At 47.4% G+C, this 122,291-nt stretch overlaps 29 protein-coding genes across 29 annotated transcripts; 13 read left to right on the plus strand and 16 right to left on the minus strand.

Moving 5' to 3' along the window:
- Positions 1–17,504: 17,504 nt before the first annotated feature.
- Positions 17,505–18,506, minus strand: N7462_008224 (cytochrome P450; the record flags this gene model as incomplete). The annotated part of the gene is made up of 2 exons (XM_057079939.1): positions 17,505–17,923; positions 17,987–18,506. 2 exons carry the CDS (start codon positions 18,504–18,506, stop codon positions 17,505–17,507), a joined length of 939 nt encoding a protein of 312 aa, XP_056930267.1.
- A 1,933-nt stretch (positions 18,507–20,439) lies between these two features.
- Positions 20,440–21,702, plus strand: N7462_008225 (NmrA family protein; the record flags this gene model as incomplete). The annotated part of the gene is made up of 4 exons (XM_057079940.1): positions 20,440–20,718; positions 20,810–20,948; positions 21,019–21,357; positions 21,434–21,702. The coding sequence occupies 4 exons, from the start codon at positions 20,440–20,442 to the stop codon at positions 21,700–21,702; spliced, it is 1,026 nt and encodes a 341-aa protein (XP_056930268.1).
- Positions 21,703–22,495: 793 nt separating this feature from the next.
- N7462_008226 (uncharacterized protein) lies at positions 22,496–22,882 on the minus strand (the record flags this gene model as incomplete). The annotated part of the gene is made up of 1 exon (XM_057079941.1): positions 22,496–22,882. One exon carries the CDS (start codon positions 22,880–22,882, stop codon positions 22,496–22,498), a length of 387 nt encoding a protein of 128 aa, XP_056930269.1.
- Positions 22,883–25,096: 2,214 nt separating this feature from the next.
- Positions 25,097–26,618, minus strand: N7462_008227 (cytochrome P450; the record flags this gene model as incomplete). The annotated part of the gene is made up of 4 exons (XM_057079942.1): positions 25,097–25,267; positions 25,341–25,451; positions 25,509–26,356; positions 26,408–26,618. 4 exons carry the CDS (start codon positions 26,616–26,618, stop codon positions 25,097–25,099), a joined length of 1,341 nt encoding a protein of 446 aa, XP_056930270.1.
- Positions 26,619–27,266: 648 nt separating this feature from the next.
- On the plus strand, positions 27,267–28,755 carry N7462_008228 (uncharacterized protein; the record flags this gene model as incomplete). Its single annotated transcript, XM_057079943.1, has 4 exons — positions 27,267–27,544; positions 27,600–28,095; positions 28,148–28,521; positions 28,593–28,755. The coding sequence occupies 4 exons, from the start codon at positions 27,267–27,269 to the stop codon at positions 28,753–28,755; spliced, it is 1,311 nt and encodes a 436-aa protein (XP_056930271.1).
- A 2,543-nt stretch (positions 28,756–31,298) lies between these two features.
- N7462_008229 (cytochrome P450) lies at positions 31,299–31,620 on the minus strand (the record flags this gene model as incomplete). The annotated part of the gene is made up of 2 exons (XM_057079944.1): positions 31,299–31,438; positions 31,500–31,620. 2 exons carry the CDS (start codon positions 31,618–31,620, stop codon positions 31,299–31,301), a joined length of 261 nt encoding a protein of 86 aa, XP_056930272.1.
- A 5,921-nt stretch (positions 31,621–37,541) lies between these two features.
- Positions 37,542–38,498, minus strand: N7462_008230 (DUF3716 domain-containing protein; the record flags this gene model as incomplete). The annotated part of the gene is made up of 1 exon (XM_057079945.1): positions 37,542–38,498. The coding sequence occupies one exon, from the start codon at positions 38,496–38,498 to the stop codon at positions 37,542–37,544; it is 957 nt and encodes a 318-aa protein (XP_056930273.1).
- A 778-nt stretch (positions 38,499–39,276) lies between these two features.
- Positions 39,277–40,046, plus strand: N7462_008231 (kinase-like protein; the record flags this gene model as incomplete). The annotated part of the gene is made up of 3 exons (XM_057079946.1): positions 39,277–39,300; positions 39,410–39,655; positions 39,735–40,046. The coding sequence occupies 3 exons, from the start codon at positions 39,277–39,279 to the stop codon at positions 40,044–40,046; spliced, it is 582 nt and encodes a 193-aa protein (XP_056930274.1).
- Positions 40,047–40,235: 189 nt separating this feature from the next.
- On the plus strand, positions 40,236–40,701 carry N7462_008232 (uncharacterized protein; the record flags this gene model as incomplete). The annotated part of the gene is made up of 2 exons (XM_057079947.1): positions 40,236–40,430; positions 40,498–40,701. The coding sequence occupies 2 exons, from the start codon at positions 40,236–40,238 to the stop codon at positions 40,699–40,701; spliced, it is 399 nt and encodes a 132-aa protein (XP_056930275.1).
- A 1,984-nt stretch (positions 40,702–42,685) lies between these two features.
- Positions 42,686–46,138, minus strand: N7462_008233 (Pfs, NB-ARC and TPR domain protein; the record flags this gene model as incomplete). Its single annotated transcript, XM_057079948.1, has 3 exons — positions 42,686–44,382; positions 44,434–45,069; positions 45,145–46,138. The coding sequence occupies 3 exons, from the start codon at positions 46,136–46,138 to the stop codon at positions 42,686–42,688; spliced, it is 3,327 nt and encodes a 1,108-aa protein (XP_056930276.1).
- A 592-nt stretch (positions 46,139–46,730) lies between these two features.
- On the plus strand, positions 46,731–47,225 carry N7462_008234 (uncharacterized protein; the record flags this gene model as incomplete). The annotated part of the gene is made up of 1 exon (XM_057079949.1): positions 46,731–47,225. One exon carries the CDS (start codon positions 46,731–46,733, stop codon positions 47,223–47,225), a length of 495 nt encoding a protein of 164 aa, XP_056930277.1.
- Positions 47,226–47,708: 483 nt separating this feature from the next.
- N7462_008235 (uncharacterized protein) lies at positions 47,709–48,998 on the minus strand (the record flags this gene model as incomplete). The annotated part of the gene is made up of 2 exons (XM_057079950.1): positions 47,709–48,392; positions 48,672–48,998. 2 exons carry the CDS (start codon positions 48,996–48,998, stop codon positions 47,709–47,711), a joined length of 1,011 nt encoding a protein of 336 aa, XP_056930278.1.
- Positions 48,999–50,552: 1,554 nt separating this feature from the next.
- Positions 50,553–51,440, minus strand: N7462_008236 (YoaK family protein; the record flags this gene model as incomplete). Its single annotated transcript, XM_057079951.1, has 2 exons — positions 50,553–51,157; positions 51,233–51,440. 2 exons carry the CDS (start codon positions 51,438–51,440, stop codon positions 50,553–50,555), a joined length of 813 nt encoding a protein of 270 aa, XP_056930279.1.
- A 1,866-nt stretch (positions 51,441–53,306) lies between these two features.
- N7462_008237 (uncharacterized protein) lies at positions 53,307–54,011 on the minus strand (the record flags this gene model as incomplete). The annotated part of the gene is made up of 1 exon (XM_057079952.1): positions 53,307–54,011. The coding sequence occupies one exon, from the start codon at positions 54,009–54,011 to the stop codon at positions 53,307–53,309; it is 705 nt and encodes a 234-aa protein (XP_056930280.1).
- A 1,247-nt stretch (positions 54,012–55,258) lies between these two features.
- On the minus strand, positions 55,259–55,873 carry N7462_008238 (carboxymuconolactone decarboxylase family protein; the record flags this gene model as incomplete). The annotated part of the gene is made up of 1 exon (XM_057079953.1): positions 55,259–55,873. One exon carries the CDS (start codon positions 55,871–55,873, stop codon positions 55,259–55,261), a length of 615 nt encoding a protein of 204 aa, XP_056930281.1.
- A 763-nt stretch (positions 55,874–56,636) lies between these two features.
- On the minus strand, positions 56,637–60,615 carry ncr1 (sphingolipid transporter NCR1; the record flags this gene model as incomplete). The annotated part of the gene is made up of 3 exons (XM_057079954.1): positions 56,637–56,740; positions 56,807–60,251; positions 60,343–60,615. 3 exons carry the CDS (start codon positions 60,613–60,615, stop codon positions 56,637–56,639), a joined length of 3,822 nt encoding a protein of 1,273 aa, XP_056930282.1.
- A 2,288-nt stretch (positions 60,616–62,903) lies between these two features.
- On the minus strand, positions 62,904–67,115 carry N7462_008240 (uncharacterized protein; the record flags this gene model as incomplete). Its single annotated transcript, XM_057079955.1, has 2 exons — positions 62,904–66,061; positions 66,140–67,115. 2 exons carry the CDS (start codon positions 67,113–67,115, stop codon positions 62,904–62,906), a joined length of 4,134 nt encoding a protein of 1,377 aa, XP_056930283.1.
- Positions 67,116–67,457: 342 nt separating this feature from the next.
- Positions 67,458–68,425, plus strand: N7462_008241 (uncharacterized protein; the record flags this gene model as incomplete). The annotated part of the gene is made up of 2 exons (XM_057079956.1): positions 67,458–67,973; positions 68,345–68,425. The coding sequence occupies 2 exons, from the start codon at positions 67,458–67,460 to the stop codon at positions 68,423–68,425; spliced, it is 597 nt and encodes a 198-aa protein (XP_056930284.1).
- Positions 68,426–68,450: 25 nt separating this feature from the next.
- On the minus strand, positions 68,451–69,057 carry N7462_008242 (uncharacterized protein; the record flags this gene model as incomplete). Its single annotated transcript, XM_057079957.1, is given in 2 exon segments — positions 68,451–68,725; positions 68,736–69,057. The coding sequence occupies 2 exon segments, from the start codon at positions 69,055–69,057 to the stop codon at positions 68,451–68,453; spliced, it is 597 nt and encodes a 198-aa protein (XP_056930285.1).
- An 83-nt stretch (positions 69,058–69,140) lies between these two features.
- Positions 69,141–69,527, minus strand: N7462_008243 (uncharacterized protein; the record flags this gene model as incomplete). Its single annotated transcript, XM_057079958.1, has 2 exons — positions 69,141–69,452; positions 69,477–69,527. 2 exons carry the CDS (start codon positions 69,525–69,527, stop codon positions 69,141–69,143), a joined length of 363 nt encoding a protein of 120 aa, XP_056930286.1.
- Positions 69,528–70,480: 953 nt separating this feature from the next.
- On the minus strand, positions 70,481–71,576 carry N7462_008244 (EasF; the record flags this gene model as incomplete). The annotated part of the gene is made up of 2 exons (XM_057079959.1): positions 70,481–71,243; positions 71,302–71,576. 2 exons carry the CDS (start codon positions 71,574–71,576, stop codon positions 70,481–70,483), a joined length of 1,038 nt encoding a protein of 345 aa, XP_056930287.1.
- Positions 71,577–73,027: 1,451 nt separating this feature from the next.
- N7462_008245 (uncharacterized protein) lies at positions 73,028–74,263 on the plus strand (the record flags this gene model as incomplete). The annotated part of the gene is made up of 2 exons (XM_057079960.1): positions 73,028–73,063; positions 74,069–74,263. The coding sequence occupies 2 exons, from the start codon at positions 73,028–73,030 to the stop codon at positions 74,261–74,263; spliced, it is 231 nt and encodes a 76-aa protein (XP_056930288.1).
- A 3,314-nt stretch (positions 74,264–77,577) lies between these two features.
- Positions 77,578–82,338, minus strand: N7462_008246 (multidrug resistance-associated protein; the record flags this gene model as incomplete). Its single annotated transcript, XM_057079961.1, has 12 exons — positions 77,578–78,079; positions 78,150–78,771; positions 78,841–78,899; positions 79,083–79,206; positions 79,268–79,624; positions 79,673–79,835; positions 79,894–79,970; positions 80,015–80,314; positions 80,671–80,904; positions 80,974–81,253; positions 81,303–81,704; positions 82,120–82,338. The coding sequence occupies 12 exons, from the start codon at positions 82,336–82,338 to the stop codon at positions 77,578–77,580; spliced, it is 3,339 nt and encodes a 1,112-aa protein (XP_056930289.1).
- A 1,953-nt stretch (positions 82,339–84,291) lies between these two features.
- Positions 84,292–87,435, plus strand: N7462_008247 (uncharacterized protein; the record flags this gene model as incomplete). Its single annotated transcript, XM_057079962.1, has 1 exon — positions 84,292–87,435. The coding sequence occupies one exon, from the start codon at positions 84,292–84,294 to the stop codon at positions 87,433–87,435; it is 3,144 nt and encodes a 1,047-aa protein (XP_056930290.1).
- A 302-nt stretch (positions 87,436–87,737) lies between these two features.
- On the plus strand, positions 87,738–90,077 carry N7462_008248 (condensation domain-containing protein; the record flags this gene model as incomplete). The annotated part of the gene is made up of 1 exon (XM_057079963.1): positions 87,738–90,077. The coding sequence occupies one exon, from the start codon at positions 87,738–87,740 to the stop codon at positions 90,075–90,077; it is 2,340 nt and encodes a 779-aa protein (XP_056930291.1).
- Positions 90,078–90,149: 72 nt separating this feature from the next.
- Positions 90,150–101,578, plus strand: N7462_008249 (uncharacterized protein; the record flags this gene model as incomplete). Its single annotated transcript, XM_057079964.1, has 2 exons — positions 90,150–99,155; positions 99,233–101,578. 2 exons carry the CDS (start codon positions 90,150–90,152, stop codon positions 101,576–101,578), a joined length of 11,352 nt encoding a protein of 3,783 aa, XP_056930292.1.
- Positions 101,579–102,348: 770 nt separating this feature from the next.
- N7462_008250 (non-ribosomal peptide synthetase) lies at positions 102,349–105,597 on the plus strand (the record flags this gene model as incomplete). Its single annotated transcript, XM_057079965.1, has 1 exon — positions 102,349–105,597. One exon carries the CDS (start codon positions 102,349–102,351, stop codon positions 105,595–105,597), a length of 3,249 nt encoding a protein of 1,082 aa, XP_056930293.1.
- Positions 105,598–110,197: 4,600 nt separating this feature from the next.
- On the plus strand, positions 110,198–111,980 carry N7462_008251 (ankyrin repeat domain-containing protein; the record flags this gene model as incomplete). Its single annotated transcript, XM_057079966.1, has 3 exons — positions 110,198–110,223; positions 110,250–111,233; positions 111,299–111,980. 3 exons carry the CDS (start codon positions 110,198–110,200, stop codon positions 111,978–111,980), a joined length of 1,692 nt encoding a protein of 563 aa, XP_056930294.1.
- Positions 111,981–114,919: 2,939 nt separating this feature from the next.
- On the plus strand, positions 114,920–115,318 carry N7462_008252 (uncharacterized protein; the record flags this gene model as incomplete). The annotated part of the gene is made up of 2 exons (XM_057079967.1): positions 114,920–114,956; positions 115,149–115,318. 2 exons carry the CDS (start codon positions 114,920–114,922, stop codon positions 115,316–115,318), a joined length of 207 nt encoding a protein of 68 aa, XP_056930295.1.
- Between the last annotated feature and the right edge of the window lie 6,973 nt (positions 115,319–122,291).

The following is a 122,291-nucleotide window of genomic DNA, read 5'->3' on the forward strand; positions in this document are numbered from 1 at the left end:
TTGACCCTGTATCAGCGATGGCAGCGGCAGGCGTGGCCGAAATGGGGATTTTGCACCCCGACCGGGCGCGGAATTTTCGCGAACCACGGAACGCACAAACTCAATTCCAACGGACCAACCAGCAAAACGACCAGCAGACCACCAACCAGCAGGCCGACCGAGCGTCGCTATCAATCAACAACCACTCGTCGATGGAGGAAATCGCTCACATCGCAAGAACCGTTTACAATCAACATGCAAGCACCGCTAACCCGATCGTGAGGGGCTTCATCCTCTCTATCGAGCGTTATGCACTGAAAGCGCGCGAAAACGACACTCAGGGGATGGCTGCTATTCTCGCAGCTATCTCCATGATCGATAAGCGTCAACAGGACCTTACCCGAGACCTTACCCAACGAATGACACGCATTGAATCCTCCGCCCAGGAGATTTCGAAAATTACAAGCTCCATATCGACCTCCCAGCAATCAATCAATCAATAATCTTATTCCTGATGGAGCTTCCTCTATTTACAAGGTGCTATGCAGGGATTTGCGCCTTCTAGTGCCAGCCTAGTGCGCATGAGAAGGTGCCATCGAGGCATGGGCCAGCATAGCGCTGGAACGAACAGATGAAATCGAACGACAAAGGAAAGGTAAACAATAACGAAAGAATGGATCCGCCTCCGCGGCCATCCCGCGTGTCCCGGCGGAGCCGAGTGCACCTGCCATGCACCATGGCCTCAGCAATCCAGCATGCAACATCCAGCATCAACATCCATCTATACATGCGGGCGGAGAGTCATGCCGCCGGCCTTATCTTGCAGAATGATGATAAGACGGCAGAACCACACCGCCGGCCTTATCTGCAGATTGATGATAAGGTCATGTGGTGGCAGAATCTCACCGCCCGACCTCCGCATCCCGCATCCCACATGCAACAGTCCGCATGCACAATCCCACATCCCACTCCCTTCCTCGCTCCCACACTCCCCTGGCAGCTCGTGTCACCGAGTTCTGAATCATCAGGTCGCCAGTTGTCATTGCCAGTGGCAGATCTGAGTTACCAGATCTCGATTTCACGCTGCTCTCCCACTCCCACTCCCACCACTTCTCATGCGCGGTCATCACCGCTTCTGCTTGTCGGTCGCAATCAAGAGGGCAAGTCGAGTTCCTGGCAGCTCGCCCTTGGTTTTGTGCCCTATCGGTCCTGCAGGACCACTGCCTGATGCTCATGTTTAGTCTGCTGCGCTTTCCGGCTCTATGCCGAATGCTGCGGGATCAAGATGCTTGAATTGATCAAGCAGGCCTGACGAAATCATGAACTGTGCTAGATATAGCCTTGCGGGAAGCTGGCGAAGAAGCTCGTCAGTGCCGAGTTGCATCGAGACACCTACTTCAGCTAAGGAGCTTCTTAGCGTTGTGCGTATCTCTTGCAACTCCGGGCATTCAAGCAGTACATGAGCCACTGTTTGGTTGCCCAAACCGCATCCGCATCTTGGTGAGTCTCGTGCGTTGATCTTTGCAAGATAGCTTGACAGTCCGATCTTCCCCGTTCTCAGTTGGATCAGCACTGACGATGTTGCCTTCCTTAGGCCCTGCCAGTAATCAAGAACATCTTTCTTGCCTGCTGTTTCCACTAGCCGCTTCGTCGACTTTGCGCCCTTCTCCTTCCACCATGCTGCCTCCCACGCCTGTTTTGCTCGTTGTCGGATGCGTCGTTTGATTGCAGATGCGAGGATAAGATAACGGTTGTCATGAGAGGGTGTGGAATCGGAGAGGGCTGCTTCTTTCGCTGTCTTGTCGGCAAGCTCGTTGCCAGGGATGCCTTCATGCGCAGGGATCCAGCGGAACTCAACATGAATTCTCGCTTCGTTCAATGTTTGGAGATGTTGTATCGCTGAGATCAAGTAGGCTTGACCTGAAGGCATCCTCGGTCGCATAAGGGCCTGCAATGCAGCTTGGGAGTCGGAGAAAATCACCACTTTTTTGAGTGTGTTGGCTTGGTTTGTTGACTGATTTGTTGATTCGGTTGACTGATTGGTTGACTGATGAATGACCGGTTGCTGATGAATAGTTGATTGCTGATGAATGACTGACAGCGCTATATCAATGGCTCGCAGCTCTGCAGCGTAAACAGTGGAGATCCCCTCTGTTCCCATCTGCGAGCGGTAGCATGCAGGGTCTTTGCTCCATACCACTGCTCCAGCGCCCACGCGGCCTTCATAGCCGCTGCCGTCCGTGTAGATAACTAGGCATCCTCCTTTTTCTAGTATTTCTGCATGCTGCTTCCTTGCTTCCTCACGTTCAGAGATAATCACCGTCGGAGGCTCTCGCCATGGCTCCCGGGCGAATGCAACGCGGTTCTCCCATGTTACACCTGCCAGTGAGAGATCTGGGGGAGCCGTTAAGCATCCGCCCTTCTTCCAAGCTTGGGCCTCCATTGGTGACCATCCTGATCGGTCACGCTGTGCTTTTGATCGTTGATGATTAAGCATTGATTTTGGCACTGCATAGGCAGGACCAGTGCGAATTCGAAGCGCTGCCTCGTTTGCTGTTCGTGTCATAAGGATAGGCATCGGCATAAGAGAGAGTTCCACACATAATGCAGCCGCAGCAGTAGTGCGGAATGCACCACTAACCGCGCACGCTGCAGCTTGTTGCAGGTTAACAAATGGTCTCGACACCTGTTGCTGTTTTGATAATGACCACTGTTGTGGCTCATACCAAGCGGAAACTCCCATCAATGCTTGTGGGATGATGATTGCTTGGTAAAGTCTTCGCATAGTAAGTAGAGACGCTCCCCATGTAGACCCTGACAGTGATTTGAGGGCCTGGAGGCTAGTCGTTGCTTTAGCAAGCATCTTTTCCCGGTGCTGTTTGAATGACAGCTTCTCATCTAGCCAGAAGCCTAGATAGCGTTCCGCTGTCTCTGTCGGCTTAATTGTCACGTTCCCTAGTTGTAGAGGCAGGTATTGAGGCTTTTGAAGCGGCCCGATGAAGTGTACTAGTGCATATTTCTTAGTATCGAAGACTGATGCATGACGGGAAGCCCACTGCTCTGCTAGTTTGTGTTTTTGATAGAGCTTTTGAATAGTTTCATGCTCAGTGCGGCCTATCGCCATGATGCCAACGTCGTCGACCCAGCCGTGGCCGGAGGTCTTGCCGTTCATGTCGTTGCATAATTCAATAAGGTCAGCGTTGTAAATAAGGTATAGAATCGGAGAGATCGGAGAGCCTTGGGGGATGCCTGTCGGAGTTGGGATGCTACTAGACGAGCCTTCTGGCATGCGAATAGTAGTAGAACGATTCGAAAGGAAGGCTTCTACCCATGGAACAAACCAACCAAGTCTTCTTTTGCGTAGATTGTGTAGAAGACGCTGGTGAGCAACGTTGTCGTAGGCGCCTGAGACATCGAGAAATAACATAGAGATAACCTGCTCGGCGGTCTTCCCCCACGCTATTCTGATCCTATCTAGGATAGTATGAATTGCATGGTCGATAGAGATACCTTTCCTACCACCTAGGTGGCCGGTAGGGAGAAGATTCTCTCTTTCCACAAGGTAGGAGATCCTTCTTGCCATGACAGATTCTAGGGCTTTAGCAAGGGTGTTTAGAAGAGCCACAGGACGATAGGACTTAGCAAGCTGGTAGTCTCTATCTCCTGCCTTGCGTAGAACGACAGTGATGGACCTTTGGAAGTGGGAAGGATTGTAGCCTGTTGTAACACAGGCATTAAATAATACTGTGATGTAGGCAAGGGCTGCTGGTATCTTGATGATTTTATGCCACAAGCTATTCGGGATACCGTCATCGCCGGGTGCACGCCTAGCTGGGGCACGGAGGAATGCTTCTTCAACTTCATGAGGCTGTATCGGAGGTATAGGGATCTGTTCAGGATATATATAATCCTGAATGTCGGAAAGATCCGCCGGTGGTGGTGTAGGGAAGAAGGCCAGGCGGAATGCCTCTGCTTTTTCATCCACTGTTTCAGCAAGCCGGCTATCAGTCTTCAGTGATGGAGTAATGCTTCTTTCATAGGCTCCTTTTCTGTTTCTAGCCCACTTGGAAAGCTGCCAAAGGCCTCTAGGGCCCTGTTCAATGACATCTTGCACGCGGCGGCGGTGAGCACGACTAAGCCTAGCCTTGATAAGACGGGACTTAGCGTTCCTAGCCTTTGTGTAGAGTATCCAATGATAAGGGTCATGCGTGCGTGTGTATAGTCGGCGGAGACGGCGTGTCTCTTTGATAGCAGCACGGCATTCGTTGTCGAAACCGGGATTGGAGAAGGAGGAAGGCTTCGCCCATGGCGTTGATGCTTCGACGGCTCCGTTAACAACCCGAATCAACGTTCGGCATGCTAGTTCGATAGCTGTCTTGGAGGGGGAGGAGGTAGAGGGGGAGGAGAAGGAAGCTGGAAGCTGAGGGAGATGCTGCTCGATGTATTCAAGAAGCTTCTTGTCATCCGTTGCTTCCCAGTTTCGCCGGCGTGGCTGTGAGGCAACCTGAGTAGTAATATCGAGAGTTGTGCGAATTGGAAGATGGTCAGACTGGCTATCCACGTTATGTGCGATAGAACAGTTGACTAGACGGTCGAGGAGGCTGTCGGAGATGAAGGTAAGGTCGATGGTGCTTGATTGTGCTTCAGCTTCTTTGCTTGGGCCTCGCTGCCATGTAGGCTTGCCTTGCTCGCCAGTGTACTCTAGTGACAGATCACTAAGGGTGTCAACGAGGTGTCTGGCTTCCTGTTCAACTGGCTGCTTGAGATTAGAGCCACCCCAAAGCTTATGATGAAGATTGAAGTCTCCCACGACTATATGTTCTGCGAAGGGAGAGGGCCGTTTGGAGATCTCCTCTCTTAGATGCTGGATGTTGATATCCTTGCTTTCTAGGGCAGCATCTGGCTGGTTGTATATGTTGTGAATGAATAGATCCGTCCAGTCCTTGCCTTGCTGAGCACGCCGGATCTTTAAGATGTGATAATCGCCGCTCACAACGGTGTGTGACCATGTAGCGGGATCTAGATCTTTCGAAACGAACATACAGACACGCGTGCGCTTCCTCTGTCCTGCTTCGATATGCCGTGGCCATAGTAGCTGATGGAACGCTGTTGCTGGGTGGTTAGTAGTATCAAGAGGTTCGTTAGTCCAGGGTTCCTGCACAGCAACAACACTTGCCTCCCGAACACCTTTCTCACGAAGGAAGGTAGCCATCACCTCCCACTGCCTATGCGCGTTGTATTGAATGATTTCGAAGGGTTTTTGATGCATTAATGATCGTTATAGTCGGGGTCGCTGTCCGATGATGCGTCATGGAAGATGTCCCCCTCCTGGTCTGGTGATAGCTGGTCTGGGGAGCTGAGAGGGCTGGTTGACATGCTAACGAATAAGGAGCGGTTGAATGATTCGATTTCTTGATTTTCTTCCTCCAGTCGCTGTGATTGAGCGCGTTCTAGGCTCCGAACGAGGGCAGTAGCTTCCATACTAGCTGCTCGCGCTTGTGCGTCTTCATCTTCATCAGGGAAGTGGGAGAGGTAACCGTTATTCTCTTCCTCGCCGAATATCTCTGCTGGACTTACAACTAGAGCAAGTGCCCTAGAAGCAGTGTCTTCCATAGCGTGATCTTCCTCAGGATTATATTCAAAGCGAGCCCGCTTGTGAACTGTGGCACGAGTTTCGGTTGTCTCTGCTTCGGGAGAACGAGCCCTAGTCACATCCAGTGCTGATTCAGTGCGTATATCGGAGTCGGTGGCGTTCGTTGAGGATTTAGACTTGTTTTTTGAGCCAGGGGGACGCCCTGGGCCCCGGCGCGCGGGCTTTTGGATGATAACCTGAGGCTGGGATGATTCAGGAGCGTGCTGGGAATCCTGGAGTCCTCGGGACCGGGTCTGGTAGTCTGAAACTACCACATCCTCGGTCTGAGAGGGTTTTGGTGCTTGGGATCGCCGTGCGGGTGCCCGCTGAGCTCTTTGAATTGGGGCTTGGGTTGTTGTATGTTGATTTGTTGTATGTTGAGTTGTTGCATACTGAGTGTTCTGCTGAGTATGTCGGAAAGAGGATGGAACCCGGTGGTAGGGAGAGGCTTCCAAGAGAGCCCGCTTCGCTCTCTCAGTCTCCCTCTGATGGAATTCACAGTCTTTAGAGATAGGCCTGTGAGGACCTTTGCAATTAGCGCATTTAATAATGGTGGTAGTAGAGCCAGCTGTCGCTGCCTCACACTCCCAGGTAGGGTGCTCGGCAGCGCAGTGGCCACAGATGTATATCTTGGAAGGGCAGTGGGCCTGAACATGCCCAGGTTTCTGGCATTTTCGACAGAATCTCGACCTCCCTTCCCGGCAGAAACGTGTTGTATGACAACACCGATACCCCCAGGTAGTGCCAGCAGCAATAGCACGGTTTGCAGCGACAGGCGATGACAGCTCGATAACCAAAGAACCTTCCTTCTTCTTTGCATGCGGCTTAGTGAGCCAGCTAAGGTGCACCACCCTTAGCTCTTCACCGTCAGCCCACGCCGGGTTCTGACGAAGTAGGTCCTCTGCTACTGCGAATGTTCTAGCGGAGTCGGAAAGGTCGAGGTCGGCAATTGGAACACCTTGTGCCACGACTTCCCATGAGGGCTGCTGTACGCATGCGTCCTTGCCGAACACCTTCACCCACTGTATAGCATGCTCCCGCTTCCGTAGCACCTCTGCTGATGCCGCAGTATCTGCAATTAATGCCACATCACCAGACGGAAGCTTGCGCGCGGCCACGAGGCGAATACCTGCGAGCGCGCCGCTGTCCTTGCGCCTTGCCTCTTTGATTCTCCCTTCATCCGCTAGCTTCACGATGTCCCACTCTGTCTTCGACCGAAGGCGGGCCCGCATCGCTTCATCCTTGATCTTGATGATCACCTGCCTGTCTTCGGCAAGTTCCACTGGCGAAACACCTACCGAGCCCGACTGAGAACTGTTTCCTGAAGGAGGACCGGCCACTCCGGCTGCGACCGTACGCTGCCAGCCCTGGGTGCGGAAGGTGCGCCATGCCGCTGCCGAGGACTGTTGGGAGGAGGATATAGTGCTAGTGGTTGATTCAATGCGGGTGATTCGTTGGGTGAGGTCCTTCTGGCCCTTATCGATCATAGAGATAGCGGCAAGGATTGCGGCCATCCCCTGAGTGTCATTTTCACGTGCTTTCAGCGCGTAGCGCTCGATGGAAAGGATGAAGCCACGGATGACAGGGTCGGCATGATTGTTAGCTTGGGCGTATTGGTAGATATTTCTCGCGATGTAGGCGATTTCCTCCATCGAAGAGTGGTTGTTGATTGATAGCTTATTGCTTGCTTGCTGGTTGATTTGCTGGTCGGTGGTTCGCGTGTTACTGTTCCGTTGGAATTGAGTTTGTGCGTTCCGTGGTTCGCGAAAATTCCGCGCCCGGTCGGGGTGCAAAATCCCCATTTCGGCCACGCCTGCCGCTGCCATCGCAGATAGTAGTATGAAACTAGTATCAAACGATAGAGCAGGAAGTTAGATTGATTTTGAACTAGGTCTGGAGATCCTAGGACCTCTGGTTGGCGAGATATCGCAAGAATTCGATTCTGCCTAAACTTAGTCGACTGGGGCGGCCCAAATCTCAAGCAAATAGTTGAACAGGAAGCTCGTGAGCTCGCTAACACTGCTAGTGATTTGTCACTAGAGTATATCGGCGAACAAGGCAAGCCTACATGGCAGCGTGGCCCAAGTAGTGAAGTGGAAGCGCAGTCAAGCACCATCGACCTTACCTTCATCTCCGATAGCCTTATCGACCGTCTTATATGCTGTTCTATAGCTCATGACGTCGATAGCCAGTCCGACCATCTTCCAATTCGCACAGTTCTTGATATCGCCACTCCCCCACCTGCTATCATAGCACGCCGGCGAAACTGGGAGGCAACCGATGATGAGAAGCTTATCAAATATATCGAGCAGCATCTTCCCCAGCTACCCTCTCTTTCCTCCCTCCCTTCCAAGACAGCTATCGAAATAGCCTGTCGAACGTTGATTCGGGTGATCAATGCGGCTGTGGAGGCCTCCACACCGTGGACGAAGCCTTCCTCCTTCTCGAATCCTGGTTTCGACGACGAATGCCGTGCTGCTATCAAAGAGACACGCCAGCTGCGTCGCCTCTATACACGCACGCATGATCCATACTACTGGATGCTCTATACAAAAGCCCGAAATGCCAAATCCCGCCTTATCAAAGCAAGGCTTTCCCGTGCACACCGCCGCCGAGTGCAGGAAGTAATAGAGCAGGGTCCTAGAGGCCTCTGGCAACTATCCAAGTGGGCAAGGAACCGCAAGGGTGCGTATGAACGTGGCCTCACGCCATCTCTGAAGGTAGGGAATGCAGGAACTGCTGGCAGCCAAGAACAACTAGCGGAGACAGTAGATGAGAAGGCAGAGGCCTTCCGCAAAGCCTTCTTTCCTACACCACCACCAGCGGATCTCTCCGACATTCAGGATTATATATACCCTGAACAGATCCCTATGCCTCCTATCAAGCCTCATGAGGTCTCCGAGGCCTTCCTCCGTGCCCCTGCTAGGCGTGCACCCGGCGATGACGGTATCCCGAATGGATTATGGCACAAAATCATCAAAAGCTGCCCTAATGCGGTTGAATACATCACTATGCTATTCAATGCATGTGTTTTAACTAGCTATAACCCTACACACTTCCAGCGCTCTATCACTGTCGTGCTACGTAAGGCAGGGGATAGAGACTACCAGCTAGCTAAGTCATATCGCCCTGTTGCATTGCTTAACACACTAGCAAAGGCTCTTGAGTCAGTGATAGCTAGGAGGATTTCCTATCTGGTGGAAACGGAAGACCTCCTCCCTACTGGCCACCTAGGTGTTACGCGCTGCTAACTGGTTAACGTAATATGTGCGTTATTGTAACGTACCTCTCTCGTAATCTCCGACGATCTGTCTCGCAATCGTACCGTTGCCTGCTCTGGCCTTACACGGACTCGGATCTATAGAGTAGACCGAAGACGTATGCAGTTGAAGGGCGCCTAGTCAGTCGACTAAGTAATTATGTAATAATTACTAAGTGTTCCTCCTAGTTAGAGTATATCCTTATATTGTACCGTGAGGGTATCACGTCTCTCAAAGATAGTCGAATGTTAAGTCCAATTTGTTAAGTAACAAATGTAGCTCGTAGTAACAATGTGTAACTGTAAGTAACAATGGATAAATCAACGCGAAGAACTAAGTACATGTGGGTAAGTGAGCGTCCTTATATATCCATTCCTTCCGTTGTTCTCGACAGGACCTTTCCTGTCGTGCGGACAGGTCCGTTCCGTTCGAACGGAACGGATCGTCACGTGATCCTATGCTTAGGTGTTATGGCCTAAGCATCTCGATAGATTATCTGGCAGAATCTATCTGACCGCCTTGTTGCTGAACTGATTGGTTCAGGCGAGTCCATAATTAGCATCCTAGGGGTGGGTCTGTAACACTAGGTGGCAGGAAGGGAATCTCTATTGATCATGCAATTCATATTATCCTCGATAAAATCAGGACTGCCTGGGGAAGAACTACTAAACAGGTAGTTTCTATGCTATTTCTCGACGTGTCAGGCGCCTATGATAACGTCGCACATACAAGACTATTGCATAACCTTCGTAAGAGAAGGCTTGGCTGGTTCGTGCCGTGGGTGAAAGCCTTCCTCTCTAACAGATCAACAATTATTAGGATGCCTGAAGGAGCGTCACAGTCAATTCCAACACCGACTGGCATTCCCCAAGGCTCTCCGATATCTCCGATTCTCTATCTGATCTACAACGCCGACCTCATTGAATTATGCAACGGGCCAAGGACCTCCGGCCACGGCTGGGTCGACGACGTCGGCATCATGGCCGTGGGCCGTACCGAACAAGAAACTATCCATATACTTCACCAAAAGCACAAGCTTGCAGAACAGTGGGCTTCTCGTCATGCGTCAGTCTTTGATACCAAGAAATATGCACTAATCCACTTCACTGGACCGCTATGCAAGCCACAGTACTCGCCCCTGCAGCTTGGAGACGTGACCATACAGCCAGCCTCTAAGCTTTCAGCAGAACGCTATCTAGGCTTCTGGTTGGATGAAAAGCTGTCATTCAAGCAGCATCGGGAGAAAATGCTAGCTAAAGCATCGACTAGCCTACAAGCCCTAAAATCACCGTCAGGGTCGACATGGGGAGCTTCTCTGCTTACCATGCGACGACTCTATCAAGCTATCATCATCCCACAAGCTCTTATGGGTGTGTCGGCCTGGTTTGAACCACAATGGTCATTAGCAAAGCAGCAAGTTGCCCGACCATTCGCTACGTTACAGCACCAAGCTGCGTGTGCGATCAGTGGAGCTTTTCGAACGACAGCAGCCGCCGCTTTATGCGTTGAGCTGAGTCTAATGCCGATGCCTATTCTCATGACCAAGCTTGCTAATGAAGCAGCGCTTCGGATTCGCACAGGCCCTGCCTATGCAGTGCCAAAATCAATGATCATTCAAAGGCAGAAGACACAGCGTGACCGCTCAGGGTGGTCACCAATGGAGGCTCAGGCTTGGAAGAAGGGCGGATGCTTAACGGCTCCCCCTGAGTTCTTGGCAGGAGGATGGGAGAACCGTGTCGCATTCGCCCGGGCGCCTTGGCAAGTGCCTCCAACAGTGATCATCTCTGAGCGCGAGGATGCAAGGAAGCAGCATGAAGAAATCCTAAATCAGAAAGAGGAGGAAAACATGGTTATCTACACAGACGGAAGTGGATATGAAGGCCGCGTGGGTGCCGGAGCAGTGGTATGGGGCAAAGACCCTGCATGCCACCGCTCCCAGATGGGAACAGAAGGAATCTCCACTGTCTATGCCGCAGAGCTGCGAGCCATTGATATGGCATTGTCAGTTATTCAACAATCGTTCATCAACCAATCAACAAACCAAATACCACCAGGAAAAGTGGTCATCTTCTCTGACTCCCAAGCTGCACTACAAGCGATCCGCCGACCAAGGATGCCTTCCGGTCAAGCTTACTTGATCTCAGCGATCCAGCATCTCCAGGCTCTGGAAGGCAGAGTCACTGTAGAACTCCGCTGGATCCCTGCGCATGAAGGTATCCCTGGAAATGAACTTGCGGATGCAACAGCCAAGGAAGCTGCCCTTTCCAACACCGATGCTTCAATCCCCGACAACCGATATCTCATCCTCGCCTCGGCAATCAAACGATGCATTCGACAACGAGCAAAACAGGCGTGGGAAGCCGCATGGTGGAAGGAGAAGGGCGCAAGGTCGACGAAGCGGCTTGTGGAAGCGCCAGGCAAGAATCTGGACTACTGGCAAGGTCTGCGGAAAGCAACATCGTCAGTGCTGATTCAATTGAGAACAGGCAAGATCGGGCTGTCAAGCTATCTTGCAAAAATCAACGCACGAGACTCACCAAGATGCGGATGCGGTTTGGGTAACCAAACAGTGGCCCATGTACTGCTTGAATGCCCAGACCTGCAAGAGATACGCAAGGTCATGAGAGACAACCTAGCAAATGCAGGTATCTCTATGCAGCTCGGCACTGACGAACTGCTCCGCCAGCTTCCGGCCAGGCCACACCTTGCCCAGTTCATGATTTCATCTGGCCTGCTTGATCAATTCAAGCACTTGGATCCCGCCGCATTCGGGATGGAACCGGAAAGCGCAGCAGACCAAACATGAGCGTCAGGCAGTGGTCCTGCAGGACCGATGGGGCACAAAACTAAGGGCGAGCTGCCAGGAACTCGACTCGCCCTCTTAAATGCCAACAGCAAGCAGGAACGGCGACGGCCGCACATGAGAAGTGGTGAGAATAATGTGGGAATTGGAGAGCAGCGTGAAATCGAGATCTGGTGATTCGGATCTGCCACTGGCAATGACAACTGGCAACCTGATGATTCAGAACTCGGTGACACGAGCTGCCAGGGATGTGGGAGCAAGGAAGGGAGTGGAATGTGCATGCGGACTGGTGCATGTGGGATGTGGGAGTTGTGATGCGGGAGATGGTGATGCGGGACGCGGAGGTCAGGCGGTGAGATTCTGCCACCACATGACCTTATCACCAATCTGCAGATAAGGCCGGCGGTGTGGTTCTGCCGGTTCTTATCATCACTCTGCAAGATAAGGCCGGCGGCAGGTCTCCGCCTGCATGGAGGCTGTATGGATGTTGCATGTTAGAAGCTGCTCGTGTTAGCAGCTGTTTTGCTGAGGCCATGGTGCATGGCAGGTGCACTCGGCGCCGCCGGGACACGCGGGATGCCGCGGAGGCGGATCCCTTCTTTCGTTTATGTTTCTTTTGTCGTTCGATTTCATCTGTTCGTTATGACAATATGCGCTGCATACTGTCATCGTTGCTGGCAACTTCTCATGCGCACTAGGCTGGCACTAGAAGGCGCAAATCCCTGCATAGCACCTTGTAAATAGAGGAAGCTCCATCAGGAATAAGATTATTGATTGATTGATCAAAGACCGTGGACCCTGCTACTTGGTCCCACACTGTGGTCAGCGGCGACTACCATATTCTCAAGATAAGGCGCCACCGAAAGGAAGGCTGGTCAGATCTCTTTATCCATAACATCTACAATCAACCAGATGCTGCCCTAGAAGGCAAGGATATCAATATCCAACGCCTAGGGCAGGAGATCTCTAAGCGTCCTCTCGCCGAGCATGTTATTGTGGGAGACTTTAACCTCCACCATGAGCTATGGGGCGGCTCCAATCTCAAGCAACCAGTTGAACAAGAAGCGAGACAGCTTGCTGACATGCTCAGTGACCTTTCACTAGAGTATATCGGCGAGCAAGGCAAGCCTACATGGCAGACAGCGGAAAGAGAAACCACTATCGACCTCACATTCATCTCTGATAGCCTCCTCAACCGCCTGGTGAGCTGTGCTATAGCCCACGACGTCGAGAGCCAGTCAGATCACCTTCCAATCCGCACTAGCCTCGATATAACGACTCCTCCTCCTGCTATTATAGCACGCCGGCGAAATTGGGAGGCAACCGATGATAAGAAGCTTATTGAGCATATCGAGCAGCATCTTCCTCAGCTACCATCCTCTTTCTCCTCCTCCTCCCTCCCTTCCAAGACAGCTATCGAAATTGCCTGCCGAACGTTGATTCGAGTAGTCAATGCAGCCGTGGAAGCATCAACGCCATGGGCAAAACCCTCTACCTTTTCGAATCCTGGTTTTGACGACGAATGCCGTGCTGCTATCAAGGAAACACGCAAGCTGCGTCGTCTCTATACATGCACGTATGATCCCCACCATTGGATGCTCTACACAAAGGCTAGGAACGCTAAGTCCCGCCTCATCAAGGCTAGACTTAGCCGTGCTCACCGCCGCCGTGTGCAGGAAGTTATCGAGCAAGGCCCTAGGGACCTGTGGCAGCTTTCTAAATGGGCAAGGAACCGCAAAGGGACTTATGAAAGAAGCATTACTCCCTCGTTGAAGAAGTCTAGTGGAAATGCTGAAGACCTAGCGGAAACAATAGGTGAGAAAGCAGAAGCCTTCCGCCAGGCCTTCTTCCCTACACCACCGCCTGCCGACCTATCCGACATTCAGGATTATATATATCCTGAACAGATCCCTCTTCCTGCTATCCAACAACATGAAGTATCTGAGGCCTTCCTCCGTGCCCCTGCTAGGCGTGCACCTGGTGATGACGGCCTTCCGAATGGCATATGGCATAAAATCATCAAAAACTGCCCTGATGCCGTTGAATATATCACTATGCTGTTCAACGTATGTGTCTCAACTGGCTATAACCCTACACACTTCCAACGTTCTATCACTGTCGTGTTACGCAAAGCAGGTGATAGGGACTACCAACTAGCTAAGTCATATCGCCCTGTGGCTCTTCTTAACACGCTAGCAAAAGCATTGGAATCTGTCATGGCTAGAAGGATTTCCTATCTTGTGGAGACACAAGATCTTCTCCCTGCCGGCCACCTTGGTGGTAGGAAGGGAATCTCTATTGATCATGCAATTCACTTGATTATCGACCGCATTCGAACAGCGTGGGGAAAGACTACCGAACAGGTAGTATCTATGCTGTTTCTAGATGTGTCTGGAGCCTACGACAATGTTGCACATCCAAGACTACTACATAACCTTCGCAAGAGGAGGCTTGGATGGTTTGTTCTATGGGTAGAAGCCTTCCTTTCAAATCGTTCCACAACTATTCGTATGCCAGAAGGCTCGTCTAGTAGCATTCCAACTCCGACAGGCATCCCCCAAGGCTCGCCAATATCTCCGATCTTGTACCTTATCTACAATGCTGATCTTATTGAATTATGCAACGATCTAAACGGCAAGACCTCCGGCCACGGCTGGGTTGACGACGTCGGTGCTATGGCTATAGGCCGGAGTGAAGCAGACACTATTCAAAAACTTCAACGCATTCACACACTCGCTATGCAGTGGGCTTCCCGCCATGCATCAGTCTTTGACATCAAGAAATATGCATTGATCCACTTTACACAACGCCCTGAATATACTCCATTACAACTAGGGAGTGTGGTTATCCAGCCAGCCTCCAAGCTTTCGGCGGAGCGCTATCTCGGCTTCTGGCTTGATGAGAAGCTGTCATTCAAACAGCATCGAGAAAAGATGCTTGCTAAAGCTTCCACTAGCTTACAGGCATTGAAATCGCTATCAGGGTCAACATGGGGAGCTTCTCTGCTTACTATGAGGAGACTTTACCAAGCAATCATCATCCCACAAGCTCTCATGGGCGTGTCAGCCTGGTTTGAACCACAACAGTGGTCGCTAGCAAAGCAGCAACTAGTGGCTCGGCCCTTCGCTGCACTACAACATCAAGCTGCTTGTGCTGTTAGTGGTGCTTTCCGCACTACTGCTGCTGCTGCGTTGAGTGTTGAGCTGAGTCTAATGCCGATGCCTATCCTTATGACAAGAACAGCAAACGAAGCAGCGCTTCCGGATCCGCACAGGCCCTGCCTATGCAGTGCCAAAATCAATGCTTATTCAAAGGCAGAAGACTCAGCGTGAACGTTCAGGGTGGTCACCAATGGAGGCTCAAGCCTGGAAGAAGGGCGGATGCTTGACGGCTCCCCCGGACACTTTGGCGAGGGCATGGGAGAACCGTGTTGCATTCGCCCGAGCACCTTGGCATATACCTCCAACGGTGATTATCTCTGAACGGGAGGATGCAAGAGAACAACATACAAAAATCCTAGATGAATGTGAGAAAGAGGGGGAAAGCTGCAAGGTTATCTACACAGATGGCAGCGGCTACGAAGGCCGGGTGGGTGCAGGAGCAGTGGTATGGGGCAAGGACCCGACATGCTACCGCTCGCAGATGGGAACAGAGGGGATCTCCACTGTCTATGCCGCAGAGCTGCGAGCCATTGACATAGCGCTGTCAGTCATTCATCAATCAACAAACCAAACATTACCAAAGAAGGTGGTGATCTTCTCCGACTCCCAAGCTGCACTGCAAGCCCTCCGCCGCCCGAGGATGCCATCAGGGCAGGCATACTTGATCTCAGCGATTCAACATCTCCAACTCCTCACCGGGGAAGCGGGGATTTCTGTTGAGTTCCGCTGGATCCCTGCGCATGAAGGTATCCCTGGCAATGAACTTGCTGATGCAACAGCTAAGGAAGCTGCCCTTTCCAACACCGATGCTTCAATCCCCGACAACCGATATCTTATCCTCGCATCCGCAATCAAACGGCGCATTCGACAACGAGCAAAACAGGCGTGGGAGGCAGCATGGTGGAAGGAAAAGGGCGCAAGGTCAACGAAGCGGCTGATATCGGAGGAAGCGGCAGGCAAGAAGGATGTTCTTGACTACTGGCAAGGCCTGCGGAAAGCGACATCGTCAGTGCTGATTCAATTAAGAACAGGCAAGATTGGGCTGTCAAGCTATCTGTCAAAAATCAACGCGCGAGACTCACCAAGATGCGGATGCGGTTTGGGCAACCAAACAGTGGCACATGTGCTGCTCGAATGCCCAGACCTGAAAGAGATACGCAAGGTCATGAGAGATAACCTAGCAAATGCGGGTATCTCCATGCAGCTCGGCACTGACGAACTGCTTCGCCAGCTTCCCGCGAGGCTACATCTAGCCCAGTTCATGATTTCATCTAGCCTGCTTGATCAATTCAAGCACTTGGATCCCGCCGCATTCGGGATGGAACCGGAAAGCGCAGCAGACCAAACATGAGCCTCTAGGCAGTGGTCCTGCAGGACCGATGGGGCACAAAAACAGGAGCAGGGTGCCAGGAATTCAGCTTGCTCTCTTGAAATGTCACCGATAAGCGGAAGCGGTGACGGCCGCGCATGAGAAGTGGTGGAAGTGGGAATGTGGGAGCAGGAGTGGGAGAGCAGCGTGAAATCGAGATCTGGTGATTCGGATCTGCCACTGGCAATGACAACTGGCAACCTGATGATTCAGAACTCGGTGACACGAGCTGCCAGGGAGTGTGGGAGCGAGGAAGGGAGTGGGATGTGCATGCGGACTGGTGCATGTGGGATGTGGGAGTTGTGATAGGAGTTGTGATGCGGGATGCGGATTCTGGGCGGTGAGATTCTGCCACCATATGACCTTATCATCAATCTGCAGATAAGGCCGGCGGTGTGGTTCTGCCATATCATCACTCTGCAAGATAAGGCCGGCACTCTCCGCCCCCGGCATGTATGGATGTTGATGTAGAATGTTGATGCTGGATGCTGTATGTTGGATTCGCCGAGGCCACTGGTGCGTGGCAGGTGCACTCGGCTCCGCCGGACTGTCGGCGGATCCCTTCTGTCGTTTTGTTTCTTTCCTTTGTCATTCGATTTCATCTGTTCGTTCCAGCGTTATGCTGGCCCTTGCCTCGATGGCACCTTCTCATGCGCACTAGGCTGGCACTAGAAGGCGCAAATCCCTGCATAGCACCTTGTAAATAGAGGAAGCTCCATCAGGAATAAGATTATTGATTGATTGATTGGATGTGATCTGGTGTATACGGATGTTCACATACGGGAGTTTCTGCCCGTGATTTCCGCCTTTTGTATGCTATATCTACCATAACCTTACTAGTTTCTGTCAAGGAAGACTGCATAATACGGGCGAGACCCACATATCTCCATGTGCGTCAGGATATTACAGGGATACTCGATTTGTTACGCGTTTTGTATGGTATCCCGGGTATACTAGGAACCCAGCGCCGTAACACGCTAGACAGCGAGGTAGGGGATATTCAACATTCCCCCGCCCACACACTTAGATAGTTCAGTCACCCAATAAATACATCACTATATTGAGCATCTCGTTCCATTGGATCCTAGCTTTCCTAGCCGATACCGTATCCTACTATATTGACAGTTTCTAATATCATGCAACTTCCACCTACCGTCCGGACCACATTTGATTGTCATTCCTTGTTTAAATTTCAACTATTCAGTACTTGAGGAATGCCGATGTCACATGTAAAAAATTTACTCAAAAAAGTGGGATGAGAAATCATGAAGAATAGCTCCCGAGATTTCTTTTCTTCAAATTACGGGCTGTCCTCTTGACGCCTCTTAATTTTCATCGAAAGACCAGGCAGGGGAGTCTGGGACCATCGAGCATACTGGATGAAAGGAACGTCTTCATCCATGGATCCTAGGTCGTAGTCATTTAGAAGTTTCCCGATAATAAGCTGGCATATCCGGACTGCAATCGACGATCCAGGACAAGTTGAAACCCCTATGCCAAAAGGTAGATAATTCTCGGAAGGTGTTGCTGCATTGCGTGTGTTATAGGTCTCCGAATCGGCATTGTAAAAGCGATAGCCGTCAAATGTGGTCGGGTCGGAATAGTGATCTGGATCCAAGTGAATACAAAAGGATGCTAAGGCCACATGGCTCCCGGCTTTCACAGTTGTACCCAAAGATGGAAAATGCATGTCCTTCAGCGCATATCGGGTTCCAGTCACTGTATTTGCGTTAGACTTGAATGTTGTTCGAAAGCAAATCATAGCAATATGGAAATACTTACAAAGAGGAGGAATTCGAAGGCGAAGAACCTCTTTGGTAAAACTCTCCAGTCTTGGGGTGTGATTGAAGATTTTGAGGCTCCATTCACCCTGGAATAACGCTAGAGCAGCTGTCAATTCGGTTCGTAAAGGACCTATATATTCCGGGTGTCGCATTATTTCGCATAACACAAACGTCGTGACGAAAAATACTGGAGGACCGGACTCCAGTAGCATGAACAAAGCCTCATCCACGATGAGGTTCGATAACTTTCTTTGATCCTTTTTACTCAGATCATTCTGCTTTTTGGTCGCTTGATTAATCATAAGATCCAATAGAAAATATGCCCCTTTTTTCACAGCGCCGTCTTTCTGGTTCTTGATACAATTCAATTGAAGTTCAATTTTCGGCACCAATATCTTCTTTGCTGCTGCCGTTGTCTCCCTGAAAGAACGACCTGCGGAGGAAAACCTCCATATTAGAGGTCCCAAGATTTGAGGATACTTCTGACGAACTTTCATATGATCCTCACTTGCATCCATATATGCTAATGCGTGCCGAAAAAGCTCCGAGTTTTCTCTCAAGTCAGGGGGATAGATAAAAGAGAACAGAAGCTCGTTGCATATATTATACATATTATTCGTCATATCAGCCACCTGCCATTCTAGTATCCAATCAGCTTCTAGGCAGTATACCATGTTGTACTTTACGCTTTGTACGAACCTTTACACCCCGACCGAGGGAAGAGTCTCAGTAAAATACTATTGAGCTGATTAACAGCAACCTTTCCTAGTTTTTCTGGACAATTACATTGGTCAGTGACTATCTTTTGGCTCTTTGGGTGGGGCTCTGCAGCTTACCCATTTGTGCACTCTGAGCACCCATGTGAATGGCGTCATAGGGGACTTTCCATGTTAAATCGACGATACCATTCATGAATTGTTCCTTGGAAAGTAGGCCGGCAATTAGAATAAAAAAGAAATTGCCTTGGGAATAGTGCCTCATGCTTACATTCATTACCGCCCTTAAGAAGCTGGCGTGGCGTTTGGAGAGCTTGTAATATTCGTTGCTGTATTTCAAAGGAAGAACGATAACAGTGTCTATATCCGGTGGTTCCGTAATTGCAAAGGGTTTGCCGTTTTTAGTGTACTGTCAGTTGAATATAATATCCCAGAAGCAAGGCCCGACTATAAGCTCTTACCTTGTTGTAAGCACACTGGATTTCTTTTGCCCAGTCAAAATCCGGCCTCTTCCACTGCAGGAACGGGCTAAACCATGTCCCATCATGGACAAGAGGGAACTGCCGTACAGCTCTTCTTTTTCGCCAGTGATGGAAAAAGTCTAAGAATACAATCAAACAAGAAAGGACAGAAATACTTGTTAGAGCATGCCTGCAATAACTCGTAAACCAAGAAAAAATAGTCTCAACCACTGTCATATTATTGATAGTAGAGAGGTGCAAGTCATATCAATGCTTTCCTAAATATAGACTCAAATCCGGGCCATTTTGCGATTAAATAGAGAAGCATGGACTGGTGTTGAAGAGATGATGATATCAGGCTGTTTGGGAGAAAGAAAAAGCAATATTTTTGATTGATATAAAGTTACTTGAAATAGAGATGATCGGCAAATCTGTCAGTACTCAATATTTGGCCGAGATTTTGTATTTTCACGGCTACATTCTAAATTAAAATAATGGAAACAGCATGGATTTTGCTTAATCAATTTGCGAACTTCTATTTAATAACGTAGTTCATTAGCGGGCTGGCTACACTAGTGGGCTAACTCCCTTACTAGTAAACTATGCTTTTTGTGTGTATAACAAATATGTTGATATTGTGCTACCATGTATGGGGACTAAATATTGCAAAATTGAAAATTACAACAAACCATTGTAATGGTACAACTCCAGCTAGATTTGCATACAAAGCCTATTAATACGAGAAGGTAGGAGGTGATCTACAAAATAGGATTATCCTGAGTGTCAACTATATCTCTCCGCAGTTTATACGATAGAACACGGACCGTGGACAATCAAAAGTAATTTTATACAATCCTGAATGAAAATCTCACATCATAGCAATAGTACATAAATTTCGCCTTTGATACAAAGAAACTCCCCGTAATCAAGTTGAGAGTAAGGCTATAGAAGATGTAATACACCGCTGATCCTCATATATTGCGTGTGAACCCCTATATCCATAGCATTTCATGATTGACCCGTGTGTTACCTCGCTTGCATGATATTTTTACTTGTAGAATTGTGATAATAGTGTCATCACATCTTTGCTTTTCACAGCTTATACGTAACCCTTGTCCACAATCTGGAAAAAGATGCTCCTTTTTGCCTCTCCTGAATTTTCTCGACTTCACATATAAGGAGAAACTCTCCTAGCCTATATGGCGTAGAAAAATTTCAAACTCGAAGAAGCTGCGCCGTATATTTTGCCTTGGATGCGGAATCAACGTTACACGATGTCACCTCTCACATTGACCGGTAATTTCTCCTCGCCCAAGACTGTTACAGTTTACGGAGCCACTGGCAATCAAGGCGGCTCCGTCGTCCGTTCGCTGGTTCAAAACAAGTCCTTTAATGTAATCGCCATTACGCGAAATACTTCCTCCAAAGCCGCAGAAGATCTGCGCTCGTTAGGAGTCAAGCTCGTCAGGGCCGATGGGTGGAAGAAAGAAGAGATTGCTAGGGCTTTTGCCGGCTCCTGGGCTGCATTTGTGAATACTAATTCCGACGACCCGGTAATTTATCACTGCTCAATTCGTAAATCAAACAAAACAATGTTTCTCATGTCATTTATCTTATTCATGATAGCTCTTTTCCGATCATCAGGGTCCTACCGAGTTCGATCTTGGGAAAGTAATCATTGACGGCATTGTCGAAGCCGGCACCGTGAAACATCTAGTCTACAGCTCATCAATCTCCACGTTTGCCTTCAGCGATGGGAAGGTTTACACCCAAGCAGCTGAAAGTATGTTCTGAAACTATTTCTCCACAAAACTGAAGATAATCTGTGCGATGAAAGCTGACTGTTTTGTTAGTGAAATCGAAGATCGAAAATTATGCTAGAGACATTGGGGGCTTTGAGACAGTATGTTCCGTATATCCAGGATTTTTTATGGAATTTTTCTCTAGCAGAGAGATGGCTGTGCTGAGTGGAGGGTTTCCTTTCTTCCCTGATGAAGATGGGGTTTTGACTTTAAGGCTTCCTCAATGGGGCTCTGAGTGCCACAGACCTATTCCTTGGATTGCCGTGAAAGAGGACTTTGGAGATATTGTTCACGGAATACTACTGGAGCCAAAGAAGTATAACAAGAAGCCAGTCCAGGCATTCAGCGATCCTAGGACATTCGCAGAGGCGACGATTGCTTTCCAATCCGGTAGGTCTTATAGAATTTCCTCTTACCCAAACCTAAATTTCGCATTTAAAACAAACGCCTTATCTTTTTACTCCAGTGTTTCCCAAAAAGAGGGCCAGATATATTCCGCAAAGGTCTTGGGAAGATTTCGGGGCTGGCATTCCTGGTACGGAAGAAATAAGGTCCTTATTCCAGTTTGGCCAGGTATGTGATGCGAAATACTTTGGGGAAGAGCCCATGCGGGTGGATGTTCCAGCGCATCTCAAAGCTCAGGCGTCAAAGGCGATGGGAAAGGGTTTTCAGAGCCAACAGCTACTTCAACTTGAGGATTGGTTTTCGAATAACCTTCAGCATGAAGTAAATTGATACTTTCCGCTCCCCTCAAGTAGCAAATCTTGGCTGACTCCCGTTTATGTACTTTTCTGTTTCTCCGTCATGCCTTTTCCTCGAGGTGGTCTTTTGGCAATCTATCCTGTCTTAGGTAATTTTCGGGCAGCTTTTCAATCTTGAATGGTCAGAATACCCATTTAAAACAGTCAAAAGAGTTTACGTAAAACCATTGTATTTCATAACTCAAATCTACAGGAAGCAGATGGGAGGAAAAATTTTATGATGACCTGACGAGCTTTCCAGGAAGGAAGGAGAAACACCTAGACAGCAGGTGGTGAGTCGGTGGAAATGTCACATAATGTTCGATCCACAGCATCAATAATTTGTGAGGCTATGCAGGCCGATAAATCCCCAAAGTATTATCGCGTCGTGCAGATCTAAGGTGGGAGAAAAACGCATCTACGCTTATAATAATCGAGATGCATTTTATAGGTAGAAAGTGAAATAAGTATCTCTCTCATTCTCTCATCGTTTCAAAGAGCAAGGCCTGGTGTAAGTTCTCCTCTTTTCTATTTCCATGCATTATCTCTAAAAACAGCTCAAAGGATATATCAGTCAATTAAGGAAAAAGTATATGAACCGGCTTTTTCATGAGCAGAATTTGTTAACTAACTGACTGAATACTTAATACTTGAAGCCTCCGAACTTTCAAGTTTTGCGATATCATGCGAAAGTATCCCTCGTGATATATATATATATATATATACATGAACCGAAACAATCACTTCTAGGTCAAGTGTCATGCTGGTGAGCAATGTCAAATCGCCACTCATTCTAGGTATGCATGGAAAACCTTAGCCACCATCTGCCATTTTCCGTTGACTTTGGCCAGAGATATGAAATCCGTATACTCATACTCCGGTTCCTCAATATCCATCTCGCATTTAACAACCGCAGTGCTAGGTGTCATTCCAATGATGCTTAGGTGGGCCACAAATTTAGGAGCCTCTTTCTGAGAATCCATGTAGTTGTAAATCAGGTTCACAGATCCCTCTTGGAATTTCCCCTCAATAAATCCATAAACGCTAGCAGTGTCACGGAACCCAGTTGAAGTGTATGCTGTGTCTCCAAGTCGCATTCCCTGCACGTAGATGTTGGCCACTTTCAGAACTTCATCATACTGACTTGCAGGGATTGGTTTGAGCCCTCGCGCCATTATAAATGCTATTCATGAGAGTGTTTTTAGAAAAGCGCTTCTTCCAATAGGTGTGCCTGGACGATATGAACAAATACCTCGGTTCCGTCCTATTTTCTATCTGAAAAAAGCGTGTGAAGTCTTGTGCTTGTGCTTCTGGCCGGATTTTCACTAATTCAAATATGTATCTGAAAGATAACAAGCTCAAAAAGGCATAGTTCTCAAATTTATAGTCCCGAGAGCTCTACCACTTGTTACCACCAGATGGTTTAAGTTTGCTTTCTTTTTCAATAGCTCAGCTGCGCCATGCACGATTGTGTAAGGTATTCAAAACCAATAAAAGCCATTTGTAGCACGACAGCCTGAAGAATGATTGGATGGATAATCTCCTTATTTGATCATGGAAATGTACACACAGACATCGCGAAATATTGAGAACATGTGGGTGTACAAGAGAGAAAAAGCCGTACGCATGTTTGACTTCAAGATACAGACTGCAGTCATAACATCGTAGAAAAAAAAATCACTTGCGGTGTTACGGAGAATAAAAATCACGAGTTAACTTTCAGCTACCGGCGGTAGTGAAACTTCCTAAACCTTTCTTAGACATTACTGTTGGGTCGCGGAACAAACCTTCACGGGCTCCATGTAAGATCTGGCACCACCACCTGGTCAGTATTCAGTACTAGCAGATCCCCAGCTTGCTTTTTCTATCTTTCCTTTCCAAATAGGTATATCAATTACACCAGTCTCTAGTTCCAAAAAGATAAGTCAGGTCCATGGGTTGGGCTTGAAAGTTGAGTCGCTGTGGACAAAGTTGTTTTGGCATGTACCATTTCACTTAGGGGCCGATAGCCCGCATTTTTACAGTATTCACTATCTTTATGGAGAGCTCATCCAATTAAGCGCTCTAAAATATCCATTACGATCAATGATAGTTCGCAAGTACCTTGTGACTATATGAATGTTTGATCGGGCGTCTTGGGGTTGGATGTAACCTCGAGATTCACTCTCATTGTTTGCTAGTGATGGACATCTTGCGTATACAGTCACATAGCAAAAGTTGCGATTGGAACATCCAGGGTCTCCTCTTCTCCTCTTCACTGACTTCCCCTAATAAATGTTACAGCCTACTCAAACTTCCTAGTGAAAATTAAGCTCAGAATCAGCAATGTGGTTTGTTGCAAAGTTGTGGGGAAAAGAATGATATGGAACATTTCTTCTAAAAGGATCAGGTGGCATTAGCTGATAACTAATTAGATTTATCAATATCATGAAGCTTTAGCGGAAGTTTGTGACCTGCGGATTATGAAATATTATGCTCACAGGCAAATCTTACAATGCAGGTGAGGTAGGGCTAGCGTCACGCAATTTAGGCTTTTTCTCCATTACAATAACTAGAGGGTGTAAGGCTGGTATTTCACAAAAAAAAAGTTTGCCCTGACACTGCATGCTATTTCTGCCAAGGAAACGGGAGAGGAAGTGTTAATTGCCTCTCCGCTCAATCAACGAACAAAACCTTTCATTAATATACCCGGTACGGGAATACAGCATAACTATATCTTCATAGTTCGGCCAACCTTCATATTAGATATATGTAATTTGTCACTCCTGTTACACTCGATCTGCACCAATTTATCATGAAAGACAACTTCTCATGCGCACTAGGCTGGACACTAGAAGGCGCAAATCCCTGCATAGAACATTGTATATAGAGGAAGCTCCATCAGGAATAAGATTATTGATTGATTGATATCATGAAAGACGCGATTGCGAGTATGGGATCAGCCGACAAACGGCGTTGTTATGGTCATGTGATGAGAAGTTCATTACTGGAAGGACAAGCAGGATGATCTGAGGAAGATGTCTCCGGGAGGAGACGCCATCTTTTCAGTAGGTGATGGATTGACTATATGAAAGCTAGCGCCTTAACATGAAAATATTAATCATAGGTATCATAGATAATAACTAATATACGAATCATAGTCCTTATACTTGCTAGATATCAATTCAAGATACTAGGTATTCAAAACTTCTGTTACTTTGAAATATACCCTCAACGAGCCCCGTCTGGTCTCTGTAGCCGTGGATGCTCCTATTAACTTAATGTCTTCTGGCTCCGTGTCATGAAGTTCCAAGTTAAATTGTCGCACAATATATGCAATTGTTTTATATATTTGCATCAAAGCGAGACTATTTCATTAGTTCAGGCTTAGAACATAGAACGAAGAAAACTTACTTCATGCCTAGACACATTCTACTTCCCCGCGTAAACGGGACCAGATGCCTCGTCAATGGAGTCTCCCGCTCATTAGCTGTGATCCATCGCTCTGGATCGAATTTGTCAGGATTGGGGAAAATGACGGGATCCCGATGGATGAAGTAAGAGCTTGAGCTCGTAGGCGTCTAGCTAATCAGTCCAAACACATGAGGGTCAAGTATGAATGAACTAAGCACAAGGTTTCAATTCAATACTTACCCCTGCAGGAATAGTATAATCTTTATACCGCAGCTCCTCGTTAGGGGCGATACGAGGCAAGCGAATAATCAATCCATAAGAAAGACGAAGAGCCTCATTTACAACGCCTGTCTGTTATACTGTATTAGCCTCCCGACCATTGTGCGATATTCATATCGTGAAGCAAACCAAGTAGGGTAATTTCTCCAGATCTGACCACGCAGCAGTGGCTTTAGGAGATGGGATAACCTGCTTCAACTCTTCCTGAAGTCGGTGCCACATATCTTGATTTTCTAGAAGATAATATATAGCTTTAGTCAACGTAGATCCAGTTGTCTCTGTCCCTGCGAGGAGTACTTCCAGAGCCTCATCTTGTATCCGGCGCAATGTTCGTTCCTCAATTGGCAAGCTAGGATCGGTCAATTTATCAAACATGGTGTCTCCTGCGCTTCCTTGACTTTGTTTGATCCCTTTTGATGACTCGGAGAATATTGCTTCCTGGTAACTGAACAGCGCAGCTATACCGGGCTGAAAGAAGCACCAGACGGTAGCAGGAATAAGAGGAAGCAGGTGCTGTAGCCATGGAAAGAAGCGGAAAAGGTGAACAATGGCGTTGGAATCATTAGCAGCTACACGTATCTCACTGCGAAAGCTTTTATCGTCCAGGAAGTTCCAACTTTTTCCGTAGCAGTAGTCAGTGATCACGTCAGACGTCAAGGCAACAAAGGCATCATCCGCCTGTATCACAGTATCTGCTATGTAATTTTCATGAAAACGATTTGCGAGTTTCTGAATTTTGGCGTCCACAGAATTAGACAGTTCTACTATGGAGCGCCGAGAGAAAAAGCTATTGAGAATATTTCGTCGTGCTCGGTGATGTTCGTGGCCTACAGTTGCCGCGATAGACTGGGGAAGGCCGAACATAGGGACAAAGTGAGGATCCTTTTCTCTCCTTCGGGTGCTCGATGCATATATCTCATCATAGAAAGTCGCATCAGTTATATGTACTTCCCGGGGATTGATGCGCACAATTGAGCCTGTTAAGCATGAGTGACAGTCACTGAATAAAATGCACATATAACCTTTACCATATCGCTGATGCATCTTCTCCATCTGCAGTATAAATTTGCCTCCAAGGATGACATCATAATAGAATTCATAAAGATGTGTAGCAGCAGCTAGCTTCGGTCCGGGAATGTGGCGAAGGGGATGGAAATACAGGCGATATATAACAGTCAGACTTGAATATATAACCCAAGCAGCGGTGATAAAACTGAAATAAAATGATAATGGCCACATAGTGACTAAGGCAGCTGAAGATTTTTCTCTTTGTTTATTATCAAGGGGAATTTGGAGAGATATGCCCTTCGAACTGGTGAGACTAATAACTAGATCTTCCCTCGCGTCTTTTCGAGGCAATGTTTAGTTCATTCGTGAGCATACATTCTTTGCGATAGCTCAGGATAATTAACTACACAAGCGAATGAGCGGACTTGTGCTGAGTAATACAGGTTACCCAAAAGTTTAAGTACATTCAATATCTCTTAGTTTGTCTCAGCCTCATCGTTTGACGAGCCGTCATGTCTTACAGAAGCGTTGACTACAAAACACAGCATATCGTTAAATGCTTTTTCGTATTGATTTATTGTTATATTCGGGACTTGGCGTACGTATAGTCATTTCTCGAGTCTTGACGAAGCGGACTAGGCTCTTTCAGTATACGAATGGAAGGTATGACAAGATAATCAATGGTTATGCGCTATCCAATAGGCCGAAAACGGGCGGTCTTTTTACTTTTGTTTTCCACATTCTAGGTGTAGGCCCAGGAGCGATCAATATGGCTCGAATGATATTACCCCTCACGATATAAGTATTGTCTTGGTGATTCTCGCACAATCGATAATAGTTTCTGATTTTCTTAGCTCAATCTCTCAAATCTGATCAACCATGGATACTCTTTCGCCAAATCTTGACGACTTGTCCAACAGGGTTTCAAAGGCTGTGCAGGAGATACAAAAATTCCTCACTCAGCATGGCAAGTCTTTGTCGTTTGATCAACAACAACCCTCCCCCTTTTCGATAGAAACGACGGAATTCCGTCTCTCTCGCATGGCACTTTTTGATGCTGCATCAACTTTGATGCATTTGGCTTTAAGCCCGGCGGAATCCATTTTGATCCAGAACTCCCAGGCATGTTCTCTTGCACAAACCGTTGCTTGTATTCGGTAGCTGATAACATAATCAGGCGCATATAGTCACGGCATTACAGATAGCCTATAGATACAAGTTTGCGAGTTTTGTTCCCCTCGATGGCTCTATCAGCTATTCAGATATTGCAGCCCATACGGGATTGAACGATAATACAGTTGAACGAGTCTTTGGTCTTCTCATGATAGCCCATTACTTCTACTCGCCTCGTCCGGATTATGTGGCTCATACCAACTTATCTAGACTGATGGCCGTAGACGACAGGTTTGAGGCTCTGATCGGCCTTGAATTTGAAGATCTTCACCTGTGGACAAGCAGTATTCCAGATGCATTGGCTAGATGGGGACCAAGTGGAGAGATAACGGAGACCGGCCTCAGCATTGCAACTACCAAGGGTGCAGCCACTATCACTCCGACCACCTTCTGGGACCACCTGGAGAAGAATAAAGCATCCTATGATCGATTTACTGATGGTAGTGCCTATCTCTACGCCAGTGACAAGTTCTGGACGCGTGAAATCGAAGAGGGATTTAATTGGTCGGCTGCTAACAATGCCACTGTCATTGATGTGGGTAATATTTGCTCTGGTAAAGCTTCAAGGGTGATATTTTACTTACAAGGGATATCGTAATCACCAGATTGGAGGGTCTCGAGGACAAGCATCAATAGCACTAGCCAGAAAATTCCCCGAGCTCCAGTTTATTGTCCAGGACTATGCACATGTCTGCAAGGAGGGCGAGACAGCTTTGCCTCATGAACTTCATGATCGCATCAAATTCGAAGCTCACGACCTGTTTCAGCCTCAGTTGAAGGTTGGAAATCAAAAGACTATCTTTCTTTTGCGGACCATTCTCCATGACTGGAGCGACAAGTATGCCTGTTACATTCTTCGAGCCATTATCCCTGCAATGAAACCCGAAGATCGCATTGTGCTTGTTGAGATGATCATGCCGGAGCCTGGAGACGGTGGAGAGATTCCTCAAAGACTGGTTAGGTGAGCATTTTTCATAATTTCACTGCTCATATAAAGAGATCTCTCAACATTCTAACCGGCTTGTATCCAAGAATGTGCGATATGGAAATGTGGGCAACCTTCAATTCGTTGGAGCGGACGTCCCGTCAATTCAAGATGCTCGCCGAAAATGCGGATTCCAAGCTTAAGATCGTCAACACCTACACCCCAAGTTGGGGTGGTTTGTCAACCATCGAGATTGCTCTCGAAGATTGAATTCAATACACATTTGGACTAATGTCAAGTCGCGACAAAGTATGGTCGACATAGACTTTACCGCAGGCTTCTGCTAGGCTTTGGAGACAGGCAATTATTCAGAGATATAGTTTAATATCTATCGAGGAGCTTTTAGGGGATCATTCAGTGTAGCTTGTGCCAACTGAGCGATGTTTCCTGAAACATTGCAAAGATTTATGAAATATTCCTATGTGTTAGACGTAGACCGAAAAAAAAAGAAGATTGATTTCTTGGGAATCCAAGCAGCCATGCAATCATGAGCAGATTGAAGTTTTTCAACAAAAACACAGAGAGAAATATCATGCAGGGAGCTGAAGCATGCCCTTAATCTATGTAAATTAACTGAGAGAATCCCCTGAGCCGGTATATCTATTACGCACTGCTAACTGGGCAACGTAAAGCGTACGTCATTATCACGTACCTTCCTCGATAGCTCCGACGATCTGTCTCACAACCGTACCGTTGCAAAGTCTCTGACGTCTTATACGGGCTCGGGTTTGTAGAATAGATTGAAGACGTCACCAGCCATAGTGTTATAGAACAACCAAATGTATAATACTTGATGTTGTTCCTTGTGAACCTTATCGTCATTCCGCTGTTTGCCGAAGTCAGCTGGAATAACATCAAGTGTTATACATTTGGTTGTTCTATAACAATAGTCCTTCTATGGAGCCTCTTACTTAGAAGCCCTAGTCGAGACGCTCCGAGAAAGTCTTTCGACGTGCTGAGGGATCCTTGTGTAACGGTATTACTTGTCAGCATAGTAGGCTGTCGGTTAGGTAAGGAGTCAACAAGGAATCAGGTATGAAGATGTAGTAGATCCTGTATTGAATAGACTGAACCTTGAAAGATTCCGTAGAGGGGATCTCGGATCTCAGACTAAATACACCAAAATCGCTTAGAAATATTCTAGGAAATGTGACAGATCAAGCGGGGCAGGAGGGGTAAGGTATTAAGCCCGTCATGGAAGTGTGCTATACGGAATCCTTTACAAAAGCTTTCAGGTGCCGTGGTAGTTATATACTGAAGCACGGACAATAAGTGGGAGAAAGGATGCAAATGATGTGTCTTAGTTGCCAAGGTTTTTCTTTGCTACATTAGGCTACTTCTTTTACCCAAGTCCGACAATAGTCTCTTAGTATTAGCTATTCATCTGGAAGATACCGCCTTCATCTACGGATACGTAAGACCCTTATAATAAGATATTCAGCTGTTCTAACGAATCATAGAGTCATATTTCCCTGAAATCCCATCCGCGTGGGCTATAATTGGCCGCTTTATGACATTTGAACCGATTGAAAACACTTGCGTTTCGAGATTAAATATTCAACCGATATGAATGAGATAAAAACCCAAGCATAAGATAGAAGACTATATTGGGTAGGCAGTGTATTCACACCCCTCAAATCTGTTCTCTCCGTGCTCTAATGCGCATATTGAGCTCAGGATTTGGAAAGAAAACCCTGACAAAATGTAGGTATAAGGTCTCATCTTTCTCAATAGACCCTAGATCGTAGTTGTGTAATATCTTGGCAAATATTAGCTGGCAGAGTCGTACGCCAAGTAGTCGTCCAGGGCAGGCTTGTTGACCTATGCCAAAAGGAATATATATATCTGTTGCAGTGATTGACCTCTTTGGATTATAGTGCTTGGAAGTTGCATCATAGAAGCGGTACGCATCAAATGTATCGGGTTCATGATAATTATCAGGATCCCTGTGGATTAAATGTGCCGGTAAACCGATATTGGACCCCGGCTGCAGAGTCATATTCAAAGAGGGAAGATATAGAGGCTTGATCACACGACGGTCGGCAGTTTCTATAAAGGCAGAATTAGCAAAGTCATATTTAATTGATGGGAGCAACCCGCCATATATTGGTCCATGAAAGCGGAAGATTTCCGTGGTGAAGCTCTCGAGTATTGGCGTGTGATTGAAGACGTCAATCCCCCACTGTCCCTGGCACTGCTCTAGAGCAGCAGTCAGTTCCTCCCTCAAAGGAGTGATGTAATTTGGTTCGCGCATTATTTGGAAAAGCATATAGGTAACCACATCTGGGATAGCCGCCATCAGCTCAAAGTAGCGCCACAAGAATTGGTTCGTAATCCATTCTGAATATTGTTTTCGGCCAGCCGCATCCCCTTGCTTACTATCTTTTCTTGCTGCCTGTTCAACCATGATATCTAAAAATAGAGCATTGCCTCTATTTACAACTTTCTCTTGTTCATCAAACTCCTGTAATTGCCGGGTGACTTCTGGTGCAATTAACTTCGTCGCAACGGCCATAGATGATCTCAGAGCGCGGCAACTGGGTGAAAAGCGCCAGGCGAGGAGACCTAGAATTCGAGGAAAAATTCGACGATCCGATGATTGGGATGACATACTTTCTAGATAGATTTTAATTTGCTGTGCAAGGACTGGGTTCTTTCTTAGTTCAGAAGAGAGGCTAATTGAATAACAAATCTCAAATGCGATTTTAGAGATCGTCTCCCATGTAGGGTATAGATGCCAGTCTAAAATACGGTTAATTTTCGATAATATTTGTAACTTTGGAGATGAACCAGTTCTCACCGTCATTATTTGCCTCATTTGCCTCATTTGAACCAGAAAGGAATTGTGGCAGAACATGGTCGAGCTCTTTTACAGCGACACCTCCTAAAAACTCTGGGAAGCTAGTATGAGCGGGATTTTTGAATTTTGTATCTCTTTACATCAAAAGACTTACTCATTGGAAGGTTCTGGACGGCTGTATGGACAGCGTGAATTCCAGGTTCCCAACTTGGGTCATGGATACCCTCCAAGAAGAAGTCCTTTGATAGAAAATTAACATGGACCTTTTCACTCATGATCTTGAGTTATATACCTGTATCAAAAGTTTGGCAAAACTGACATGGCCTCTAGGCAAATTGATATATTCTTTGCTGCATTGAGGTGGAAGCACAATTATAGTACCAATCCCAAGGGGGTCCGTATGAGCAAAAGGCTTCCCATTTTTGGTGTACTATCATCTAGCTTTAGGTATCTGAGATATGAATCCGGTAAACTTGTAATAAAAGTATTGAACATACCATCTGGTAAGCTCTCTGCAGTTCTTTTTCCCAATTAAATTCTGATTTCCACCATTGTATAAGAGGAGTAAACCAAGTTCCATCATGAACGAGGGGAATATCCCCAACCTCTTTCCTTTGTCGTCGATAATACAGAAAGTCGGAGAGTAATATCAGGACTATCAAACCAATAACAGCCGCCGGAATGGCACTCCATAACTCTTTCGAGTTTAAAAAAGAATTCCCAAGCAGTGGCATTTTTAGACGCTCAGTTATGTTGTATCAAGAAAAAATGTAGGACATTAGAAGAGCCCATTTATATTTCAGTAAAAGCAACCTTATTGATAAAGAAAACAAGCAAAGATACTCCCAGCTCTGTATCATAAGGTGTGAATACTGTACCTCTGAAAAAGAAATAGACGACTTATGGAACTATAATAATCAATAAATTACAAAGTAGTACAACAAGTTTCTCAACGGAAAGGATACGAAAAAGAATAAGCCAGGAAGAAGTGATAAAGGGATAACATGGGGGAGATGCTCAGTGTGGGGAAGGAATTTCCAATTTTTACCGGGAAAGGAAGGAAGAGGAATCTCAAAGAGAATTATACATGTTACACACGACACTACGAGCTCAGTCAAAAAAGCAAGTATCTATGTCTTGCCCGTGAATTGAGGATGGTGACCAGGGCAAGGAAGTTGTTATAAGCATAGCGGAGCGTTGCTGGTCAAATGGAGCGGAACGTAAGTGGTATCTGAGCCCCTCTCTATCTGTAAGTCCCATATCATGATTTCACAAAATTCCGAGAGTACTTCGAACTTGATTTTGCATACATGATCTTTGTATCTGAAATTTCATATACAGCCGGCATTGGGTTTACTCTTTTCTCCGCGGGAGGAAGCGTCTGCATGATCATTTTGCCACAAATCAGGTCGCAGTAGGTCAACAGAGCTTTGTTTGATTGACTTATTGAAGAAATCAAGCAAATTGTTATACAGAAATGTGTAACAGTGAATCCATATTGTGGTCAGGGAAGGGGCAAACCTGTCTGCGAACCTGTGTTACGCGCTGCTAACTGGTGTAGTGGGGAAATGGCCGACGAAGGGGGACCTCTGATTGGAGGATATCGTTCTAGTACACAGTCTTTACAGAATATAGCTTTGCATCTCTTATATGCAGAAAATCAACCTTTACACATCTGTCGCTGAAGCAGCTTTCGTTTCCTCTCTGAGCGGCTTCCTTCCATTGTGGTGTGGTGTAGTTGGTTCGCTGATGAATCTCATGCTGCCTGCATTCGCAGGTTTGCCGTAGAGTACCCTGATTCAGTACGATCTGTCTCGCTTTCAAGAATTTTTCGGAATGCAAAAGTTCAGGACCAGGAGTCTGGTTTCTATTCTCCCGATGTTACAGAGAGGAGACCACCATCTATGTTATAAACAATGCCGCAGATTGGCAGCATGATATATTTAGCAGGATTCTATGGAATCAGAGCCTTAAGAATCTTAAGTTCTATTTCAAGAACGAGAACCAGAACGAGAACCATGCCGTGGCAGAGCTTCGGCTTCGACTTCGGCTTTCCCTAGCATTATTAGATTGTCTTCCGCTCCTTTTATATACATTTGAAAAGCATCGCTTCGAAGATTTTCAGCGACCTGCCCAGATATCGAACTAGCGAAGCCCTGACCTTTCTGCGCTTTCAATACATCCCATCGCTACTAAATTTTAGACTTAATTGGGGAAAGAATAAGTTAACTATGACATCTAGCTTACTTTATCAGAGACCCAGAGGTACCATTTAGGCGTCTTCCGCCAATTGTCTATCCATTCTAAATGCCTTCCAAGCCAAACATTTTTACCTTGACCACTTTCCAAGTCCGTCAACTCTATCTTAATCTCTTTTTCATAGTAGTTTAGGCTGGAATCAAAGATTTTCAGTCTTCCGATTTTTTTTCAAATTCTTGAAAGACTGCATTTGATGCCATATCGTCGCCTTTGAACCTCTGCTTAAGCTGTCTCATCAGCTCTGCCCATATATAGTTCTGTAAATCTTTGGACATATCTTTGAGCCTTCCTTGGTCAGTAGTGATGTTAGCCAAGTAGTGGTGGGACCAGAAGGGTTTTTGATATTCTCATGGGGAGAACAGATGCTTTCTCCTTTATATAGACCAGTCTTACAATACCAACCGTGGAAATGGCGGAACTGCTACTTCACCTGAGTAAATTATGGAACCGTTTCCTGTCTTATGATGTATAAAAGGAATCAATATAGAACGGACAGAGGAAAGAGTATGGATTTTACGGGCCAATTAAAAGAACGCCGTTATGCCACACTTTGCTTTTTGAGGCAGATTGGGCAAAAATAGGAATCCTTGAGCAGGTTATTGTAGTTGGTTAGTTCGCTGGCAAATTAGCTAAAAGTGACTGTAAATAAAGGAAGTCACTGTAATTTCTATATATTGAACCAGGGCGCTCAGCGGCAAGCCTGAAGATGCAGGCAGGAAGAGATAGCTCAGCGAACCAACCAACAAACCACCACACACCACGATGGAGGAAGCCCCCCTCACAGGAAGCAGAAGCAGATAGAGCGAAGAGAGTGTTAGAGTTGATTCCTCTCCCTATTGGAGATCTGAAGCTATATCCTGTAAGGACTGTGTACTGGAAAGATATCCTCCAATTAGAGATCCCCCTAGTAGGCCATTTCCCCACTACAATATATATACAGAACCTTGATCGAATCTGACACAGAGTAGTGAGTGTAGGTATTGGTTTGTTGGTTAGTTGGTCTGCAAACTGTCTGATTAGCTAGTAGTTGGATCAACATGAGGATTGAAAGGCGCCAATATTTTCTATTTACAGATACTTCACGCGAAATCCAGGCGAAAAAGCTACCAATCTAGTGATACTTCATAGAGTTTCTATAGGATTCACTCCAGGCAATGGATTTACCACTTTATACCGGTTAGACTTACTTTGTCACTGCACGGCGAGACCCAGACTAGCATACTTATCCAGTCCCCGGTGGCGAAATAAGACTATCAACTTCTCGTCCCACGTCGGTTTCGCTTTGCTTTTGTCCTATTGGATGAGCATACATGCTCGAGCTCCAGTAGGCTAGCGCCAGAGTGACTTAAGCGTAGACCAGGTCCCAATAATAGGGCTCCATGGGTCTATTTTTGGGCGCCCCCTCAATCATAGAGTTAGGTTGTGGACTCAGGTGACGGTAATCGAACTGCATGGTAAGGCGCTACAGGTGGGTCCGGCGGCTGCGTGGTGGTACCTAAACAGCGCGTGCTGGGAGATAAAATCACGTGTTATCCAATAACTGCCTCAAATGGCGTCGACTGACGCCGAGAATTGCAGTCATGTGGCAAATTCAAATGGCTAAATAACTAGCGAGAACAATACAAATGATTCCAACATGCAGGAAGGGAGATAAGCTGCCGACCTTATCGTTGCAGATTGATCGACAACGTCATGTGGCGGCAGTCTCCCCGCCCACTCCCGCACCTAAACACCCATCTTTCTTGCTGTCTTATTCGCGGGTAATTTCTGCGAGTCGTAATAACGGCGTTGAAGGTCTAATAATTATGATTCATCAAAAGAGACCGAGTGCCCGGACAATCGGGCAGATCGGCATGGACCGGGCGTCGAGGGCTCGTCAGGAAGACGCATCCCTTCTGCCGTTCGGCGAGTCGTGATATGCGTTGCAATGTATACGACGATCATTCAAAGTCCCGGGATCGGATGAAGCTTAGCAATCTTTTCATACACTTTCATGAACCGCAAGATAGTCTCCTTCTTATCCTCTTATCCTCCCTGGCCACCAGACATAGACTAAATGGCCGGTTCTTGAAGCGAAGCTGTTCTATGGGGACTGTGACAACAAGGTACCCTGATCATAGTGTTAGCGAAGGCAAGTCAAACATAAAATCTATGAGTTTTTACCTGCAGCTGCACCCTGAACGCACAACGGGAGGTCTCCAGGAACGTCCGGCATATCGATATTTTCCTTGTCAAAAAGGTCATCCAGAATATGTCTCGCCATGCGAAGTTCCTGTTTCAGTTCATTGTTTGTTCTTTTGCTCCAATAGTTTTCATTGCCCCTTCCAGATCATTTTGCTCGACGAATGCTGCGTTGTGTTAGTCACTCTTCGCTTTATGATCGCAGGTTTGTGTCTTCTCTGTCAATCTACGAGCCGAAAGGGCCTTTTCGCTTTTTTTTTTTTTTATTTTTTTTTTATTGAATTTGACGATTTCTGCAACGCTTGTTACAGAGCATTTATGAAACCAGCGAATGAATCTAAGGATAAAAATAATCTTCAAATCCTAAGCTAGAAGTGGCTAGCTATCCTTACTTCATCTGATACTGTAGTGACCTACATGCGATTGACAATATTGTACTCGGTAGAACTGCGGGATCCTTGCAATGGATTGGGCATCTAAGAGAACAGCCTCCACTCCGTAGAGCAGAAACCCTTTCCTCGTACTCTTCTGCCTAGAATCAACTGTTGAAGATCCGAACTTTTAATGAAACGAGAGTGACGTACCGTTTGTTCTGTTGTACCCTCAAATTGCATACAAAATTGTGGTGACATGCTCCAAAATATGGGGTCTAGGAATCACACGGAAACACCTTCCTAGGAACCCAATTGGGGGGGGGGGGGGACTTGAAAAGGCGACCGAGTAGAATCCCAGAAAGAATGCGAAAGTCAGCTGCTGATTTTGCCACAGGGCCCGGACTATCGAAGAGCTCCGGCATGGTGTACAACCCTGTAGTATCCTGAGCTCCGATTGTAGGCTTGAGTGCATATAAACCTTTGGTCTCAGTCGCCATGCTTATAAGGCTAGATCTAGCGGCTAAAGCGACTGCAGAACCAGTGGATGAGCCCCCAGGAGCCTGCTTAGTATCAGTACAAATGAATAGCATATGTAATTTGATATACTCACGGGGTGGCTAAGTATCTTCTCATCATCCTCTATTGCAAATTTGGTGAGTGAGAACTCGGTGATCCGGGTTGTCTGCAGAGGGATGACGTGTGGGAGAGAGTGTGAGAGCGCATGCGCAGGGGTGCGGATTGGGAGATTCTACCACCGCACGCCGCCCCGCCAACCATCCCTGCGACAGGAGCGGCAGCGGCAGCGAAGACGACCTGATCTGCTTGGAAGCTGGATGGACTGAGGCCACAAATGGTGCATGGTTTGGTTGTGCCCTCGGTAAGGTGCCGAGGACTGCCGCGTAGAGCGACGACCACAGGGATGGTGTTTCGCCTTTTCTCGTTCCAGCTATTTCTTTGGGTTTGCGTTTGATTCTGTGAGTCTTTTTTTTTTTTTTTTTTTTTTCCAATAGGCGCTGATTGGCCTCATGTGGCTGAGAACATTTCGTATGCGCATTGGGCTGGAAGCCAGAAGGCGCAAATCCCTGTATAGCACCTTTAAATAGAGGAAGCTCCAACAGAAATGAGAATGTTATTTGATTGATTGAAGTCTACGGATCATGGAAGGCCTACGAAGTCCTGGTGGACTAGAGATTCCACGTATGAAGATCACGAATGGAAAATATTGGGTCCCAAAATCTGGTATTATTTGAATTTATGTGAGAACGTATCAAAAACGTGCGTAACCCTGGAAAATCGGGATCCACCATGGAGTAAACGCTAGCAACTGACCACCATGAGAATACCATCACAGAAAAGGAAAGCGAGCGAAAGGATGCAGCCCGCTACAGGAATTTGGCGAAAGGGTTCAGTCCCTTAAATTCCTCCTCCAGAATGGGCTCGGGTGGTGTCATCTCGCCTTTCGCCTCCAAAAACCGACGAAGAACCGCCAAATCCTCCTGAGCACGGCCGCAAGCGTCCTCAAGCTCCCGATAGGCCTTATGAGCAGGCCCATAATCTCCTGTATTGACCGAGTCCCGGATGTCACTGGCATCGAGTGGAGATCGGTAGTAACGGTTGAACGGAGGCAAGTGCACACGCTTGTGGCAGGAGTCAGAAAAGGCAGAAGAAACCGGGCGCTTACAAATAAGGGTGGATGGAGCTGGATGTTGCATAATGGAGGCAATCTGAGCCCGCTGGGAGAGAGTTAGAGTGTTCGAGGAATCCGTTCGCATGGAAGAGGGACCTGCGGCCGGAGGAGAAGACGGAGTCAAGTGTGCGGCCGCAGAGGAGGCGTCATCGGACATGATAGAGTCCTGGCCGGGAGCAACAGGAGACGGAGACTGCACGGAAGCAAGGCTGACCTGGATCGAGCGACCGATTGAGCGCAAATAGATCGAACCGGGACTCTGCGCACGGATGACCGACAGGATGAATTCGGGAAGAGTGTGACTTGAACGAAATGAGCATTTGGCTCCACCATTGAATCCGCAGTTGGCACAAGCCCCCTTGAACACAGGTTGACCCCCAACCACGAAGAAGCAACAGGATGCAAAGGGACCGTGTCCTTTGGCACAAGAAATGCAAATGTCAACGGTTGAAACCACCAGACCGACCTGCTGGACCAGAGCCGAACGAATCTGCTGGTTACTGTGTAGCGCCTTTGGCTGACGGCGCCAGTCCAGGGAACGGACCACGGGAGCTGCCAACAGCGCCTTGTAAAGAACCGTCGTGCCTACACGCGAGCGATCAAGATTCCCCTTTACATCCAAACCGTGGAGAACAGTGTTGGAAGGAGTCATTGAGGAAGGGGTCGGGCTCACAGTTGAAATCGGGAGCGGACAGGCGAAAGGACGCTCGAGGGGAGCAGCAGGTTGCGCGAAGGAAATTTGTTTCGCAGGAGAAAAGGTCGAGTGGATAGTTGGAACTGTGAGAGAACGCGTGTGAGAAGCAGCCGGTTGTGGGTAGGATGAATCGACTCTTCGGGGAAAAAAAGGCATCCAGTGAATGAAAATCGACCAGGAAGCAAAACCAAGAGCGCCGGGCATGGAAAGCCTTTGTTTTGGCAAGATTCTACCTCCATGCCCGAGAAAGGCCGTCTTGAAGCTCTACCCATGTCTACAGTTCCGAACAGACGTCAGTTACCTTTGACCCCCCGAGGAACAAGGATATCTCCATTTCCACTCCAGACGACGGCAACGGAGATGATCTGCCCATGAACCATCAAATAACCATACCCCATCCGATCACGGCTACCGTCAGCACCGCGATGGAGCTCATCTCTTCGGCGATTCTCTCCCCCAGCAACATTCCTTCCTAGAGCATTACGTCCCGAGAGCTGTCGATCCTGACCGAACCGCGCAGGACCACATTGGAAGAGTCAAGACAAGCACAGACGCTGACGTGGAGCTCTGCCTGCGCTCTTCCAAGCAGGACTGGAGAAACCTGGTCTCCAGCTGTAGGGACACCGAGACACCCTGGTCCATTTGCCAAACTCGTCATTTCCATAGTATCAGTTTTCGATGAATGCCGGAGTATTTGAATGCTCGAGTCCGCCTGAAAGATAGCCCATATTGCGGCATGTTCAAGGGGGCGCGCGAGACGGTGACTCTGTACGAGACGTCAAGTCAGCGTACGTGATTCCTCCGTCGATGAGGTTAGGGCCATGGAGTGTCTTGTCAAGCTTCAAGTTCTGAACTTTTGGCAACTCTAGCACTCGTTTGAAATTCTGAAAGTAAAGCTAGCTCCGCTCAGTGTTGAGCGACTGAAGTCACTGATTGACAGCCACGACGACGACCAGCCTGCGTTTCAGAACTTGGAGTATTTATCTTCGAGTAATCACGGAGCAGTCCGTGAAGGCGATGTAGAAGTCCAGAGTCAAGCTCTCCCAGCTGCGCAGATGATTGAGGCAGGGTACTACCCGCCTAACGAGGATTTGGCCGAGGAGTATCAGAGCAAAGTAAGGGAACTTTATCTGGTCCACAAATGGTAGCTAATGTTAGGTTTAAAGTATATTCTCAGGAACCTTCACACTGAAGTCCCACTGCTTGCGCTTTTCCATGGGAATGGAAGAGAATTTCGGCATGATTCGGGCTCCTTTGAGCTTTCCACGCCTCCTTCCCGGCGAAGTCTACGAAGCAGCTTTCCCATATATGTTCACGGACGATGCGTCAAGGCATTACATCTTTTTCCTGTTGTACCCGCGTGGCTATCATCGTCGGGATTCAGCCCTCTGCCGAGACGAGGGTGTTGCGGATCGTCTGTATCTCGACGATCAAGTCTGGAGAACCAGCTGGTCGCCCCCTTCTGCAGCCACCACTCGGCGTCACCTCGTCACCTCGTCACCGTGATCCCAGCCTCACATGTTGACCTGTCCAGGCCTCAACCCTGCTGCTGACTCACCCCAGTTCGACACCGCACACAGTGCGCGAACCAGGAAAATGTGACCCTGGAAGCGCCCGCCGCAAAGTTGACCCCCTTACACACTCATCCCACGTCTCCTTTGCTTTCCAGATCCGATCCGGAAACCCTACGCGCAGATGGAGCCGTGGCGGCATCTTGCCCCATGGATTATTCCGCAGCGCCAGCTGCTTCAGGAAACGACTGACCGGATGGCCCCCTGGTTGCGGGACAACCAGCAATCCTCTCCAGACCCGCGAGTGATGGTGCAGGAGGTCTGGTTCGACTCGATGGACAGTGTCACCGGGGATACACGGCGATTGATCTATCGCGGCGTAAGATGCTCCTCCCCCAGGCCCCGGATATGGGGAGTGTTCACCTCCTGACCCCCGTGCTCCGTAGGCGGGTCGGTATGCGGTGATCCGCACCACCGCGGGGACCAAATCCCCCACGAATCGCACCCACGCATTCTACATCCCACTCTCCGGGAGTGATCATGGAGCCGGCGGCGTGTATTTGGGTGATGGAGGAGGTTGCGCTGAGCGCCAACGTCACCTTTCTGATCATTCAGCCTCATTCGAGACTGGAGGTCGTGCCGCGAGATGACCAGAGTTCTCGATTGCAGCATCAGGTGGACTGGTGGAAAAGTCTGGTCCAGCCCCCGACGAAAAAGCCCGTGGTTGTCTGCCCTGTACCCAAATGTAGGCGCATCTTCAGTGAGCCACAGGAGTTCTACAAGCATTTTCGCGATCCTCAAAATGGCATCGAGCCGAAATTGCACCAGGAGCTCGGGTAATGTCGGCGCCACGGAGACTGGTCAACCTTCATTCAGGCGCTCCGAAGGGCAGTTGGACGCGCGATTCCGTCCAAGGAGGTTCCGGGCCAGAGCGCAGATTGTTTCTTGCCCGCCTTTGTAGAGGAGCAGTTGTACCGAGATGCGTTTCGATGAATGGGATATTTTCCCTCGCGCTCACTCTTCGGTCGCCGTGTGTTCTGTTCGCCTGTGCTGCTAAGAGCCGCGATGTAGCTCAAGAGGAACGCCGGGTTGAACCCCTTACTCTCCCCCGCTGCTGCCCGCCGCAGGTATGATCTGCCCATGCGGCCCTGATCTCGCAAATCATGATTGGTTTCGTGTATGGTTCTAGCGTGTGACTTTGCTGGGCGCTTCTGTTGCGGTGCCGGCTACAGAGATTTCAAACGATTTCGAATGCGCCTTCCTACAAGGTACGGACGCGTGAGAACGCTCCGCCGATCCGAGATGAAGAATCTTGATACTGCGTGCCTGGTCTTGTACTCTCTCTTCCTCCTCTTTTTTTTTTTTTTTTTTTTTTCTTCCCATTTTTCCTGTCTTGGTTTTGAACGTGGTATGGGATGTGATTCATCAGGCGGGCCGCCTCCATCTCAGAGCAGAGAACTTTTTCGAACCTCGGAGCTGACCATGTCTCGCTCAACACCATTGCCTCATTACCTGGTTCCCCGATGCGATTGTGCCGTAGTCAATCATAGGTGTATTGTTCGTTGGCTCCTTCCTCTGTATCTTTTCTCGTGGACGCATATGGTGACCAACGATCCTCTCCAGTACGAATGTACTTCGCTTCGAACAGCACATCACTTCCTGCTCGATCGCGGCTGATCCGGGGGAGGTTACTAAGCTTCGATAGATGTGGCGACAGAATACTTCCCCCACGGTCTAGATGAGATCGAAGCTTCATGGCTGCGAGGAGGAGAAGGATTATGAGTGAGGCGTTGACTTCCCAAAATCGGGCTATATCCCCCCGCCATGACCATCTGTCGGTTAGTTGACAACAACGTCGCCCCGCCGAAGATCCGCCTCTTTGCCTGGAATGCCGCCTCCAATTCTCACCATCAGCGCAGACCCAACCAATCGTGTAACTGTACGGACTGGAGGCAGCGCGCCACCTTGCGGAGGTGTCAGCTAACCTGACTGTGGGCGGGGGGAGAATAGCTCGCTGGGACGTGCAAGGAGGCTGCTTCAAGTTAGAATGCTGTATAGTCATTCTCGAAATCGGCTTCACCAGTACACACTTACACTCTCTTTCTCGGCCCCACTGCCAAGGCTTTAGCGCAGATCATTTATTGAGCGGGCCGCATTAAACTGAGGGAGCAGTAAAATGTACCTCTGTAAATTACGGTATTAAGCACTGTAATACTGTAACACTTTGCGTACGAACTGTCCGTTGAATTCCATAGAACCACATAGTTCCATCTCCGCCAATCCAACAACACGGATTCCGTGTTGCCTTGTTTCGAGATCTGCCACATGGTATCAACTCTCCATGCTAGCCTGCACGATGTAGATCTGAAATACTGGTTGTTACTGTACACAACTGCGGCCGTTATTTAGCATTATCATGTCGCCCCCAACACTCCCGTTAGCTATCATTTCAGGTACCTAGAGGCTGTCGAGATTCCCATGTGAGTCTCCGAAAGAGACTGTCTACATAGTAAGGGGTTTCCCTTCAAACGAAGGGAAATCATGTACTGAACCAACTACTACTGTAAGAATTCACGTGAGCAAACTAACCACGTGCTATGTACATTATAGGTAGGGCACAGTAATAGACTATTTTCAATTCGCAATATTCAACGCATTCAATCTCTGCGTAACCTGCTGCGTCCTACTGTGATCAGGACCGAGGGCATTCTTGTAGCCTACCAGAGCTCGCTGGTACATCTCCTCTGCCTCCTTCAGCTTCCCCTGATCAGAGTAGAGAAGACCAAGGTTATTGACTATATCCAGAGTGGACGTGTGATCGGGACCGAGAGCCCTCTCGTAGCCTACCAGGGCTCGCTGGTACATCTCCTCTGCCTCCTTCAGCTTCCCCTGATATTTGTAGAGATTCCCAAGGTTGTTGACTGTATTGAGAGTGGACGTATGATCGGGACCGAGAGCCTTCTTGTAGCCTACCAGAGCTCGCTGGTACATCTCCTCTGCCTCCTGCAGCTTCCCCTGATCAGAGTAGAGATTCCCAAGGTTGTTGACTGTATTGAGAGTGGACGTGTGATCGGGACCGAGAGCCTTCCCCTTGCCTACCAGAGCTCGCTGGTACATCTCCTCTGCCTCCTTCAGCTTCCCCTGATCAGAGTAGAGAAGACCAAGGTTGTTGACTGTATTGAGAGTGGACGTGTGATCGGGACCGAGAGCCTTCTCGTAGCCTACCAGAGCTCGCTGGTACATCTCCTCTGCCTCCTTCAGCTTCCCCTGATATTTGTAGAGATTCCCAAGGTTGTTGACTGTATCGAGAGTGGACGTGTGATCGGGACCGAGAGCCTTCTCGCAGCCTATTAGTGCTCGCTGGTACATCTCCTCTGCCTCCTTCAGCTTCCTCTGATTAGAGTAGAGATTCCCAAGGTTGTTGACTGTATTGAGAGTGGACGTGTGATCGGGACCGAGAGCCTTCTCGTAGCCTACCAGAGCTCGCTGGTACATCTCCTCTGCCTCCTTCAGCTTCCCCTGATCAGAGTAGAGATTCCCAAGGTTGTTGACTATATCCAGAGTGGACGTGTGATCGGGACCGAGAGCCTTCTCGTAGCCTACCAGTGCTCGCTGGTACATCTCCTCTGCCTCCTTCAGCTTCCCCTGATCAGAGTAGAGATTCCCTAAACCATCAAATGCTTTCCATACCGTAATATCAGTGTTGCCACTTGCCCAGTCCCCATGACGTACATAATTTGCGTGTGGAAGAAGACGTTGCTGCAGCTCGGAATATTTTCTGTCACTTGAACTTGGTACACTGTATCCAACTGATATTAGTGCCAGTTCATTGAGCAAAGTCAAATCCGTATTTTTGTCTATGCTAGAAAGATGAATGCACCAGTCTTGCACTACTGGGTGTATTGCATAGCTTCCGACTTGTTCCTTAGTCTCAAGCAGAGAGAAGCCGATGAGATTCTTGACGCCGGCGCTAAATGCAAGTCCGCTCGATATAGTCCTTTCAAGCCAAACAGGAACATCTGAGCTATGTTGACTGCCTTTTATCAATTCATACCAGATATCCCGATTATCAAAATGAGCAAGTAGGAGGAGTAACTTCGCTGCATACGGGTCCCGCTTCTGGATCTCATAGTATGAGATCATCCATGTTTGTAGCAAATTACCCTGTTGATACTGGCGTTGCGGATTTGACTGCAGCTGTAACTCGGACCAAGATTCTTGGTAGTACTGCAAGTACTCAGTGGCGCTAGTTCCAGTCTCACGCATAAAGGCCCCGGCGATAACGATTGCTAATGGAAGTCCGTCTAGACGACTAGTAAGAGCAAGGGTATCTATTAATGTTAGTGTCATCACTGGGATCTGTGTTTTAAAAGACTTAGTACCCGGATTGTGCTTAAGTCTGCCAGTGGTATCTCTAGCTGATACGCCGCTGCTTTGCAAGAGTAGTTTGATCGCATCATCGGAGTCCAGTTTGTTGAGCTGAAATGACTTCCCTAGCTCAGTCAACCCTTGGAGCCTGGATGTAAGAAGAATGGAGCCATGGTCGGCAGTAGGGAAGTATTCTGCGATATCATATGCATCACCAGTAGCACTATTAACAGGGGAGTATTGATCGATGTTGTCAAAAATGATTAGCCAGCGCGAGTTTCCCTCTAACGCTAGCCAGCGTAATACATGCCTAGCTTGTTGCTCTACCTCCTCATCATTGACCGCCTTATTATTCTGAGGCTGTCCTGGTAATCGGGGCAAGATGGAGCTCAAAGATTGCAAGAGTGTGCCTCGATCCTTGCCACTTAGCCAAAAAATGGCAGTAAAATCGTCCTTGTGTGAGCGCGCGAAGCGAATAGCTAGCTGCGTCTTCCCTATTCCCCCAAGCCCATGGAGAATCGCAACTTTGCGTGACTGGGGATTTGCGGGCCGTAAATACTGCCATAGCTGGTCTAGCGTGTCTTGTCGCCCGAGAAAATTGTCAATCACTGGCACAGCAGTAAGGTCCAACGGAACATCAAAGCGATGAACTAAATATATTAAGCATCATTCAGCAAGGATTTCTCATCAGATCAGGAGTAAAGTTGCTTGACTTAGTCTCTTACTAGAGTCTGGTAAAGTATGTGCCGTTGGGGCACTGTGAATTTTATCGGTTGGGACAACTAGGAGAAGCTCCTTGGCATAGGCCGCCGCCACGGCTGCCGCATATCCTTGCCATTCTTTATTCTTATGTGAGTCGGCGTAATCACAAATTCCCCGAACCACCAGACATGGAAAGTCATTCATAAGTCCCGCTGCTTCCATCTCCACACAATAAATCCCTAGGTCCCTAGCTAGCTGGTCTCGCTGCCTGCCATCTCTCATTAATTGATTCGCGGAGCCAATCAGTCCATAGTGTACAGCTGGTTCTTGGTGATCTCGTGGAGGTCGTGGAGACAGTTTAGATCTATCGCAACTAAGACAGGTACCAGATGCGACATCAGATACGACATGATCATACTCCACTTGGAACAGACAATCCTCTTGGGTTGGTCGCGCGAATGTTGTGGCCTTGCGAGGTGGCATTTTGGCTTGGATGTCGGAAACGAACTCGACCACTCGGCTTTCTTCTGTGAGATGATGAGCTTGGAGGGTAGCGAGAGCAGTTAGCAGAACTTTCGGAGGCCGATTAAGCATTCCCGTCCGTTGTAACTGCCCACCGCTTAACACTTTACCAAGATCGTACTGAACCACCCCTCCTAAGGTGTCTGATGGTTGGCTCACTACGATATCCCCGAGTCGAATATCCGCATAGTTGCTGGGCACTCCTCCAGCAATGCCAACCATTAAACCAATACGAACGCCGTGAAAGCTAGACAGCAGCTGCATCCCAACTGACGTAGCTGAAGTGTTGCCATATGCCCCACTCGGTAAACCAGCAATAACAACATTGTGCTCCCCGACATTTCCCAGGATATATGTATTTTGATCGTTTGGCGGGCGCGGTAAACTCGGGTGTATTACGTCCAACATCAGCTTTGCAGCTGCCATCTCAAGGGGCAGGGCGCATATCCATCCAACGGTGTAATCTTCGTGAGAGAGAGGGATCCTGGCTTCCATGATAGGCTATGTTGCAACCCGGTATTCGCCCTGCGATAAGAAGCCAATCGATTGGAAGGCACCGGAAGTGAAAGTGGGATATTGTGAAGCGCTGAAATGAACCAGATTGTTAGGAGAAAGCGGGGCAATGTGAGGCTGCACACAGACCCCCAAGCTGCCAGATACGAGCTCACGTGTCGCGCGCTGTCCTTGGCCTACCAATCTCAAAGCAGGAATGGCTTAAGATATGCCGGCCCGGGCCGTCCCTGGGGTTACCAGGCGTAGTGGTTTAGTAGCTTAAACGCATAGAACTGTCGCGAGGTCTACAGCGCTATTGTGCATTACTTCACGTGATAACTCATGAGAATTCCATCGAATAGAAGACTTATAATTAGGACCAGATGATGTCTTAGGCTCGGGACTATTGTCGGCCCGCCTTACCAGGGGGGGGGGGGGGAAACACGGTACCTTACTGAGTCCACGTAGCGCGTTCATCCCAAACAACCAGGCCACTTTGTGTCGAGCAACATGGCGCCGAACCTCAAAGCCCCACAACTCGAGTTGATTCATCATATGATCGAGGATCGAGAATAACTCACTAACGTCGTCGCAGATGGCCCATGCCGCCGGCTGCAGCAAACGATCCGTACTACACATTAGCTCTAACCTTGCAGTATTTGGGAAGGTCAGGGCGCCACGAAATGGTGTTGGACGCCCGCGAAGTATTACGCCGTCCATGTTCGAAGCTCTTTGTGAACATTTGATGGAGAAGCCAACTCTATATCAAGATGAAATGGCCCTTTTCCTCTGGGATGAATTTGGGAAACATGTGACGATTCAAAGCATCAGCAGGGCGCTTGCTTCGGTCGGGTGGTCGAAGAAAGCAGCTCGACAGATTGCAAAGGAACGGAATGCGGATCTACGGGACTTCTACCTCCACAACCTATCTTTTTTCAAGTCGTACCATTTAGTATTCGTGGATGAGTCGGGATGTGACAAAAGGGCTCGGTTTCGACGGATAGGTTGGTCACCTCTCGGTGTGACACCAGTTCAGATCTCCAAATTCCACCGCGACAGACGCTATCAGATCCTCCCTGCCTATGCCTAGGATGGAATCGTCCTATACCGGGTATTCCAGGGCGCTACTGATGCCGATGTTTTCGAGGATTTCATTGAACAACTTCTTCAACACTGTAACCGTTAGCCTAAACCAAAGTCTGTCCTCGTTATGGATAATGCTTCTTTTTATCGTACGGAGAAAATCCAGCGGATGTGCTTGGATTCTGGCGTTAAGCTGATATATCTCCCCCCTTATTCACTGGATCTGAGCCCAATTGAAGAGTTTTTCTCTGAGTTCAAGCAATTTATCAAACGAAAATGGAATGAGTATAAAGTAAACCCAAACCAAGGTTTCGATGCGTTTCTCAAGTGGTGTGTTGACGTGGTTGGCTCAAGGGTATCGAGCGCAGAGGGTCATTTCCGAAATGCAGGTCTGATAATTGACGAGCTTTGATTTCTCGCCAAGCGTATAGAAAATATGTCAAATCATATAGCCGCCCAAAAGAACCAGCCAGGTTAACTAATGCTCGCATTAAATATCCGCTTCGCTTCTCACGCATCCATTGTAGTTGTCCACCCAGTACCTAATGTCCTTGAAAAAACACCGAGCGATACCCCACTTGACACCACGCGCCTTGAAATAATTAGGATCTTTGTCTTCATCAATCTGCGCCAAGTCTAGTCCATCCTCTAGGGCTACGTCGCACGCCTTTCTGACCTCGGATTTCAAAGCCTCGTCGGCCAAACGTGACTGTTGCCAGTTGCTGTATTCTCTCACAGCAACATCGAGAAGTCCAGAAATATGAATAGTCGGAGAGTCGGCTGAAGAACTAGCAGTCTCTGGATGTGCAGATGATGACAGCCCAGGTGCTTGTAAGGCTTGTGTTGGAAGCACATTTGTGATAGTAATAGGAGGGCGGCTTGTCTCTGCGGTGGATCGATTATTGGCTCGCGGTCTATCGAGCCGTTGTCTCTCTGCTCTATAGATTTGCTCGCGAATCATACCAGGCACATCTTCATGCGACTGCAAAATCCCGCCGCTCTGCACATATTTAACCAGACTCTCCAGCTGATATCGGTAGAGCTTGTAATGCTTCTTTCCATAAGGATCCTGCCAGCAGTGCGGACCTAGTTCACAAGACCCAGGACAATGCATCAAAGCATATACCTCTTTCCAGGCAGGCGGCTCTCCTGAGGCTGCTTCCTCAGCATAGATCTGTCAGTCTCGTTCTTGAAGCATCCGCTGGGTAGCAGACGAATTGCCTCGTTTATCAGTGGTCCTGTTCGAAGTGTTCTCCATATAATTGAATGAGACAACCAGTCTCAGTTTCTTGCCAGCAAGAACAAGGTCTCCCCAATCCAAAAGCTGTTTTTCTATACAGTCCCAATCAATGTCGGTTCCATCAAACCTCAGAGTGAGGCCTTTCTATCGAGTGGCGGATACGACAACAGAAGTGTCATCCGATTCAAGTGTTCGACGTGGATACTTTCGTACAAGCAGCTCCTTTAGCTTTGGTTGCAAAAAGAGCCTCCAGTGAAATCGAGGGGCTAGAACCAGATCTTGTTCTGTGTCTTTCGCCACCGTCCTGTTATTGAGAGTGACCTTCCACTCGATCAAGTAGTGGATACAAGTCGGTGGATCCTCGTCATATGTTCGACCTTCCTCCCAATCACCAAATTGGAGTAACGGAAGACTATTCTTTTGCGAACCAGTTTGTTGTGGGGAGGAATAATCGATAGGGGGAGATGGGATCGACGTTGATGCTGCCCAAGTCGGACGGGGAGGTGGGTGACCAAGAAGGGTTGCCGGGTGTTGGGCCATAGCCAGGTGTTAGTGCATAGCCGGGAGTTAGTGTATATTGTGATGTATTGTCCCACGGGTCAGGCGACATGCTTCGTTGAACGCTATGTTCACAATGGCAGAGAGAACTTGGAGTCATTCTCTTGGGGCTACTGTAACGACAGACTAAGGGTGAGTGATGGTTAGTTCAGGCTTACACCATCAGGCACCGTTGAAGGTGCTGTTTGCCTGCAAACAACCTCCAACTGGTTAGGATAGTCGTTGGCTGCTAGTCTCACTTGTTGAGGTTCTCTGGGCCAGAGACGCCCTCGAAAGTGATGACTAGCACACCTTGTAGAATAGGAGGAAGAGAAGGAGAACGGTTTCTCCCAGCAGATCTTCGAGTTACTTGGCACAAGGTGGCCTTCCCCACATGATCTGCAGCCATCCACCGAAGAATTCCATAGAATTTCCATGACTTTCCTTGTCATACGTAGTAACGTAATCTTACAGGGTTCATTACTTGGACCATACACGGGCGCATTTTACTGCTCCCTCAGTTTAATGCTGCCCGCTCAATAAATGATCTGCGCTAAAGCCTTGGCAGTGGGGCCGAGAAAGAGAGTGTAAGAGTGTATAAGTGAAGCTGATTTCGAGAATGACTGTACAAGGCTCCGCGCTTTACACAACAAATGAAGGGCCCGCTTACATTGCTAGTTTCCGCGTGGCGTGGAACTGAAGCTGCAATGCTCGTCACTGCTCGTACGCTGTAACATTGCGCCAAATCGGCGACGATCATTACTGTCCCGCCTGCGCCAATGGAATTTTGACATGAACTGTTGTCATACGCCGACTCGGGGTCCAGCCAGAATGCTCTCTGCGCCGCTGATATCGGAGTTGGTTGCACTGTCATGGAAAGTTCCAATTCCCTTGGATTGACAATACAATAGGGCCTACACACCTTACCCCCCCACTGCTTCCTCTCATGAGTCCATCAATTGCACTCTGAACTCGTAGATCTTCTTCGCCTGTACCCGTTCAGGTGGATGGTGAACGGCTCGCTTCGGCTTGTCGACTCGGCAGAGGGAGCGGTGGTTATTCTACTAATCGAGTACGCACCCGACGCAACCATGATCCCGCGAGCCTTGATGAGCATGTCGGCGTGGTTGGAGAGGGGTGCCAAATTGAAGCGAGCCCAACTCAAGATGCCTTGCGCATGAAGCCACATGCGCGAGAGGCGGCGCTTCAGAGCACCTTATAAGCAGAGGACCCTTCAACCAGAAGGAAACGATGGACTGGATTGATTGATGGAGAACGGGACGATGTGGTGCCCCATGTCGTCAGGCGGATCGTGCCGGCGCGCACTGGATGAGAACAGAGTTAGGGTGACAGAATGCGGTTCGCGGGTGCAGTGGACATTGATGATGGGCTGGCATCGGCGAGAACATGGCGCTTCGAGCTCAGCGCGGCGGGGCCGCGATTAGGAATAGGTGGATCGATGGATGGAATTGTACATGATATTCTCTTTATGTTCGTCTCTCCGCGAAACTATCGACGAGAGGTCTATATGATCTATGTTGATGTGTATATATGGGTCTATTTGGGGGCGGCTGCCTTCCAGAACAGCCAGCCGAATGCGGCCACGAACTTGAGGCCCGCGGCCATCCACAGGGCCGACTCCATCCCGCCGCTGCTGCGGCTCAACCACCCGCCCACGATGGCCCCAATGAGCAGGAAGACAACACCTCCGACGCGGCGGTTGCGCTTAACATTGCCCGTAGGCTTCTCCGTAATCTTAGGGTCGGAAGCGATATCGAAATAGACGCTGGTCAGAACCACCGTCGGAATCTCATTGTACCCCAAGGAGCGGCTGCAGGTCATCGCACCGGCCGACTGGAATGCCAGCAGGGCGATGGGAATGAGTTCCAGGAAGAGCGGGCCGCCGTCTAGGGACGCGTCGCTGGACGTGTGAGGGATGAGGTCGGCCTCGATCAAGGCGACGGCGATGATAATCAACGCGGTCTGGACCAGGAAGGACACAAAGAGCGTGCCGCGACGCAGAGCCCCGACATGGCGCATCACCACCGAGAAGATCATGGCGCCCGAGAAGAAGGATGCGATGGAGACCAGCGATTTCAGCCAGCCCCAGGGCTTGCTGGTCGGTTGATTGGAGGCGCCAAGGCCCAGAAAGATAGTGTTTCCTGTTTCCACCATCGACGTATGAGCATCACGGGTTGTTCAAAGCTGATGTGTGGCGGTAAGGGGGAGGCGCTTACCGGTCTGCATGCCAAGGAAACAGGACCAAGCATTGTACGCGCTGCTATCGCAAAGACCCGTGAGAAAGCATAGCAACAGACAGACGAGATCGGCATGAGTTGGATCGAGGGTTTGCTTCCATCGATACGCCACCCCGGACTGGCGTGGTTGGGCGGGCGGGGAGCTGGCCTCGAGGTCGGGGGCGACCGGCGGCGCGGGTTTCTCCATGGGGGGAAGTGTCAGGGATGAGCGGCTGACAAAGATGGGGACGGAAAGGGGCGAGCGAGGAGCAAGGGAGAGAGAGGGTGACAGGGAAAGAAGGAGAACAGCCGAACAGGCACAGCAGAGGATGTACGTGATATGAGACAGAGAAACACGGAGAAGACCCTGCGCATGGCCACGGGGAAGGCGGAAAAGGCCGACGTCCGGGTTTTTTTCTGCCGGTGTGCAGTTCTAGCGCCGAGTTCGTGCGGGGGCGCGTGGGGGCGCGTAGGGCTGACGCCACCAGGATGAGCCTGGATTGGACTGGGTCACCGCTTCAAGTCGGCTCCTATTGGAGATCCCGAGACACAAGTACATAAGCTATACCCGAATGATTCTCGTAATTGTGTCACTATAGTAGGAGACAGTTTGAGCTAGTAAAGGATCAATCAATATTCTTATTCCTGTTGGAGCCTCCTCTATATACAAACTAGTAAAGGATGGCGTCCAATGGAACGTGATGCTCAATAAGATGTCTAACTGGGGAACTATCTGGCAGGCGGTGTAGAACATCTCCTGCCTCGCTGACTAGCGTGTTATCGCGCTGATGTTGGAGTTTACCCGGGACATCATACAAAACTAGCGAGGAAACAGGTAGTCCTGTGAACGCGAGACGCACAGCGAAATATGTGGGTCTTTGCTGTATTCTGCGGCTTCTCATTCTCAATGTTTTGTCTCATCACGCTAAATACAAGTAGTTTTCAGGTCCACTGGCCCCACATGTATCAGTCAAAGACCAGACCTCTCACGACTCCCGAGACTATCTCATTTCATGTGAGAATACCTATAGCATGATCCTTTTTCCTGGATGACACTCTCCGAGAAGGTATTTCTGCCTCTACGCGAGTTGGTTTCATGACAGCCACTGATGACCCGAAGTCTCACAGTTTCTCAATGTGAGAAAACGTACCCCAGGCCTTTTGATCAACAGTCTCCGGGGCGTTCATGTGCGATCACTCGATTGCAGCATTCTCGGAGAACTGTGGCGGTCATCCGATATGCCAAAAGAGAGGGGTCGGGGCATCATTTAAAGCCAGGGCTGATTGACCCATGCTATGACATGCGCCGATAGGGTGACACAAACTCTCTGTCCTGCGTTGGCATAGCAGCGGCTCCCCTACTTGCATCGTAAAAAGGCTAATGGTGTCAGGGATATCACAAACGGAATAGTTGATCAAGAAGATAGTCTGATCATCTTTTAATCAACGAAATGAAACAAAATACACTAAAACTCATGTGATTTGAATAATTTTGAATATAAGAGTAGGAATAGCTTTCCTCTTAAAATGCCCTCCCTGGATATAGCTTTCACATACAGGGCTATAGGGTGTAGAAAGTAGAGCCTCCCGTCTAGTTAATCCTATCTTAGCCACGTATATTCTGAGAATAATTGTAATCTAGCCCTATATCTAGGTGTCTACAGGCTGGTGGAATAAATGTTTTTACTCTCAGAGCATTCGCTTCCTATTGGAAATCGGCTGATCTTCTGTTTTCCTTTGAAATAAGTATTATAGAAACTGCGCCCCGTGCACTGAGATATAGTGAAATAACATACAGCCACATAGGAATTTTTGGTTCAGAACCACGACTCTCGTCGTATTAGAAATATGGAAGTCCTTTGACAGAAAATAAGGCGAGCCTGGTGTGCATCTCTCTTCTTCTTTTTGCTATGCTTTTATCTTCAGATATTGGGTCTTGAGGATTCATTTATAGGAAAATAAGATAGGTTCAACTAGAGATCAAGCGATATGAAACTGGATGAGCACTCCTTACTATGAATAGACACAGATATTGACCAAAAGCCATAGCAGAGAATCGGTATATTATTCCTCATCAAAGGAGAATTCTTCCACTGGTTCCTTCAACAGCCTCACCGTATTCTGTCGTGTAAAAAACTCTACTCGGGGGTTCTTCAACCTGACTGTCTTGTGATAGGAATGGTGCTTTCCACCCTTCCAATCTTCTTTCGTCCCAAATAGCATAGCTCCATTCCCAGTCAGTCTCAGCTTGTCGATCGTAGTCAATAGACTCTTCAAGAGAGTTTCCGGGGCCATAGCCTACCAGCCATGCCTTCATCCAGCCTACAGAAGGCTTTTCAAGAGGCGGCAAAGTAGACCAGAGCTGTTCAAAATATGTAGTCTCATGCAGGTCCGCCGGTTCAATAAACGGGAAACGGTCCTCCCACAAAGATTCGATCCTGAGTCCAATGAATGGTCCGGCCCAGAAAGCCCTTGTATTTTGGCAAATGATGTTACGTCGTGATATCCGATCTGTATGTAGAATGCGATATAAGAACTCCGGTCCCAGCCCCGCTAATCCATCGAAATGGTCATCGAAGTGAATAAGGTCACGTTCAGATTCAATTTCGCAAGGTGCAGGTGGTCTTTGTTCTTTAGGAAGGACATCGCTGAAGTACTTGCATGGTGTAGCTTTACAGAGCTTTCGTAAATCATCCGCAATCTCTTCAGAAATAACAGTGATTTTGTCCGTGAGATAACCTAGTACGCTGCCCATTTCCTCGTATTCCCAAGGGGGCATCGTGCCATAAAACAGCCGATATGCGTTCTGCATAATAGGCCGCTTTCCCTGCGATCTTGGTCGATCTATTGATTTATCTTCGGCGTCACCAAATTGCCAGACTTTTCCATGCCCACATGAGTCACAGCTTGGGTTGTTGAAACACCTAATGGGATCCCCGAAGATATTCTTCATAATCTGAAGTCTGCATATTGCCCTCAAGAAACGATACTGTTCTAAAGGAGACAGTTGCAAGGGCAGATAGTTATTTCGCCATTTAACAGGCTCAATCCATGGAGGCCTCGGTGGATTGTGTGAAAAGTCCTCAATAAAGAAAGACAACATTTTCCGGAAATTGAGCAGCTTTATAATTTCCTCTAGCCCATCCGGTTGGTTTAATTGGTTCGATGGAGATTGGCTGGACTCGCAGATCTCATCTCTACGACGCCAGCGATCCAGCAGGGCGATAGCATTCTCTCTCTGAAAAGTATAATGCACGCTTTTAGACCGTATTGCAGTGAGCGCTTCTGCTAGGCTAAGATATCCAAAAAATTGCTGCTTTACATGAGAGTCGAGTAGCTCATGTCTGACCACGAGGTATGCCTGGTGAAAGGCAGGCGATGAAAATACGATGGATTTGAGAGAGTCAATGTTATGCACTTGGAATAATATGAGAATCTTCAATTCGTTAGGAAGACCCTCAAGCGTCGGTTCAGCCTTGAGAAAGTGTTAGACTAACATGATGACACTAGGTGCTGTAAGCTCACCATATCTCATGAATATGCAGTGGGCAGATGCCTTGGAGGGGAAGTGAAGGAGGGGTTGGAGAAAGCAGAAATCTTAATCCTTCCGAGGCTTCAGAGTCGAGGCGCTTTGTCGTTCTTACGTAGGAGGATCAACTATCTGTATCCGAAACATAGAACCAGGCAGGAGCAACATCGGCATGATGCTCGTCAATCACCGCCGTATGACGAGAAGCCGCGCGGTTGTCAATAAGATATCCTCATCCAATCGATGGGGCGGTGAGTGACGGTGGTGCGGGTGGAGTTCCCCTCGATGGGTCTATTTCTGGACGACTGGCGGTTATCGATACTGGTCCCAAGCAGATGCGGACAGGGCGACCGGAGGGCCAGCGGAACATCTCATGAGTCTGGTCCATGACGCTACGAGAGGATTCCAGAATAGTCAATGGAAGGGGAGATGAAGGGAAGGAGGGTATTGATTTGGAGGGGACGTTAATTGTATTTTTTCTTTATTTGTTTTCATTTTTATTTCAGGGCCGCCACTAATTCATCCACGCTCTTCATCTCCCGGTCGTTGTTCTCGCCCACATCGAGGGCCACTAGAAAACGGCTCACGCAGTTATAGCCCGCAATGCCGGTGGTGAGTTCGACGATCTCGCGGTCGTTGAGGCCCACAGTCTGCAGCTGGGCAAACACCGCGTCCTGGACCTTGATGGTGCGTGTCATCTGGTCGGTGTATCGCAGGACCGCGCGCTGTGTCGGCGTCAATGGACTTGTCTCTAACTCGGTCACATCACCCTCGGCGGTGCAGGGCAGCGTGCGGGCGGCTTGGAGCTGATCGGGCTGGACCCCGCCCTTCAGAGCGAGAGGGGCATGAGCGTTCCACTCATAGACCGCCCCGTTCAACACGGCGACTCGGCACACGGCGAGCTCGAGGAGGCCCAGATCAACAATGGTGCGCGTGCGGATGGCGCCGAGGAAGCTGTTCCAGCCATCGGCGACGGGTGGACTATGCAGCAGCGACAGGTCGAGCGGAATTAGAGGGCGCGGGTTTCGCCGCGCAGCGATGCGGGCATAGATTTCGGCGGTGTCGGCATCATCCGCGGCGGGCGGGGTTGACGGAGCGTAGGGGAGACGCATGGCGCGGATGTGTGTCGCGCTTGGGAGGAGACGAGAGTAAAGAGGGCCGTGAAAGAGGTCGAGGAGGCAAGGGAAACCAAAGCGTGACGGACGAGGGAGTCGTCGCAGTGCATACATCGGCCTCTGGGGGGGTTTTGGAGGGGAGACCGGCTATCGGGTCGAGTCGTCACTACCGAAATGCCTGACCAGCGTCGCTGCCGAGACCGGGAGAGGGTTTAGCCGGGCTCTGCAGCACATTGGGTTCCCATCGCTTACTTCGTTTACGGAGTATACACCAACACCATTTCTTTGTGTGCTGCTAATACTGTGAATCGTCGACTGGGAATTCTGGAGAAAGGCACCTGTTCACTGTGTTGATCCACTGTGTCCGGGGTGGTAATTCTCTTGAAATATCTGTAGTTCTGGACATGTTAACCCAAGCCACAGACAAGCCTTGGTCGTTGTAGAAGCGGTAGTATACCAACAGCACTATGGGGTCTACAGGATGCCTATTGAGCAATGACCCGCAACCACCGTCAGGGACGACCCAGAGACAGAATATACAGGCTGGGAACGGGAGAAACACAAGCGGGTTGGAGTGGGGACTTCCCCGTGGGGTTTGAGAAGGTAAATCGCCAAACTACGGAAGGACAGGATTCTATCGCATCATAGGCCTAGGCTGTAAGGCCATGGATCCAGAGAGTATCATGCAACCAATGGCATAGATAGCTTGAGATTCTGCATATGAAGGCTACGGGCTAGATAAGTCTGCCAATCGACCCGCTTAGTATTCGTCGGAGTCATATTCATCGTCGACCAGCAACGATCGGTACCCCCGCGAGGCAAGATTCGCCTCCAATCCACCATCGGATGCAGGGTCAAAGTATCCTGTGCAAAAGAAAAAAAAATTAGTCAGTAGGTAGAATGATACTAGGTCTCAGACAAAGAACGTACCGCCACCACCGAAATAGCTGAGGGTAACTGGAAGGAAGATGAGAGCGTGGATGGCAGCGAACACCACCAGCGCCAGCCATACTCGGAAGTAGTAGATCTCGAAAATCTTGCTGCGCGTAAATGCCAGAACACACACGCCAAGCAGTTTCGTGATCGTAATGCCGCTGAAAACACTGCCGCCCACGTTGACCAAAGCAGCCCAAGCACGAGCATCTTTACCGCGGAAGGAAGCCGGGGCCTTCTCGAGCAATGTTCGCGAGGGAAACATGAAGGCGCGGGCAATATGGGCGCAAAATTCAACTGAAATGCCAACACAAATGACGAGGTTGACCAGGGAGACCGCATTCAGAGACACGCCCGCAAGGGCCATGGTGCCAATGATGTCAACCACAGTCATTACCACTACAGTGGTAATGACCGCACCGGTCGCGATCGAACCCAGAATGGCGGAGGTGAGAACAAAGATGATGGCAACAGCCGATCCCAGTAAGGTACCAGTCAGGCGGACGACGGACACATACTGGTCGAAGAAGATGTAGAACTTGGAGTAAGGGAACACATCAATGTGGTGGGACTGTGAGAGTCCATCGGCAATTCGACGAGCTGCAATGTATGCCTGAATGAAGTCATCCTGGCTGCGAAGGGGAATGTGGCTGGTCCGGAAATGGCTGGCATTTATCATGGTATGTCGCGAGTCGATTACGAGCGCGTTGCTATAGGGAGCTTGCCCCCCGAGGGGGCAGGATGCGGTCGTGGGTGCATCAATCCATTTTTGGGCGTAGTGGATGAACTCCGACCCAGTCGGCATGCCATATAACGTGAGGTTCCATGGATGAGAGCGACCCTCAAAGCACGTCTTGCCGTTTTCTTGACAGCAATCTTGTTGGGGATTCAACCAGTAAAAGAAATCATCGATCCAGCTGGCCGCCGATCCAGTGAGGTAAGACACATTCGGCCGCTTGACTTCCTGTTCCAGAACAAATGGAAGGGAGTACTCTTCACAGGTGGTGAACCGTCCGCAAAGCTGCCGTTGGTGTTTTCGCTCGGTGATATTGACATCGCGAGTGACGAAGTATACCGGAGGACCAGTGCGGAAATACGCGTCGAGGTCATTAAAATATGAGATCAAGTATGAGTCGCTCGGGAGCGCAATTCGCTGGTCCAGCCCGAGGGCGACCTGGGGAATCAATGCCAACCCGGCTGTGAGGAGACCCAAGAAAGCAAGGACAACGACAGCCTTGACGCGGCGATCAAGAAGGAACGGAGCATAGACCCGACGGATGAAGCCTTGCAAGGTACTTTCCGCCTCATGCTCGTCATAGATCTGCTCCGCCGGTAAGCCATTTGAATTGGCTTTCCTGACAGTGAGGCAGGGGAAACAGTCGGCACGAAGGCTCTGTACTCGTCTCTGGTTGAGGGCAAGGACAGAAATAAACATGGTCATCTGCAGAATGGCGTTGATGAACACGGCGCCCGCTGCATACGCTGCGAAATTCTTGACCGCAGGCATACCAACAAAAGCTCCGAGAGCAAATGCCACCGTTTCAGTCAATGCGGAGAGAAATACGCTGGGTCCAATCCTGCCCACAGCGCGAGCAACTCTCTCATCGATCTCTTCGTCAGGGTGGCTGAAGTTAACGCGCTCGAATTCGTGGACGATCAAGAAGATATTGTCCACGCCCACAGCGAGAACCAAAAAGGGAATGACCTCGGCAATGATCAGGGTAACTTTGACGCCCGCAGCGGAAAAGAGTCCAACAGAGGCAGAAACCGACATTAATACAATCAGGATACCTGCAATGCCTAACGTAAATTTGGACTGCACAAGGGCATTGGCAGGGTTGTTAAGGAGAGATCGCCAGGTCACCGTGACGGAGCCCAATGCGATTGAGGCATAGAGAAACATGATGACATAGCTGATAACAACAATTTTTGCATCAGTGTTGGTCGATTTATTCAACTCCTGTTCCAGGCTGACTTCGGCATTGAATGAGACGCGTAAACCACGTTGGGAGGCTTCTTCTTGAACATCAGCAAAGAGATGGCGGAAGCTATTCTCCCAGTCAACTGCTTTTTTCTCTTTTTCAGTGCCTTGGGCAAAGTTATTCACTACCCATGTAACAACCAGAGCTCGGGCATCGAGGACGTTGTCGGTGTCTTCATAGCCGCCCAAAATCATCTCTGGTTTGAGAGGCTGCTTGAAGTCGGGAAGGCAGCTAGGGTCGCCGGGAGATTCTGTACAATGGCGCAGGCGATTCGTCCACGTATCAGGGTCAAGGTTGGCGACAGATCCTCCAAAGTAACCAGTTAGGGATTGCACAACACAAGTATCCCCAGTGGGCTTGAAGCAGACGTCATCCAGATTCAGGCCTTGATCCAACGAGATCATACGTCGCACCCGAGATTCCACATCAAACCACCACGCAAGAGTGTCATACTCGAGAACTGGGCCACTATCATTTACCAAGAATGCTTGCTCAGCCCGGTAGAAAGGCCCAAAGTTCTTGTCAAAGAACTCTTTTTCCTGTGCAGCAGCAGATGAAGGACTCACCCAGAGGCGGACCGGGTCGGTTTCGACAGTGAATCGTAGCCAGCCCAGGCTCAAAATCACCACAACAATAAGGCTGGAGCCAATGGTAATGGCTGGAAATCGAGCACACGCTCCTCCAATACGGTGAAATAAAGCAGAGAGCCAAGAGTTGGGCTTATAGACCCCATGAAGCTGTTCCAAATACCCGCCCCGACGGACAACCTCGCCTTCGTCATCATCGTCGCTTGGATGAGGGTCCTGTAGGAGACGCACTCGCTCCGGTTTGCGGAACCGACGTTCTTTGTATGTGACATAGCTAGCGAGCCCCATCACTAGTACCAAAAATGTCGAGTAGATGATAATCACCGCAAACGAGAGGCATGGCAGGAGGCCCACATGGCAGGCCTTCTCAATGGACACTGCAGGTAACTCCGGGCACACGTCCGGGCAGTCGACGCAGGAACAGCGATAAGATTTGTCTGGGTCGTTGCAAGACTTGGGCTTCAAAGGAAGAGCCTTCATGCTGTCGGCACCGGGTCCATTGGGCTCGGTCAGGTAATTTATCTGGAAGGGGCTCCCGAGTAATTTCTTGTCTCCCAAAAACTTGAGAAACTGGGAATAGTTCTTCGCACCCCCGCCGATGAAGTCAATAGCCTTGCCACCAGAAGCGCCATTCTTAACGTTCTTGCAACTGTCAAAAAAGCCGCTCTGGTACTCCTCGGTCCATACGTTGTCTAGCTCCGTCACGAGTTTCTTTCCGGAGTTGTTTTCTTCGGCAGTCGTGACGTTAACAAAAAGCGACTGGTCCGGCGAGCAAGTGAAAGTGCAGAATATATTAAAGAAGTTTTCTCGGCACGCTGGACAGGAGGCAATGATACCTTCCGCCAGTTTCAGATTGCTGGACAACGCGTCGATCTAGAAACGAGAGTTTTAGTAACACGACTGTAGAACATGGATGGCAACGAGGGGGATGTCACAACGGAGGCACTCAGAAAGGGAGTCTGACCTGCTCATCACGACAACAGACGGGGCCTTCCTCCCATTTGTGCCCGCATAATCCAACCAACTTTTTTCGTGTCTCCTCCTCGGGTTGGTGCGCCAGACCATTGTCAGGGCAGGGAAGCTCTCCACCAAAAATCGACTTCTTGCCGCAGTGGCCACGAATCGCACATCGACCTTTTTCATGGATCTTCGTTTCGCCCTGGGCGCCGACCGAAAGGGGTTGCAAGACCAGAGAGCCCAGGGCCAACAGGGCCGAGCCCCAGCCCAAAGGTCGCATCTTCTCGGGAGACTGGAGAGGTTGACGAATGATCAACGCGTTTGTTTACTCAAGAACCGGATTGCTCTGGTCATGTCACGGTCCGATCAATAGTCCATGCGGGCCAGCCCAGGCAAGGTGGAGACGGGTCGCGGGCGCGGGGCCGACCTTCAAAAGGCTGGGGAAGACAAAGTGCACCAGGAAGCACCTGATCACAAAGAGGACACCTAAATAACCAGGCCAAATCGACTGAGATAAGTCACAAGAGAAAATTTCGACCAGGTTTCAGCCAGGTGTGCGCGAACTGCCTGGGTGAAAGATGGAGGAAAGCTTCGGAAGCTCGGGGGAACCTGGAGACAAGTTGACGGAACCCAACGATGATGACGTTGACCCGACCGCCCTGACACGTGACCAGGTGACGGTCCCTTGGGAACATAAGTGAGCTTCTAAGACTAGTTAAACTGTCCTGAACAACTAAAAGAGGTTAAACACGTTGGTGTCACGTGAAGCCGCTCATACACATCAATAAGCATTTGGGGCATTTCGAAGAGGATACAGTCACCATAGAATTTTGAAGATCCAATGTGAACAAGGCAAACAATGGTGGATCACCTAAGGGTGTTGTCAAAGCAACCTCCATTTGCAGCATCCAAACACCCACAGTTTAACCCTATCTCTTTCTGTGAGGTATTTTCATCACTTCAAGCTCGAAGCACCATCGCATCATCCGGAACCTGTATCGTCTTATGCTAGTCAATGCGTAAATCTTGCTCACGTTGAAGCAATCTTTGAATTCGCCCCGGAGATTTACGCCGGGTGGTGCGCAAAGGTTGAGGATCTGCCTGGGAAACTACCAATACTCAGAACTCTTGGTGACTACGGTTCAGTGGGCGCCCACTGAGCCGTATTCTGGAACTCTTGCTAGGGCCGAAGTTCAGCCTCAGGCACAGAAATGTGGCATTCTCTTCTACGGAGATACGGATGACTTCAGCTTTAGATCGACTTTGAACCCGTATATCGCGAGGGTATCGATTACACTACCTTGCTTCGATACCGGCAATGGAGTCTGGAAGACTCAAAAAATCATTGAAGGATGAGGTGATGATCGGAACCAAGATGGCCATCCATTACACCGAGCCAGAAAGAGCATTCCAAATTTCCCATAGTCTTCATCTCAGAATCTTTATTGGCTTCATGAATGGATCACTGAATAGCCTCTTCGCAATATCGTGAAAGCGCTTCATTAGAATGAAAGAAGCCGTAGTGCAAACTTATTTTTGGAAGCTCCGCCTAGCCTACCAGGTGTGCAAACTTAGTACTTAATTACCACCTGATGTTTTTTTGAGTTCTATAATATGAGATGATTTAAATTGTTACAAAGCTGGGAAGATACTGTCCATATTAGCTCATTCGAGAAAGTCTGTGGAATCCACTTTTTTCTAGAAAAGAGGGCCAGGAGGCAGACAATTCCACATGATATCCCCGGGTAAAGAACGCCGAGAGGCAGAGGGTACCAGGAGGCGGGTAATGGCTCATGATATACACGATTCTAGAGAAACCGTGCTGTGGTTTCGGTAAACAGCGCCGGGAGCCAGGTGCTGAGACACGGTATGGTTGAATGAAACCGTAACGGGGCACGCAACATCGACGGAGGACTGAAAAACCTAAATAGCATAGTCTCTCTTGAAAAGCCTAGGCCTTTGAGTCGGCTGGACATGATATGCTAGGTTGAAAATCTGAAATATGTGATTAGTGATAGCAATTTATAATTCTCTTTAGTTTTTTGCGATGTCAAAGACAAGATAATCATAACAATCTCACGAAGATGTAGACATTTCTTCGCGTATTTGAAGCTGCAGGGAACTTTTGTCGGAGATTATCGTGAATCACATGTTAGCGGAATTATAATCCTCGTAATCCGAAAGGGATCTAAGCCAGCAGTTGGGTATTCAAGTTGCTTCACCCACCACCCCGCCGATAGGCCTATACTGCCATTTCATATGCCTTCTCTGTTGTTCTTTACGTCTCCATCGATTGTAATCTCTAAGGTCTGTCAAATAAGGTCTTTTACCTCCTATGGATTTCAGTGGCTAAGATCGCTTCAGATTCATCCTTTCAACCATGGCCCAAACCCAACTTGTTATCAATGCTCTATCAAAGTTGAAAGACCCCAAAGTCGAGTCAACGCTAGATCAATTAGCCAAATGGCTAAAAGGCGCCGAAATGGAGCAAGGGACATACAGACGCTAGCGAAAACAGCTTCTACCCTGATGACAACTTTTCTTTTCTCGGGTCCCACTGCCAAGCGACTAGCGCATGGTAAGTACTCCACTACTGTTATGTCCTCTTGAAGACGCAGCTTGGAGAGCATTGGCGTATTCTCCACCTTGGGCGTTGATCTCAGCTCCTTTCTCAACCAGCAACTGCACAATCTTGTCATGTCCTCCAAGAGATGCAGCATAGAGAGCATTGGCGTATTCTCCACCTTGGGCGTTGATCTTAGCTCCTTTCTCAACCAGCAACTGCACAATCTTGTCATGTCCTTTATAAGACGCAGCTTGGAGAGCATTGGCGTATTCTACATCTTGGGCGTTGATCTCAGCTCCTTTCTCAACTAGCAACTGCACAATCTTGTCATGTCCTTCATAAGACGCAGCTTGGAGAGCATTGGCGTATTCTCCACCTTGGGCGTTGATCTCAGCTTTTTTCTCAACTAGCAACTGCACAATCTTGTCATGTCCTCCAAGAGACGCAGCTTGGAGAGCATTGCCGTATCTTCCACCTTGGGCGTTGATCTCAGCTCCTTTCTCAACTAGCAACTGCACAATCTTGTCATGTCCTTCATAAGACGCAGCTTGGAGAGCATTGCCGTAATATCCACCTTGGGCGTTGATCTCAGCTCCTTTCTCAACCAGCAACTGCATAATCTTGTCATGTCCTCCAACAGACGCAGCTTGGAGAGTATTGCCGTAAAATCCACTTTGGGCGTTGATCTCAGCTCCTTTCTCAACCAGCAACTGCACAATCTTGTCATGTCCTCCAAAAGATGCAGCTTGGAGAGCATTGCCGTAAAATCCACTTTGGGCGTTGATATCAGCTCCTTTCTCAACCAGCAACTGCACAATCTTGTCATGTCCTCCAAGAGACGCAGCTTGGAGAGCATTGCCGTATCTTCCACCTTGGGCGTTGATCTCAGCTCCTTTCTCAACCAGCAACTGCACAATCTTGTCATGTCCTCCAACAGACGCAGCTTGGAGAGTATTACCGTAAAATCCACTTTGGGCGTTGATCTCAGCTCCTTTCTCAACCAGCAACTGCACAATCTTGTCATGTCCTTCAAAAGACGCAGCTTGGAGAGCATTGGCGTATTCTCCACCTTGGGCGTTGATCTTAGCTCCTTTCTCAACCAGCAACTGCACAATCTTGTCATGTCCTCTAAGAGACGCAGCTTGGAGAGCATTGCCGTATGTTCCACCTTGGGCGTCGATCTCAGCTCCTTTCTCAACCAGCAACTGCACAATCTTGTCATGTCCTCCAAGAGATGCAGCATAGAGAGCATTGCCGTATCTTCCACCTTGGGCGTTGATCTCAGCTCCTTTCTCAACCAGCAACTGCACAATCTTGTCATGTCCTCTAAGAGACGCAGCTTGGAGAGCATTGGCGTATTCTCCACCTTGGGCGTTGATCTTAGCTCCCTTCTCCAGCAAGAGCTGCACGACATTCTCATAGCCATTCTGGGAGGCCAAGGTAATAGGATAGCTTCCAGTGCTATCGGTCGAATTGATGTCCTTTCCACCAAGAGAGAGTAAGAACGCAACCTCCCGCTCATGTCCGTTAAGCGATGCCAAATGTAAAGCAGTCATTGATGGTGGATACCTGTAAGTCTCTATAGCCCTCCAAAAGATGGGGAACCATAACGAAAATCCTTTTCTACTTGTATTGTACATCTGGAGAACTTGACTGGTCGCTTCTTGGTCTTGGGTCAGACTCATCTTTCGTTTGTGGTCCGGCCAATATGATGCTGAGTAATTTAAAAAGCTTCGAATGTTAGAGTTTGAGTCCTCATCATCGCGTTCCAGATCCTCCATCAGCAGGTATCGCAAACAGATAACAGCCATTTGATCCTCGGAGTCAGTCAAGCTCCAGGAGTATAATAAGTTGGCGCTGTTAGAACTACTCTTCTGGACAAGAAATTCCCTTGCTGTCTGATGAATCAAGTAGATCTTGGAGTTGTTGATGAAAACAAAAAGACCACATAATCGACGCAGCTTTCTCTCGATCCGGGATGGCTCAAGTCCAGCCTCTGCTGCAGTCCGGGATTGTGGAGAGATGGCTATACCGAGCGCCATGGCCATTTCCGTTGTTGTCAAAGGGCGCCGTGCTGCCACGATAAGTTGTAAAATCTTTCTCGCAACTTCCACTTGACGGGATGGCACTCGACTAAGGATTTTCTCATATGCCTCATTTACTGATCGAGGTATTACCTGCATTGGCTCCTCAGCTGGGCGAAGGCTATCCTCGAGTGTAGATCGAATGTCATCCATAGCTAAATGTAGCCAGAGATATGTACGGTGCTCCATTTGCAGAAGCTGTTGCTCCAGCCGCTGCTCTGTGTCCCTTGACAGCTCCGCTCTTTTCGCGAGCTCCTTCACTCGTATCTTCACAACAAGATCAATTTCTTGGTGAATCTGATCATTTTCCTTCTCCCCCCTTAGGTGGATGTGCGGGAAAGTGTCCGTAATCGCTTGGAAACCATTCTGGATATCATCATAGGGGCGACTGGTGACCAGATATTTTAACCAGGTATCCTGTGTCTGCGGATGTGGCAAGCTGTGAAATGACTGGAGCTTCTCAATTAGCCGATTCTGATCAATCTCACGGCATTCATCAAGCGCATCGAATATGCAAATTGTCTTGCAAGATTGATCAGCTAAAACGGCGCTTGTGAAAATTCTCCACAATTCGTCAACCTCTTGTCGGAGTTTCTCCCCACTCTTTTCCCAAGACGGTATAGCATGACGTAACAGCTGAGGCCGCTGGCTAAAAAGCTGATGGAGTACCGAGCAAAGTGCTGGAGCAAGATGATTCTGTTCATCGTTGTCTTTGAAGAAAAAGTAACAGATTGTCACTTCTGGACAGGAAGTTTCTAAGCAGTCTTCGATTATCGATCGGGACAGTACAGACTTCCCACAGCCTGGGTCGGCCGACACCCAGAGAAGATCGTTGCAGCTGCTCTCCGACCAACGAGTGTACTCAGGACTCTGTAGAGCCCATAGGCAGGTTCCTTCCTCTTTTCTGGGATTGATGTTCTTTTGCTCCTCATAAGTTGATACCTTGAATGTTTGATGACAGCGGTGTTGCTGGTCCGTCAAAGCAAACGTAACCCTCTCGCGATGATGTTCTTCTTGTTGACGGTATGCATGGTCTAGGCGTTGATTTGTGCCTTTGATTTCGGCCTTTAACCCGTCTACATAGAGCCCATAGAGCCTTGTAAGCGAGTTATCCTTAATCCAGGACTAGCTAAGCTAGAATTCATTTCACTTACTGCATATATCTACTACCAAGCTCTCTTGTGAAACATGACCAACAGGGACATAGCCTAGTAGCTCTTTGGTATAAGCTGCGGCTGCTAGGGCAGCATATCCCTGCCATTCCTTGTTCTTGTGCGAGTCGGCATAGTCACAAATGCCGCGGATGACAATGCAGGGAAAGTCCAACATCAGACCAGCTGCCTCCATTTCGAAGCATAATGCTCCGGTCTCCAAACGAAGTTGCTCTCTTGTCCGCCCGTGCTTGACGACCTTGTTACCAGAAGCAATTATGCCATAGTGGGGTTGTGGATCATCATCTTCGCGTTCATCTCTAGTCTCTTCCCATTCCACTAGACATTCATCACAGCTGCTCGCACTAGTGGGATGATCACATGTCGCCCGAAAGAGTCGATCGGACTGTGCAGAAGGCCGGCTAAAATTTCTTCGAGTTCGAGCGGTTCTTCCGATTGCGCGTCGGAGATATTCCGGGTAGTGGGGGTCGTCCCTTAGTCCGGCAGCTCTCATTGTACCCACTGCAGTCAATAGTGCCCTTGGCGGACTGTTCAACAAGCCAGTTCGTTCAAATTCACCATTTAAAACAATCTTGCCCATATCATATTGAATCACCCCACCACAAGTAGCCTGGGGACTGCTAATCACAACATCACCAAGGCGGATATCATGAGTAGCCGAAGGAATTCCACCCCCAATGCCGACCATCAGTCCGATTCGAAGTGACTTGGAGAAGGATCGAAGCATGTTATTTGCGACCGTAGCGGCGGAGGTGGTTCCGTACTGGCCTACAGGGAGACAGGCGATCACGACGTAATGTTTGCCGATTCGGCCCAACGTATAGGTATTCGAATCCGCTGCATCTTGCTCCTCAAGAATCCCAAAGTGCTCATCTAGCATTTCGGCGGCGGCTGCAGCCTCGATTGGAAGAGCACAGATCCAGCCAATTTGGAAAGCATCTCGCGGAGGACAGGCCATGGAGATGTTCTGGCGTGGTTTCAGGAGAGGAATAGTGTATCGACGAGAATATTACGAAAGTTTGATTAGCGACAGAGGTTGAAGAGTTATCTACTGGGTTACAAGAGAAGAGCCCCATTGCAAGGCAGACAGCAGCTGCCCAGTCACCAGCAGGAGCGACTCGCTTGGGCTAAGGGGGGAGCACAGGGCGGCAATGGAGCGAATGCTAGTTATTGGAGAAAGCGATCGATCAGCCTGTAGCCTGTGGAGCCACACGTGACAATGTGGTCCGTGACCGACTGACGTGGCACGACTGACAGAGCCTGTCAGCAATGAATGGTAGCTGAGCACCGTCGAGTAGATATGGCACCAACACTTGAAGCATGGCGACTCGAGCTCATTCGCGACATGACCCAAGACTTTAAGCAGTATACTAACGCGCAGATTGCTGAAGCTGCCCATTGTACCCCACGATCAATCAGCACTGCCCGCTCGAACCTACGATGCTTTGGAAATGTTAGGGCCTCTACTAACGGTATTGGACGACGGCGGACGATCACCCCACCTATGCTTGAGGCTCTCTGTGAGCGCCTCCTCAAAAAGCCGGACTTATATCAGGATGAAATGGTGGTGTTCTTGTGGGATGAGTTCCGCATTCTTGTCACTATACATAGCATTAGCAGAGCGCTCGTATCGGTGGGATGGTCTAAGAAGGCTGCAAGGCGGATAGCGAGGGGGCGAAATATTGAACTACGAGACTATTATCTTCACACCATCTTGTCTTTCCGATCCTATCACCTGGTGTATGTGGAGGAGTCGGGCTGTGATAAAAGATCGGGCTTCAGACGGACTGGGTGGTCTCTACTAGGAGTGACACCCGTGCAGATTGCTCAATTTCACCGCGGGCAGCGATATCAAATACTACCGGCATATGCCTAGGATAGTGTCGACTTTGCACGAGTTTTCCAGGGATCGACTGATGCGGTTGTGTTTGAGGATTATATACGGCAACTTCTACATAACTGTCACAAGTGGCCAGAGCCGAAATCCGTTCTTGTCATGGATAATGCTTCTTTTCACCGTATTCGGCAAATTTGTTCCGCGGCCGGGGTCAAATTGGTGTACTTACCACCCTACTCCCCAGATCTAAACCCTATTGAGTTCTTTGCTAAGCTCAAGGCTTTCATTAGACGACACTAGCTGACGTATGAAGAGAATCCGGACCAGGTTTCAGTGCCTACCTTGAATAGTGTGTCGATGTAGTTGTATCAAGGGAGAAAAGCGCGAAAGGCCATTTCCGACATGCAGGCTGGAATATCGACGAGCCGTGACAATCAAAAATATTTTTCTTCTAGTTTATAGTCTATCTCCTATGTTGCACCTACAACTCTCGACCCAATACTGAATGTCTCCAACAAAACGGCGAGCAATACCTCTTTTGATACCGTTCTTAATGAAAAATCCCGGGTCCTGATCCTTGTGGATCTGGACAAGATCCAGTCCATCTTCGAGGGCAGTATCGCGAGCTTTCCCGAACTCTTCCTTTAGTCCGTTATTATTTACTTGAGATTGCTGCCAGTCACTATATTCAGCAACAGCAACATCCCGCAGACCAGGGACTCCGGGGCGGTCTTTCTAGACACGAAGTCGGCATCGGAGTCGGTGTAGCTGGCACAGAAAGAGGAGAAGCCTGCGCAGGAAGAACGTTGGTGATGTTGATAGGGGGATAACCATTAGTGGACTGAGCGCCTCCCTTTTGCCTCTCAAATCGCTGCTGCTCCTGTATATATAGCTTTTCACGGATTGATTCAGGGACGTCATCGTGGGATTTTAACAGACCACCTTCCTCCGCGTACCTCACAAGGGCCCTCAGATTTTGTACTGTCAGCTTAATATGCTTCTTGCTTATAGGATCACGCCAGCAATGCGGTCCCAGCTCACATGCTCCACTGGAGCACTGCATCAGGCTGTAAACATGGTCCTAAGTAGGAGGTTGCCCATTCGCCTGTTCTTCTGCACTAATATTTGCTTGTCGCTCAAGCAACATCAACTAGGTAGCAGATGAGGCCCCTCTTTATCTGCTCCTCTTGGACTAGGCCTTGAGATATGATTGCCCTCGGTATAGTTGAATGGCATACTCAGTGTTAGTTTCTTCCCAGCATGGAAAAGATCACCCCACACGAAAAGCTGTTTCTCCACAGCGGGCCAATCTATTTCTGTTTTGTCACAGGAGAGAGTGAGGTCTGGCTGATTTCGGTGATTCACCGATACGACGACGGTTATATCATCTAATTCAACACTTTTCTGTGCAAATTTCTTGCCTGCAACTTCCTTTAACTTGGGCCCTAGAAAAAGACGCTAGTGGAACCGTGGAGCCAACACTAGGTCTTGCTCTGTGCTTTTCCAGATAGATTTGTTGTTGTTGAGACTCATCTTCCACACAATCGAATAGTGTATACAGGTGGGTGGAAGCTCATCGTACAATTTTCCTTCTTCCTACTCAGTCAACTGAAGTAATTGAATCTGGTTTGTTTAAGGCGACCGGCGCTGTGGGGAAAATTCGTCATCTGGGCGGTCATCTGGGCTAATCGAACTAATCACCGAGGGGGTCTGACAGATGCCATATCCAGGGGTCGGGGCATATTCTGGGGTCGGGGCAAAGAGCGATGATTGGCCGGGATAGTCATACGAATCAAATAAGAGTGGATCATTATGAGCGTCGAATAGGCTACGCATATTAATGCAGCTATTCAACCAATAATTAAGATCATCGTGCATCGAGAGGCTTTCGCGGAAGAGGTGGATCTTTCGCTTTGGTTGATACTCTTTGATTCTTACCTAGAAAAAGCGGCCGCTGAAAAGAGAGCACAGGCAAACAAAAAAGTCTGTGGAATAAGCAGCATCTAGTGACAGCATTGATAGGCTACACAGCCGTTCTCTTCAGTCTGATCACAGAGCCCTACGCGGGACGATGAGGTTGGACGCCTAGGACGCAGACAGAACAGCGTGTTTGCCTTGTTTGCACGTAGATCTTCCAGGTGCAAGGGTATTCCATGAGATGATCGACCACTATTCCCGATTAGGATAGCATCTAAGATTAGAGGCCCTCACAAATCTGCGTCTCTTTCCCATATCATGACCGAAGAGAATAAAATTTCGATTGAGGTTGAAACGGAAAGTTTATCATAAAGCAATTAATAGACATCAACTTGTTGACGCTTGTATTGGTGCTAATTACAAGTGAATAATGCGTAGATATATCTTCCAACATTTGCGCAGTCAAAGAATTTGATGTTTGAAACCATCAATCTACTTTCCAAGTTATCGATGCAATATCAATTTCTAACGTACTTCTCTTAATCAACATACTCCTCGGCCTTTTTTTCTCAGGAAGATGGCGAGGCAAGCTTCAGTTGATAGAATGCCACGTCAAACCCCTTATGTGACCAAACACTGGACTCGTACAGTCCTGCAGAAGAAACAAGCTCCTCTCGCTCCTCCTCGTCGTATTTGTAGCTGCAACCGAATCGGACTTTCTCATCGCGCCGAACAACGACCTGATTCGAAGGGGACTGCAATGTCACCTCGCGCGAGGTAGGAATTAAAGAGGCTTCATGTCTGCCCAGGACAAAATTCCATTCACTGAGATATTGCCATTCATGGGGATTGAAAATGGCTGACTGGCCCAGGCCATACTGCTTTTCGGCAAGATGATTGCCATACTTCAAGGACGCGAGAGCAAAGGGAACCACACCATCTGCGGTGTATGCGCGAAGTACCTTGGTTGGAACTTTGCAACTATCGAGAGCCATGATGATAGAACTTTGATCCGGAGACCGGGCCAAAGCCTTTTGTGCAATATTGCGCAGAAACTCCGCTGCATTCGAGCGAGAGAAGTTACCGATCGTGAGACCGAATAATAGCAAGCAATGAGGGAGATTCTGAACATGAGGGGTCTCATCTAGCCAGTGAAGTCCGTCTTCAAAAGTTCCATGAAGACCACCTAGGCGTACATAACGAAATTTGCTTTGGGGGATTGCTTGGAGAGTTGATTCCAGTTCCTCGAAACTTAGATCGAGCGCATAGTAGGTAACGGACTTGCGCGCGTCTTCAAGTGCCTCAAGTAGCAGAAGAACCTTGTCCAAGGAACTGTTGAAACTGTTAATAATGACAATGACGGAACGGAACAGATAGAAAGGAGACTGACGCGCTTCCCAGATCAACAACTATGCTCCCGTCCTTGATGGATGCAGCCATCTTCGTTGCCTCATCCCGAAGGATTTGTGTTTCTTCCTTCCTGGGATAAAAGTCGCTGGCATGAGAGTGTTGGTTCCAGTGCTGGATTCCTTCGGTACTATAGAATAACAGTGCTGGAAGCGTTTTGGGTTGACTCTTCAAGCCTTGCCACACCTGATCGAGAATGGAATCATCAAAGTTGCTGCGACGGATGTCGAGGATAGTGGGCGAGTTTGGTTTCAGCATGATGGCGTCGAGAGTTGCCGTTATAGTTTGTCGAAGGAAATCAGGAACCTCGAAGCAGAAGAATGGCCTTTTCCTCCTTTCATAATTCCGATCCGATTGATCTGAATATAAATCTGGCCCGGTGCGTAATTCTTTATTTTAACTATCCACGCCATGCAGAATTCTATCTGATTCCTTACATGCGACCCACACATTGAACAGCACCTGCCAACCGCCTTTGGTGAGGCAATCTCACGGAGATAGAGCCCCATGTAGTACAAAATAGCCAATATCACAACTAATTTTCAATCTGTATGCTCCAATGTACAACATTCGAGGTTTCTCTTCTTTCATCTCAGCCACTTCACGTTACACAACACCATCCCCTGATCGGCAATGGCTCAGCACCGACAAAAGGACTCGGGTTGTGTCAATACGAGGCCCCAGTCGGCTGACATTCGAGAGCATATGAGGGTTTTCTGTCAGTAATATATGAAATTCAGTATGCAAATAGACTTCTTGATCGTTTGATATAAATATTGACCGATGATAGTATCACGAATTCAGCAGCCGCATGTTGATGAGGATGCGGATAACGAAGCTCTTCTGCCTGGCTATTTCACAATAGCGTCAGTAGTTATTGCTCAATAAAAGAATTCAATTAGGAAACAAACTCTAGGCGATCACGTAAAGCAGCTCAAATGATATGGAAGAAGCGAGAGAACACAAAAAAAAGGAAGAAAAAGAAAATCATCTCGCAACCCTCCACGTTGCTTTCTTTCAGCTGAGAACAAGCAATACCAGTCACTTCCCAATTGCGGATGACAAGTAATCAAACTTATTGTGGCCTACCACGTGCAATTTGCAGCTTCATTCTAATAGAAAGAAAGAGCAAGAGCGACCGCAGACTATACCATTCCGCCTTTTACTCCCTCCCTTCACTCCCTGACGAGATTCCAGTCACGCACCGGGGGAAACGGATCGACGACCCGAAACCACCTTGCCTTGTATACCTTCATCTTCTCCTTAGCAATTCACTAAGATCCCGATGGCAGACTACCAATCAAGCTGGTATAAATACCGGCTTTCGAGAATTGGAGACCTTATTGACACAAGACCGATCCCCCAGGTGATCGAATCATTAGAAGCTGATTATGATCTTCTGAATCTTACCGATCAGAATATTTTCCGCGATCGCAACCTCTCACATGTGAGTATATACGTATATCTTTACCACCTACCTATACTTTATCTCTAAAATACTAGTAAAAAGTTAGTAATCTACTAGTTAAATTGCTCATTTCTATTAGATCAATCATCACCCGCTGATACCTAGCACAAATCCCCTTATTCCACTTACTACTGCTACAAAAAATCCGATGTCTACCGCAGAGATTGAATTTGTACCACTCCTACCCGAGTATCCACAAACACATCCAAATGGATACGCATATATAGTGAATCTTTCACATATGACAGAGACTGAGAAGAAATTTGCCTTAGACGCGGTAAGCCTTGACTTTAAGATACTAGTTTTTTACTAGTTGTTAACTAGTATTATTAGGTCCAATATAGTTCTATTCGAGAAGGATCAAATGATAATGTTTGGTGCTCATTCTTAGGTTGCTTTACGAAAAAGTGACGCTCTATCTGTACTGGTATTAAGTGCTGTGAATTCCTAGACCCTTTTCTACAAGGTATTTCACATACAAAGCTAGATAATGAGCTTGTTGGGAGAATCTTTGCTTTTCGGAAGACACAATTTGATAATATTCAATTCTCACAACGTCAACGCGGAGCAACGGGGTAAGTCCTCTAATATACTAGTTGAATACTAGTAACTAACTAGTATTTAGGCTTTATGAGGCAACACAGGCTAAGTTTAGTCAGAAGAAAGCATGTGCTGAGTATCGCTCAACATGTAAGCTTACTTTTGGTCAATACCCAGTCGCCGATATTAGTGGTTTATACCACCCCTATCTTGCATGTGTAAATTATACAAAAGAGAATCGATCAGAGCATTTTCATATCAGTTTGATAGGAAGGCAGTCTAGTCTAGACCTAACCCTTCTACAATATCTTATTGAAAAAGGCTCTTATCAAGATGAGTTTGAATACTGTTCGAAAATCTATCAAACTCGGAATCGGAAGCCTACATGCGGTATGAAACCTCAGACAAACTAGTAATTTACTAGTATATTTAAGATATTATACTAATATATCTTAGATTTAGTTCATCCACAAGGACGAGGGAAGATTATAAGTAATTTTCCCCCTTGTAAGGTTCAATTTCGATCCTTTATTCCTCATGATCTTGAAAGATATCCGTATGCGATATTCTACTCACGTGGAGTCCATAATCATGTTCCACCACCACCAAATCGGCCACCGTACGAGCTTATAAAGGATATATCATCCTTGATTTGCCGTATGCAAAGCCCTGATCTTACATTAAGTAAGCTCTATTCTTAATTTTACTAGTAAAAAACTAGTAAATAACTAATTCTTTTTAGATACATTTCTTCAAAGTAATGAGCTTCGAGACTTTTGTCGACGCTTTGAGCAGCAAACCCTTACAGGTTTACACCAAAGCTTTGCTCGAACAGACCAATTTTCAGCTATTCTTTCTAAACAGAGAGCACTTCATTTTCCAATGGGTAGACAACTCGATGGGCTTCAATGGGAACTCCAAAGAGATGCTACATTGAAGGTAGGTACTCTTTTTTACTAGTATTTTACTAGTAATAAACTAATACAAAAGTATAATTTTAGAGCTACGTCCGTGATATTGTTACTAATGAAGCTGGAACCTTTATATTCTGTGCTTTTGATGAACAATTACGTTTTCTTGCTTCATTAGAAAGCTTTGAGGTTGATATGTCTTATAAACGAGTGAAGGGTATCTTTAATGAGGTTATATTTGCTACATTTGTTCCTGCTCATGGAAAGGGTATGTTCTAATTCTTATCTTTACTAGTTATTTACTAGTAAACTACTAATAACCTTCTAGTTATGACGCTTCTGCGTGTTTATACAAATCAAGAGACTACAAATGGGTATAAGTTCTTATTTGCAAGAGCCTTTGACCTTGTGAAAGAGCTTGTGGATATACAGATTCGGTTCCACTATCTACATGGTAGTGTAATTAAATCTATTGTATGTGATATGTGTCCTAAGCAGATGGCAGGTAAAGATCTTCCCCTTTTCTACTAGTAAAGAACTAGTCAATAACTAGTATTTTAGGGCTTGGAAAAATGCTTCAGGGTATCGGTTTACCAGGCGAGACTTGGCGATGGCATTCGATGAATATATTAATCTTCTGCACTATCCATTTTGCAAGAACGATTGATAGATTAATACCTACTACTCAATATCCTGACCCTATAATCTACAATGAGGTTAAGAGTAGGTTTATAAGTGTTAGAGAGTAACTACTTGTACAGGGTAGAAAGCCTGTCGACTAGGTAGGAAGATAAACGTCAAGTAAGGAAAGCAAAACACTGTTTCTTGCTATCATGGATCTCTCCATAATCCTCAATTTATGTACAAGCTTCAACACTTTTCCCACATGACCAAGCAAAGACGATGGATCACATTATAACATGCGGTCTGACGTGGCCCCCATGTGACAGAAGTAAGCAAAGACTACAGGGAAGAGGGGTTCACGAATCCCTAATGGAAGGGCATTGAACCCTCAGGGTCTTGTAGGTCATGCATCCATGTTGGGGAGAAATGGGGCTGTCATGACGAAGCCTGACCGATAAGGTGTCGAACTGACACCTGAGGCGTGAAGTTGGGAATAGCTTCATGTTGCAATATCATATGACACCTTCGGTCCGCCCTGGAGCGTTCGGAATGGAGCAGAACGCAGGTTAGAATTTTTTTGCCAGAGAGCTGGGGGTGCGAGACTAATAGGAAACGCACGGACCTATGGGCTAAGGTGGAAAAGGTATTTTTGTTCGACTAATCACATTCAATCAATCCTACTTTCCACAGAAGGACGCTGCTTAAACTAGCACCTCCTCATTACTATCTACGGCCTCATATTTTGAACTGAAGTCTGGATTACTCTTGCAACACCTCTATTTCCCCTATTCGTTGAAGTTACGATTAGGCGTCCTGTCCATATCATGCTCATTCAATCCGTCTAAGTGTTAATGCTATCAATTAGTTGAAAATCAACAGCAGCCGTAACAGCATTATCTCACACACAAATGGGGTGTTGATGAAGAGAAGCCGCATGAAGTTTGCAAGTCTAGTTGTTTATGTAGATGTGATAATCGCAACTTTGGTCTAAATATAGCTTGAAACCTCAACGAAAATTCATGAGCTATTTAAGATAATAAACATGATTAGGAGAAGGCCAAAACCTGGAGGTTGTACAGTCATGTATTCGTAGGCGACCGCCTCTTCGCGGGCGACTCCCTTCTCGTGGGCGACTCCTTCGTGGGCGATCGTTAGCCGACACCTTTGCTTGTTTATGACGTGCGGTCCTGCAAATCTGCAAAGCGCTCGCAAAATACGTAGCTAAGAGCAACCACTATGTAGACACAAATTACGAATTCTAGCTGTTGCGGGCTTGCTTAAGCTCTTCATGCTATTCATGTTTCATGTCACAGGGAATACATAAACGTATGTATTGCCTCACCTACCTTCATCCCCGTTTAGAAATTCTTCTCGGTTCTCTGTATTGGTGTTAGATAATAAGTACCCTATCAAAGTAAGTATATTTATTGAATGTGATCAAAACCTCTAGGCGCATGCGTACCAGATGAGGACCAACAAAGGACCAAAATCCCGACGTATCCGCGGAGAAAATGAAAACCTTCCCTGACTCTCGAATGCGAATGCCTAGGCATACATCTGCGCCGCATGACTGGCTGTACTCGTGCGACTTTTCTTCTAGGGATATCTTGCGTTGATCTCTTTTCTATCGTAGTGACTTCTTGGCCACGCTGTAAGCCTTAGACTGCCCACCGGAGCTTCCGGCCATTGTAACTGGGTGTTGTGAAGTATTATAGCCAAGTATTTCGACTTTGCCAAGGCAAAGTATTTGTATCATAAATGATAGGTATGTCTTCTCAGGAGAAAATCACGTAAAGGCATAAAGCGCTTTTAAAATGCTGCTTTTGTCAAAAGCTATGATTTTCGGGACCGCCATGGTAGGCTCTCTTCCATCTTCAACTCGGCCTAAGTCTCGAGGTGCCATCGATAAAAGTTCTTTCTCTTTGACTAACCGACCTTCTTCTGTAAGCTTTTCTGTCCAGGCTGTTGGCACGTTATCCTCTGAAGCTTTCGTTCAGATCTTATGACCCATGACAAAGACATTGCTGATACGTAAACTATTCCTGGCTAGAGAGCCCAATATGTAGTTCAGTGCTGGTCAGATAAGGACATTTTCTTCGGCGACTCCGTATAAAAGTTTCACTTTAATTGTCAACTTCTTCTACGCCATCTGATTCTTAGTCCATTTCAACGATACCTGATCTTTCGATTGAACATCCCTCAAGAATCGGATTTTTTTCCTTCCGCTTGAAAGAGAATGGCCTGGGCCAAATAAAGTTCATATGGAGGAATTGAAGGTTGAATTTGGATTGACGGAGGAGATGATGTGGTAAGCGGGGTAATCTGACGAGTACAAGCATGTAATTCAAAGAGAGAAAAACGAGAATATAATTGACCTCAAGCCCTCCCGATGAAAATCTCTTGAACAGAAAATGAAAAAGAAGGATTGGAGCCAGCGTCGAGTGAAAAAGCTCAAGAGGGAGTTTCTGGGGCCTATTCTGGCCTAGCATTTAGCTTTTTGAACTCCGAATCTCGGCTAAGCAAACTAATGGGATCATCGTATTCGATAAGCTCCCCACTTTTGAGCAGGGCCACTCGATCATATCGATCAATAAAACGAAAGCTATGCATGACGGCAATGACTGTATGCGTGGCGAATTCTTCATCAATAATCCTTTGCATTATAGACTCTGTTTCCCAATCGACGCTATGACACAAAATTATTAGCGTGGTGATTTTATCCGAGATGAATGTCAGGGTTAATAGAGAAAAGAACGCACCTGCTGGTTGCCTCATCCAGGATTAGAATAGGACTTTGGACGTTCAACGCTCTAGCCAACGCCAGTAATTGTTTCTCACCAGCAGACCAATCAGACACCTCCATGGGCATATCAAGACCACCGCTAGCGTCTACTCTCTTCCATAATCCAACCTTTTTGATAGCAGATTCGATGCTTGCATCAGAGAGCCTTTCATGAAAATCCAGATTGAATCTCAAAGTTCCCGGAATAAAGAATGACTCCTGTGAAATAACGTTTAATCGTAAGCGAATATGGTTGGGTTCAATTGAATTGAGATTGTTTCCATCAATCAAGACATTACCATCTTGTATCTTCACCATTCGGAGGAGCGTCATGATCAGGGTCGTTTTGCCACTACCTGACGGGCCGCAAACTGCAACTTTAGTCCCTGGGTCGATGACCATGGACAAATCTTTTAGAATTGGGGGGCTGTTCGGACTGTCTTAAATGTGAATTCAAGATTTCCATTAAGAGAAGAGAATTTCTTGAAGAGGTTTGCCTAACTTACTGGTAGGAAGCTGAGACACCTTCCAAACAAATTTTGCCCTCGGATGGCCAATCGTCAACTGTAGGCAAATTCGATAACTGAATTCTTGCCTCCGATGGCGTGCTTTTCTGGAATTCCTGTATCCGAGAAACGGCTCCAATCGAAGTTTCCAGTTGGGTCCAAGACTGAATCGTGCGTACCAATGACTGATTTAATGTCAAGATCAGGTTCAGGGCTACACCCATGACACCGCCACTGAACCGGTCTTTGAAGGAAGTTGTTATAGCGAGTAAAATGACCGCCATAGCAGCTACCACTAAGTCCAGCACAAGGTTGAGCCATTGTTGTATACAAAGAAGTGTGTAGAAGGGCTTCTGCGAATTATTAAGTTGCTTCTGGCAATCTGCTCGGAACATGTTCTGCCATCCAAATGCTTTGATGGTAGCGACTCCGCTCAATGTATCTGTGAAGATAGTATATAAAGGTGCTTTTGCTTCGATTTCAAGTAGTCGCATTTGACGAGAGGTTCGGAGGTAGTACAATTGAATAAAAAAAAAAGCCAGGATAAGGACTGGCAAGAAAACTGCCATGTACTTTCCAACTACGCAAAGGATGACGAGATTCATTAAGGTCTGAAAGCCGTCTGATATGGAGTCAGCCACGATGCAATTCATCTAACGAAATAGGTGGTAGGCGAGAGAGAAATTCTTACTCGCTACTGTATTGACTACCCAGACAGGAAGTCGCATATCGATGAGATCAATGTCTTGGCTAAATCGATTTGTAATCGATCCACTATCAGTTAATTGAAAAAAGCTGAATGGCGCTTCGAGTGTAGCTCGCAATAGATCTGCATGTAGGCCAAATGCTGTTTCGTTAATTATGCTGATGAAAAGTAAACTTGGGTGACCTTTAGTAAATCGTAAAACAATGTTGTCTCATCACAAAGCTTACTAGCAACCGAGTACAAAGCAACTGGTATTCAAGATAGTGAAAGCTGAGTATATCCCAAGGTAGAAGCCAACCTTCGCATTTGGCGCTTTCGCGTTCGAATCGGACCACCATTCGATCCAGATAGCTAACCAACGAATAGTTTAGGCCTCAGGATCATATGGAAAGTAAATGATGCTCCTACTTACTAGAAAATTTGCTTAAGAAAGTCGAAACAGTGAAAGATGTGACAAAAGAAAAAGAGACAAGAATGCCAGCGCTACGGACATAGTATCTGTATACTTGCCAAGAGCCATCTCGTCGCGAAAAATCCGGTCTCTGGGTATCGGCGTTCTCTTGTATTTGGCCCGCTTCAGTCACCTTATCGCAAGTCTCGTCTGGTTCGTCGACTGTTTGACCTGCACCACCTTGCTTAGCCCCATCCTCCATTAGCGATCTGGCTACGATTTCAGAAGTGGCCATCATAATTTCATGAGCAGATCCCCTCTTGACAACTTTGCCATCATTCAGAACGATCGCCTCATCGGCAAACTGGAGCAATTTTCCTGTAAAACATTAGTTCATGCTAAAGTTATAAAGTAAAGGATGCACACTATTATGCGTAGCGAGGATCACAGTTCTCCCGCTTTCCCTGAAGTATCCGCCTCGAGCAAAGAGGGTTGAGGAGATGTGGTCGATGCATCTGGAGTCCAAGCCGCTAAAGGGGTCATCTAGAATAGTAAAGCGCAATCGCGAGTAGATCGCTCTCGCAAGAGCCTATGACAATCGAGAATCAGAATTTAACTTTACATTCCAAATGGGATCTGGAACTTACCACTCGTTGCTTTTGACCTCCACTTAAAGAGACCCCATTACTTCCAATCACGTACATGCTTCCACCAGGCATGGTCTCTAGGTCATTTCTCAAACCAGAAGCATATACACAAAATTCATACCACTCGGGATCAAGCGCGACCCCCCAATGATATTTTTTTGTATTGTATCGTTGACAAGCCAGGGAATCTGTTGACAGTAAGCAACACTTGATACTGGTACATTGCTTGTCCCGCTAACAACACTCTCGCCCAAAATGGCTGCGATGAGAGCAGACTTTCCAGAGCCCACTGGGCCAATGATAACCGTCAATCCTTCGCTTATATCCAATGTGAGGTTTTTGAGCACAGGCTCGCCACCAATAGACCATGAAATATTGGCGTTCTTGAATGATACCGCATCGACACTACGATTTGACTGGACTTGACCATTAATTAATTCCATGGCCATGCCCTTACTAGTCGCAACCAAATCATTGGTTACTTTTTGCGATATTTTATGTTTGTCAGTCCGGGTCGCCAAATATACCTCGATTCTCTCAAAACAGCCCTTGCATTCAAACAAAGCAGGGACTGCCTGGACGAATTCTAGCAATGGTGCTGTTAACAGCGATATAAGGGAAAGTGAGGTAAAGGCCTGAGAAGCTAAAAGCGATTGATCGTTTCGGACAACAGAAATGATAGCATAAACTGCGAATGTCGCGTATGGCGCAAAATCACTAGGAATATTGGCTCCAAAGAATAAGTTTCTTTCCTTTATGGGAATTTGAAATACTTACATAAAACAATCGTCCAGATAAGAAGCCTGCGAAAACGGGAAGAGGTTTTCAATTCTGCCTCTCGCAACCTTGTGACCAAACCAAACAGCGGTTCTTTCACACCTAGCATCTTCACGGCTTTCATGTTGCCGAGGAAAGCTGATGTCACTGCAAGCCTGATTTGGACTCGTTCAACCCAAGCTTTCTGTGCTGGCGCAGTTCGAGTTGACACTGGACCAGCTGCAGAAGCACAAACTGAGAGAAGGTCAATCCCAACCGTTGACAGTCATTCAAATATAACAAGAAAAATTAATGAACACTTACCCATACAGATACAAGCAGGCACAAGACATGCAAGAAATATTTGACGTTCCAGAAGAAATAGAGCGACGGCGACTTCAACGATTGAGGCCCAAGTTTCATGTAACGATTTGAGACTCTCCACGATACGTTCAACATCGGTTCCCATCAATGTCAGGGCGGCAGTGTCTTTTACATCCCGACTTTTTAGTTCGGTCGTGTGGGCATATATCATCGACATCAGCCCAGCTCGTGCCATCGTGATCAGCCGATAAGTGAGACGCCGGTAAATAGCCGTAGATATCTGATTCCCAGCTTAGCAGATAAAAAGAACTCTTGCTGTATGCACATACCGCCATCCCCAGATAGACCAGCAGATAGGCCCCAATCAAAGCTCCTCCATAATCTTTGCTTTTGGCTGTCGAGTCTGACCTACCAATTTCAAAGTAGTTTATGGTAGATGTAATTAGAAAAGGTTGACAGAACTTGAATGCACTAAGAGCAAGTCGTGGGATCACCGGAAAGAATACTGCTTGTGAGTACGCCCGAAAAACGGCTTTAATAAGTCGAGACTGCGGTTGAGAATTCAACCAAGCAATCTCAAGTTTCTGAAGCGCTGCATCACCTTGCAGATCTTGATCGAGCTCAGGAAGCTCGGCAATTGAGAGGACTTTCGAATATCCCAATCGAAAAGTCGGATTCAGCCAGAGAAATAGACCTCGACCCCAGAAGCCGACAAGTCTTTCCTGGGTCACCTGCTGATACGAAGCACGAAGATTATTGAACTTCGTTCTAGATTCTAGAAGAAAAACAAGAACAGTCAGGACGTATATACCAGTTAAACAACCTCTGCATAGGTTGATTGAAGTAATTAACCATAGTGAGCGGAGACGCGGTATGGTAACTAAAATCAAACTTAAAAGGTAGACGCCGAGGAGGGCCGAAGGCTCAACCGAGCGCTGGTCTTCAACAAAGGATAAAATCACCGCAGCGGCTGAAGCGATGATTTCTAGAGTATCTGCTGTTGTCCCAAGTGTCGTTTGTATTAAAGACGATTGATGACGAAATACTGCGTATATCACATGAAGTGCGAAGAGGACAGCCAGCAAAACCTTTCATGGGAAGACTCGCGGTCAGAAAAAACGTAAATAAACCTGTGACCAAACTTACAAGTTTGTATACCGCCACTTTCAGAGTTGAAGCTTTGACCGAGGCCTTGCGAAGGATCCCTAGACGGGCAGGAAGTAGCAACAGAAAAAGAGATGAGGGAAGAATAGCGAAAAATGCGTCCTCGAAAAGTAACGTAAAGTCGAAGTCCCGACAATCAGGGCTGACTCGGGGTCCGAATTGGTTATCAGTATTTATGCAGGATCTTTGACTGGCCATCATATTTTATTGAAAGAAAACAGTGAATGTATCATAGCAATAATTGAGCCCACGAAGTGGTTTTCAATTCAGGAGTTCGTTTCTCCGAAAATGAAACGTGCATCAGAAAAAGTTCATACCGACCCTAATGTGGTATTTGACAAACAGAAGTAAGCAAAGTACCTTTCATCCTATCAGAAATATTGTCCTCCAATCAGTCAATGGCGTTGCGTTATTTGAGGAAGAAATGACGTGTCCTCTGATTATCAGTGTCTAATCGGAAAGAAGAGTAATTACGTGCCAAGAAAAAGGGTTACATCCCCCCTAGCTGATTATGCAGGGTCAGCTGACTGGATGCGGCCGACACTTTGCCCTTCTCACCACCCATATTTTTCTTTCGACGCTTACTGTCATTGCAGCAAGTTAAATGCATATCCCCCCCAAAGCCCTGCTTCGACCCTGTAGCGTTCGAATATATCCACCCTATTTTTCATCCAATCCAGATCTATACTCAGAGGAGACCAGGGATGACCGAACTACATGAGATGATCTGCAGGAGAGGCTTTGTCTTCTTAAAATCCACCCCACATCATATCGATATCTCGACCATTCCCCAACACCATTCCTTGCTCCTAGTTTCGGCTCATTCACGGACATGATTGTTAAGTGGCGTCAAAGCTCTCCAGCCACATAGCACAAAATGGTCCATACTACAATGTAATTCGAATGAGCAACCCGAGCTGGGTGCTGTTCATCATATGTTTTGATCTGAAATTGCATTTTGAAATATCTGATCCATTGTCTCGGTGCGTAACTATTTAACATAACGATGTAGTACCCGTCTTAAACTTTCACTGCAATAAATCACCTGAGAAGGTAATCATTCTGAAATCAGACATGCAGTGCCAGGTAACTACAGCAACCACACACGCCAGGCTTCCAGCGATACCGCGACCGCATCTCCTCCCATCCAGCTTGAACTGTTTACTCCACACCCTTTTCTCAAACACGGACCTGCACGTCGTTCCTCCAAGACTTGTGATTGCCTAAATATTGTTTTTCAAGTCGGAAACCTTGATTGAGGTACAGGAAAATTCGAGAACAATGTCCCCTCTGGACACACATGTTGTTTCTCGGGGTTTACCCGTTATGAGGCTAAACCAGATTAGAATATCTCTTCGGGGTTGTGGCCAATCATTTCTTGAACAATTTATGGCTAGAGCTTCCATTGTAGAAGTTGATTTGATTACATACATTCTAGAAGTGAAAGTCTGATTGTCAGTAGGGGAAATTGTTTTCGAAACTTAGTGTCATTCAAACTCTATCAAAAGATAGAGCTATTGATAATTGCAGCGGGTGGTCCTCCTGCTGTCGAGGAGTGCTTGCCTGAAAGCACTTTTTATCGTATTCGTTCTCCCAGTACCATTGTTGAAACGCATCTAGTTTTGAGATGTGTTTGTTTGCTATCCTCCGTAGCAGGCTTATAAACCCGTGTTTGACAGCATGAACTGACACCATTGCTCTAACATTTCAACATCATTTCAGAACTCGCATGTCTATGAGGAGTAAATGACCCGCAAGTTAATCCATGACCTGCAAGCAGATCCTTAATCACCAAGCGGATTCGTGACCAATAAGCATATCTGTGACCCGCAAGCAAATCTGTGACCCGTAAGCCAATCTATGACCCGTAAGCAAATCCGTGACCCGTAAGCATATCTGTGACCCGCAAGCATATCTGTGACCCGCAAGCAAATCTGTGACCCGTAAGCCAATCTATGACCCGTAAGCAAATCCGTGACCCGTAAGCAGAACCTGTGACCTGTAAGCAGAAATTGCCAGCCGTTTGGTATTTATGAACCAACTTCAATATAGGTACCAAATTTCTATGAAATTGATTTTCGGAATAAGAGTTACCTTTGCAACATTATAACTTGTTGAATCCTTCTCTCATCAGAAAATCCATTCCTTATCAAAATGGCAACTACAATGCCTCATGGTTGGAAGTTGACTCGGGCAGAACAATCACGTGTACACCACCGAGCTGCAGAATTTCTCAATACTGTTCAATCGGAAATCGAGGACGTCTACACTTGTACGCCTTTGCAAGAAGCTCTGATAACACTCTCAACCGCGGGATCCACGGCTTACGTGAAGCGGATCATACTCTCTCTGCCGCCTGAAATCGACCTGACAAAGTTTCGTTCCGCAGTTGAGAGCGTGGTCGAATCATTAGCTATACTACGAACTCGTATAGTGCAATTTGCCGACTTAGGTTTCCTACAAGTTGTGTTGAAAGAAAAAATCCAATGGCCTTCAGAAAGCGGTACCCTCGCAGAATTTCTCGAAAAAAGCCAAAACGAGGTTTGGAAAATCGGAGATCCATTGTTACGATATTCAATGATTATGGATAGCCAAGAGAAAAGTCGCTGGTTTGTTTGGAGAATCCATCATGCCATATATGATGGCTGGTCATTTTCAATACTGGCCGACCGTGTTAGCAAGGCATACACAGGTGGCCAAACTGATTTAACAATTGGATACAAGGCTTTCGTACAGTATTTGTTGGACAACGAAAACGACAAACATGGAACATACTGGCGTTCATCGCTTGAAGGAAATCTGTGTACCCAATTTCCTTTGCTACCAAACCAGTCCTATATGCCACATGTGAACTCAAAAATTAAACAAGATTGTTGTCTGGTGAAGAAGGTCCAGGGTATTACGAGAACGACGATGCTGAATGCTGCATGGGCGATTACTATCCGTCAAATCCAACACGTCGAGGATGTCATATTTGGAACGATCCTGTCTGGAAGGAATGAGCCTATTCCTGGGATTAAAAGCTTGATTGGCCCTACCGTCACGACAGTTCCCGTGCGTGTGAAAATCAATGTTGATGACACCATACAAAATTATTTAGAAAAGGTGCAAAATGAGGGTGAAGAGAGAAAGGTGTTCAGCCACCTTGGTTTACATGCGATTTCTAAATTGAGTGGCGATGCTCGACGGGCTTGCAGTTTCCAGACACTTTTTGTGGTGCAGCTTGGGGAGGAAAGTCATGCAATTACCAATGATGTTGGGGTTTGGCAACGAGTCGAAGCTGATATTGGCCGCTCATCCTACGCATTGACTATCCAGTGCTTTCTCAACAAAGAAGAGACGAGGATTGCGGCTGCTTTCGACTCCGCGGTTCTGGAGCCTTGGATGGCACGTAGATTGATTCAGCAATTATGTTTTGTTGTGGAGCAACTGATGAAGCCAGACAGGTCTCGGCCAGTCTCAGACATCATAAAAAGTGTGTCAACAACAGATATTCAAGAGATCTGGAAGTGGAACGCGGAGGTGCCAGCCCCCACCGAGACGTGTATACATGGTATTATCTCGGACCATGCACGCCACTATCCTCTCGCCCCCGCTATTTGCGCATGGGACGGAGATTTGACTTATGCACAGTTAGACAGCCTATCCACCCAGCTTGCAGATCAGCTGGTCGAATTGGGTGTGAAACAGGAAGTTTTGGTTCCGCTGTGTTTTGAGAAATCCATGTGGGTGCCCGTGGCCATGCTTGGTGTCTTGAAAGCTGGTGGCGCCTTTGTTCCTCTTGATACCTCGCAAGCTGTCGACCGTGCCAAGGCCATACTTGACGAGATCAAACCTGTCGTCGCCGTCGTGTCCAAAGGGAATCAGCAGTTCATCCAACAGCTGGGATATCCCTCTCTGGTGCCGGAGGAGTCTGCGACGGCAGGCCAAAGCAACAGGCGTCATTTCATCCCAAGAACTACCCCTCCTCATTCGGCAGCATATGTCATCTTTACATCTGGCAGCACAGGAACACCTAAAGGTGTCATTATCGAGCACCAGGCTGCGAGCACAAGCTTGTTAGCCCATGGAGCTAAATTGGGCCTATGCAGGGCCTCAAGGTTTCTTCAATTTGCGTCTCATTCCTTCGATGCTAGCATTATGGAGATTTTTGCGACTCTCATATATGGTGGATGTGTCTGTGTGCCCTCAGAGGAATCCCGGCTCCCAGGATTGACAATGAACATCAACGATATGGAAGTCAACACTTTGTTTCTCACGCCATCTGTAGCTCGTCTCTTGCAGCCAGATAAACTTAGTTCACTCACAACCCTTGCAATAGGAGGAGAGGCCGTATCGTCTAGCGATATTGAGCGATGGAGAAAGTTGCCGAGGCTCCTTGACGGTTATGGGCCAACAGAATGCACAATTCTGAGTGTGATGCAGCTCCTGACAGCGAACATTCCACCATTTACAATTGGAAAGGCGGTTGGCTCGGTTGCCTGGGTGGTAGACCCTAACAACCATGAAAACCTCATGCCAGTCGGAGCAATTGGTGAGTTGCTGATTGAAGGCCATATTCTAGCCCGCGGGTATTTGAATGATCCATCCCGAACAGCCACATCGTTTATCAATGATCCACCATGGCTGCTGCAAGGAGCTAGTGGCTACCCCGGGCGTTGTGGGCGCCTGTACAAGACTGGGGACCTGGTCCAGTATGATCAAGAGGGTAGACTGGTCTACATTGGACGTAAAGATACACAGGTGAAGATCCGCGGTCAGCGGATTGAGCTGGGCGAGGTGGAATACCAGATCCATAAATTCTTGAATCGTTTCAATGATGCAGAAATAGACACAAATCACGGGAAAGCTTCAGCATCTGAGATTATCGTCGTTGCAGAAGTCGCCATACCTCGCGGCAGGCAAAGGCCCAGGCTGGTAGGCTTTCTCTGTCCTGGAACTAGTACCATCAGAGATTCCCATTCACGACATAGCTGCGCCTTAGTCGTGCAGACTTTGGTGGAAAATCTGAATGAGAAACTTGCAACGGTTTTGCCATTCTATATGATCCCTAGTGCCTACATCCCTTTAGAGGATGTCCCAGTGACGGCAAACGGAAAGACAGATCGCCGTCGGCTGCGTCACATTGCCGAGGAAACTTACTGGGAGCATTCCGTTCGCAATTCTCAGCAGGGTAGGATCGCCCCATCAAATTCAATTGAGGAGAAATTGCTTTTCATTTGGGCTGAAGTGCTTAATATTGACTCAACCTCCTTGTCCACCGACGATACTTTCACTCATCTTGGGGGGATTCGATAACTGCCATGCAGGTGGTTTCCAGATGTCGGGCCGTTGATATCTTTTTGACTGTGAGGGATATTCTTTACGCACAGACAATCCAAAAACTTGCGATGTTGAGTAAAGAATCTGTCAATTTTTACACACCTAGACAACCCATTGAGAGAACATCTTGGACGCTGTCACCGATACAGCAGATGTTTTTTGACTGTAATCCCGAGGGCCGCTGTCGTTTCAACCAAAGTTTTTTACTGAGACTTAAAGCAACACTACCCACTAGTACTATACAATCAGCTGTCAATGCTGTCGTTGTACGTCATCCAATGCTTCGGGCGCGATTTACGAAACATGATACTGGGAAATGGGAACAATTCGTCTGTGACGAAAGCGTGCATTCATTTGCATTCAGCGAACATAGATTACAGACGACTACTGAGATTGCCAGCATTACAGAATCCCGGCACCAGGAGTTAAACATATACAGTGGTCCTGTTTTTGCAGCGGATCTATTTGTCGTCGCTGGAAAAACGCAGTTTCTTTTCCTTGTTGCGCACCATCTCGTAATTGACTTGGTTTCATGGCGTACCCTATGGTATGATCTCGAACACGCCATCAAAACTGGAAACGCCCCATCACAACCAATAACCTCCTTCCAGGCGTGGTGTGAGTTACAGCAAGCCGAGGCTCAATCACTGTCACTGGATGAGGTTCTACCGTTCCCAATCACCGAGCCGAACTTTGAATATTGGGGTTTATCCGAGTCTGAGAATACACATGCCGGCAGCGTAGAGTACAACAGGCATATAGACACTGAAACTAGTTCTCTTCTTCTTGGCCAAAGCAACGCAGCTTTCAATACAGAAGTGACTGATATCCTCGTTGGCATTCTTACCTACTCTTTCTGCGAAGTCTTCCAGGATCGTCAGCCTCCCGCAGTCTTCCTTGAAGGTCACGGGCGAGAGCCTAACGATGATGCCGAAATTCTTATCTTGGATACGGTTGGATGGTTCACGACTGTTTATCCTATTCAGATCACAAAAGAGGCTGCTCATGTGATGGTTCATTCTGTTAAGATTGCCAAAGATATCCGACGTGCGTTTCCTGGAAAAGGCAGACCATATTTTGCCTACCGCTACCACAATGCTGCAGGTCGAAAGCAGCTCAACAGCCATAATGTGCCGGAACTTGCATTCAATTATACTGGCATATACCAGCAGCTTGAGGCTCGCAAGGGACTCTTCCAACTTGAAGACCAACACGGTGGTTCCGGAAGATCGCTCAGTACGTCTTCAGACACAAGACGCCTTGCCTTGATTGAGGTCTTGATCAGTGTGTCGGATGGATGCATTAATATTTCGATTGGAATTCATCAGAAAATGCGCCATCAAAATCTGTTGGGGGATTGGGTGGACCTATTTGTTCACAATTTGAAAATTGCTGCTATTGACCTTGCAAGCAGATCACCACAGGCCACTCCGAGTGATTATCCTTTATTGAAATTATCCAACAATCAGCTTGAGTATGTTCTTCGCAGAATCTCGAGTGAATCAAGTATTGGGAGAACAGAGATAGAGAATTTGTATCCATGTTCGCCTCTTCAGGAAGGCATTCTATTGAGCATTGAAAAAGAAGCAGCCTCCTACGCGAACTACTTCATCTGGACCTGTACCTTTCGAGGTGACGAGTTGGTTTCACCTGCCAAATTGCAAATAGCCTGGGAATGTGTTGCCAAGCGTCATTCGATTCTATCTACTGTTTTCGTGGATTTACCGGGCGAGGGGCGGTTTGTTCAGGTGTTGCTTCAAGATTACACACCGAGGACCTCAGTCGAACTGGAACCATCTCGACAACCAGCTGACGTTTTGCGCAAAAAGGTCAGACCAAACTATGCTCCTGGGGAGCCCAATCACAGATTCATCATCTGCCAAGGTAGCCATGGGGAAATTGCCTGCCGCCTGGATATCAACCACGCTTTGATAGATGCTGCATCTATCTCCATTTTGATGAATGACCTGGTTAAAGTATATCAGGGTGAAAGTCTTCCACCAAAGATTCCTTTCAGCCATTTTATCGAGAGTATAGCGTCAAAACGCAATTCGGCAAGCATTGATTTTTGGGCACGTTCATTGACCAATATCAAGCCATGCAAATTTCCGACAGCGGATCGTATCAAGAAGCTGCAGGTCCGTCCCGAGCGTGTTTACGGTCAAATAAACCTCCCGACCAGCGCACTTTCGGTCCTTCATTCCTTTTGTCAGAAACGCCGAATTACAAGATCTGTCTTCATCCAAGTTGCCTGGGCTCTGGTTTTATCTCAATTCACAGGGCTCAAGGATATTTGCTTTGGTTTCATGGTGTCAAGCCGCGATCTGCCAATGAAGGGAATCGAAAATATGGTCGGGCCTCTGGTCAACATTTTAATCAGCCGCATTGACCTGAATCAATCCCAAATGGATATATTTGAGACGACTTACAGGCAATCAGTAGAAACCCTACAGTATCAGCATGTTTCTGTGGCGGAAATCCAACATAGGTTAGGCTTTGGGGCTGAAGCTATGTTCAACACTGCCATGACAATACGTGAGACCCGTCAGACTGCTGGGAATCGGACCGAAGGCATCATATTTGCAGAGGTGGAAAGTCAAGACCCAGATGAAGTATGATGATTGTTTTTTATAGCTGTGTCCGGGACTGGAAACTAACATTTGATGTCGTAGTTTGACCTAACTTTGACTATGGAAATTAGCGGGCCTAATACGCAAATTTCGCTGAGTTTTCAAAAAGCTGCCATTGGCTGTGAAATTGCCCAGGAGGTCAGTCGCACCCTCTGTCAAGCCATTCATTTTTTACTCGGTAGTCAAGCTCCTGTGAAAGACCTAGCCGGGTCCCAGTCTTTACATGACGAATTCTTCGTCTACCGTACTGGAGTCCACGAATCCGAAGCCAGAGAGTTTTGGTATCGGGCCTTTGAAGGAGCTGAATCGGTTCAATTTCCAGCGATACCATCGGACATTTGCAACGTGCATATCGACGATGAGTTGCACTATGAAGTGCAAGATGTGAACTGGCTGGAAAGCGAATATAACGCAACCATATTGATTCAAGCTGCATGGTCGATCCTAATGACACAGTACACAAACTCTTATGATGTCACATTTGGATTTGCAATCCAGGAGCAGCAAGTGCCCCATCATGGGTTGCAAGTAGCTAAGTTTCCGTTACGTGTGTTGATAGATCATGATTGTTCGGTCGCAAATTTACTTCACAATATCAACGCGAAAGCAGTATCTATTGCTCGGTTCCGGCATTCAGGCCTCTGCATGATTCGCTTGGTTAATGAAGAAGCCAGAAGGGCATGCGATTTTAAAACAATTCTGGAAATTTGTTTAGGACAAGCAGATGACACAGAGTCAGGCTCGTTACCTAGCGATGTCACTGCTTCAAACCAAGTTGATGCACCTAAGGCAAATTCGAATGAGATGAGAAATGTTAATGAATATGCCCTTGCTGTTAAATGCCTGACCACAGGCGACTGCATGAAACTGGCATTCACCTTCGACTCCAGATTGTTAGACAAAACACAAATACGCCGCATGGCATCACAGTTGAGCCACATACTTCGACAGCTCGCGTTGAAGTCTAACCGGAAGAAGAAGGTAAGAGACTTCAATACAGCCAGCGCTGAAGATATTCAAGAGATCTGGCAATACAATTCCGTCCTCCCAGCTGCGGTTGAGGCGTGTGTACACAATCTCATCGCGTCTAAAACACGGAGCTATCCACATGCACCGGCGATTTGCGCATGGGATGGTGGACTCACCTATCAGCAACTCGATTTATTATCGACAAAGCTTGCATATCGCTTGAGCTGTCTTGGTCTTCTGCCAAATATGGTGGTGCCTTTGTGTTTTGAGAAGTCGATGTGGACTGTTGTCGCTATTCTTGGCGTTATGAAAGTTGGTGGTGTATCCGTCCTGTTAGATATCTCCCAACCAGAGGAGCGATCAAGAAATATAATTCGCCAGCTTGACGCAGGAATTATTGTTTCCTCGGCGCTTCAGGAAATATTGGCTAGTCGTCTACATGGTAGTAAAGTGGTCACCGTGGGAAAGGACTCGGATTTTATCGGACTTGAACCAAACGGAGACCCACTACCGCCAGTCAGCCCTGATAACAGATTATATATCGTTTTCACATCTGGTACTACGGGAACCCCGAAAGGTGTGGTCATTACCCACCGTAACTTTTGCAGCGCTATCTACCACCAACGAGATTTGGGGTTCACAGCGAGCTCACGCGTGTATGACTTCGCATCATATGCGTTCGACGTTGCGTGGTCAAACGTTCTGCACACGCTCGCGGCAGGAGGCTGTCTCTGCATTCCGTCAGACGAGGACCGGCGACAGAACCTTGCGAAATCAATACAGTCTCTGAAAGCAAACTATGTTGACCTTACTCCAACAGTTGCTCGGCTTCTATCGCCCTCGGACGTGCCTCTGATTACAACATTAAATCTAGGTGGCGAGGCACTGACGCAGGGAACTTTCGATCACTGGCCTTCTCATGTCAGAATAATTAATGCCTACGGCCCTGCAGAATGCACTGTTGTTAGTACAGTTGCTGAAGTTACCAAAGCAATACAGGGCTATCCACTCGATCGCCAAAACCACGGGATCGGAAAAGCCCTAGGGACTGTCACATGGGTAGTTACAACTGATGAGAAGAAGCTAGCTGCGATCGGAGCTATTGGTGAGTTATGGATAGAAGGGCCACTTGTCGGGCAAGGGTACTTTGGCGCTTCCGCTCAAACAGACGGTGTATTTGTGCAAAATCCGCCATGGCTAGCCCATAGTGGCCTTGGTCAACTCGGCCGTCGCGGCCGACTATTCAAAACAGGAGATCTAGTACGCTATAATACGGACGGATCACTTTGCTTTATTAGCCGCAAAGATACACAGGTGAAAATCCATGGCCAACGAGTTGAGCTAGGCGATATCGAACATCACGTACACCGTATACTAAGCGAGGTTGAAGATGCTCGCCCTAATCACTTCAGTGGGCTCGCCGTAGCCGAAATACTCACGTTCCGGGACAGCGATGGGCCTTCCCTAGTGCTGTTTATTTACCCAGGCAAATCAGGTCCTGAAACTGAATCGCACCGGGCTGTAGTGCAAAGGATGACGGAGGGCTTGGCCGAGCGATTGGAACAGGTTCTACCGCTCCATATGGTTCCAAGCGTATTTATAGCGGTGGAGCACGTGCCTATGACTGCGACGGGCAAAGTTGATCGGGGAAAGCTGCGCAAAATGTTTGAATCTCAGACATGGGAGGACGTGGCTGAGATGAGTTCAGCAGGGCGTCAGCGGCGTTATCCGGAGACGCCTCAACAGAGACAGATGCAGTATCTATGGGCTAAGGTTCTAAACCGAGACCCCGAGCAAATCAGCATTGATGACAACTTCCTACGCATTGGAGGCGACTCTATCAAGGCCATGAAGTTGGCTGGTGCTGCGAGAGATAAAGGGTTATATTTGACAGTTGCACAAATTTTCAGCCATCCTCGGCTTGGCGAACTTGCACGTTCTCTTAACCGCAACACATTTAACATTGATCAGCATATCCCCCCATTGGCCTTACTAGACCCAATGATTGACAAACAGGAAATTGTTCAAAAAGCGGCGTCACTCTGTAATATATTACCCGACCAGGTTGAGGATATTTTTGGCTGCACACCACTTCAAGAAGGCCTTCTTGCCATGACAACTCGACGTCAAGGAGACTACGTTGCTCGATACATTTACGATTTACCACCAGGTACCGACCTTCCACGTTTTACTGAATCTTGGGCTAGGGTAATAACATCGACTCCCATTTTACGGACGCGGATAGTTGAGCTGCCAGATATTGGTCTCATGCAAGTCGTCGTGCAAGCTCCCATGCCAATTCTGCACGGTAGTGATCTGGTACAGTATTTGCGAAATGATCAAGCTCGCACAATAGAACTTGGCGCTTCTCTTGCTAGATTCGGCCTTTTGTCTAGCGGAAACAACACCAAAGCACAATTCGTTTTGACAATCCATCACTCATTATATGATGGATGGTCAATTCCTTTGATTCTTGATGCGGTTGATAAAGCATACCAGGGCTTGCGGCTTCCTTGCTGGACTCCATTTCAAAATTTTATCAAATATATTGACAGCACAAAGGAACAGAAAGGTAGTCAATTCTGGAAGGAGCAGTTTGAAGGGTACTGTGCACCCCAATTTCCACCATTGCCATCGAACTTATTCCACCCGCGGGCAAATTCAGTTCTAGAACACTCAATCCAATTTTTCGAGTGGCGGGGCAGCAATTTCACTTCGTCTACATTGATTCGCACAGCATGGGCCATTCTCGCGGCTCGTTATATGAACACTTCCGAAACGGTGTTTGGAGTAACGACAACCGGCCGACAGGCTGCGGTTCAAGGTATCGAGTTGATCACTGGCCCAACCTTGGCCACTACACCTGTGCGTATTGTCATAGACTGGGCCGACCAACTTGAAAACCTTATGCAGAAAGTTCAACATCAGGCAACGCAAATGATCTCTTTCGAGCAAACAGGTCTCCAAAATATTCGACAGTTTAGTGAGAATGCCAAACAGGCATGTGAATTTCAGACGTTGCTCATTGTTCAACCGGAAAGAGAACGGCTGGGGAATTCAGCTCTGTTTCGCCGACAACAGAATAAAGCTGAAGAAGGAAATCTCAATAAATTGGAAAATTTCTCAACATACGCGCTTGTGATAGAGTGTCAGCTTCAAGAGCGGGGTCTGAATCTGCTTATAAACTTCGATACATCTGTGCTGAGACCAGCAGAGGTAAAGCGGATCGTGTTACAGCTGGAAACGTTGCTAAGGCAAATTCGGTGTGAGGATAATCACAACAGACCTATTGATGGCCTTGAAGTTACGAGTGAACAAGACTTGAGAGACATTGCGAAATGGAATGCGATCATTCCGATGAATGTTGAAGCATGCGTTCATGATCTGATAACGCAGAACGCGCGAGAACGTCCCGACGACCCTGCCGTGTGCAGCTGGGATGGCGCGATGACGTATTCTCAACTGGATATTCTTTCGACCAAGTTAGCGCGGCGCCTACTCAATTTAGGACTGCGCTCGGAAGCCGTAGTCCCCCTGTGCCTAAGGAAATCGTCATTGGTACCAATTGTGATGGCAGGAGTCATGAAGGCTGGTGGGGTGTCTGTTGCCATGGACATGACACAGCCAGAAGATCGATTGCGAAGTATCATTGCTCAGGTTGACCCGAAGCTGATAGTCACATCAGCGGCGGATGAAAGCATTGTGAGTCGTCTCGGGAAGAATGTAGATGTCATTATCATTGAGAAGGAGCTGGATGTCATCGGACTTGAACCAAACGGAGACCCACTACCGCCAGTCAGCCCTGATAACAGATTATATATCGTTTTCACATCTGGTACTACGGGAACCCCGAAAGGTGTGGTCATTACCCACCGTAACTTTTGCAGCGCTATCTACCACCAACGAGATTTGGGGTTCACAGCGAGCTCACGCGTGTATGACTTCGCATCATATGCGTTCGACGTTGCGTGGTCAAACGTTCTGCACACGCTCGCGGCAGGAGGCTGTCTCTGCATTCCGTCAGACGAGGACCGGCGACAGAACCTTGCGAAATCAATACAGTCTCTGAAAGCAAATTATGTTGAGCTTACCCCAACAGTTGCTCGGCTTCTGTCGCCCTCGGACGTGCCTCTGATTACAACATTAAATCTAGGTGGCGAGGCACTGACGCAGGGAACTTTCGATCACTGGCCTTCTCATGTCAGAATAATTAATACCTACGGCCCTGCAGAATGCACTGTCAATAGCACGATTGCTGAAGTCACCAAAGCAATACAGGGCTATCCACTCGATCGCCAAAACCACGGGATCGGAAAAGCCCTAGGGACTGTCACATGGGTAGTTACAACTGATGAGAAGAAGCTAGCTGCGATCGGAGCTATTGGTGAGTTATGGATAGAAGGGCCACTTGTCGGGCAAGGGTACTTTGGCGCTTCCGCTCAAACAGACGGTGTATTTGTGCAAAATCCGCCATGGCTAGCCCATAGTGGCCTTGGTCAACTCGGCCGTCGCGGCCGACTATTCAAAACAGGAGATCTAGTACGCTATAATACGGACGGATCACTTTGCTTTATTAGCCGCAAAGATACACAGGTGAAAATCCATGGCCAACGAGTTGAGCTAGGCGATATCGAACATCACGTACACCGTATACTAAGCGAGGTTGAAGATGCTCGCCCTAATCACTTCAGTGGGCTCGCCGTAGCCGAAATACTCACGTTCCGGGACAGCGATGGGCCTTCCCTAGTGCTGTTTATTTACCCAGGCAAATCAGGTCCTGAAACTGAATCGCACCGGGCTGTAGTGCAAAGGATGACGGAGGGCTTGGCCGAGCGATTGGAACAGGTTCTACCGCTCCATATGGTTCCAAGCGTATTTATAGCGGTGGAGCACGTGCCTATGACTGCGACGGGCAAAGTTGATCGGGGAAAGCTGCGCAAAATGTTTGAATCTCAGACATGGGAGGACGTGGCTGAGATGAATTCAGCAGGGCGTCAGCGGCGTTATCCGGAGACGCCTCAACAGAGACAGATGCAGTATCTATGGGCTAAGGTTCTAAACCGAGACCCCGAGCAAATCAGCATTGATGACAACTTCCTGCGCATTGGAGGCGACTCTATCAAGGCCATGCAACTTTCAGCTACTGCCAGAGGCGAAGGGCTATCGCTTCTTGTTGCTAATATACTACGATATCCTAAACTCATCGACCTGACAAAGGTGGTGAGCAGAGACGACATTAAAAGAGTCGAGGACCCACTTCCGTTCTCTCTCTTGAAACCTAATTTCGATTCGTCTTATGTTCGTGAAAGAGCGATCTCGATATGCAACGCAGAGATTGAAGATATATTTCCCTGTACGCCTCTCCAGGAAGGCCTTCTTTCTTTGACAGCACAACGGAGTGGAGACTACATTGCCCGTTTTGTATTCCAACTGCGTTCGCACGTAGAAGTGCCTCGCTTTGTTGCCATATGGCATCAGATGGCCAGAAGTTTGCCTATTTTGCGAACGCGATTTATCTCCTTGCCAGAGTGTGGGACTCTACAGGCCATTACAACCGAGGTAAACAGCTGGTATCATGGAAGCGATTTGGAGAAGTATGTGGCAGAAGATCAAACTCGTACTTTTGAGTTCGGGAACCCTTTTTCAAGGACCGGACTTATTAAGGACGAGAGATCGAGCGAAACATTTTTCGTTTGGACAATCCACCACGCTTTGTATGACGCATGGTCTATCAGGCTCCTCTTAAACCAGATCCAGCACGCTTATGAAGGATATCGAAGTCTTACTTCTACTCCTTTCCAGAACTTCATTAGGTACCTGACCAGTATCAACAAGTCTTCTGGCGTATCTTTCTGGAGACAGCAATTTACGGGACTTCAAACTTTTCCGTTTCCAGCTTTGCCGTCGCCTCTTTACCATCCACTGGCTGACCAGCAGGTGGGACGAAAATTGGTACTTCCTAAATGGAACACCGTTGGTTTTATGCCATCGGTTCTCATCAGGTGTGCTTGGGCGATCATTGTTGCGAAAATTAACAGGTCACATGAGACAGTGTTTGGGAGCGTGGTATCTGGTCGACAGGCTCCGATTGTGGACATAGAACAGATCATAGGACCAACAATCGCAACGGTGCCCATCCGCATTAAATTTGATCAGGATGAAACGATTCGACATGTTCTGGAAAATGCTCAGATACAAGCTGCTGATATGATTGCCTTTGAGCAGTTTGGACTTCAGAAGATACGTCTTATTAGTGAGGAAGCGGAAATTGCATGTCAATTTCAGACACTACTTGTTGTTGAACCGACACAAACAACCGACGCGGAACCAGGCATTTTTACGCTACACAAAAAGAGCATAGAGGCAACACCTACAACACTCAACAATTTCAGCACATACGCGCTCTCTTTAATATGCCAGCTCGAAGAGCAGGGACTTGATTTGAAGGCGCACTTCGACTCTATCACTTTAGCACCCGCATACGTTGATCGAATGATGAAGCAATTTGAGCACATATTACGTCAGCTGATGGTGGAAGTAAACCACTCTAAATGTGTACATGACTTGAGCTTACTCAGCCCCTACGACATCCAAGAGATCTGGAAGTGGAACGCGGAGGTGCCAGCCCCCACCGAGACGTGTATACATGGTATTATCTCGGACCATGCACGCCACTATCCTCTCGCCCCCGCTATTTGCGCATGGGACGGAGATTTGACTTATGCACAGTTAGACAGCCTATCCACCCAGCTTGCAGATCAGCTGGTCGAATTGGGTGTGAAACAGGAAGTTTTGGTTCCGCTGTGTTTTGAGAAATCCATGTGGGTGCCCGTGGCCATGCTTGGTGTCTTGAAAGCTGGTGGCGCCTTTGTTCCTCTTGATACCTCGCAAGCTGTCGACCGTGCCAAGGCCATACTTGACGAGATCAAACCTGTCGTCGCCGTCGTGTCCAAAGGGAATCAGCAGTTCATCCAACAGCTGGGATATCCCTCTCTGGTGCCGGAGGAGTCTGCGACGGCAGGCCAAAGCAACAGGCGTCATTTCATCCCAAGAACTACCCCTCCTCATTCGGCAGCATATGTCATCTTTACATCTGGCAGCACAGGAACACCTAAAGGTGTCATTATCGAGCACCAGGCTGCGAGCACAAGCTTGTTAGCCCATGGAGCTAAATTGGGCCTATGCAGGGCCTCAAGGTTTCTTCAATTTGCGTCTCATTCCTTCGATGCTAGCATTATGGAGATTTTTGCGACTCTCATATATGGTGGATGTGTCTGTGTGCCCTCAGAGGAATCCCGGCTCCCAGGATTGACAATGAACATCAACGATATGGAAGTCAACACTTTGTTTCTCACGCCATCTGTAGCTCGTCTCTTGCAGCCAGATAAACTTAGTTCACTCACAACCCTTGCAATAGGAGGAGAGGCCGTATCGTCTAGCGATATTGAGCGATGGAGAAAGTTACCGAGGCTCCTTGAAGTTTATGGGCCAACAGAATGCACAATTCTGAGTGTGATGCAGCTCCTGACAGCGAACATTCCACCATTTACAATTGGAAAGGCGGTTGGCTCGGTTGCCTGGGTGGTAGACCCTAACAACCATGAAAACCTCATGCCAGTCGGAGCAATTGGTGAGTTGCTGATTGAAGGCCATATTCTAGCCCGCGGGTATTTGAATGATCCATCCCGAACAGCCACATCGTTTATCAATGATCCACCATGGCTGCTGCAAGGAGCTAGTGGCTACCCCGGGCGTTGTGGGCGCCTGTACAAGACTGGGGACCTGGTCCAGTATGATCAAGAGGGTAGACTGGTCTTCATTGGACGCAAAGATACACAGGTGAAGATCCGCGGTCAGCGGATCGAGCTGGGTGAAGTAGAGCATCACATCCGCGAGTGCCTCCCAGAGGTTATCCAGGTCGCGGCCGAGGTCATCGTCCCGGCTGGTGAGCGTGCTAATTCTATGTTGGCCGCTTTCCTCGTCACCGACCCTACAAGTCAAGCCTGTGAACAAACCCGGCCTGTCGCTCCTATCACAGCGTTCTCGGCATCCGCCTCCATCGAAGACGCACTTGCCGAACGCCTGCCTAGCTACATGGTACCAACTCTTTTTTTACCATCCCGGATATGCCTATCAGCACGACTGGCAAGACCGATCGTAAACGCCTTCGCGAGCTCGGAGCTTCATTTTCCGTCACCCAGCTTGCTCGGCTCCATGGCGCTGTCGACGGCGAGAAGCGTGCCCCCACTACCGATCTCGAGCGTACGCTGCAACAACTCTGGGCTCGCGTGCTCAACATCGATCCGGCCACCATCGGGCTTGATGACAGCTTTTTTCGCCTCGGTGGCGATTCTATCTCGGCCATGCAAGTTTCCGCAGCTGCACTGTCTCTCAATATCAGTCTTACTACCCGTGTCATTCTTACTAAGAAGACCATTCGAAACCTTGTCTCAAGTAAATTGCCTCTCAATATGGCCTCACACCTCCGGGAAAGCCTAGCGGCGGAAGAACTACTCGATGTTCCGTTCGGGCTCGCTCCAATGCAGAAACTTTATCTTGGGTTTCAATCCGATGCCGAAATTTGCTTTGACCAGGGCTTCCTGCTGAAGCCTCGCAGCCTTATTAAGCCTGCTTCATTAGCGGCTGCTTTGCGCACCCTCGTCGAAAGGCATTCAATGCTACGAGCACGCTTCCAAAAATCCTCAGACGGCAGCTGGGAACAACGCATAAGCCGTGATTTCGCTAGTTCAATACGAATGGAATGCTTAGATATCGTCGATTCCTCCCACATGGCACAAGTCATCGCTAATGGCCGCACAAAACTAAGCATTGAAGAAGGCCCCTTACTTCTTGCCCTCCTCTTAAACGTCAGTGGAGACCAGACTCTGTTCTTGAGCATTCACCATCTCGTTGTCGATCTGGTCTCATGGCGTGTTCTACTCCAGGAGCTGGAGGAAGTTGTGACCTTGAATAAACTATCGTCCCCACCACCTCCAATCACTTTTCAAGCCTGGAGCTCACTTCAGACCGAATATGTTGCTAAAAGCCTGGGTTCAAAGGCCACTCTGCCCTTTGAATTGCGGTCCCCACTTCTTTCCTACTGGGAACTGAACGCAAGCCCCAACTCCTTGACTACAACCGACACATCACAATTCATTCTCGGCAGTGAGATCACAGCTGCGCTCCTCGGAGGCTGCAATGACGTATTTCAGACCAAGCCCATAGAGCTTATGCTAGCTGCACTCTTTTATTCTTTCTCTGCCATATTCCCCGACCGTCCCGTTCCAGCGATTTTCAGCGAAGGCCACGGGCGTGAAGTATGGGACGACGGAATTGACCTGTCAAGAACCGTCGGATGGTTTACAACCATGTTTCCAATTCAAATCGCGCTTGAGGAAAATCCAAGTCTTTTTGATGCTATCCAACAGACAAAAGACTCCTTGCGTTGCCTACTACATAATGGTTGGGCTTTCTTTGCCTCTAAATTTGCTAGCCAAGCATCAACCGCAGCGTTTGTATCAGAGTTCCCCGTGGAGATCATCTTCAACTACCAGGGAATATATCAACAACTTGAACGAAATGATGCATTTTTTCGGATGTCCCGGCTCCCCGAGGGATGCGAGCCAGTCTCAGCTGCTCGGGTAAATCGATTTGCATTGTTTGAATTCCTCAGCGTGGTAGAGAATGGCCAGATGGCTTTCTCAGTCGTGTACCCCGAAGAACTACCGCAAAGGCAAAAGATTTCTCACTGGATGCACTGCTACGAGGCTACACTTACTGAAATGGTCGGTCTTCTGAATAGTCGACGGCAAGAATGGACTCTTAGTGATTTTCCTCGGTTTCCGGGTTCTTATGACGTGCTTCAAGACTTCGTCAAAACCACCCTACCACGTCTTGGCTTCGATGCCGAAGAAGTTGAAGACATCTTCCCACTCTCGCCACTGCAAGAGGGAATTTTAGCCAGCCAGGCGAAAGATTGTTCCAACTACAGGCCGTGTGAGGTGATGGAGATTCTTTGCAACCAGCAAAATGGGCAAGTGGATTTGAAGAGGTTGGAGTCTGCCTGGCAGGCAGTCGTGCAGCGCCATGCCATACTTCGTGCAGTACTGCTAGATCATCTGCCCGGAACGATGCGTGCAGTCCATGTCATCTTGAAGAACCCGTCCGTGAACATCTCCTCCTTTAGTAGCAAAGAAATTGCGGTTGGCGTCAGAAAGTTCCGCGACCACTATAACCCGCTCAATCAACAGAAGGGGTTACAGCACCACTTATCAATATGCCAAGGGGGAGGACAGCGCGTCTTCATCTGCCTCGAAATCAACCATGTTATCACAGACGGCCATTCAAGGTCAATCATATGGCGCGATCTGCTAGCGGCCTATCATGGCAACCTGGACTCTAGTCACACATCCTACGGCAACTTCATTAGCTACCTTGAGCAGGAAGACCAAGCTCCCGCTCGCCAATTCTGGGGGGATACCTGGCAGAAGTTGAACCATGCTACTTTCCATCACTACTAGGGCACAGCGATGAAGCCCGCAATGTATCCACACTGGCCATCAATGCGGAAGTGATGAACTTTGACTCTAAAGCACTACACCCTTTTTGCAGGAAGTACGAAGTAACCACGGCGACAGTTATCCGCACCGCGTGGGCGCTGGTGCTGAGGCGATACACTGGAACTGTAGCGCCATGCTTCGGCAATCTTTGTTCCGGGCGTGACCTTCCTCTGGAAAACGTGAACGAGATTGTAGGCCCAATGATTGGGATGCAGACTTGCTGTGTGCGGCTCAACGTGTCGCAGTCTGTGCTGGACACACTGAAAGCTGTCCAAGAGGATTATATTCATAGTCTGTTACACCAGACTTTTCCTCTCTCCGAGGTCCATCGAGTGTGTCAAACCACAGCGTTGTTTAACACCATTTTGTCGATCCAGAAAGTAAATGGGATTGCTAATCGCGGAGATGAATTTACTCTAAAAGAAACAGAATCACTTGACCCTACAGAAGTAAGTGCTCACGATTATGTATAGTGATAATGGAATTTAAGCTAATTTGGATAGTATGATATTGTCGTGGGAGTCGCTGATAGCATATCCAAGGTTCATATATACCTGAATGTGCGTGAACAGTGCCTTACATCGAAGCAAGTGTTAGAGGTAGCCGAATGCGTAGGTCGAGCCATTACAGCAATTATTGAGTACCCAAACTCGCTTGTAAGCGACGTGGATATTACAGGGCAGGCCGAGCGACAACAACTGTGGGAGTGGAATCGAACTGTACCCCCGGCAATGGACGGCTGCGTCCATGAGCTGATCGCAGAACGGGCGTCTTCCCAACCTGACGCCCCAGCCATCTGCGCCTGGGATGGTGAACTGACATATGGCGAGCTGGACCAGCTAGCCGCGAGACTGGCGCATCGTTTGGTTGACGAGGGTGTAGGCCCTCGAATCCTTGTCCCTCTGTGCTTTGAGAAATCGCTGTGGGCAACCGTTGCCATGCTTGGTGTGCTCAGGGCCGGCGGTGCCTTTGTTTTCCTGGATCCGTTGCAGCCAGTAGCCCGCCTTGCTGCAATCATGGAGCAGACCAAGTCAGAGTTACTTCTTTCATCAAGAACTAATTTTGACCTCTCTTGTCGCCTATCAGGGCGGGTGTTAACCGTCGACAAGGGCCTCAAAGTTACTGACGCAACTGAGTCTTATGATAAGAAAACCAACATAGATGTCAATCCCTCATCGACCATGTATGTGGTATTTACTTCCGGAAGCACAGGGAGACCCAAAGGTGTCGTGATCTCCCATCGAGCTTTCACCACTGCTCTTCATTATCAATGCACTCCTCAGGGGTATCATGCCAAAGCGAGGGTGTACGATTTTCCCTCCTACACGTTCGACGTTGCCGTCAGCCACACTCTCTTTACTTTAAGCTGTGGTGCTTGTTTGTGTGTACCATCAGAACAAGAACGGAAAGACATGCTCGAAGAGAGCATTATCAAATACGATGCTAATTTCATTTATCTGACGCCGTCAATTCTACGACTGTTGCGAAAAGATCATATGCCAACCATCAATACTATTCTGATAACGGGTGAGACTCTCACATACGAACAAGCGCAGGAGTACTTAGGGGGACGTCTTTTAGTGAATGGATATGGACCGGCCGAGTGCACACCAGTGAGTGTCATTAGCAGTTCGAGGACATGCGCGAACACTGTCGCAAAGATTGGATATGGGTTTGGAGCCGTCACTTGGGTAGTTGACCCTAGCAATCACAACATCCTCATGCCAATAGGTGCTACAGGAGAGCTATTGCTTGAAGGGCCATTGTTGGGCGAGGGTTACCTAGACGACCCTTTGCGAACCGCGTCCGCCTTTATCAATGATCCACCATGGCTGCTGCAAGGAGCTAGTGGCTACCCCGGGCGTTGTGGGCGCCTGTACAAAACTGGGGACCTGGTCCAGTATGATCAAGAGGGTAGACTGGTCTTCATTGGACGCAAAGATACACAGGTGAAGATCCGCGGTCAGCGGATCGAGCTGGGTGAAGTAGAGCATCACATCCGCGAGTGCCTCCCAGAGGTTATCCAGGTCGCGGCCGAGGTCATCGTCCCGGCTGGTGAGCGTGCTAATTCTATGTTGGCCGCTTTCCTCGTCACCGACCCTACAAGTCAAGCCTGTGAACAAACCCGGCCTGTCGCTCCTATCACAGCGTTCTCGGCATCCGCCTCCATCGAAGACGCACTTGCCGAACGCCTGCCTAGCTACATGGTACCAACTCTTTTTTTTACCATCCCGGATATGCCTATCAGCACGACTGGCAAGACCGATCGTAAACGCCTTCGCGAGCTCGGAGCTTCATTTTCCGTCACCCAGCTTGCTCGGCTCCATGGCGCTGTCGACGGCGAGAAGCGTGCCCCCACTACCGATCTCGAGCGTACGCTGCAACAACTCTGGGCTCGCGTGCTCAACATCGATCCGGCCACCATCGGGCTTGATGACAGCTTTTTTCGCCTCGGTGGCGATTCTATCACCGCAATGAAGTTAGTAGGGTTAGCTCGTCAGCATAGGCTCACCCTTTCCGTAGCCGAAATCTTCCGTCATCCTACAATCGCCTGCTCGGCTCGCGCTTATTCTGATGGGCACCATCCGCTCCCTCCAAATATCTTGCCTGTGGCCCCTGCCCCATATTCGCTGCTTTCTCCTGGTACTTATCATCAGCTTCAGTCGAACAAACTTTTGTCTTTGTTTATGGGTAGTAGCAATATCTTCGACGTGCTTCCTGTTACATATTTCCAAAACCAAACACTACGATCTAGCATTTCGTCCTCCATGCAACGGTTTAACTATTGCTATTTTGATCTCGGCTGTTCTATTTCCATTGCTCAGCTTTCGTCTGCTTGTCAAGGCCTGGTGTCCCACTACCCGACTCTCCGATCCGTTTTTGTTTCTCTTGGACAACAGCGTTGCCAGGTCATTCTAAAGGATTTCCATCCCTCACTACCATTGTTCCATAAAGATGGTGACTTGTCTGATGCTACAAAAGACATTATTGAAGCGGACTCTTCTCGTCCTGTCGATGTCGGTCTTCCATTTACGTCCTTCGCTCTCCTTTGCCACAGTACCCGAGGCTATCGTTTAATCATGAGACTCTCTCACGCGCAATATGATGGAATATGTCTTCCCACTATCTTCTCATCACTCCTTTCTGCGTATACGAACCGGCCTCTTCCCAGACTGGTCGACTTCTCTATTTATCTATCCTACATTGCCGCCATTCGCCCGGCTTCAATACATTACTGGTCAGATTTACTTGCGGGCTCCCGAGCGACTCGTGTTCTACCGATTCTGAATCCGCGTGGCATCAATTTCTCTGAGGTTACGAAGTCCGAAGCACAGCTATGCATATCTGTGCTCCCTTTCCGTGGAGATTTCACCATTGCATCAACTATAACTTCAGCTTGGGCCATAATTCTCTCCTCGATCACTGGTGATATGGATATTACCTTCGGTCGCCTTGTTGCCGGAAGAAACGCCGCTATTCCTGGTATTCAAGACGTCGCCGGTCCCTGTGTCAACATTGTGCCGGTTCGTGTGCTTGTTGATCTCAAGGAAACAGCTAGCGACCTACTCAACGCGGTGCAATATCAGCATGTTAAGCTCGGCCAGTCTGACTCTCTTGGGTTGGATGAGATCATCGAGCATTGCACGAACTGGGAAGGATCAACTTTTGATTCTATTTTGCAGCATCAAGGTCTTGACGACGAACCATTATTCGCCTTCAACGACGGGTCTGTGAAAATCCAATGGCACAGACCAGAAGATATTGGGCCTCCCCAAATAAACGTTTTATCAACCCTCAACGGCGATCAAGTCAACATTGCTGTGTCAGGAAGAATTGGCTTCCTTGGCATCGAAAGCGCGGAAGCGCTTCTGTCCGCGTTAGCCAAATGTATTTCTGCACTGACAAGTAAGCCCGATCAGCCTCTGACGGAATGGATACCTTCACTATGGCCTTCTAAAGTGGTCGGAGGCCCTAGGTGAAACTAGCAATATTTTTGGCGTTGAATGCCTATTTAGCGGTATGATGTGACGCCTAACTTTCAATACCTCCCAATTTCTTTTCATTTCGCTGGGCTATTCGTCTTCCTTTAATGCATCTTTGATACTTTGGTTATTTTTAAGTATTGTTGTCTAGGTAGGGCAGGTAAATGCTGTATTAGAATTTTCCTTCATTCCTCGCTAGTGTGTTCGATTTCATCTATTGTATCTCTTCCAAATTCGCATCGAAAAACTACGATGCATGTATTGCAATGCTTCCAAAGTCAAATGTAATTGTTTCTTGGATTTATCCAGGGTTTCAGGCCGGCTGCGCTTGATTCAAAGCAAGGGCCTGGCCAAAGAGATTATTTGGCAATGGAGTGCACTCGATGCATCAAAGAAAAGATCCTCAATGAAGGTATGGAGATCACCTTCTATTCGTTCTTGGTGGAGTCAAGGAATGTTGTCGAGATGGAAGACTGCATGATACCGCTAAGACCCACTTCTCCCCGTGTGCGTCAGATTGTTACAGGGATACTCGATTCCCTACATGTTTTGTATGGTATTCCGGGTAGACTCGGAATACAGCGCCGTAACACGCTAGACAGCAAGGTAGGGGATATTCAACATTCCCCCGCCTACACACTGTAGTGGGGAAATGGCCTACAAAGGGGATCTCTGATTGGAGGATATCTTTCCGGTACACAGTCCTTACAGGATATAGCTCCAATAGGGAAAAATATCAACTCTTACACTCTCTTTGCTCTATCTGCTTCTGCTTCCTATAGGGGAGGCTTCCTCCATTGTGGTGTGTGGTGGTTTGTATGCTGGTTTGTTGAGGCTATATCATCCTGCCTGCATTCTCAGGCTTGCCGCTGAGCGCCCTGGTTCAACACTTAGATAGTTCAGTTCACTAAGTCACCTAATACATCACGATATTGGATCTCATCTTCCATTGGATCCCGGCTTTCCTAGCCTATACCGTATCCTACCACATTGAAAAATGTTACTGCAGCGGTAAATAAATGTTCCATACTGTAGTGGGGAAATGGCCAACACTGGGGAGACCTCTGATTGGAGGATATCTTTCCTACTACACAGTCTTTACAGAATATAGCTTCGCATCTCCGATAGGGAGAGAATCAGAACTCCTACACTCTCTCTGCTTCATTTGATTCTGCTTCCTACTAGGGAGGCTTCCTCCGTTGTGGTGTGTACATTGTCGTGTGTAGTGGTTTGTTGGTTGGTTCGTTGAGCTGTCTCATCCTACCTGCGTTTTCAAGCTTGCTGCTGAGCGCCCTGGTTCAATACATAAAGTCAAATTCAATTCGTCGAGCTTACAGCGGCAGTTCGTCGATGACAAGATAATTAACATGCATCAGATGTTTTCCATATGAACTCCCTATCGTTAATAATTTCTCTGAAGAGTATTAATTCAAATTACAGTAGCTTCGAATACCTTCAACGATTCACAGTTCATTTCCATGACGTTTAACTAATAATGTACTCTTCACGGACTCGCTTCATTAATAATAAGTTTCACCGGTTTTCTATATCGCTTTTTCAGCAGTTTTCTTCTCTAATTTACCCACGACTTTCAACGTTTTCCTTCACCGACAAAAGCCAATGATCCCTTCAACGGATCTTTTCAACTTCTTTGAAGAATTACTTTGAGCGATTGCCTTACAAAACGAAATAGGCGGAACTGCTTCAACGATCTCTCAGGTTTGACCCCGAGAGTGGATCTTGATCCAACCCTTTCGAGGGTTGTTTATATTCCTTTTTCAACGACATCGAGATACTTACTCCGCTAATTATTCTCTTCAACATTTTTATGTATAACGTAAATTAGATTCTGCGAGCAATTCTTGATTGATCATTACAGAGAAATTCGAAAACAGTTTCTCCTCTGGACACATATTTTTTAGCGGTATCCCGCTCTTCAAAATTTAGTCTCCGGCTTTGGAAAACTTGAGCATCCTTCATTTCACATATTCAGTTGACACAGGCTTTCTTTCAAATATCTTGATAGATAGACACTCAAAAACTCATTTCTCATCCCACCGCCAACACTTTAGCCCAGATCACTTACATTTAATCTCCTCGCACAGACATCCAGATCTGCCATCAACCATCTCAGCCATTACTGTATCACCGAGGTTTCAAAGTTTCGATTGAGAGTTGGGTTTTCTGCCAGCACTGTAAGCACTGTAAGCACTGTAAGCACCGTAGGCAACACATCACCGACCATAAGTACCCATATCCATTAGTATCTTTCCTATATTACCGACTCAATCCTTCAAATAAACCTCCAGGTTGTCTATCAGACAGACTTTCCATAAAAAACCTCACAATCCTACATACGGCGAGCGGCTATTCCTATATTATATTGATATATTGCTTCTACCATGTGGGCAAATCTCATTCTCATTGGAGCTTTCCTTGCTGCTAGTGTCACAGCTGCAACTCTGCCACGTGACGCTATTAGTTCAAAAAGTGAGCTAAATAAGAAAGATATTGATCTCGGAATGAGTGTTGTCTGCGATTATATGTACACTTACACATGCGACGGGGGTTCTACTATTACATCAAGCGACTGCGCCAAGAAATGCACGTGTAACTCCAATGGCGAGGTCCTCTGCTCCTCAGCAATCGGTAGCTGTAGCTCCGGTTCTGTCCAGCTCTTTTGTGAGGGATATGACGATCCAGATCCCGAGTGCGGTTGTGTATCACGTTGAATATTCGCTCACTAATAGCTGCATCAAATAACTATTGTGAGTCAATTATTGTGTCCTTCATTTATTGAGTTCAAGCCTACTGACGCCACTGTCAGTAGTGATGGCAGGGTAGTTCGGAGGAACAACGTCGTTGCCAGGGCTTTTCTCTTATGCCCACGGCAGTTCTTGTTTGTGTTTGAGAAGGGACAAAGACGGCCCTGACGTTGAATTGGTCTTGCGGGAGTCAACATATCATGTTTAAATTAGTAATTCCGTTCACCACAATGAGAAAAGGAGCTTTTGTCGTAGCTTCTACATATTAGCTTCAAAAAAACAATGGTATCGTCGTCAGAAGTAGTGTGAACTCCTCCACCAATGAGCGTACTCCTTTCCACGTATTTCCTTACTAGGGTTTTAAAATAATTAAGGCAAAAAAAAGCGACGCGATAAGTTTGAAAATTCCCTTTCGTCCTATCCAAAGGCGAATTTGTCGCTTTTTGTCGCCTTTACAGTCGATGTGTAGTTTACGACCGGGGTGACGCGTGCTTGGTAAAGTAGTCTTCATCTAGCAAGTCTAGCTGCTGAACTATCTGTAGGCCCTCATCAACAGTTAAACCCTCTTCGCAGGGTATTTGATCGATCGAGTACATTTCTTTGCCACTTTCGTATTCGGTTCGCGTAGGTTTGTAACTTCTTGTGCTAGTAGCGCTGTGTTGTGTAGCGATATGCAGTGTCCTTGAATAATCTGATCTAGCATTATTTTCGACGGGCTCGAAGAGCTATTAACCGTTGATTTAATAGACCCTTGAGCATAGAAGCTTGCTTTTGTATGTAGCTGAACAACAGTCCTTGGTGTCTCTGGTGTAAATTGGCTAGATCGGCTGCTTGGACGGCTGCTTGGTAATATACTGTTCGTACAGATATATTAAGCTTTGAGAGCACCTTTTCTGCATTGATTGATGCTAAACTACTAGTTGCAAAGCTATTATGAGTAGTAATTGGTTGGTAGGCTTTTTGTCGTGCACGTTGATAGTCTTCTAAGAAATCAAACTTGTCGATACAGTTACATCCTCTGCGTGCAAGATCACTTACAGTGTAAAGCGACCATATGCACACTTAAGCACTGCAAAACCACCCAATATCAAGCGATTGTAGTAGATATGAAGAATATGCAGGCATATAAAGAGGAATAATATCATTTTCTGACAAAATTCGGTCGAATTGGGCCGTAAGATGACTCCCATAGCCATCAAGAATCAGTAGCCGAAACCGGCCACGAGACTGTGAATTTGTGGACGGGATAAATACTGTATTTTTGTAGCCAGCGTAGTCCAATCTCACCAGTAGTTCAGCCAATATTCGAGACCTCAAATCGCGAATCTTTTGGTAGATTATAAAACCAACCCGCAATGACAACTTCACCCTTAAATATCACACATAGCGGTATTGAATAGCCATCTGTACAGACTGCTTCAATAGCAGTAATCCATTCGCGATTCCCAGGTTGTAAGATAGATCTTCGGTCATAGTCTTCTACTCTTGTACCCACCTTCTGTACATACTGATATAATACACATCGCGAATCCAGTTTCATCAAAGTTATAGATATCCTCGGGTTGGATACTGTTCTCATTAACCACACGTTGAACAGTAAACAAACCACACTCGTAGTGGTTTATGGTCTTTATTTAACACGCGCTGGTAGTCGTAGCAACTCGAGAAATGTGTACGAAATTCAACGCGCTGTGAATAACTAAAGTTGATGACTAATTCTTGCCTTCCGTAGTTAGTTAGCTGACGGGTTATTACCGCGCGCAGCGACTAAATTATTAGCCATATATCGCACAGTAGTCGGTCTAGGTGCTGCTCCACGCGCATCCATAGAGATGAGTAGTAGCAGCTGGCGATTAAGGTATGAATCGCTAACTCTGGAGACAGATTTCGCTATGTGGAATACCAGTTTGAAGCCCTCAGGCGCTGTCCTCGGACTGAATACTATCTTGATAAATACCTGCAGTCATTGCCGCGTGATCTGGACGAAACTTATGAGCGCATGCTGGGCTGGGCTGACGAAGATTATACTTATGGTGCCCGACGGATTCTAGCTCTATTATGCTACTCCTATCGACCTCTTTCGATAGCAGAACTTGCGGATGCATATGCGGTTAATATCGAGAAGCTACAGCTTAATCCTGGGAATCGGCTGCTAGATTTCGACGGCATCAAGATAATGTGCAAAGGATTTGTTGAGTTCTCGGTTAGTAGCACTCCGATTAATGAGGAAAGAGCGAGTATGAACGCTTGGCTTTCTCATCCATCCGTCCAGGAATACCTTATGTCGGACTATATTTGGCCACAGAATGGTCGGACAGATCCACTACGAGTTGAGAATGGGCATACCCTTCTATCAAAGGTCTGCCTCACATATCTCCTCAAAATGAGCCCTGAGGAGGTGAACCAAAATGAGTCAACCACTGATTGGCCGCTCGCTCGTTATGCTGCTCAATATTGGTACCATCACTACGAAAGGGCTGGAGACATGAGATCGCATGTTGACCCATTGATCTTGAAGCTTTTCAAAGATACCAGAGGCTCTTTCATAAACTGGATAAAATTTTGGGATGCGGACGAAAAGGCAGGTGGCACCGGCGAAACGCTGGCCACTCCAGCTAGAGCTGCAACTCCAGTATACGTCGCTTCGTTTCTAGGGCTTCACTGGCTTTTAGAATACCTTCTAGCTGGCGAAAAGGGAGAAAATTGCGGAACAGCGACCCTTGTCAACGAAGAAAGTGGATGTCTTGGGAATGCTCTCCAGGCCGCGTCATTCAATGGCCATGAGGCCGTGGTGCATACTTTATTGCAAAAAGGTGCTCATGTTGACCAGCAGGGGGGTCGTTTCGGCAACGCCCTTCAGGCCGCATCGTATAAAGGACATGAAAAAGTAGTTCGCTGTCTACTAGATCATGGAATCAATATTAATTACTCAGGGGGGAATACGTCAATTCTTTATTGGCAGCATCGTACAACGGACATCTCGAGGTTTTCCGCATGCTGCTCAATAGTGGCGCTGACACTAGTGCTCAGCTGAGTGGTATCGGAAATGCGCTTCAGGTTGCATCCTGGAGGGGTCATACGGAGCTCGTCAAGATTATGTTAGAGAAAGGTGCTGATATCAATGCCATTGGGGGACGTTTCGGCAATGCACTCCAAGCTGCATCATTAAAAGGCCACGAAAGAACTGTGCGATTGTTATTAGAAAAGGGCGCGGATACCAACATCCAATACGGAAAGCTTGGAAATGCCTTACAGGCTGCTTCGTGGCGAGGGCACCAGAATGTGGTGCAGATGTTGCTGGATAGCGGTGCTAGGGTCAATACCTTGCACGGGCAATACGGAAGTGCCCTTCAAGCAGCCTCACTAAAAGGCCATGGAGACGTCGTACGGTTACTGCTAGGGAAGGGAGCAGATCCGAATTTATGCGGAGGTGAACATGGCAGTGCATTAATAGCTGCATCCCACAATGGCCACGAGAAGATAGTGCAGATGCTGATAAATAGAGGAGCGGATGTCAATTCTCAAGCAGACAGTAGCAATGCATTCGCAGCAGCCCTATCGAGAGGTCACCAAGTTGTCATGCAGCTTCTAATTGCCGCAGGAGCAATGGAATAACCTCTTTCCACTATCGAACAAGCACGTTAGCATTGTTTTCCCCCACAGAATGTCGTCTTGAGAACTATTGCCATGTTTGTGGCATTTCCATGCATCTTTGGTTTCATTCTGTATTTTGGAAAGTGTACCATGATGCTTGGCAAGCGTCATACTTGTTCACGCTGGCCGCCGCAATGTTCATATTGGGAAGTCTCCGCACGACGACATGAGGTGATTGAGTGATAGCTGCGAAAACATCGCTTTTATCCAAAGTTTGGAATATGTATTTTTCTCATTCCGATATTTACGCGCCAGCCGAAATATTCAATGCATGCATCCTGTCAACTCAGTAGCATCGAATAAGATCCCCCTACGTAAAACATTGCGCGGTGCGGACGCCCTTGTTACATGTTTTACACTATATTCGAAAAATGTTGCCCCTGCGGAGACTCAGACTTTCTCTCATAGGGTTTAATCAGAGCGACTTTTACAATGAGATGATCTAGCCAAAAAGTATTCTAGAAAAGGATTGGTTATCATCTCGAGGAGGTATCCTATTCCTGTTTAGCCACTAATAAGGAAACCCCGAGAAACCTACAATCAAATGAAGAATAGGCATAAATCCGGCAAGGCAACAGGCAAACGTGCGTCTCAAGAGCGAAAGCTATAGCAGGGGATCGGCTTACGAAGCGAAGGCTACAAGAAAGGGTTCTTTCATGACTTGATTTGCATATTTTTGTTTCCTTCCGCTTTCGCCATGCCATTTGAAGGATTTGGTGGCCAATAGTTATTGGATGCGTATATCGAGACCAAAACATTCAAGATTTTTCATTCAGAGCAGGAAAAAAAAACTTGATAGTAGTTTCACAAAGAAACGGAGAGTGTTGGTTGGCTTTGGTGTTCGGCTAGGAGTGCTGACGCGAAACTATGTAGCAACTTCAGCATTCAACTGAGAGTTTCAACAGCTGTATCCTTTTCATGAAGAGCTTTCGATCAAGCAATATGTTAGGAAAATGTGGTTCACCACTTGAAAGTTTCAACCAATAACAGAAATCCAGTAGCTGCTATTGGTGATCTAGCTTTCGGGGCGTACGGAATGTAGGGACAGTGGGACAGCGGACACGTTCATTAGAGATACACCTGTTGACGCAATTTACTCATGGCCAATCGGTTGATCAGTAAAAAGTGGACTAAGCGCTTCCTGATTTATACTAGCTGGCGGGGGAAAGATTCCCGAAGCAAAAACAGGGGGAAATGCGTGCAACAGAGAGATATCACTACCAGAATTGATCGGCAAGCTCACAAAAACAAGAATTTGCAAGCTCTAGATTTCCCTTGGCGCAGGTGGTATTTTGGTTGCGTATGAGCCAACGCGACTGCTTAAATTGCTGTAATATCGTTCAAGGATAATTATACGCACAGATATCATTCACGTCTAGTTTTCTGGTCCATATATTATATAGGGCATGTAGTTGACGGTGTTAGGACTCGTCCCTTAAGTGTGATTTGCGAACATCGTGTTTCATGGACAGACATGAGTCTGTCATGCCTATATTAGAATTTAACATAAAAGAGTGTTCCCAACTAGTCGGCTTCCATGAGGGTAAAGCAGGAGATTTAGCGAAGTAACGAAAGAGCTTAATTTGATTGGTGGAACTATCTTGTGATTTCAAATAATTTTTCAGCCCCCACCGTCTCCGTAGTCTCTTAACTAATATCATGATCTGTAACCCCGCTCGGGACACGTGCGCCGTTCATTGAGCCAAGCAATTATTGTCTCTGTTCTGGTCCGTCTAAAAGTGCTTGAGTGCCACGAGAGCCCCGGCTGTCTGCAACTAGTCGATCCCTCCCGCCTCACTTTTTCGTTTCAACGAAAGAGCTTAATTTGATTAGTGGAACTGTCTTGTGATTTCAAATAATTTTTCAGCCCCCACCGTCTCCGTAGTCTCTTAACTAATATCATGATCCGTAACCCCGCTCGGGACACGTGCGCCGTTCATTGAGCCAAGCAATTATTGTCTCTGTTCTGGTCCGTCTAAAAGTGCTTGAGTGCCACGAGAGCCCCGGCTGTCTGCAACTGGTCGATCCCTCCCGCCTTACTTTTTCGTTTCAACCCCCGCCCCCGCTCCCCCTCCCCAACTCCTCTTTGGGTCTCACATGGACAGGGACCAGATGCTACGCCCGCGGTTAATGTTCCAGTCTCAGAGTAATTAAGACTATATTTCAGGCCGTCATTACTTCCCCTTAAATTCGCGCTTTGTGCTTTCCAGAACGTAATAATTGGTCTTTCTATAATGCTATTGGGCAGTAACAGGTTTAGAATCCTTGCAACGTATACGTCTCTTGAGCCTCTACATATGCGTAAAAAAGTCAACTTTTCTGACGCAACTGCCATTTTTCATACGATACTAGACTCGAATGCTCAATATGTGTGATATGAGTGATCTTCGATTATTCTTGCCTTATTGATCCGCCAGGCATGCAGGGGCATAAGTTTGACTATCCCAAATGATCAACTCGTTGAAAGATATTTTGGCACTTATCAAAGAATGTTCCAGCGATGGTAACGTGAATATCATAGATGTGATCATGCCAGCATTCCCCTCTTCGTCTATTGGGTCCTAGATCCTGACCTTCAATTAGGGTCTCAAGGTCGGTCGGATTTGTGCTCGAAATCTGCGGCCACACATGACCACCCTCGGTGCACAACCGTAATTTGCTTTCAAAGCAAGGGCAATATCAAGGGCGCCAAGAAAACACAAACCATTAGTCTCGGGGCTAAGCAGATCCTGATCTAATGAATTCCCAACTTGAGCTGCGCCAGAGATAAGAGGTGGGATCAGGTCGAGATAACAAATTGTACTAATTGTAAGTTCGATAGCGCAGATAACCTCGGCGAGAATTCGCATGTTATTGGTTGGATCGAGATCCAACTCTCTTCCTCACGCTTATTCGTCAGCATGCTGATTGACATGGGCTCATATGATGCCTTTTTCTGTAAGCAATACGTACATTAACGTACATAATGTAAGCGTCGCGTACAGCCACCAAAAAATTGGTTGATTTTTAGCTTGCTTTCGCAGCAACCCTTCAGTTAGTTGGGCTTGGCTGAAGACGACCAATCAAGTGCAGAATTTCTGGACCGGAAATTAGGTCTCAAAAGTTGAGTCATTTTCCCATGCCAGACAGGCGATCTAGCATACTATGGGGTCGCTGTCAGCTTTTTTCTTATTAAACGGCCAAGCGAATTTCGAGCTTTGTCCCTTCTCGATGAGATTTTCGCGGCCGCAGTTCGCGTATCGCAGCCCGGTGAGACTAAAATTAACTTTGCCGTCGCCTTTGTGCCCGCGGAGTCTTGATTTCAGAGCAGACGCACTGAATACAGAGATCCTTGCCTTGTCTTTGAACTTGACCATATTGAGCTAAATGTTTTTTTCCGCTGCCTATGTCCTTGCGATTGTAACTGTTTGTAAGGCTTGTAACCGAACTAGATAAGTCACATTCAACTTCGCGACTAATTGACTGCCTCGGCAGAATGTTGGTTAATATGTAGCCTTATGTTGATAAGTACCTTTGAATTATGATCAGTTAACTATCCAGGACTTCTGATGTAACCTAGGGCAGGGTCCGTTCCATGCTCTTCAATCAGACATGGATGTATTCATCTGGTAGAAATATACATTTCCCCAAGCTCTCCGGATCTGTGAACAGCTATATGCTAAAGACAACAAACAATAAGTCTGTTCATTATCTTTGTTTGTCTATAATTCTTGTGAATTATAATCAACGTTATCAGTTGATACTAAGTTCTAGCCGCTTATTCGGCCATGGAGAGTCCTTCGAGCAGTGAAGCCATGAAATGCGATGAAGCAACCTATAGTCAGCGAAGAAAATTTCAAAATCGTCTCGCTCAAAGAAGATTCCGTAAGTGGTTTCTCATAGCTCTAGGAATATTCTATTGATTCGAATAGGTGAAAAAGCAAAGCTACGAAAAAATACAACCCCGAAAAGCAGCCAAACGGAAAATGATCCGTCGAAGAGAACTCAGGGGGACAGACAGCCAGGATTGTCTGATGAGCACGGATTGTCAATTGTAAATGAAGTTGACTTCATCTGGCAACACGCGAGTGGAATAACGGACGAGGCCCAGAACTTGAGTCCTTTGCGAACGGACGAATATGATAATGTTGTCCGAGCTGCGCCAGATCCACAAATTCTATCTCAACAGGTTCAAACTCCTTCGAACACCTTTCAGCTCCATGTAAGGTCTAATATGCAACTCAATGGCTTTCATACTTATATGTACTGATATCTATCTCAAGGAACCGAACGTTTCATTAGGATTCGGGCTATGTTTAGATCAAGATCATTTTGCCACTATAACGGACCAAATACGCCCTAACAGACAATCAAGTCAGGATACTCGACGAGCGTCCATTTCTGATCGGGCTGTTTCTCGAGCTTGTCCTGGAGAGTATGAGGTAGGATAGCGTTCGTTACAATCCTCTACCATCTATTCATATTTTTCTAGGCCATGCACGAGCAACCGCAGCATTATCAGTCTGTCGTACAAGGGCAAAGACTGCAGTTGTATAGCCAGGCTCGGAAATTTGTTGATCAGTCGATATCCTTGCTAGATGCCGGCGTTTTACTCGGAATTTTGCCTAGCAACCCACACCTGCGTGATTTGCTCACAAGTGCGCAAATGGCTATCCAATCTAGAGCGTCATTGAACGATAGCGAATGAAAGCTCACATATCATTTTGAAACTCATATGAAACTACTGAGAGGCGTATAATTGACTTGTCAAATTCAAAACGAGCGCCAATTCCCCAGCCTTCGCTTCATTCTCACCAAGTCTATTATCAAAGCCTTTTTACGAGATTTTTTTTGATCAGCTGTTGCGTTTCTTGTATTCAAAGTCTGCATTCAAGAGCATCGAAATATAACCAGTGTTCCCCCCTGCGGCTCTATACAAACCGTTTCTGTATGCAAAACGTACCCAGCAAAGTAGTCAATCTAGCAATGTTTTGGAAGGGCTATCTCATACCAAAGCTATAGAAGATGCCTCCACCATATCTTCTCTCCCTTTTCCGCCATAGTAGGCTCAATCTCAATCCCAAGCCAGCTCACTGAGCCGTCGGGGCTAATCAAGAACTCAACGCGGGCGGCATTAGGAACACCCCATCGTAGTGCTATTTGAAGCCAGTGTGTCCCGGAAACATGGAAAAGATCTATTCTCAAATCTTTGGAATATTCATTGGATCTTGCAAGCGAAGCACACAAGTCAGGAGTGGTTCGGTTCAGTCCGCCATAATTTCGATCACTCCCGGTACAATTACCAGAAATTTCCAGGTTTGGGTAAGCTGGGTGTGTGTAAGATCCCTCATATGAAGAAAATTTGAGCGGACTTGCCAAGGGAGGATCAGGGATTTTAGGATAAAGCTCTGATGATATGTTTTCAGAAAGATACGTGCCGTTGATTATTGCATCGCCTCTATATTCCATTCAATCAGAAACTTTTTTCGATAACAAATACAAGAGAGCGAATCTAGAAGATGTTTTCCATACCTTGCAACCCAGTCAAACCGATTTTCAATGGGAACACCTAATTCTTCATCAATCAGATGATAAGCAAGCACATTGGCAGCCGCGTTAACGCCATCCATATTGTTGCCTAACAACACTATTCCAAAATTTCGCCGTGGTAGGAACATGACGCATGCACCATATCCGAATTGGGATCCTTCATGAAACAAAACTATTTCACCATAATATACTTGTGACATCCATCCCAGCCCATAGATTGTAGGGGACTGAAACGGCTCAATTGGATTCGGTGATACGATAGAGTGGCCACCAAATAAAGTTGCATAAGCTGTTTGAGAAAAAGGTGGCCCTCGATTTAGCATGGTAGAAATCCATTTCGCGTAATCTGATACGGAAGACAAGATGTTGCCTGCGCCTCGTAAAGTATCGATGGAAACCCGATCAGTGGGAACGATATCACCATCCAGATCCACGTAAAAGCCTTGGGAAATATCTTTGTTTGCGTTTTGCGCCTCGGAAAGCGAAAGGTAAGTCTCCGTCATGTTCAGGGGCAGCCAGATGTTATCGGTCAAAAAAGTTCCTAAAGATTTGTTCGTCACGGTTTCGATAAGGTGAGAAGCTGCACTGTACATAAGGTTGCAATATTGCCATTCTGTCCGCGGAGAAGCAGTGAAAGGAAGATCCCTCATTGATTGTACAGCATCTTGAAGCGTTATATTAGCAAGCCAAACCCAGTCGTGGCGTGGCATGCCAGAACGATGAGATAGTATGTCAACAATCGTCATGTGCAATGTAGCCCAAGGATCATGGAGAACAAAATCCGCCGGGATAATAGTATGGACAGGGGTATTCCAGCAAATAGCCGGAAAATTAATATTATCGTCAACAAGAAGAGAGATAGCTGCTGAAGTAAAAGCCTTGGTCGTGCTTCCCGTAAAAAACAGAGTGTGTTCTGTTACTGGTTGAGATGTGAGAGTATCTGAAACTCCGTAACCCTTCATGATTCCTTCGTTAATCCATGCACCCGAACAAGACTTCGAAGCCTTCTTTGAGAGACTAGATAACTAACTTTCAAAAATGTTTCGCCTTGAGAAACGGCGACAGCAAGGCCAGGGATCTTGAAATGTTGGAGCGCCCATTCGACCTTCTGGTCGAAATCTACATTCAAGGGCGAAATGAAGTGGCTTGCTTGCTCTCTTAAGGGGGTTTGGAAGGTCGTAGAGCCAGCCGGGCTAAAGAAGGGAAGCATGAGTACAAACAGCAGCCGCATTTGGAAGGTATCAATAATTTTTGGTAACAAAGCTGCAAATAGTCAACGAATAAGCCGTGCATAGCTCTTTCTAATAGGAGACGTCAAAGTTATCTGCGGAGAGAGGAGTGGGTGGTGTGCGCATGACTCATCATTCGCAAAGGGGCCCGCCCCTTCTTTCTTGAGTAGACTTTGAGCTGTCCCAGCAAAGGCCAGACACGTCTAGATTGTACCAGGGACCAATACTCTGGCAGTTGACTTATTCCCTTCTTCTAGGAGGATTCGATTACTGTCCAAGAATAGGGCTGAAGCAGATCGGCTGTGTCTTGGTTACTCGTATCCTGTGCCTGAAAACAATTTGTGATTAAATTTGCTATTCTGTAAAGTGGCCCAGATCTAGGTTCAGTATTTAGCGTGGTCAGTCGCTCTGGTACTGGATTTAGAGCTGGACTATGGCGGAGTCAGCTTCAGCGGCTCACTCGGCCGCTACCCACGAAGTATCTATCGGAGTATACGTTCAGCCAGCATCCACCGGTCAATGGGTACGAGTATCGTCGGTTGCATTGATAACTAGAACATGATAACGCTACTAGCTCCGTATAACCAGGATGCTTTCCACCTCGAATAAGCGTTGGAAATATTTACTCTCACAATGGGACGCTCCACCGATGACTCAGAAGCATTTCTTATGCTATTTCAATATACCATCGTGTCCTTAGGAAGGGTTGTGCTGTCGACGTCTAGTCAAATAGTAACTCCAATCCTCGGCCTTTTCCAATGCTCCTAAGCACTAAAAATTCGATCTAAACTATCAAATTCCTCATGATCTCCTCGGCTCGATGCTTGATAGGCAGTCTCTCTTGAAATGGCGTTGCAGAAGGTCATATAACCAAAGACCAAGGCGGTTTCACGGGAGCAGAATTTAAGAGTTGCTTTCTTATGAGACTTGGCTGGTGTGTTTATCGCGCGTCAGAGAGTCTGTCTCTCCTCTCTGTGCCCAAGGGCTGCTGCCGTAGCTCCTTCCTGACCGGATAGTATACGCTTCTAGCGGTCTTCGCAGCCTTATAGCTCAGCCTCGCGCAGTCTAAGGGAGGGGTTCATAACTTTCAATTCTATTTTTTTTCTTTACACAGCCTAACGAGTCACGTATGACACTATCTTGGCGCTAGATCTGGCTACATTTTGCCTTATTATTAATCAGAAGCTCAACTAGTTTCGCGCAGGCGTGAGATTTCTTATTTCTCCAATTCAATCCTTGGCATTATGACACTATCGAACGCAGAGAGAGAATACTTACTCTACTTGACATCTAAGTCTATTAGGGCAATCAACGTCGAGACCGAAAATCAGGCAGAGAGTATAACCTAGACTTTGTTCTGAAAACTCTATATAGTCACGACCGTTGATGTAATATTCCGCAGGGTTGATTGAAATTCCAGGCGCGAGACTATGCATTCAGTTCTATATGCGCTTGGAAATGACCCTGGTAAAAGCACCAATTTGAACATTTGCCTAGAGTTATCAATAGTATAATCCACTATTCTAGCATTAGCAACTGTAGATGGGATAACATGTATGGCAGATGCATAAAGGAAAACAAATTTTTGATTGCGAACATCGTCTTCATAGTTAAGGAAGCCACCGTCCGCGACCGACGTTTGTTGTCATTCACGCATCAACCATACATCGTCATTCCATCCCCAGCTATCAATACATCATTGAATAGGCTTCCACCAATGGATAACTGTATGATCCTACCAAATTCTCGAACTTGGGATTGTGAGACTTACGAAGGTTTGGAAATACAGACGTTACTATGGAGCAAATTATCTTTGCCCTAAGTCTGTTGCGAAGGTAAGCCACGACGAAGTATAAGAAAAGAACACGGAACGCTTTATAATATGTAAGAGGCGAGTGGCTTAGAAAGAGCGAAATGGTTCCTTTCTCACCGTAGGACTTCTTTCTCAAAGCCAAGATGGATACCACTTAGATCGCGGCCTATTTTATTGAACTCGGCGCGCGATATTGCCGAAATGCTTTCTCTCAGATATTTTTCGGCCTCACCAGGCTATTTTTCACGCGAGATCTATACTGAGCATCAGGCGGACAATACTTCTGGAACTGTCGCGGTATCGATAGTGTCCGGTACCCCTGGAGGGTTGATATTGATATATGCGAATAGTGGATTTGCCGTATCGTAATTAGGCTATTTTACCTTTCAAACAGCTGATTCACATTAGTGGCGTCTATATTATGTCAGGGCCAGTTCCGATTTGTCATTAATATAGTCCAATAGCTTCAGACATAGGGCTTGTGGAGTCAAATGAACACAATACTTGACTAGCCGGTGTTTGCTGACAATTTGGCGAGGATGTTTCACACTATTCGGGACAGCGAAAGAGAATTCATTACTGTGCTTGCGTGTCTGATACTCCCGAAAGTGTCATCTAAAACATAAATAGAGATTCGGCAGCTTGTGGCTAGACGCAAATGTATGTCGTTATATGTGCACTAAAGCCAATGATAGGCATAATGAGCGAGAGAAGATAAAAGCGAGAAATCAGTGGGTACCGTTGATTTAAACGACGTTCTACCGGGCGGTAGCAAGCATCATGAGATACTTCGAATAGCTGACGGGCCACGCCTTGCTGACAGTCGTGCCCTGCTGACAGTCGTGCCCTGCTGACAGTCGTGCCCTGCTGACAGTCGTGCATTGCTGACAGTCGTGCCCTGCTGACAGTCGTGCCCTGCTGACGGGTTACTCTAGGCTACATGCAGCTTCCGATGCAACACCACTCACTCGGATGCGAGGACAGACGCTGCCGCTGACGCTGTAAGGGCTTGCTCTCCTGAAACTGAAACCGCTCCCCCGAATATCTATAAGCGGGCTCGCTTTGCATATAATCCTGAAGAGGACTACGCTATGGAGGATACTGCTTCCAGGGCGCTTGCTCTAGTAGTAAGCCCTCGGGAAATCTTTAGGGAAGCTGAAAACAACGGATATATCTCCTATTTCCCCACGGATGATGAAGCACGAGCTGCCAGCGTCGGAGCCTCTGCACTTGTTCAAAGCCTAGAGCGCGCTCAATCGCAACGTCTAGAGGAGGAGAATCAAGAAATTGAATCATTCAATCGCTCTCTATTCGTCAGCATGTCAATAAGCCCCGAAAAACAACTATCTCTTAGCAGAATCCATTTCTTGCGATATCTCGTCAACCAGAGGTCCTAGGATCTCCAGACCTAGTTCAAAAATCATCTAACTTCCCGCTCTATCGTTTGATACCGGTTTTGACCGTACATCTACGATGGCAGCGGCAAGCGTGGCCGAAATAGGGATTTTGCACCCCGACCGGGTGCAAAATTTTCGCGAACCACGGAACGCAAAAACCTAATCTCCACGGGACGCGCGAACCACCAACCAGTAGACCGACAAGCTTACAATCAACAACCGATCTTCGATGGAGGAAATCGCCTACATCGCAAGAACTGTCTACAACCAACATACAAGCACTGCCAACCCGATCGTGAGAGGC

Source organism: Penicillium macrosclerotiorum (assembly GCF_028827735.1).
Source record: "Penicillium macrosclerotiorum strain IBT 26536 chromosome Unknown utg000008l_segment0_segment0, whole genome shotgun sequence".
Taxonomy (NCBI): Eukaryota; Fungi; Ascomycota; class Eurotiomycetes; order Eurotiales; family Aspergillaceae; genus Penicillium; species Penicillium macrosclerotiorum.